Source organism: Papio anubis, chromosome 3 (genome assembly GCF_008728515.1).
Source record: "Papio anubis isolate 15944 chromosome 3, Panubis1.0, whole genome shotgun sequence".
Taxonomy (NCBI): Eukaryota; Metazoa; Chordata; class Mammalia; order Primates; family Cercopithecidae; genus Papio; species Papio anubis.
The window spans coordinates 126,372,328-126,516,506 of NC_044978.1; the positions used below are offsets into that span (position 1 = coordinate 126,372,328).

General features: G+C 42.3%; 1 protein-coding gene and 2 pseudogenes across 4 annotated transcripts; all 3 read right to left on the reverse strand.

Moving 5' to 3' along the window:
- Positions 1 to 23,195: 23,195 nt before the first annotated feature.
- TMEM150C (transmembrane protein 150C) lies at positions 23,196 to 109,537 on the reverse strand. 4 transcript variants are annotated; one of them, XM_031664565.1, is made up of 8 exons: positions 109,261 to 109,537; positions 43,099 to 43,188; positions 41,899 to 41,952; positions 41,731 to 41,763; positions 41,563 to 41,630; positions 34,576 to 34,703; positions 28,289 to 28,466; positions 23,196 to 23,656 (listed from the first exon to the last, which is right to left on the reverse strand). In XM_031664565.1, exons 1-8 carry the CDS (start codon positions 109,338 to 109,340, stop codon positions 23,448 to 23,450), a joined length of 840 nt encoding a protein of 279 aa, XP_031520425.1. In that variant the 5' UTR covers positions 109,341 to 109,537; the 3' UTR covers positions 23,196 to 23,447. The 4 variants fall into 4 exon arrangements, with proteins under 4 accessions (XP_031520425.1, XP_031520426.1, XP_031520427.1 ...); XM_031664566.1 differs by lacking the exon at positions 109,261 to 109,537 and adding an exon at positions 108,993 to 109,118; XM_031664567.1 differs by lacking the exon at positions 109,261 to 109,537 and adding an exon at positions 64,001 to 64,166.
- LOC108585920 lies at positions 28,970 to 30,224 on the reverse strand (annotated as a pseudogene).
- Positions 109,538 to 126,471: 16,934 nt separating the features above from the next.
- LOC110743264 lies at positions 126,472 to 127,893 on the reverse strand (annotated as a pseudogene).
- Positions 127,894 to 144,179: the final 16,286 nt, after the last annotated feature.

Here is a 144,179-nt window from a genome sequence, read left to right on the forward strand (position 1 = left end):
AGAACTGATGTCCCGTGCAGATGGAACACCACAGCACAGATCTAGGGCAAAGCTTGGTCTGCTTCAGGAATTGAGAGCCCACTGGCTGGATATCATCAGAGAAGTGGGCTGAAGCCCGATGATAGGGCTTTGTACTCCAGTAAGAAGTTTGAATTGTATTCTAAGTATGGTAAGAAGCTACTGGAGGATTTTGAGCAGAAGATAACCTGAGCGATTTACATATTTAAGGAATTCTGTATGGAATGGAGAATGGTTTATAGGTGAGCATGAGTGGATGCAGGAAGAATGAGTTAGGTATATCAGAGTTGAGTGTTGCAGGCAAAAATCACAAGGAGTTAGGTGTATACAACATCAGTGGAAGAACTGGCAGAAGAGTCAGGGCAACTACCACTGGTCTGTGGAGTTAGAGGACACCTCAAGTGGTTAGCTCAGGAAGCCTGCTACCATTGCCACTGCAGCTCATGCCCACGACGCTGGCCAGACTCTGGAATGCCAGGTCCCATTGTTGCAACCTCTCCACACAGAACACTTCCATCTCTGACCTTGCTTACTAGCAGCAATAGCAATAGGAAGATTGCCTCTGTCTTGCTTCTCTTGACAAACTTTGTGCTAGTGCATTTAATTGACAATGTCTAATTCTGACCCCAAACTACATGTAAGGGTGTCTGGGAAGTGCTTTTAATTTTCCAACTTCTGGATGAGTGCGGTGGCTCATGCCTGTAATCCCAGCACTTTGAGAGGCTGAGGTGGGCAGATCACTTGAGATCAGGAGTTCAAGACCAGCCTGGCCAACATGGCAAAACCCCATCTCTACCAAAAACACAAAAAATTAGCTGGGCATGGTGGTGGGCGCCTGCAATCCCAGCTACTCAGGAGACTGAGGTGGGAGAATTGCTTGTACACAGGAGGTATAGGTTGCAATGAGCTGAGATTGTGCCACTGCACTCCAGCCTGGGTGACAGAGTGAGACCCTGCCTCAAAAAAAAAAAAATAATAATTTTCCAACTTTTCCAATTAGGGGGTAAAGTTGGCACTTGAGAGAGTCAATCTGCTGGGTCTAAGAAGGCTGTTGTAATGAAGGTAAGGGATGGTGGTGGCTTGCCTTAGGGTGGTAATAGCAGAAATAGAAGTGGAAACATTCAAAATAGGGTTTAGACATGACAGTGACCACTTATTGATTGATTGGATTTAAAAGGGTAACTCTTACATTTTTAGCTTAAGCAACTGGTTAGATGATACTACAGGAAAAATAGCGGTGCTGCAGATACAACGTAAAGCCGATGTAGATACTGATGTCAACATGACCGAAGAGCAGTTGGATATAATCTAGAGTTCAGAATGCTGGCCTGGCTGGAGATCAGATTTGAGAGTTCACTGGCATAGAGATGCTATTAAAAGCCATGGGGGCCGGGCGCGGTGGCTCAAGCCTGTAATCCCAGCACTTTGGGAGGCCGAGACGGGCGGATCACGAGGTCAGGAGATCGAGACCATCCTGGCTAACACAGTGAAACCCCGTCTCTACTAAAAATACAAAAACTTAGCCGGGCGAGGTGGCGGGCGCCTGTAGTCCCAGCTACTCGGGAGGCTGAGGCAGGAGAATGGCGTAAACCCGGGAGGCGGAGCTTGCAGTGAGCTGAGATCCGGCCACTGCACTCCAGCCTGGGTGACAGAGCGAGACTCCGTCTCAAAAAAAAAAAAAAAAAAAAAAAAAAAAAAAGCCATGGGATGGGGTTGCTTAGGAAGCGTCTGTTGATAGAGAAGAGAGCCTAAACAGTCCATAGGCTCCAACTCTAGAGGTCAAGCCAAGCAAAGAAGCCAGCAAAGGAGATGGGAAAGTACTGAGCATTGAGGAAGGAGAACCAGGAGAGTGGCAGGGGAGTCCATTGAAGGAGGAACTCCTCAAATTTATCAATTGCTGCTAAGAATTCAGTTGAGAATAGCAGTGGCCCTTGAGTTATTCAAGTGCAGTCTAAGTGGAGTGGTGGGAACAGAAGTAAGATTAAGTTGAGGAGGTGAGGAGGGCCTATGAGTTCTAGCTAAAAATTTATCCATTTTGTTGATCTTTTTAAAGAAGAACATTTGGTTTTGTTGATTCTCTGTTTTGTTTATTTCCACTGGAATTGTATTTCCTTCTGCTTGCTTTGGGTTTAGTTTGCATTTCTTTTTCTAGTTCCTTAATGTGGAAACTGACGTAATTGTTTTGCGAGTTTTTTTTTTTTTTTCTTTTTTTGAGACGGAATCTTGCTCTGTTGCCCAGGCTGGATTGCAGTAGCTCAATCTCAGCTCACTGCAACCTCCGCCTCCTAGGTTCAAGCGATTCTCCTGCCTCAGCCTCCCAAGTAGCTGGAACTACAGGCACCTGTCACCAGGCCTGGCTAATTTTTGTATTTTTAGTAGAGACAGGGTTTTGCCATGTTGGCCAGGCTGGTCTTGAACTCCCGACCTCAAGTGATCAGCTTGCCTCGGCCTCCCAAAGTGCTGGGATTACAGGCGTGAGCCACTGTGCCCAGCCATTTTCTTTTTTTTTTTTAATGTAGGCATTTACAGCTCTACATTTCCCTCTGAGCATTATTTTCACTGTATCCCATAGGTTGAGGTATGTTGTGTTTTTGTTTTCATGTGTCTCAGTATATTTTCTAATTTCCCTTGTGATTTCTTCCTTCACCCGTTGGTGGTTTAAGTGTTTAATTTCCACATATTTGTGAATTTTCCAAATTTCCTTCTGTTACTGATTTCTAATATCATTCCCCTATACTTGGAGAACATACTTTGTATGATTTTGATCTTTTAAAATTTAACAAGACTTTTCGTGGCCTAACACATAGTTTATTCTGGAGAATATTCTTTGTGCACTGGAGAAGAATTTAAATTCTGCTGTTGTTGGGTGGAGTGTTCTGTGTGTATATCTATTAGGTCTAGTTGGTTTATAGTGTTTGAATCTTCTGTTTCCTTGTTTATATTCTGTCCAGTTACTCTATTATTGAATGTGAAGTATTGAATGCGCCCTCTCTTATTGTTAAATTGTCTATTCTTTTCTTCAATTCTCTTTAGCTTCATCTATTTTGCTGCCCTATTGTAAGGTGTATATATGTTTATAATTGTTATAGCTTCTTGCTAGCTTCTTTAATATTATAATGTCCTTTGTCTCTTGTAATGGTTTTTGTCTTAAAGTCTATTTTGTCTGGTATTACTGTAGCCACTTCACCCTCTGTTTACATGGAATATCTTTTTTTTTTTTTGGAGACAGGGTCTCACTCCGTGGCCCCAGGCTGGAGTGTGGTGGCAAGATCATAGCTTACTGCTTTAATCTCCCAGGCTCAAGCGAGCCTCTCACCTTAGCCTCCTGAGTAGCTGGGACCACAGGTGTGTGACCTCGCACCTAGCCAATTTTTGTATTTTTGTAGAGATGAGGTCTCACTCTATTGCCCCGGCTGGTCTCAAACTCCTGGGTTCAAGCTATCTGCCTGCCTTGGTCTCCCAAAGTGTTGGGATTACAGCCCAGCCGAATTTCTTTTACCATCCTCTATTTATTTCTGTCCTGAATCCAAAATGTGTCTTTTGTAGATAGTATGTAGTGGATTATGTTTTAATTCATGATGCCAGCTTCCGCCTTTGAATTGAAGAGGTTAAAGCATTGACATATAATTACTGACAAGCACTTAATTCTGCCATTTTGCTATTTGATTTCTATATTTTGTGTATCTTTTTGGTTCCTCACTTCTTCCATTGCTGCCATTTTCTGTGTTAACTAGATATTTTCTAGCATACTACTTTAATTTCCTTGTCATTTCTTTTTTGAGACAGAGTCTCGCTCTGTCACCCAGGCTGGAGGAGAGTGGCACAATCTCGGCTTACCGCAACCTCCACCTCCCAGGTTCAGGCAAGTCTCGTGCTTCAGCCTCCCAAGTAGCTGGGGCTACAGGTGTGCACCACCACACCTGACTAATTTTTGTATAATTTTAGTAGAGACAGGGTTTTGCCATCTTGGCCAGGCTGGTCTTGAACTCCTGACCTCAGGTGGTCTGCCTGCCTCAGCCTCGGAGTGCTGGGATTACAGGCGTGAGCTACCATGTGCAGCACTGTCATCTTTTTTAATATATATTTTTGAGTTATTTCTTAAGTGATTTCCCCTGAGGGTACAATTAACATATATTTATAACATTCTAGTTCTGATTAATACCACCCTAGTTTTTGTGTTTGTTTGTTTGTTTGTTTTGAGACGGAGTCTCACTCTGTCCCCCAGGCTGGAGCACAGTGGCATGATCTCAGCTCACTGCAGCCTCTGCCTCCTGGGTTCGGGCGATTCTTGTGCCTCAATCTCCCTAGTAGCTGGGATTACAGGCAAGAGCCACCGTGCCTGGCCAGTACCACTTTAGTTTGAATAGTATACAAAACTTTGCTGCCACATAACTCCATTCCCAACAATTTATGTTGTTGTCACAAATTACACATGTATATATTGTGTACCCATAACATAGATTTATTACTATTGCTTTATACAGTTGTATTTTAAATCAGATAGGAGAAAAAGGAGTAGCAAACAACAAATACATTTATACTGTCTTTTAATATTTAACTATTGTATTAGTTTCCTAGGGCTGCAAAGTACTACAAATTGAGTGGCTTAAAGCAACAGAAACTTACACTCCCTAAGTTCTAGATGCTAGAAGTCTGAAATCAAGGTGTTGGCAGAGTTAGTGTCCTATGGAGGGACTAAGCGAGAATCTGTTGCATTCCACCTAGCTTCTGGTGACAGCGGACAATCCATGCCATTGCTTGGGTCATAAATGCATGACTCCAATTTCTACTTCTGTCTTCACATGGCATTTTTTCCTGTGTGTCTATCTCTTCACAAAGCTATCTTATGAGTACACCAATCATATTAGAGGAAGGGCCTACCCTAATCCAGTGTGATCTCAACTAACTAAATCTGCAATGATTCTATTTCCAAATAAGGTTGCATTCTGACATACTGGGAATTAGGATGCAGCATATCTTTGTGGTGGAGGGGGCATATTTCAACCCATAACACCAAGAATGTCAGAGCTTTTCAAAGCCCTTGTTCACCAAAGCATCACTAGCCTTTTCTGTCAAGTGTTTTGGTGAGACTGCTGTTTGCTCCACCTGTTATCCATTGTTCCAGGGTTGTGCTTAATACATTTGCCTTTAACTGTTTTTATCAAAGGACCCTGGTAGCTGCCTCAGAACTGGCAGAGTTCCAAGTTAGGCAAGATAATGGTAAGCCCATTCAGCTAGGGAGCCACCAGATAAGTTGCTGTGGACTTAATTGTGTTCCCACAGATTCATATATTGAGGCCCTAGCTAAGCCCCAATGTGACTATATTCGGAGATAAGGCCTTTGGGAGGCAATTAAGATTAAATGAGGTCATAAGGATGGGCCCTAATCCAATGGATTGGTGGCCTTATAAAAGGAGGAGGAGACACCAGAGAACTCTCCACCATGTGAGGACACACTGAGAAGGTGACATCTACAAGCCAGAAAGAGCTTTCACTAAAAGCCAAATCTGCCAGAACCTTGATCATGGACTTTTAGCTTCCAGAACTGTGAGAGAATAACACTTCTGTCGTTTAAGCCACCCAGTCTGTAGCACTTTGTTATAGCAGCCCAAGCAGACAAACGCACAGCTCAAAACGAATGACCACAGTTCTTTGTGAATGAGATCCATTATTCTGCTCCTTCTGGCATTCTTACCTGTACTAGAAACCTGGGCTTTTACCTTCAAGGCCATCATCACTGAGCACAGGAGGGGGGAGGTAGAAGGAGGGTAACTTAAAACACCACAGAGCTTCCTGAGCTTTTGCTGAGATTCAGGTAGTTTTGTAATTACCCAGCTGAGTTCTTCTTGCCCACTGCCCAGAAAAGCTAATGCACTAAGAGCAGCAGGAGTGTTGCAGCAAATAATTTCATTATGACAGGACCCACCAAGCCGATGGACAGGAAATAATTCTCAAATCCACCTCCCTGAGAATTCAGGGACTAAGGTTTTTCAAGGACAGTGTGGTGGGCAGGAGGCTGGGGAATGAGTAACGCTGATGGGTTGGGTCAAGGATGAAATCATAGGGGGTCGATATTGTCTTGCTGAGCTGATATCTGGGTGCAACTTTTTTGATTGGGTGGTGCCAGTTGGTCCATACAGAATTCAAATCTGAAAAATATCTCAAACATCAGTCTTAGGTTTTACAACAGTGATGTTATCCACAGGGGCATTTGGGGAAGTTACAAATCTTGTGACCAGTGGCTATGTGACTTCTGAGTAGTAAAGAGTTTTTAAAAGGCAAGTTATAAAACAACTGGTTAGAGTTTATGCCTACGTCTTAGCAGAAGACACAATGGCTGATTAGAGTTTGTGCCTACATCTTAGCAGAATTCAGGGCCCTATCACACTTCTAAGCTTGTGGCCTTTGATTAGTTTTACAAAGGCAGTTTTGGTCCTGAGCAAGGAGGGGGTTAGTTATGAGATAGAACTATTTTCATCTTTGTTTTAAAATTAAACTATAAATTCGTAGGCCAGGCATGGTGGCTCGCACCTGTAATCCCAGCACTTTGGGAGGCGGAGGTGGGAGGATCACTCAAGACCAGGAGTTCAAGACCAGCCTGGGCAACATGATGAAACCCCGTCTACCAAAACAAAACAAAAATTAGCCGGGCATGGTGGTTATGTGCCTGTAGTCCCGGCTATGCAGGAGGCTGAGACAGTAGGATTGTTTGAGGTTGGGAGGTCAAAGCTGCAGTGAGCCATGAGTGTGTCACTGCACTCCAGCCTGGGTGACGGAGTGAAACCCTGTCTCAAAAAATAAAAATAAAAGTAAATACTAAATTCCTCCTATCGTTAGCCTGGAATGAGCAAAGACAGCTTGTGAGGTTAGAAGGAAGATGGGGTCAGTTATGTTAGATTTCCCTCACTGTCATAATTTTTGCAAAAGTAGTTTCAGACTTTCTTGATTAAGTCCTGGTTGCTGTAAGCTTTTGGTTAGGTTCTAGAATTCTGAAAAAGTTGATTCTGGCAGTTTTTGTCAGTTTATTTGTTGCTTTTTTGGAAGGACTTTTGATGTTCCTTATTCTTCCATTTTCACACATGTCACACCACATGCTCTTCTTACAATGTGACTTTGACACTCCTCTCACCAAGAGGTGGGGCCTATGTTCTATTCCATGAGTCTGGGTAGGACTTATGACTGCTCCAACCAAAAAAGGACAACAGAGGCCATGCTTTGTAACTTTCTAAGCTAGGTTATGATACAGCTTCTAGCTGACTCACTTTTTTCAAGAGCTGGAGTTAGACAATTGCTCTGGGGAAGTCAGCTACTATGCTGTGAGAAGCCCAGATTCACCCATATGGAGAAGAACTAAGGCCTCTACCTGACAGCCAGCCTTGACCTGCAGACACAAGAATAGGCTGACCTTCAGATGCTTCCAGCATCCAGCCTTCAGGCTCTGGGGTAAAGACCCCAGACTTCAGAGAAAAGCTGTCCCTGCTGTGCCCTGTCTGAATTCCTGACCCACAGAATCTATGAGTGTAATAAATGGTGGCTTTATGCCACTACATTTTGTGATAATCTGTTTGGCAGCCAACATGAATCGAATAGTAGTAAGCAGCGGACAGGCTTTTTCATCCCTTTCAGCACAGCGAGGCTTTTAAAAGGCCTGTGCTGGGGTATGCAGTTAGGAACATCAAGATTGTCTCATCATTCTCTCCCTCTCTCCTTCCAAATGGTGGCATCTCTTATCTTCCTACATTTTGCAAGTGTCCCCATCTTCCCAGTCATGCAGGCTTGAACCTTCAGAATGTCTCTGACGCTTTCTTCCCCTTCACCCTCCTCCACAGGCAGCAAGTCACACCTGCTGTCTTTTGCACAGTGTCTCTCAAATGCGTTTTCTTCCCTTTCCTAGCAGCCTGTGCTTGAAGCTCCAGTGGTTATTCCTACACAATAAAATGCCACAATAGAAAAAGACTGCCAATAATAGACATAGTGCTTTCAGCTTTATACTAGAAAAGGGTACTGCTTAAAGCCTTCCAAGGGCAAGTAATGATAATGTTTATGGATATGATAAGGAAATCAAATGTACTTTGAGAAAGCTGTCTCCTAGGACAATGCAAAAAGCAAATCACCAGCTAGTCTCTATCTGGAGTACTTCTAGTCACTGAGCCCACTTGTTCCTGTGTCTAGTCAAAGCCCTTTCCCCCCAGTGCTCTTAATTATCCCTGGCTACAAATCTAAATATGGTTTACAAAAATCTAGTCATCTTAGATGTTATTCTGATATTGACTGGTAAATAAATCCCTTAGTTCTGCTTTATACAGAAATATTCATTGAATACCTTACATCTTTTCTTTATTCTGACCCAGATAGCATTTGTGGGTGGAGTAGTTGTTGTTGTTGAGATGGAGTCTCCCTCTGTCACCCAGGCTGGAGCACAGTGGCACGATCTCGGCTCACCACAACCTCCATCTCCTGAGTTCAAGCCATTCTCCTGCCTCAGCCTCCCGAGTAGCTGGGATTATAGGCATGCACCACCACGCCTGGCTAATTTTTGTATTTTTAGTAGAGATGAGGTTTCACCACGTTGGCCAGGCTGCTCTTGAATTGCTGACCTCAAGTGATCCACCCACTTCAGCCTTTCAAAGTGCTGGGATTACAGGCATGAGCCACTGCACCTGACCTGTGGGGAGAGTTTTTGATGAGTTAAATTTTAAAATCTGAGTATGACCTACAGAGGCAGCTCAGCTTCTTTTTTTTTTTTTTTTTTTGAGACAGGGTCTCACTTTTTCACCCAGGCTGGAGTGCAGTGGCACAATCTTGACTCCCTGCAACCTTGACCTCCCAGGCTCAAGCAATCCTCCTGCCTCAGCTTCCCAAGTAGCTGGGACTACAGGTGCACACCACCATACCTAGCTAATTTTTTTGTATTTTGATAGAGAGGGGGTTTTGCCATGTTGCCCAGGCTGGTCTCAAATTCCTGGGCTCGAATGATCCTCCTGCCTCGGCCTCCCAAAGTGCTGGTATTACAGGCATAAGCTACTGTGCCCAGTAGTTTCTTGTCTTAAAAACATGAAACACATTTAATTTTCTCGAGTAAGGACTTAGTTATCCTTAATATTTTATTTTGAAGCTACATGAGAGGCAATCAGGTACTAACACAGAGTTTGCATAAGGATATTTCAAGTCTTATTTAGAATTTGGGTATTTAACATGTACTAGTTGCTGCAGACATCATAAAAAATAACTATAATTAGCTGGGTGCAGTGGCTCATGCCTGTAATCCCAGCACTTTGGGAGGCCAAGGCGGGGGACCACGAGGTCAGGAGATCGAGACCATCCTGGCTAACAGAGCGAGACCCTGTCTCAAAAAAAAAACAAAAACAAACTATAATCTAGAACTTCCTCGAGACCTAGAAAGCTGTTTGATGGGACTAGCACAAGGACAATTGTATCCTCCAAAATTGGTTACAATAGTACTGTTTCTCTTTTTTTTTTTTTGAGACAGAGTCTTGCTCTGTCGCCCAGGCTGGAGTGCAGTGGTGCGATCTTGGCTCATTGCAAGCTCCACCTCCCGGGTTCACGCCATTCTCCTGCCTCAGCCTCCTGGGCAGCTGGGACTACAGGCACCCGCCACCACGCCTGGCTAATTTTTTTGTATTTTTAGTAGAGACGGGGTTTCACCGTGTTAGCCAGGATGGTTTCAATCTCCGGATCTCATGATCTGCCCGCCTCAGTCTCCCAAAGTGCTGGGATTACAGGTGTGAGCACTGTTTCTTAAATGCCTTGAATGACTGAGCAGCTCATATCTAATAGACCAAATATTTTAAAAACATCTGGGGTTGGGGGTTGGCAGCTAACAGTCATTTATTTTAGAAATAGTAAGTACTTACCTATGTGCCAACCACTGGTTCTAAGTACTGGCTGGGTATATGGCAGACACAAATCTCTGTCCTCCTGGAGTTTATATTTTAGGGGTAGAGAGAGTCAGATAATAACAAAAATAATAAAATGTCTCAGTATTGTAGATGTTAGAATTTTAACTGATTACAGGACCATGTTTAAAAAATGCTATACCCAGGAGATCAAGGCCATAGTTAGCTAAGATAGTGCCACTGCACTGCAGCCTGGGTGAGCAAGACCCTGTTAAAAAAAAAAAAAAAAAAAGTGCTATAGAGCAAAATAAAACTGGAAAGAGGGATAGATTGTACAGGGGTTGAATTTTAGAGAGGTCAGGGGCCTCAGTGAGAATGTAACATTTGAGTAGGTAAACAAGGTGAGAGATTTAAATGTCTAGGGGAAGATTGCCCAGGGCAGAGGTCACAGCAAAGGCACTGTATTAGTTCCTTCTCACACTGCTATAAAGAATTGCCTGAGACTGGCTAATTTATAAAGGAAAGAGGTTTAATTGACTCACAGTTCCACATGGCAGGGGAGGCCTCAGGAAACTTTCAGTCATGGTAGAAGGGGAAGCAAACACGTCCTTCTTCACATGGTGGCAGCAAGGAGAAATGCAGAGCGAAGGTGGGGAAAAGCCCTTTATAAAACCATCAGATCTCGTGAGAATTCACTGTCATGAGAACAGCATGAGAGTAACCACCCCCATTGAGAGACACGACTAGCTGGATTTCCTAGGCTGACAAAGAATCCCTAAGCCTAGCTGGGAAAGGTGACAGCATCCACCTTTAAACATAGAGCTTGCAACTTAGCTCACACCTGACCAATCAGGTAGTAAAGAGAGCTCACTGAAATGCTAATTGGTCAAAAACAGGAGGTAAAGAAATAGCCAATCATCTATCGCCTGAGAGCACAGGGGGAGGGACCATGATTGGGATATAAACCCAGGCATTTGAGCCAGCAAGGGCTACCCTCTTTGGGTCCCCTCCTGTTGTATGGGAGTTCTGTTTTCACTCTATTAAATCTTGCAACTGCACTCTCTCTGGTCCGTGTTTGTTCCGGTTCGAACTGAGCGTTTGCTCGCCATCCACAGCTGCGGATTGCTGTCTTCGCAGATGCTGTTGCTGACTTCCACCCCTCCGGATCTGGCAGGGTGTCTGCTGCACTTCTGATCCAGCGAGGTGGTGCCCATTGCTGCTCCCAATCGGGCTAGAGGCTCACCATTGTTCCTGCATGGGCTAAGTGCCCGGAGTTTATCCTAATCGAGCTGAATAGAGCTATAACACTCACCGCATGGCCTGAGATTCCATTCCTTGGGATCTGTGAGGCCAAGAACCCCAGGTCAGAGAACAAGAGGCTTGCCGCCATCTTGTAAGCAGCCCACCACCATCTTGGGAGCTCTAAGAACAAGGACCAAGGACGCGCCCCATAACATTTGGCGACCCAGATGGTACTCTCCAAAGTGGTGAATAATATTGGGCCACTTTCACTTGCTATTCTGTTCTATCCTTCCTTAGAATCGGAGGAAAATACCAGGCACCTGTCGGCCAGTTAAAAAAACGATTAGCGTGGCTGCTGGACTTAAGACGCAGGTGTGAGGCTGTCTGGGAAAGGGCTTTCTAACAACCCCCAACCCTTTGGGGTTGAGAGCATTGGTCTGCCTGGAACCAGCTTCTGCTTTCAATTTTCCTGGGGAAGCTGAGGGCTGACTAGAGGCAGAAAGCTGTCATCCCCAAATCCCCCAGCTGCACCAGAAGTCTCTACTCAACAGTCGCCCATGCATGCGCCCCTACCTTTCCTTCTGACCCATACCTCCAGGGTCCCGACCACAACTTTCTTGAAAGTGTAGCCCCAAAATTTTGCTTACCTCTGAATCTACTTCCTCCAATCCCTGCCTCCTAGGTACTAATACTTCAGACTTTCACTTCCTCTCCCAAGCATTAGAGCAAGTTGTGTCTCCAAAAGGATCTAGTGAAGCTCTACCCTGTGTCCTTAGGCATCTAGGCTATGAACCCAGGGAGTCTTGTCCCTGGTGCCCCTCCCAATTTAGGTATACAGCTCTCGACATGGGCAGTTATGTGAGACCCCTTCCCCCACCACCCTTGACAGGTCCTCAAGTTTGTAAATGGCTAGGAGGATTGCTCTCCCATTGTGTAGGATGCTCTCCTCCCCCAATTTCTACCCAGCTTACCCCTCTGCAATACAATCTCCAAGCCTTGGCTCCTTGGCCAGGGCCTTAGAACTGATGGCCCAGTACTTTAACAACTGGAACTAGGTCTACAACAACATAATAGATCAGGATGAAAGTGAATAGAGTAAATTAAAAGGGAGGTGCATATTCTTATAGTGGCAAATGGGGGCAACGAGTGAACGTTCTTCCGCTGTGTTCCCAAAATCTATCTACAAAGAAAAGGGAAGGAGAGAGAGAGAGACAGAGAGGAGAGAGAGAGAAAAAGAGGGATTCAAAGAGGGAGAGAGACAGAAAGTCAAAGAGAGAAAGAAAGAGATCCCAGTAGTAGCAACTTCTTTGCTAACAAAAGAAAGTAGAAAATTAGCCTTTAGGCCGGGCGCGGTGGCTCACGCCTGTAATCCCTGCACTTTGGGAGGCCGAGGCGGGTGGATCACGAGGTCAGGAGATCGAGACCATCCTGGCTAACACGGTGAAACCCCGTCTCTACTAAAACACACACAAAAAAATTAGCCGGGCGCGGTGGCGGGCGCCTGTAGTCCCAGCTACTTGGGAGGCTGAGGCAGGAGAATGGCGCGGACCCGGGAGGCGGAGCTTGCAGTGAGCCGAGATCGCGCCACTGCACTCCACTCCAGCCTGGGCGACAGAGTGAAGACTCCGCCTCAAAAAAAAAAAAAAAAAAAAAAAAGAAAATTAGCCTTTAGAGGAAACCTCATTGTGAGCACACCTCTCAATTCAAAACTATACTAAGTCAAAAAAAAAAAAAAAGCAAAAAGGGTAGCTTACTAACTCAAAAATCTTAAAGTTTAGGACTATTCTGTTAAAAAAAAAGATAATTTAACATTAACCACTGAAAATTCTCTTAACCCAGCAGATTTCCTAACAGTGGATTTAAATCTTAATTACCATACAAAGGTCCGACCAGACCTAGGAGGAACCCGCTTCAGGACGGGGTGATAGATGGTTCCTCCCAGGTGATTGAGGAAAAAAACACAATGGGTATTCAGTAATTGAGGGAAACTCTTGTAGAAGCAGAGTTAGGAAAATTGCCTAATAATTGGTCTGCTCAAACGCGGGAGCTGTTTGCACTCAGCCAAGCCTTAAAGTACTTACCGAATCAAAAAACTCTATCTCAATCCTGACTCAAAAGGTTACCCACACCCACTCTGAAATGAATTTGCGTAAGAACTGTTGTTTGTGGGAATGCATCTTGATGGGGCAACTGGGTTGTTAGGAAATACTCAGGAACCCAGCCCAGCTCTAGAACTCACCCCTGAGTGCAAAGGCAATGTTGGGCTCACTCATGAAGGACCACTAGAATCCAGCAGTCCGGACCCCTTTCTTTGTGGTCAAGAAAGATGGGAAAAGGGGTGCAGGACTGCTACATCAGTGAGCATAACTAATCCAATACGCAGAAGTCCATGGGTGGTGACGCACCCTGGAAAGGAATAAGCATCAGGACCATAGAGGACACTCTAGGACTAATGCTCATCAGAAAATGGCTAGGGGTGCTGGCATCCCTATGTTCTTTTTTCAGATGGGAAACATTCCCCCCAAGGCAAAAATGCCCCTAAGATGTATTCTGGAGAACTGGGACCAATTTGACCCTCAGATGCTACGAAAGAAGCAACTTAAATTTTTCTGCAGTACTGCCTGGCCACGATATCCTCTTCAAGGGGGAGAAACCTGGCCTCCTGAAGGAAGGATAAATTATAACACCATCTTACAGCTAGACCTCTTTTGTAGAAAAGAAGGCAAATGGAGTGAAGTGCCATATGTAGAAACTTTCTTTTCATTAAGAGACAACTGGCAATTATGTAAAAAGTGTGATTTATGCCCTACAGGAAGCCCTCAGAGTCTACCTCCCTACCCCAGCATCCCCCCCCCCCCCCCCCCCCCCACTCCTTCCCCAACTAATAAGAACCCCCTTCAACACAAACGGTCCCAAAGGAGATAGACAAAGGGGTAAACAATGAACCAAAGAATGCCAATATTCCCTGATTATGCCCCCTCCAAGCGGTGGGAGGAGGAGAATTTGGCCCAGCCAGAATGCATGTACCTTTTTATTTCTCTGACTTGAAGCAAATTAAAACACACCTAGGTAAATTCTCAGATAACCCTGATGGCTTTATTGATGTTTTACAAGGGTTAGGACTATCCTTTGATCTGACATGGAGAGATATAATGTTACTGCTAGATCAGACACTAACCCCAAATGAGAGAAGTGCATCATAACTGCAGCCTGAGAGTTTGGTGATCTCTGGTATCTCAGTCAGGTCAATGATAGGATGACAACAGAGGAAAGAGACTGATTCCCCACAGGCCAGCAGGCAGTTTGCTGGGACACAGACTCAGAACACGGAGATTGGTGCTGCAGATATTTGTTAACTTGCATGCTAGAAGGATTAAGGAAAACTAGGAAGAAGCCTATGAATTATTCAATGATGTCCACTATAGCACAGGGAAAGGAAGAAAATCCTACTGCCTTTCTGGAGAGACTAAGGGAGGCACTGAAAAAGTATACCTCTCTGGGCGGGGCGTGGTGGCTCACGCCTGTAATCCCAGCACTTTGGGAGGCTGAGGCAGGCGGATCACGAGATCAGAAGATTGAGATCATCCTGGCTAACACGGTGAAACCCTGTCTCTATTAAAAATACAAAAAATTAGCCAGGCGTGCTGGCGGGTGCCTGCAGTCCCAGCTACTTGGAGGCTGAGGCAGGAGAATGGCGTGTACCCGGGAGGAGGAGCTTGCAGTGAGCCAAGATCGCGCCACTGCACTCCAGCCTGGGCAACCAGCGTGATTCCGTCAAAAGAAAAGAAAAGAAAAGAAAGTATACCTCTCTGTCACCTGACTCTACTGAAGACGAACTAATCTTAAAGGATAAGTTTATCACTCAGTCATCTGCAGACATTAGAAAAAAACTTCAAAAGTGCACCTTAGGCCCGGAGCAAAACTTAGAAACCCTATTGAACTTGGCAACCTTGGGTTTTTATAATAGAATGAGGAGGAGCAGGTGGAACGGGACAAACCAGATTTAAAAAAAAAAAATAGGCCACCGCTTTAGTCATGACCCTCAGGCAGTTGGACTTTGGAGGCTCGGAAAAAGGAAAAGCTGGGCAAATCGAATGCCTAAGAAGGCTTGCTTCCAGTGCGGTCTACAAGGACACTTTAAAAAAGATGTCCAAATAGAAATAAGCCGCCCCCTCGTCCATGCCCCTTATGTCAGGGGAATCACTGGAAGACCCACTGCCCAAGGGGATGAAGGTCCTCTGAATCAGAAACCACTAACCAGATGATACAGCAGCAGGACTGAGGTTGCCCGGGACAAGTGCCAGCCCATGCCATCACCCTCACAGAGCCCCGGGTATGCCTGACCATTGAGGGCCAAGAAGTTACCTGTCTCCTGGACACTGGTGTGGCCTTCTCAGTCTTACTCTCCTGTCCTGGACAACTGTCCTCCAGGTCTGTAACTATCCAAGGGGTCCTAGGACCGCCAGTCACTAGATACTTCTCCCAGCCACTAAGTTGTGACTGAGGAACTTTACTCTTTTCACATGCTTTTTCTCTTTTTTTTTTTTTGAGACAGAGTCTCGTTCTGTCGCCCAGGCTGGAGTGCAGTGCTGTGATCTCAGCTCACTGCAAGCTCCGCCTCCCGGGTTCACGCCATTCTCCTGCCTCAGCCTCCGAGTAGCTGGGACTACAGATGCCCGCCACCACGCCAGGCTAATTTTTTGTATTTCTAGTAGAGACGGGGTTTCACCATGTTGGCCAGGATGGTCTCAATCTCCTGACCTCGTGATCCACCCACCTCAGCCTCTCAAAGTGCTGGGATTAGAGGCTTGAGCCACTGCACCCGCCTCTTTTCACATGCTTTTCTAATTATGCCTGAAAGCCCCACTCCCTTGTTAGGGAGAGACATTCAAGCAAAAGCAGGGACCATTATATACCTGAACGTAGGAGAAGGAACATCCGTTTGACGTCGCCTGCTTGAGGAAGGAATTAATCCTGAAGTCTGGGCAACAGAAGGACAATATGGACGAGCAAAGAATGCCTGTCCTGTTCAAGTTAAACTAAAGGATTCCGCCTCCTTTCCCTACCAAAGGCAGTACTCCCTTAGACCCGAAGCCCAACAAGGACTCCAAAAGATTGTTAAGGACCTCTTGTTTCCAATCTGGAGATAACCCATACCTCAAACCTCACCTGTGTAAATGTTAGCACTATTACAGACACAACTCCCAATGCATCAGGTGGGCAACTCCTCCCACACGAATAGTCTGCCTACCCCCAGGAATATTTTTTGTCTGTGGTACCTCAGCCTATTGTTTAAATGACTCTTCAGAATCTATGTGCTTCCTCTCATTCTTAGTGCCCCCATGACCATCTACACTGAACAAGATTTATACAATCATGTCCTACCTAAGCCCCACAACAAAAGAGTACCCGTTCTTCCTTTTGTTACCGGAGTGGGAGTGCTAGGTGGAGTAGGTACTGGCATTGGCGGTATCACAGCCTCTACTCAGTTCTACTATAAACCATCTCAAGAACTAAATGGTGACATGGAACGGGTTGCCGACTCACTTGTCACCTTGCAAGAACAACCTAACTTCCCAGCAGCAGTAGTCCTTCAAAATCGAAGCGCTTTAGACTTGCTAACCGCCAAAAGAGGGAGAACCTGTTTATTTTTAGGGGAAGAATGCTGTTATTATGTTAATCAATCCGGAATCCTCAGGGAGAAAGTTAAAGAAATTGGAGATTGAACACAACGTAGAGCAGAGGAGCTTCAAAACACCGGACCCTGGGACCTCCTCAGTCAATGGATGTCCTGGATTTTCACCTTCTTTGGACCGTTAGCAGCTATAATATTGTTACTTCTCTTTGGACCCTGCATCTTTAACCTCCTTGTTAAGTTTGTCTCTTCCAGAATCGAAGCTGTAAAGCTACAAATGTTTCTTCAAATGGAGCCCCAGATGCAGTCCATGACTAAAATCTACTGCAGACCCTTGGACCAGCCTGCTAGCCCATGCTCCAATGTTGATGACATTGAAGGCACCCCTCCTGAGGAAATCTCAACTGCACAACCCCTACTACACCCCAATTCAGCAGGAAGCACTTACAGTGGTGGTCAGCCAACCTCCCCAACAGCACTTGGGTTTTCCTGTTGAGAGGAGGGACTGAGAGACAGGACTAGTTGGATTTTCTAGGCCGACTTAAGAATCCCTAAGCCTAACTGGGAAGGTGACAGCATCCACCTTTAAACACAGGGATTGCAACTTAGCTCACACCCAACCAATCAGGTAGTAAAGAGAGCTCACTAAAATACTAATTAGACAAAAACAGGAGGTAAATAAATAGCCAATCATCTATCGCCTGAGAGCACAGGGGGAGGGACAATGATCGGGATATAAACCCAAGCATTTGAGCCCTCAACGGCTACCCTTTGTGGGTTCCCTCCCGTTGTATGGGAGCTCTGTTTTCACTGTATTACATCTTGCAACTGCACACTCTCTGGTCCGTGTTTGTTCCCATTCGAACTGAGCTTTTGCTCGCCGTCCACCACTGCTGATTGCTGTCCTTGCAGACACCACCACTAAATTCCACCCCTCCGGATCCCGCAGGGTGTCCGCTGCACTTCTGATCCTGTGAAGCGGTGCCCATTGCTGCTCCCAATTGGGGTGGAGGCTCACCATTGTTCCTGCGTGGGCTAAGTGCCTGGGGTTCGTCCTAATCGAGCTGAATAGAGCTGTAACACTCACCGTAAGGTCCAAGATTCCATTCCTTGGAATCCGTGAAGCCAAGAACCCCAGGTCAGAGAACAAGAGGCTTGCTGTCATTTTGGAAGCTGCCCGCCACCATCTTTGGAACTTTAAGAACGAGGACCCTCAGTAACACCATGATTCAATTACCTCCCACTGGGTCCCTCCCATGACACATGGGAGTTATGGGAACTACAGTTCAAGATGAGATTTGGGTGGGAACACAGCCAGACCACATCAGGCCCTGTGGCCACAGCATGCCTGACTGTTGGAAGAACACAAGGAGGCAGAGGGACTGAAACAGAGAGAAGGAAAGGTGTAAAGGCAGACCTTGTTAGGCCTTGTAGAGCATTTTAATGATTGGGGTTTTTACTCTGAGTACAATGAGTTCTGAGTGCCGAGTGATGAGTGCTGGAGGGTTTTAAGCAGAGGAGAGATGATGATCTAAGCTTTTTTTTTTGAGACAGGGTCTCACTCTGTTGCCCAGGCTACAGTGCAGTGGCACAATCTTGGCTCACTGCAGCCTTGACCTTCCAGGCTCAGGTGATCTTACCTCCTCAGCCTCCTGGGTAGCTGGGACTACAGGTGTGTGCCACCATGCCTGGCTAATTTTTTTGTAGAGACAGGGTATCACCATGTTGCCCAGGCTGGTCTTGAACTTCTGGGCTCAAGTGATCCTCCCTCCTAAGCCTCCCAAAGTGCTGGGATTACAGGCATGAGCCACGTCAGGCCTAATTTAGCTTTGAGAGAGATCATTTTGACTTCTGTATTGAGGACACACCTTAGCAAATGATAGAAGAAGAGAGACTAATTTTTATACGTTATTATAAAAATCCAGGAGAGATAGCAGTGGTTTGGACTAGATAGTGGCAGTGGATGAATTCTAGTATACTTTGAAGGTAGAGCAGAGAGGATTTGGGGTGTGCAAGAGAGAAGACATGAGGATTGCTCCAAAGTTTCAGTGTAAGCAACTGAAAGATGGGTTGTCTCTAACTTGGGTGGGAGGAATGCTTTTAAAGAGATTAGATCAGAATGTGTTAAACTTGGGATGCCTTTCAAGTGAGGATGCTGTAAGGGTAGTTGAAGACACAGGTCTATGGTACTGAGGATAGAGGTCTGGCCTGGAGAACTTGGGAAACGTTAGCCCATGGCAATATTTAAAACTGGAATACTGGGTGAGGTCACTCAGACTGAGTGTGGGTAGGAAAGACGAGTTGCCAGGACGGAACCATGGGGTACTCCAGTGTTGGGATGGCAGGGAGAATGTGGCCCAGCAGAGGACGCTGGGTGGAGAGGGAAGCAGGAGGCAAATTAAAAAGGCACAATATTCTGAGAGCCAAGTAAAAAAGTTTTAAGCAGAGAGGTGGCGAGGGGGTGATCAAATTGTGAAGTGTTGCTTATGGATCTAGGTATCGTAAGAAAAGCACTGAGAATTGAATAGTGCCAACCCCACAGATGGTCCCTTTCCTCTATTTCTGAATTATGATGGCTTCTCTAATGATTCTTTGGAATTTGCACCTCAAAGGAATGACAATGACTAAAGAAGTTGAGGATCCTGTGGTCACTGGGCTGTTCACAAATGCATCTCCCATTGTGGGCACATGGTAGGAGTGCCATGCATAGAGAAGGCCACTCGGTTTCCTTAGCCAGTGAAATGTAAGCTAAGTAACGTTTGCCATTCCTGGCAGGAGCTCTGAGAGCCAGGGAGCAGTCTGCCACATTTCCTTGGCTGTGAGCAACTGTGGGAGCATGTGCCAAGAGGAAACGTCTATCAGCCAAGGTCGGAGTTGTTACAATGAGCAGAACCCCCTGCTGAACTTGGATAGACATCCAGTATGAGAAATAAACTTTAGTTTTATTAGTTTTATGTTGGGACAGTAAAACTTAACCTATCCCGAGGAAGCAATGCCTGAATACAAAAATAATATAAACAGTGGTATCCAGTGTCCATTGATAACCAGTAGATTATACATTTCAGGATACAAAAATTTTACTTTTCCACACCAGGGGTAGAGAAAATCCAGCAAATAACATAGATGATAAAACGTGGCCTCATTGTAAGTTTGCTTTTTTTTTTTTTTTTTTTGAGATGGAGTCTCGCTCTCTCTCCCAGGCTGGAGTGCTGCCAATAGTGTGATCCCGGTTCACTGCAACCTCCACCTCCTGGGTTCAAGCAATTCTCCTGCCTCAGCCTCCCAAGTAGCTGGGATCCCAGGCACGCAGTATCACGCCTGGCTGATTTTGTATGTTTTAGTAGACAGGGTTTCACCATGTTGACCAGGCTGGTCTCGAACTTGTGACCTCAGGTGATCCGCTTGCCTCGGCTTCTCAAAGTGCTGGTATTACAGGCGTGAGCCACCACGTCTAGCCGGTATTATAATCTTATGGGACCACTGTCTTATATTCAGTGCGTTTTTGACTGAAACATTGCTATGGGTGCATGGCTATATTTGGTCTTTGTCCCCAGTTCCTGCACAGAACTTCTAAAACCTTTGAAGTTTACTGAGAGAGGTATCTTTTGTTCTACATAATGAGCCCCTTTTGATCACACTTGAGTTTATGCTAATGAGGTCACTTAGGGTGGGGCCCCTGGATAACCTCAGGCTCAGGCTGGTCAGCAGGAACACCTCCTGACCTTTGAGCTTTGGGGAGAGAGGACATCTGGAGATCCAGCTCCATAAAATAAACTCTTGAATGGTAACATTTGAAGAGCTCCCAGGTAGATGAACACAGCGAGGTGCTGGGAGGATGATGCGCTCTGAGTGGGCGTAGAGCTCCAGGCACCTCCCCATGCCTTGCCCTCTCTGCTTCTTTTCAGTTTGGCTCGTCCTAAGTTGTAGCCTTCATCATAAACCCTCAAGTGTAAGGATTTTCCTGAGTTCTGTGAGCTGTTCTAGCAAATTATTTGAACCTTAAGCGGGTGGTGTGTGGGAGCCCCTTCGACTTTGTAGCCAATCTGGACAGAAGTGAGGGTCACCTGTGGGCCCAGTATTTGTGACTGGCAGTGGAAGTGAGGCAGTCTTGTGGGACTCAGCCCTTAAACCTGTGGAATCTGACACAAACCCCGGGTAGTTAGTGTCAGAATTGAATTGGAGATACTCAATTGGTGTCCGGGAAAATCACAGAATTGGTTGATGGTGCTGGAAAACACTCTACCAATATAACACGTAAGTTAATTTTTAACATAATATCTGACAGGGTTTTCACATGTTTTAATATTAGAGAAGAAATAGTGGTGCAAGAGACAAAGAAATCACAATTATGCATAAAAGAATTTTATTTAGTGGCCAGATCCCAATGAATCATGTCAGTCATTGCTTGGTTCTGCTAAAATGTATTAGATATATTCTTAAGAAAGTGTACAGTTGCATCACCAAAAGCTGTTTAATTTGGATTGTGTAGAATAAAAGAAAACTACATAAGTCTTTGTTCTTTGATAAAAATTTTAAAATATAAAAAGGAAAAAAAGAAACCCAAAAGCAGTATTCAAAACTAACAAATGTCACCTTGGACTATTTACAGTAAGACGCCTTTTTGACAGGACAGTCTTGTTCTCAGCTTGTTCCTTTCCTCACATTTTACTTACAGGGATTCTCACTCCCCCATCTTATCCCTATTCATGACTTCTTCCATTCTTGTCTCACATGAAACAGCCATCTTCCATGCTCCCTCACGCATCTTTGAGTCTCTCTCTGACACTCCTTTTTCCCACTCTTAAATTATCAATAATTCTATTCAACAGACATTTATTGAGCACCTAATACGTGCCAGGCACTGTGCTAAGAGGTGGGGAAAAATACAGAGATGAAAAGACATTGACCTTTTCCTCAAGAAGTTCAGATCTTGGGTTGAATTAAAAAATGTTTTTCTTTTTTTTTTTTGAGATGGAGTTTCGCTCTTGTTGCCCAGGCTGGAGTGCAATGGCTTGATCTTGGCTCACCGCAACCTCTGCCTCCCAGGTTCAAGTGATTCTCCTGCCTCAGCCTCCTGAGTAGCTGGGATTACAGGCATGCGCCATGACACCCGGCTAATTTTGTATTTTTTTTTTAGTAGAGATAGGGTTTCTTCACGTTGGTCAGGCTGGTCTCGAGCTCCCGACTCAGGTGATTCGCCTGCCTCGGCCTCCCAAAGTGCTGGGATTACAGGCATAAGCCCCACACCCAGCCTGAAAAATGTTTTTCATATTATATTCCATGTAATCCCAGACCTCTATGGGGTCAATCTGGGGATTTCTTGAAAGAAAGTGCACTCATGGAGGGTCTGTCCACTTGGCTCACTCCAACATAGTTTGAATTTGGAATTCTGTTCTTCATGAAGCACAGTCTCAAAAGCCCACACCTACAGTCTGAGTTCTGAACTCTCAGCAGGTGGGAACTGGGAACTGCGGGTTGGCTAGCAGGGGAGCCAGCTGTGTCCATTTGGTTTTTAGGAAGGGTATTCTTTTAATCGGATTCTATAAATTCCAAATTTGAAAAGCCCTTAATCCAAAAAAAAAAAAAAAAAACCTACTAAATTTGAGCAAAAGATATGTATTAACAAAGTCTCCCCTGATTTGGACTTGCAACAAGATACTCTAAGGTGCCTATCTTTGATAAATGTCCAGCAGCAGCTCTTTTTATTACCTCTGCACATCCATCTTTCTTTCCATTTTTCTGTGATATTTTCATAGCTTCCAATGGAAGCCTGCCGGTGACCTCTGTTTTTCTTTGATCATGGTTGAACCCAAAGCAAGCTCAGCTCTTGCATTTGGTCTACATCTTTGTCCATGAGGCTTAGAGAGACTCATGGTAGTTACTTAAAAGAAAAATAAACTATGAAATATAAAACATTGTACATGGCATACTATGAAAGCAAACACTAAACCATACCTTCACTGCCCCCTTCTTGTTCCAGGCCTGGCAGACCACGTCCCTACACATATTCACATTTGGAAATCATTCTCAGTTACAGTGCATCAAGTCCAGATCACGGTGGCGGGCTTTGCTCTCACAGTCTGTGGCATATGTCTCTCCTGGGATCCACGCAGCCGACCACTGAACAGCGACGAAGGGGGCTTTTGTGGGAAAGTTCTACTCACCATACCTTTCTACAGGCGACACAGGGTCACATCTCAATACAATTTCTGTCCTATTCGATGATACACTATTATCCATTCAAGAATATTAGTGCCAGATTCAGAACTTCCTCACGAGCTGGTTCCAAGCCCTTTGGACCTGAAGGCAACTTCGGGAGTTGGCATTACTCCCAAGGAACATTTGGCCTGCCCTACTCGGTAGGGTGCTTGAGACATGTGGAGAGAATGGGAAGAGGAGGGAGTGCTGGGAAGGGGAAGGATAAGAAGTGATCATGCACAAGCTTCTTGCTCTGTCGTGCATATATTTTCAGTGTAACAGCGTGTATTTCGACACATAAGGGCTTGTGCTTTTTCATTAAAGAAATAACTCGCCCTGAAAAGCTCATTTGGCAAATGTGGCCATGAACGTGTGTGTGTGTGTGTGTGTGTATGTGTGTGTGTGAAATGAGGTTCTGTGTCAAGTCCCGTGAGTGTGTCCTACTGGCCCCTCCCCCACCATCACACCCACCTCACCAGCAAGGAAAAACTGATGGGTTACACCTGGTCAGTCTGATACTCAGAAGCTTCTGACAGGCTTTCTGAGAAGCTTAGGAAATTCTCCTGGTACTCAGAGCAAACAATCTCATAGCGGTAATGCCGGAACTCCACGGCAAAGGTGCCAAAATAAGACAGGAAGCACATGACCAGGCCCCACTGGACCCTGGCTGCATACATGTGGATGCTTTGGGCCATGAGGATGAAGTCTGGGGAGAAGCAGTCAAGGAAAATACCCTCATCAGCCACATTAAAACTGGAATCTTTTCAGGGCAGAGACAGATTATAGGAAAAGTCTGGCTCTCCTCCTCACTAGCAAAACTGGTGGCCTGCTAGAGTTTGTTGAACAGGAAAATCTATATGAATAATAACAGTTAACATTATTGAGCTTCTATTTGGTGGTAGACATGCTTTTAGGTGCTTTCATGGATAGTATCACTTAATCCTCACAACAATCCTATTATCATTGTTTTTGTTTCTCTTTTTTACATGTTCTATTTGCCCTTAAATACTCTCTTATCCAAATAATTGTCAGTTTGTTTAAAAATAGGGAAACTGAGACCAAATGGGTAAGTAACTTACCTGAGGTCACACAGGTATTAATTGGCTGAGCTGGACTCAAACAAGCACTCTAACTCCTGAGCCATGTATTCAACAGCTGTACTCTGTAGCTGCTTACAAAACTGGGAGATTAGAAAAAGGATTACAATTCCAAAGTAATTAATTGGCCAGAAAAATAAAGCAATTTTTTTTTTTTCTTTGAGGCAGAGTTTCACTCTTGTTGCCCAGGCTGGAGTGCAATGGCGCGATCTCGGGTCACCGCAACCTCCGCTTCCCGGGTTCAAGCGATTCTCCTGCCTCAGCCTCCCGAGTAGCTGGGATTACAGACATGCGCCACCACGCCTGGCTAATTTTGCATTTTTAGTAGAGATGGAGTTTCTCCATGTTGGTTAGGCTGGTCTTGAACTCCCAACCTCAGGTGATCCATCCGCCTCGGCCTCCCAAAGTGCTGGGATTACAGGTGTGAGCCACCGCACCCAGCCAAAATAAAGCTAATTTTAAAAATATCACTGCAAATGGTGAGCCGAGACCAGCCACTGCACTTCAGGCTGGGTGACAGAGCGAGACTCCATCTCAAAAAAAAAAAAAAAAAGAAGAAGAAAGCACTGCAAATTGCAAATGACTATGAATTCGTAGTTATCATTATATCTACAGAAATAATTTCGAACATATGAAATTACTAACTACTGACATGTAAGCTGTGTGTGGCTCTGCAGTGCTACTAACAGTGTCTGAGTGGCTGGCCCGTCTGTCTCTTCTAATTTTTACTATTGTCTTTCAGACAATACTGTATAGACTAGTTTCATTCCTCATATCACATTTAAACTTGCATAAACAGATGAGGCCGAGTGGGGTAACTCACGCCTGTAATCCCAGTGCTTTGGAATGCTGAGGTGGGAAGATCACTTGAGCCCAGGAGTTTGAGGCTGCAGTGAACTATGACTGCACCACTGCTCTCTAGCTAGGGCGACAGCAAGGCTCCATCTTTAAAAAAGGAAAAACAGATGAGACTTTTATGCTTGGATATATATGGAATGTGTGTGTGTGTGTGTGTGTGTGTATCTGTATCTGTATATACACAACCGAATAAATGGAGGGAGGAGCTGGGAAGAAGGGTAAAAAGTTCATAGCATGCTTTAGTGAAAGGCCAAGTGTCTGAGGAACTAAATACATTTACTTAGAAAGATCAGAAATGTCTCCTTAGAATTAGTTTTATCCTCAAGACCTGAAATCGGGAAATTTTCAGAGAGCAAGAGTGTGAAATTACTTCAGCCAAACTTTGCTCTGACTGGGCCTTAATCCATTCACCTGAGAACCGAAGGGGGGAAAAAAAAAGATTCCATGTGTTCAGAAAGAGCATGAAACAGAAGCATTTGGTGAAAGCTCAAAACCTGGGATAGGCCGGGCAAGGTGGCTCATGCCTGTAATCCCAACACTTTGGAAGGCTGAGCAGTGTGTATCACTTGAGCCCAGTAGTTCGAGACCAGCCTGGACAACATGGAGAAACCACGTCTCTACTAAAACTGCAAAAATTAGCCGGGTGTTGTGGTGTGTGCCTGTAATCCCAGCTACTCTCGAGGCTGAGATGGGAGGATGGCTTGAACTCGGGAGGCAGAGGTTGCAGTGAGCCAATATCATGCCCCTGCACTCCAGCCTAGGCGACACAATGAGACCCTGTCTTAAATCACAAAAAACATCTCGGAATAATTTAAAGCCTGCACATTCTTCTGAAGAAGGGTGCAAACTATTGCCAAAGCAATATTAACTTATTACTTAAATTAATGGAGAAAGCATATCTCCTTATATCTTATATTGGCAGAGTTTTGATCTTTTTGTTCATAGAGTATTTATTAGGTTGCTAGCAAGCACCAAGTTTTTTGGCTTGAACTTAAGTCCTTAAATGTTCTCTATCTAATGTGACTGTAGAGCTTTGAAAAATCAGCAAAATGGTGAAATGGGAATTTGTGAATGAAGAAATAAATAGTCCAAATACTCCACTAACTAGAGAATGGGCTCTGAACTATGTATGTTTTCATATTTTATTCTTTTCCCCCCTCATCTTAGGGTCTGCTTCTATTCATATTTTAAAGCTACTTTCTCTCTCTCTTTTTTTTTGAATTGATATACTTAATTTTTTTCTAGCTATTTTTGAACTTATTTATATTTATTTATATTTCAATAGGATTTTGGGGAACGTGGTGTTTGGTTGCATGAATAAGTTATTTAGTTGATGAATTCTGGGATTTTGGTGCACCCCCCACCCAAGCAGTGTATAGTGTACCCAATTTGTAGTCTTTTATCCTTCATCCCCCTCCCATCCTTTCCCCTGAGTCCCCAAAGTCCACTGTGTCATTCTTATGCCTTTGTGTCCTCACAGCCTAGCTCCCACTTATGAGTAAAAACGTAGGACGTTTGCTTTTTCATTCTTGAGTTACTTCACTTAGAATAATGGTCTCCAATTCCAACCAGGTTGCTGCAAATGCCATTGTTTCATTCTGAAGCTACTTTCTCTAACTTGGGGTCCTGTAGTGGTTAAGAGTGCAAGAGCTGAGCCTGAGTTTGAATCTTGATCCACCACACATCATCTGTGTGATCTTAGGCAAATTAAACTTCTCTGTGATTCACTGTTCTTACATGTTAAGTGAGGATAAAAAGAGTTGATACATTTAAAGTACTTAGAATAATGCCTAGCACAGTGTCTAAATATTGGTGATTATGATGACTGAAGATGTGTAATTGTGTTTTCTGTACAATACACCCTTTAGGAACCTTGATTCCTTTCTCTGGTTTCCTGAGGAGGGCCTTATTGGAGGGAACATTTCTTTTATTTTTGCCTTTTATTTTTTGAGCCAGGGTCTCACTCTGTCACCCAGGCTGGATTGCAGTGGCATGATCACAGCTCACTGCAGCCTCAAATTCCTGGGATCAAGCGATCCTCCCCACCCAGCCTCCCAAGTAGCTTGGACTACAGGTGCACACCACCACACCCTGCTAATTTTTCTAAAATAAATTTTTATAGAGACCAGGTTTTGCTATCTTGCCCAGGCTGGTCTTGAACTGCTGGACTTAAGCAACCCTCCTGCCTCAGCCTCCCAAAGCGCTAGGATTACAGCATGAGCCACAGCACCAGGCCTTTTTTATTGATTGATTGATTGATTGATGGTTAGAGACAGAGTGAATCTTAGCTCACTGCAGCCTCAAACTCCTGGGCTCAAGCGAGCCCACCTCAGCCTCCCCAGTAGCTGGGATTAGAGGTGCTTGCCAAAACACCCAGCTGAATTTTATATATATATTTTTTTGTAGAGACAGGGTCTCCCTTTGTTGTCCAGGTGGATCTTGAGCTCCTGGCTTCAAGTGATCCTACTGCCTCCACCTCCCAAAGTGTTGAACACTTCTGATTACTCCATGCCATGGAATGAGTGACTGATTTGATTGGTGGGATGGGAACTGGCAGGCTTCTATTGGGCCACACTACCAGTAGGTGAGGTCACTGCACTCCATCCTAAGCTAGACTGTCTCTGGGATCTGTGTGGGGCTAAGCGGAGTGAGGTGCTCTCCTCTGCCTTTCCCTGGCTTCTCTGCTTGTTACTGGAGGGTTAAGTTGAATTCCAAGGTGTAAGAGAGGAGACCTGCAGCATTTTCCTTTCCAGGTTTACTAGGATAAAGGCTGATTTCTTCATCCCCATCTGGCTTCTAGCATCCACTCTCAATTAGTTCAAACTCTGAGGGGAGGAAGGGAAACGGATAGCACCCCAAAGCCTCAAATATTTGAGGAAAACTACACACGCAGCATTAATCTAGAGCTTGAATTTGTCTTCCAGAAAAGCTTCATTGTTTTCCGGAAAGATATAAATGTACTGGTCCTCTGAAATTCATTTCAGAGCTACAAATGAAATGAAATAACAGGGCCATTAATAAAATCACAAATGAATTTTTTTAAGCTGGAGAGAAAAATGACAATTCTTTTTTGGCTATGCATTCTCTGATTTTCACAAATAAGAAGTTTTACATCATTAGTGAAAGGAGAGTGTATGACACCATTCCTGAAGACTGAAACAATCTGGAGAGGGCAGACCTTGTTTTATTTTTATTTCTCCATCTCCCCTTTGGCATGAAAAATCGGTCTGAGAGTTTTTGTTTTTATACCCATTTACCTTTGTTTTGCCTTAAGATTCTGAGATAATCTGGCAGAATATCCTAACCCACTGGGTTCTGCTACAGGGACAACTTCCTTGTTTTCATCTTACTGGCAAAAGAACCTTTTCACATTCAAAGGATACAGAGGACCACACAGAGAGTGATAGACGCCGACAGAATAACTCGTGGAATTCCAACTTTCCGTCCTTCATTCTTGATGTTGACCTTGAGTGTCAGCGCAGCCTGGATCCAGCAGGTCAACGTGCCAAATCCAAAAGTCAAAGAGGTTCCGACGTTATGGATTTCTTCATCATTCGTGAGCTTAGGCATGAATGGATAATGACACATGAAAGCCCATTCAGCAAAGAAGACAGGCAAGTTGAATGAATATATGAGGGGAAAAGATAGGAAAAGAAATATCCCAACAATGGGATAATAGATTGTACAAAGATTAGTTCTTTGTTCTATTCTCAAATGGTTTGAACTCTGAGGGGATGAAGGAAATAAACAATAGCCCCAACCCTTAAAAACATTTGTTTAGAAAAAGTAAAAGAAAACAACAGGAGAGTTACAGAAAAAGAAATGTTTCTACAAGCATACACCCCAAACTTTTCCAGGCTAAGAAAATGCGACCAGGGATTCGGACATGGTTTTTGCTTTGTGTGTGTGTGTGTGTGTGTGTGTGTGTGTGTGTTTCGTTTTTTGGGTTTTTTTTGTTTTTGAGACAGGGTCTTTACTCTGTCTCCCAGGCTGAAATACAGTGGTGTGATCACGGCTCCCTGGCTCAAAGCGATCCTCCCACCTTAGCCTCTGGAGTAGCTGGGACCACAGGTGCACGCCACCATGCCTGGCTAATTTTTTTGTTTTGAAGGAAAATTTGTATTACTTTGTTTTTTATGTACAGAAAACTCAACAGTGTACATTTAACCCAGCTTGGTGGTAAGTTCTTTAGCCTTTGCCTTTTTGAGCTTGGCAATGTGAGCTACAAACTTGGGACCCAGGAAATTGCCTCCCCAGCGACGGAGGATCTCATCGGATCTGTTGTTGTAAATGGTCCTGATAGCTTCCACCAGCTTAGCCAAAGCTCCTTTGTCTTCCAAGTTAACCCGTGTGAAGGCGACAGTGGAGCAGGTCTTCCTGTGGACTAGACATCCCAGTCTTGCCTTCCCCTTGATAATGCAGTAAAAGACCCCCATTTTACGACACAGGGCAGGCAGGAAGACAACTAGCTCGATGGGATCCACATCGTGTGCAATCACCACCAGCTGAGCCTTTTTGTTCTCCTCCAAGGTGGTGACAGTGTTAACTCCTGCTTGAAGGGCAGGTGATCTCTTAGTGGGGACATCCTCTTTGCCAGCAGCTTTCTTCTCAGCCCAGGCCAACAGCCTCTGCTTCTTCTCTTGCTTTGTCTCTGGTCTGTACCTGTGGGCTAGCGAGCGCAGCTGAGTAGCTGGTTGGCGGTCCAGGGCCTAGGTGAACTGGTTAATTGCAGGAAACACTTACAGAGGTTAATCACAGCTGCTCATAGAGGATGGCTGTCTGCCGTTGCAGCCTGATATAGCGGGGCAATTTCACAAAGCGAGTGAGGTCACTTTTGGGCTGGATGTCCCATCCAATGCCAAAATTCTTAGGCCTTTTCTCAAACCAGGGATTCACCACTTTCTTGGCCTCCTGCTTCTTCACGACAGCAGGGGCCGGAGCCACCTTCTTCACTTTGGCCTTCTTTCCTTTCAGCACCTTTGGCAGCAGGAGGAGAGTGCTCATTTTTTATCTTATTTTATAGAGATGGTGTCTCCCTACGTTGCCTAGACTGGTCATGAACTTCTGAGCTCAAGTAATCCCGCCTCAGCCTCCCAAAGTGCTGAGATTACAAGCGTGAGCCATCAATCCTGGCCAATATATATTTACTGATGGAGGACAGCCAATTCTAGGCAAGTCAATATTTAATTGGCACAGATAACTAAAACCCTTTAAGCTCTGTTCTTCACTCTTACAAAACTGGCCCGTCTATGTAATGTGACTAATTCATTGTTTTTTTTTTTTTTTTTTTTTTTGAGATGGAGTGTTCTGTCGCCCAGACTGGAGTGCAGCAGCATGATTTTGGTTCACTGCAATCTCTGACTCCCGGATTCAAGTGATTCTCCTGCCTCAGCCTCCCAAAGTGCTGGGATTACAGGCATGAACCACCATGGTGCCTGGCCTAAGTAATTGTTTTTGTTGTTGTTATTGTTTGTTTGTTTGTTTGACACAGAGTCTCACTCTGTCACCCAGGCTGGAGTGCAGTAGTGCGATCTCCACTCACTGCGATTCTCATGTCTCAGCCTCCCAAGTAGCTGGGATTACAGGCATATGCCACCACGCCCAGTTAATTTTTGTATTTTAGTAGAAATGGGGTTTTACCATGTTGATCTCAAACTCGCAACCTCAGATGATCCACCTGCCTTGGCCTCCCAAAGTGCTGGGATTACAGGCGTGAGACACCACACCCGGCCCTAATTCATTGTTAATAAGAATTTTTTTTTTTAGTTTTATTTTCCCATAGTAATAAGAAAAACTGTCACCTATGAGCTTTTGCCACATATAGAGACCCACAGTAGGACAACAGTATTTGAAGATTCATACTCAAGGCTTTTATAGAGGACTCCCATTTAGGTTATTGCTGTTGGGGGTTATAGATGTAAACTCTCCAAATCATTACCCACTAATATTTTAAAAATATATCCATCACTTAAAACTCTTTTTGTATTTTCATGTGTATACATATGTAAATATACATATTTTTCAGATTATCACCATTAGATCATAATTTTTTTTAGTGAATCATACTTCACCAACACTATCCACTTCTTCAAAAAAAGAAAAAACAAAGTCTATCCACGTCTTCATCAAACCTAGAGTGTATGTTTGTATACATATATATGTATTTGAGATGGGGTCTTGCTCTGTTGCCCAGGCTAGAGCACAGTGGTATGATAAAAGTTCATTATTATATATTTACATATTTTTTTAAAATTTTCTTCCTTTTCCTTTTCTTCAACATATATTTTTTAATTGCACATATAGGAAAGTAAAATCGATTGTCGAAGATACGGCTTTTAAACCCATTGTGAAAGTATTATTTTTTTGAATTGCTATTGCCTTCAGATGTTTTGTTGTTTGACATTGTTGTTCATAATGGTTGCATGAAATCAATATTACTTTCCTTTTACACTTTTTTCTATTGTTTTTGGCTGTAGGATTTTTACGTCTTTTTTGGAAGAAGCCATGTTTTCTCTCACAGTTCAAAAGATATATTTTCAAAATTATTTAAAATAATGATACCTGAAATCAAATTTTGCTTCTAGAAAACTGGTTTTCCAAGCTATATAAATCTATTCATTTATTATTTTTAATCTTTAAAACAAGATAATATAGTTACATAGTTTAAACTTAAAAAAATTATAATGAGGGATTGATTGAAAAGTCTGTCTCCCATCCCATATACTAGCCACCTGGTTTCTCCATGGGAAACTAATTCGTCATTTCTCATGTATTCTGTTACATTTCAGCCAATGTTCTTCATAAGCGGTGTCAACATTCATGGTCTTGAGTATTTGTGGTTCACCAAAGCCACCCAATCTTGGGGATTTTTCTAGGACTTTCCTAAAGAACAAAATGAGTTCTTAGTAACTCATCAAAGCCCTGATTGAGAGAAACAATAGTGATTGAGCACTTTACAACATGCCTGTACCCTCAGCACAGGCCGGCAAGTGGAGGAAAGACTCCCACCAAAATTTCAGTTAAAATGCCCCATGCCTTGCCTTACATTTTGGATCGTAACAGGATAAACTCTCAAATATTCTCCTGGTAATCACTGCCTCAGCCAATATATTCTAAGAATGCAGCTTTCTAGTTGCTTAGCTGGATATAGATGGGAGATAGAACAGTTAGAGGAATTGGTGGGATTGCCCATTTACAACTCGCCAAGCAAAAAATACTTATTGGGTTGCTACTATGTGCCAGGGGAAGTCTTTGGGAATGACTGATCCATTCATTTGGGAATGAACCAGCAGTGCTGAGGGTAGGACAAGAAATGGCCTTAGAAAATCCACTACTATTTTCATTAGGAACGTTACTAAATTAACACTAGAATGCTGAGGGTCTTTAATGCCTATGCCTTTTGGGGTTTCATTCAACAGACAAGGGGAAGAGTGTCAGGATCAGTGTTTGCCCACAAGGAGGAAGTTTCTAGCAGTAGTATAAATAGCATAGGTTGGAGGTTGGTGGGGAGGGAGGGAAATCAGTCAGCCACTATCATAGTACAGAGGTTTCCTTGTCTCTTTTACAAATAAAATCATTCTTGTCAAGAGTTGGGTAATGGTATTGGCAAGGAAAATTATGCTTAAAGGTTGTGACCTTGGGCTTCTGAATTTCTAGGAAGAAGAGTTAGGAGTAGTATATCTTTATACAAGCCATAAGTGTCCTAGAGAAATTCTGGGCTTTCAAACTTGACTTCCGCATAAACTTGCTAATCTGAAAGCATGCTTTATCCAAAAAGGATGTTTGGTGTTTAGTTATAGAAAGGCAATAATCCTATTGGTTTTCTAGAAGGGTACATTAGGATCCAATTTGTTGCGAAAAAAGTATAAACCACTTGGAAATCCTCTGTAGAAAATATACAGCTGTTCTAGTAGCTGCTTTTCTCAGTAGCCACACTGTATTTCATAGGCATATTTAACACCCTCGCACGTTTAAGAGAACTCAGGAAGACCAGCCTGAGAGATTAGAAGGGCTGAATTCTGGAGAACCTGTGCATATTAGGAACCAATGTTCCTAATTTTTTTTTTTAATTTTTTGAGTCTGATCTTGTTTGTCACTCAAAAAATCTTTTCCCTGCCTGGATTCAGACTTAGAAGTAGAAGCCCGCAGAGAAGAAAGTCTGCGTCTCTTCACAATTTGTTCCTTGCGCTTCTCTTTAGCCTCCTTCATTCTCTTGGCCAAAAGTTTAGCATATTCTGCAGCCTCTTCCCTATTTTTCTTAGCACACTGCTTCTTCAGAGCAATACGCTGCCGTTTGTGCTTCAGGACACATGGAGTAACAAGACGCTGAATCTTGGGTGCTTTGGTCCCAGGTTTCTTACCTTCTTTGTTTAAGGGCTTTCTTACAACATACTGGCAGACATCATCTTCTTTAGAGAGACTGAAAAGTTTGACCCGGCGCGGTGGCTCACGCCTATAATCCCAGCAACTTGGGAGGCCGAGGCGGGCAGATGGCGAGGTCAGGAGATCAAGACCATCCTGGTTAACATGGTGAAAACCCGTCTCTACTAAAAATACAAAAAATTAGCTGGGCGTGGTGGCGGGCACCTGTGGTCCCAGCTACTCGGGAGGCTGAGGCAGGAGAATGGCGTGAACCCGGGAGGCGGAGGTTGCAGTGAGCCGAGATGGCCCCACTGCACTCCAGTGTGGGCGACAGAGCGAGACTCTGTCTCAAAAAAAAAAAGAAAAGAAAAGAAAAAAGAAAAGTTTGCAGATTCTGCTAGCTCTTTTAGGGCCCAGGCGACGAGGCACCCTAGTATCAGTCCAGGAATAGCCTTCTCTCTTTTTTTTACAACAACAAAGTTGAGAACGCTCAGATTGGCATCCACAATGCAACCACGAACTGATTTTCTCTTTCTTTCTCCAGCTTTCCTTGGTCTGTAACAGGAATGCCCCTTAGTAGCAGGTGGGCATAGCTCTGGGTCAAGATACCCTGCTTCATGGGGAGACCTTGTTTGTCATTCCCACCACTGATTCGGACCACATAACCCTTCCATTCTTCACCCAGAGCTTAAGCAGCAACTTCTGTGGCCATAGGCTTCTCATAAAAAGTAGGAAGTTTGGCTGGGCGCGGTGGCTCACGTCTGTAATCCCAGCACTTTGGGAGGCCGAGACGGGCGGATCACGATGTCAGGAGATGGAGACCATCCTGGCTAACATGGTGAAACCCCGTCTCTACTAAAAATACGAAAAAAAAAAAAAAATTAGCCGGGCGTGGTGGCGGGTGCCTGTGGTCCCAGCTACACCAGAGGCTGAGGCAGGAGAACGGCATGAACCTGGGGGGCAGAGCTTGCAGTGAGCCGAGATCTCGCCACTGCACTCCAGTCTGGGCGACAGAGCGAGACTCCGTCTCAAAAAAAAAAAAAAAAAAAAAAAAAGGTACGAAGTTTGCGTTCATCTTCCACTTTAATGAGTTTCTGGCAGCCAATGGCTGTGAAGGAGATGTTCAGCTTCATCTTGAAATAGCTGAACGCCTCCGAGGCGCCATGGAAAAGAGTCCTAATTTTTTTAAAAAAAGGTTCGTGCAGAATTATATGGGCCATATGGTGATTATACCTCAATAGCTTTGATAATCTCACAAGTGAAGGTCTTACCAGTGTCAGAGGGAGGTGAAAAAGGCCAAATCAAGTACCTGAAAATTACCAAGTAAGGTCATTCCGAAGGAAGCCAGACACAGCGCCACCAATCCACTAATATTCAGCCATGGGTTTAAAACCTTCGGTTTCAGTTGTATGAAGCGCAGAACAGCTACCACAAGGGCTAGGAATAAAGCAAAGTCTTAAAATGAAAGAAATTAAATCACACACCTAGACTGTGAGGCAGAATTCTATTATTATTATTATTATTTTGCTGCTGTACTATTTTCTTAGGTAAGAGGGAGAATTCTAAAGCCACAATGTGCAAAATTAAACTTTTCACCACAGTACATTTTACATCTCTGGAATGATCCACAATTTTTCAGAGAAACTTTCCATGCAATGCTTATGATTATTTAGATGTTTTATTACACCCAATCTGGGGAAAGCAGAGAGGCAGAGAGGCAGAGAGGACTCCAGGCAGCAGGGCTGTATGTTACTTAGGTGAGGCAAGGATGATAGGACTATGAATGGTGTTGTTCTCAGAGTTTTCAAAAACAAGGTCCCCACAGGACAGACTGGCTTAGGAGAGCACTGCAGAGGCTTGGCACACAACATATAAGATGGGATAAAGACAGACGGACTCAGTCATTCTTTTTCTTTTTTGAGACGGAGTCTCACTCTGTTGCCCAGGCTGGAGTGCAGTGGCTGGATCTCAGCTCACTGCAAGCTCCACTTCCGGATTTATGCCATTCTCCTGCCTCAGCCTCCTGAGTAGCTGGGACTACAGGCACCCGCCACCTCGCTCGGCTAGTTTTTTTGCATTTTTTAGTAGAGACGGGGTTTCACCATGTTAGCCAGGATGGTCTCGATCTCCTGACCTCATGATCCGCCTGTCTCGGCCTCCCAAAGTGCTGGGATTACAGGCTTGAGCCACCGCGCCCGGCCAACTCAGTCATTCTTTAGCTTAGAACAGTGTGGAAAATAATGATAGGGTAGGAACATAATGGGAAGAAGACAAGGTTACCACATCTAGACAAAACTACTGGTGCTAGTGCCATAAACCATTCCTGGGGAGAGGAAGAAAGATAATGGAAAGTGTACAAGTTCCTTTATTACTGGTTTTACTCTCACTTCCCTTTGATTCTACTTAGAGGTGTTCACTGTCAAACAACAAAGATAGTTAATCTAAATTAGAGAAGTTACAATATTCACACATATGAAACCTGTATTTGAACACAGCAGATTGGGAGATTTGGTATGTACTGAAAATGGTACCTAGTATATCAAGAAAACTCAATTCCTGAAAATAATATTAATTACTCATTTTAAAAGTCCACTCTATCTTTTGAAGCAAATTGGTATCAGAGAATTTGAAGAGAGAATGAGGGAAGTTACTTAGATTTCAAATCTGACTTCTAATAGTAACCTTGGGATAGTCCATACTCAAGGCCCTAATCTAATCCTTTTCTTTTGCCTAGTGCAGAGATATTTTCATATTTATACAAAGAGTTGGCAGAGGTTAGTCAATAAATGATGAAAAATCACCTTCAATTAATGTAAATTATATCTACATATAAGGAAACAAACTTACTACTAAGATAATTTATTTTGACATTAAGGTTCAGCAGGAAAGACAATTAGAAATTCAAGAATTACCTTATTTATACAGCAATTAAGTTGGTAATTATTTGCTAAAGGTTTTTCTTTGATTACAGGCCATTATTAGTAGTCATTAATAAAGAAAATCTATCCATAAATTTACATTTCCCAAGTATGTTAAATTTCACAGTGTAACCCTACGGCTTTAAGCTCGATAAGTTGACTTTTAGTTCTAAGTACTTCTGATCAAAGAGTGGTATAAAACTTGATTAATATTTTGATTTTAGAAACAAAATAGAGATAAATCATGATTTATAAAAATCTCAAATTGTTCAGCCCTGATATGTATTTTAGTATATGCTTCAGCTAGTATCCACTGTTGATCAGAAAATTAATACACTATACCTGGGTTAACAACAGTTTCTCAAACTATTGGTTTGAGGGACCTAGGTAGGAATTATATCTGAAGTCTTTAACAATGACAATAACTATCCCAGAGGATGAAAAATAGGCACAATGTCTTATTAATTTTAGGATAAGAATAGGAGGAGGAAGCAGGGGAGACGAGTAATTGAACACACAGCACTCCATCACAAAGTGGTCATCAGCTAAAGAAGTCATTAGATTAAGCCTAGAGAGCTCAACACAGGCACCATAGGATATCCTTCTAATGAGTTGTGTATGGCTATTAGGACATAATAACAAGACACTAAGACAGCACACTTAATTTTTGTTTTCTTTTTTTTGAGACAGAGTCTCACTCTGTCACCCAGGCTGGAATGCAGTGGCATGATCTCAGCTCACTGCAACCTCTGCCTCCTGGGTTCAAGCAATTCTCCTGCCTCAGCCTTCCAAGTAGCTGGGACTACAGGCCCATGCCACCACGCCCAGCTAATTTTTGTATTTTTAGTAGAGACAGGGTTTCACCATATTGGTCAGGTTGGTCTTGAACTCCTGACCTCAGGTGATCTGACCGCCTCGGCCTCCCAAGTTGCTGGGATTACAGGCATGAGCCTATAATATAGACGAAGTCTCTCTCTGTCGCCAGGCTGGAGTGCAGTGGCGCAACCTTGGCTCACTGCAACCTCCTCCTCCTGGGTTCAAGCGATTCTCCTGCCTCAGCCTCCTGAGCAGCTGGGACTACAGGTGCACGCCACCATGCCCAGATAATGTTTTTGTATTTTTAGTAGAGATGGGGTTTCACCATGTTGGCCAGGATGGTCTCTATCTACTGACCTTGGGATCCGCCTGCTTCGGCCTCCCAAAATGCTGGGATTACAGGTGTGAGCCACCGCGCCTGGCTGGTTAATTTTTTTTTTTTTTTTTTTAATGACCACTGAAAACTCTCTCTGGTCATTTTGTGGGATAGGATGGTGCTGGAACTTGACCTAAGTCCTAAACCTAGTTCCTGAAATGGCTCTTCATGTTGACCCACCCAGCCAAACAGTTTGTTCCTTTATGCCCAGGGGAACAGAGTTGATGGCCGCTCTCTTCATTACCTATTTCTGTCCAGTAAACACAGGACCTGCAACATCTCCCGGCCCCTGCGTTGCCAGCGGTCCTATTTGTAATATGGATGGTAAGTCATCTTATCATGAACAAATGATGAAATTCAGCAGGAAACAGAAACCAATTTGAAGACAGGGATTTAATCCAACACTCCTAACTTCCAGAATTGCATTCTAAACACCACACTTTGCCCTTTTTTACCTCTTAACTCCATTATTAATCAGATGAGGGGAGGCAAGCTTTCCTTTTAAAATAGATTCTAGCTGAATTTTTAGAACGATTGATCTAATAAAGATTTTGCCCCATAACAGTTTTACTAACACTTAGGTATGAATGGAGGCAGATTTGGACTGTTATGAAGTCCATTTTCAACCAAGTAGTGATTTAATTATACCTTCTTTAAAAAGACTTATGGGCCATTTCAAAGCCATCTTTATATATGCTAGCTTTTACCACATTCATGTTCTGATCAATAGATGTATTTTTTTGTTTCATTAAAAGTTTTAGATTTCACTAACAGTTTCAGAAAAGATTTGTTTTGTTTTGTTTTGTTTTTTTTGTTGAGACAGAGTCTCGCTTTGTCGCCCAGACTGGAGTGCAGTGGCCAGATCTCAGCTCACTGCAAGCTCCGCCTCCCGGGTTCACGCCATTCTCCTGCTCAGCCTCCCAAGTAGCTGGGACTACAGGCGCCCGCCACCTCGCCCGGCTAGGTTTTTGTATTTTTTTAGTAGAGACGGGGTTTCACCATGTTAGCCAGGATGGTCTCGATCTCCTGACCTTGTGACCCGCCCGTCTCGGCCTCCCAAAGTGCTGGGATTACAGGCTTGAGCCACCGTGCCCGGCCTCAGAAAAGATTTTAAAAACTCATCCTTCTGTGGTTTTTGGTATTTAGAACGGTCCTTTGCTATAGAGAGGTGTCCCCTACTTAATTTTCCTGTCTATTTTCAAAAGAGTGCAAATCAAATAATGGCTGATTTTTCTAACTACATTTTAAATTCTGAGTCTGACTGAGTTTTTAAAATTCAAAACTCAAAATAACATCTCTTCCTTGCAGTTCTAAACTGGTACCTAGCCAAATTTTTGTTTTGTTTTGTTTTGTTTTACTCTTTATGCATCAATAATTCCTATTTATGACTGCAGTAGAACACAACCATCAATATGTTTTGCCTGAAGGGAGAGTGGCTGCTATTAGGTGACTGAAATCATTCAGTTATTAGCTTTATCTTCACAACCTCCCCAGGGCAGGAAATTATATTCCTTTGAAGACATTTGTCTTAGGTCTTTTTCTCTCCCACCCCGTGGAAAGAAATGCAGTTTCAAGACAAAGAGCATAACTAATTCTCTAAAGAAAATAATTGAGCATTCAATCTTTGATTAGTCTGCCAAAAAAGATAAAATATCTTTGCTAATTTTAATACATGCTACATTGACTCAGTTTTAGATTGTAAACTGTAATCTATACGGCTGCTGAAAAGCAGTGACTGATAGGCGGTGTGGGTTATTTCTTAAAGTCAGTTATGTAGATTAAAATAATAGTCTGAAGTCTAACAAGGGCAGGCCTGGGGAGATGAAGGTATCCACAGTTTAGAGAAGGAATCATTAGTAAACTGATTCTTTTTCACTCTCAGAGTTGATAAATAAATACTTGTTGGTTTGCTCCCATTGAACACTAATCTTAATCAATTTTATGTCTACCAGATGGTACTAAAAATGATGAACGATAATACAGAATAAACACTGGATGTTGTAATACCTTAGAGCAAGAGTTAGCAAAAGCTTAACTGCTTCTTGGTGGAGCACGAAGGACTGGAGAATAAGATGATGACAAATGTCATCTGGAAGAGGGGATCTTGCTTTCATTGCTTTGTTTTTGGAAATGCTTTTGTAATTAGTCAATTATAAGCCTTATAACTGGATAAACTTGTGAGTGATACAAACTGGGTTTTAAAAAATTATACACTTAAAGACTACTGGGAAATATCAATTTGTCTTAAGCATACAAAGGAAATAATATATGGCTTCCAATGTGCTCACTGGTTTGTTTAAAGCCCAGTGGAGGACAGACAGCTGGTGATAGCTTTTTTATATTCCAGACTTGAGTATCATGCTTAAATGAGGTAGTATTTGCAAAGCGCTTTGCATTGTTCCTGGAATAGAAATGATGGCTATTAATTATTGTTGCTGCCCCCTGTGGGATGATCATACGAATAGATGGCAGCCTGCAAGCCTACGTGCTATGATGGCAGAGGGGCCAGGAAAGGTCCCTGACCCTGCCATTCAAGGTTCACTCTTGGGGCTTTGTGCTCTGTTAAATGTGAATGTTCTTTAGCAGCTATTTATGTCTTGGGATGAATAAGTTTATTAGGTCTTTTCAGAAGAATGGTGTCAAGAGTAGAAAAAAGGAGTACATATAAAGGTCCTGGCAGCTCTGAGGCTGAAAGCAGTGACAACCAAACCTGACTGCCCAGGACTGGCCCTGGTGCCCACGGGTGCACCAGATGCTGCAGGTGCCATCCATCTTGATACTTGTAAATATCTAGGATGTGAAAGTCTTGACTGCCAGGGGCATAAAGAGGAGAGCTTTTTTAAAGACTCAGCAACTCCAGCATCAGGGTATATTTAACTTTCTCCTCAGTGGTAGTATAGCAGCCCATGCCTTCCAGATGCTTCCTGCTTTGGCAAATGGGATATGCTTTGGGGAAGGCTGGGGAGGGCTTTGATGGAAAGGTGGTTAGCTCTAGGGAAGAATCTTGTTAACTGTACAGAAGCTCCCCAGTGTACTTCTTTTTGAAGCTTACAGATTCAAGAGAGGCCTGATGGGCCTGATGGGAAACATTCTCCGTGTTTCTCATGTTCTGGGCTTTCTGAACCAACTAGTTTCTGCCTGTGTTGCATGTTGGACCACCCATCTCCCTTGATTTTCCACTGACTTCTAAAGGTCTTACCATTCTTATAGCAAACATTAAAAAAGAACACATTAAGAATGAGTAGGAATTTTGTGGGGGAGGTGAAATAACAGGTTACTTCTTTGGGGGACATGTCCCACAAAGGTCGAATATTCCCTCAGTAACACTACTACCTTTTACTTGGAGTGAAAGTCTCACCATCAAAAGAACTACTTCCAGAACACCATTGTGGGAAGGGTGGGCTGTCTCTGGTCCTTCCTAACAGCATGCTGACAGTGACAGCTAGTTGGCTCTTGGAGAGACCCTGGGAAAGCCTGGCATTGAGGAGATGGTACACAAGGTAGATTTGAAAAAGGATAGAGTGCATGGCTGGTTCCCACCATCTCCGGAGGACTATGCAGGGTCGTGGATGCACTCACAGAGGGACAGAATATTACATGAGGGTCTTGGACCCCAAAGAAAAAGTGAGGAAGTGGGACTAGATATGAGTACCAAAGGTTTCTTCTTCTTCTTCTTTTTAAGCCTACTTCTCCATTTGCCAGCTTACTATGTCTATAGGCACAGGAGAGAGTGTAATCCTAATGCTAATGTTGACCTTTAGGTTCAAAGACAGTATCTACATACATCAACAAATATCACAAAGCCCATGCATTTTTTTCATCTTTGCTAGTGACGGAATAAATAAAGCATTCTTTTCAAAGCAAACGTATTATACAATATTACATTCTCATGCAAGATTTTATACCATGAAATATATTATTTTATGCAGCAAAATAAATCAAGTCAAGAGTATCTGAATGATAAAGATGGTAAAGGGAAGAGAAAATGTAAGGACAGCAGGGTGAATATAAATGGATGTACGAGAGAAAAAGACCTTTAAGACAAAGAGCTGGCTTCAGCATACTGACCTGATGTGATACTAAATGATCAACTAAGCCCCCTATTGTTTCGATAAGGGTTTGGGAGAATTTAAAATAAAAAAGAAATGTACCAAAGCACATAAAGCATTCTTTATACTCTTCTTACCTAGGAAGGCTGCCATGTTCATAACTTGACTAAACACACAGCTTGCAGGAGGATCATCACCTGCAATGCTTGAAAAAGATGAAATGTTTTATAGTTACTATATCAAAATCTATGATCCTCCTAACTTTTCCTATGGTCCCACAGAACAGAAGAGAATTGCTGGGTTACCTTATATATGGTGCATGCTTCACACCAGGTTTCCTGGATAACAACAACAAAAAAAAACCACAGAAGCTCAGGTTAAAGCACTGTCATTTGTGCAGTTTAACCTTCCCAGTGGGAAAGTTTTTGCTAAATCTATTGATGAACAATGAAATAGCCACAGATAAACTTTACCTTTCAGCTGAATTTAATGGTAAAATTTTGTCATCTTCCACAGCTATGAAGTATCTATCAAAAAAGAATAAGTTTATAGAACAAAGAAATTGAAAAAAAGAATCATTTGTTTCCCAGTTTTATTAAACTAACTGCACTAATTCATATTCACTTTTTCTAACTGAGAAATGCTCTTTTACAATTCTTCACCCATAGCTCATCTAGTTCTTTGAAGCTCAAATGTCATTATTAGTAATATTTCCTTAATTTTCAAAACATCCCCCAAATTGATGGCCATGCTTATAAACTGGAAACTAGAAAACAAGGAAATAGACCTTATAACTTTGAGCAAACTAAAATTAGGGTTCAGTTTCTAACTTCTCAGGAATATGTGTCCTACCTTTCCTAACAAACTTTAAGGAACTAAAATAATTTTCTTAAGGTGAATATTACCTAAAATAAGCAAGCGTGGGAACATTTTGTGGTAAGCCAGGACTTCTGATGTAATGATATTCATTTTATAAACATATCAGACCCAGTCGTGAATAACTTGACTATGAACTGGACTGCAGATGGAATCCACGGCATATTAGCACCAAGTTCGAAAATCTTGTAAATATTTAATTCAAATAACCAGTTTACAAAATGTTCATCACAACAAGAACACATGAACACAAAATAAACTCGTATTCTTCACCACCTGCTTTGCATAATTATTACTCACTCTTGTTACTTACTTTGGTTAACAGAAAATGGGAAAGAAATGAGGACTTCAGCAAGGTTGAATTAGTAAAATATATTATTTTGAAGTATTTATAAATACAGTCATATAGATATGCCATCTACTATTTTTTTCAGGGCAGGGACAGAGTCTTGCTCTGTTGCCCAGTCTGGAGTGCAGTGGCACGATCTCAGCTCACTGCAACCTCTGCCTCCAGGGTTCAAGTGATTCTCATGCCTCAGTCTCCTGAGTAGCTGGGATTACAGGCATGCGCCAGCATGCCTGACTAATTTCTGTATTTTCAGTAGACACAGGGTTTCGCCGTGTTGGCCAAGCTGGTCTCAAACTCCTGACCTCAAGTGATCTGCCCTCCTTGGCCTCCCAAAGTGCTGGGATTACAGGCATGAGCCATTGTGCCTGGCCGCCATATACTATTAAGGTTTACATTTTTATCTACATTGCACCTGAATCCTTAAATAATGAAATGAGCGAATACTCACACTATCCACAATCCAGCTGAAGTAAACAAAGTAAATACAAGAGGTAGGAACATCCACACGCTGCATTTCTTCCCATCCATGCCTGTACCACTGAAATAAAATAGACCTGTATTAATAATTAAGGCAAAACATTTACTTCACTCTTTCAAGATAGAAAGTTTAGTCTAACCGAAAAAAAAGTGTATTTTATGAAACCATGATTCAAATTGGTATCATCATTCCCACCTACTCACGTGGGAAATCCCTGAAACAGTTACCATGGATGATTGTTATCTAGCTTAAATATTCCAGAGTTTTAGTTGAGAACTAATAGAAAATTTATTTATTTATTTATTTATTTTGAGATGGAGTCTCGCTGTGCTCCCAGGCTGGAGTGCAGTGGCGTGATCTCGGCTCACTGCAAGCTCCGCCTCCTGGGTTCACGCCATTCTCCCGCCTCAGCCTCCCAAGTAGCTGAGACTACAGGCGCCCGCCACCACGCCCGGCTAGTTTTTTGTATTTTTAGTAGAGACGGGGTTTCACCATGTTAGCCAGGATAGTCTCGATCTCCTGACCTCGTGATCCACCCGCCTCGGCCTCCCAAAGTGCTGGGATTACAGGCTTGAGCCACCGCGCCCGGCCATAGAAAATTTATTTAAAAATTTTTTTTTTTTTTGTATAGATGGGGTCTAGCTATGTTGCCCAAGCTGGTCTTGAACTCCTGGCCCCAAGTGATCCTCCTACCTCGGCCTTCCAAAGCCTCACAGGCATGAGCCTCAGTGCCTGGCCAGAAAATTTTTCATAAAAACATTTATCCTTGTATAAGTATTGACACATTTAAGAAAAGACAAAAGAGTTTGGGTTAGGTTAGGACTTTCGCTAGAAGAGCTAAGTACCAAAGGTATACTTCAACCTACTTTCAGTGCTAATATTAACATTTATGTATTTATGGATCTGACATGTATATAAATCTATAGGCTGGCAGACGAAGGTGTTAAAAACAAATGGTTACTAAATAAATCAGCACTTATCAGGAGGAAATGACAAATGCTTTGCAAATCTGAACTTTTCTCATGACATGTTATTGAGCAGCAATCTCAGGAGACTAAAGATGAATGCTCTGTAAAACAATGCATTGTGTATAACTTTAAATTAGTGCTAATAAACACAATGAAAAAATACATATGTCTGGCGTTTTGGATGTTACAAAAATATATAAATAAAAAATCCCCCCCACACAAATGAAGTGAAAACTAGAAGCTCCAGAAGTGTCTATGAAAAATTATCAGTATTAAACATAAAGAAATAACTATCACTTTATGTCTTAACTGCCAGACAAAATCTATCTCAGACACTGGATGCCAACATAATCCTTATGGCAAAAACACCTGTTCTAAGAAAATTAAGTGCCCTAGTAACTTACACTGGGGACCTGACAATCAGAAGAATAATGTGATTAAATGGCACCTCTAGGGAGATATCAATGCTCTTTATTTTGAGTTTTACAATTAAAACAAGTTTTTTACAATTTTTTACAATTTTTTTACAAGTTTTTGCAGTTAAAGCAAGTTTGTTTACTGGGTTTGAACCAGCACTGCCCAATTTGTGAATACCTCCGAGACAACTGCTTTCATATGCTGGGACTCCCTGGACCCTCCAAGTGTTGAGACAAGAGAGGGAACATGATGGTCACTTCAGGATGGCAAAACAATCCCTTCTGCAACATCTCAGGAGGTCTTAGTTCCCTGAACTGGTCTACCTGATTACGTAGATCTTTCGGACTAGGAGATAGACACTGGGCCTACTAAAGTGTCTTTCAACAGTTGTGCCTTAGTCTAAACACATATCTGGGCAGTGGTGTTAAATAAATTACAGAATCTAGGAGTTGAAAGACATTAGAGCCACTTTCAATAATTTAATTTGCAACGAATCTAATCCAATACAATCCAACTCAAAATTATTGACACCCTACCTGTGCCAGGTACTATACCAGGTGGTGGAAATACTGAGGCGAGGTCTAATGAATATGACTATTTATACGTAACATTCTATGCAATATATGAAAACTATTGTATGAATTAGTGGTCCATGGCTGTCTAGTTTATATAATATGGAAGAAGAGTGAACATTTTAAGCATACACAACATTGCTAGTCAGTCTCTATTCATTTATTTATGTCCAAAAAGTTGTGGGCTCATAATAAAGCTCTCCATTATGCTAACAAAAATAATTCCATAAGTAGTCAAATGTAGAGGGAGCACAGAAAATAAGAGTGATGGTTGAGTATGTAAACCAATTATTCTAGGTCTGCCACTGAAATAGGGCCCTCTAATAGGATAAGTACAGCCGAGATGCTTAGGAGATCTGGTTCCCAACCTCAGCTTTCCCAATAACTGACTAATCAGGTCTGGGTTGTTACTTAAATCTGTAACACCATTTTCTTATGGTTTTACAGAATCTAGGAGCTGAAATGTCTTTCAGCTCCTAGATTGTGAGATTCAACTAAATGAACACTATTGAATGCAAAGAGAGGGAGAAGGACATCAAGGACAGAGTGGCAGTACCTTGGAGGTTAAGCCAAGTCTGGTATTTTATACCTTTGCAAAAACAGAATGATCCAATGTACTCAAAATTATCAGCCCCGGAGAAAATGTTAACTATCGTTACAACAGATTGGTGAATAAATCAGAATGACAACTTATTAATGTACAATGAGAGGCACAACTGTCAAATGGACAAATACTCATGCTGGCTCCCCTTTTAGGAATGTCTGTGTGGGAAATTGAAACTTTCAACCAGGGAGGTAGAGTGAAGAGGGTTAACAAGATAATTCTAAGACCATGGCATCAAGCTACAATAGCTTTATATACTAATTTCCTGGCCCGAGGTACTGGGATGTCCCATTTAGCCACTGATTCTCATTTACCTGCACTTGTCAGCTGATATTGTGACTAAAGAATTTGCAATAGAGAAATGACTCTGATGTGCTCTCTGCTCCAGGTACTGGGGAAGGATTCCAGGAGGTGTCTGGAGATGAATGTTTAATTTGGTTTAGTTTCACAGCTCTCTGAGCTGCCTTGGCTTGACAAGTTCAGATACTTGACCGAAAGTACCTTTTTGCAAAGGATAAACAATCTATTAAATTAACTCTCTCTCTCTTTTTATTTTTTTTGAGACACGATCTCGCTTTGTCACCCAGGTTGGATGGGGTGCAGTGACGCGATCACAGCTCACTGCTGCCTCAACCTCCTGGGCTCAAGCGATCCTCCCACCTCAGCCCCCAAGTAGCTGGGACTACAGCTGCATGCCACCACACCTGGCTAATTTTTTGTATTTTTTGTAGAGACAAGGTTTCACTATGTTGCCCAAGCTAGTCTGGAACTCCTGAGCTCAAGGGATCCACCCATGTGAGCCACTGCCCATGGCCAACTTAACTCTGTTAACTTTGCCTTACTGCTGCCTCAGAATTAAAGTTAAAAGTAGGAGATGGATCTCTTTCTTGCATCCTTCCAGACACCATGAAAATAAACTGATCCATTGCTTCTAGTCACATTAGAAAGTGTCACCCAAACTTTACTTGTATTTCCTAGCAAGAATAAATTCCACTCTTTCCCTGAGCTAAATCAACCAGTTTCCTTCCAGCTAGAAGAGTACATTTTCCCCTCGCCTCTTAAAGGAAAGAGGGGGAGAAGAATGGAATATTCCATACTCCTAAAATAGTTTTATCTTTGCATTCATTTTTATTTTTATTTTTTAAATTTTCTTTATTTTATTTTATTTTATTTTATTTTATTTTATTTTATTTTATTTTATTTTATTTTATTTTATTTTTTTGAGAAGGAGTCTCACTCTGTTGCCCAAGCTGGAGCGTGGTGGCACAATCTTGGCTCACTGCAACCTCCACCTCCCAGGTTCAAGCGCTTCTCCTGCTTCAGCCTCCTGAGTAGCTGGGACCACAGGCACCCCGTCACCACGCCCCTGCTAATTTTTGTATTTTTAGGAGAGACAAGGCCTCACCGTATTGATTAAGCTGGTCTCGAACTCCTGACTTCGTGATCCGCCCACCTCAGGCTCCCAAAGTGCTGGGATTACAGGTGTGAGCCACTGCACCTGGCCAGCATTTTTTTTTTTTTTTAAAGAGATGGCATCTCACTATGTTGTCCAGGCTGAACTCAAACTCTTGGGCTCAAGAGATCCTCCCACTTCAGCCTCCCTAGTAGCTGGGACTACAGGCATGCACCACCACACCTGGTTTGTTGTATCTTTACATTCTGAATTATACTTTTTTTTTTTTTTTTGAGATGGGGTCTCACTCTGTTGCCCAGGCTGGAATGCAGGGGTTCAATCTCGGCTCACTGCAACCTCCGTCTCCGGGGTTCAAGTGGTTCTCCCACCTCAGCCCCCTAAGTAGCTGGGATTACAGGCACCCGCCACCACACCCGGCTAATTTTTGTATTTTTAGTAGAGATGGGGTTTCACCACGTTGGCCAGGCTGGTCTCGAACTCCTGACTTCAGGTGATCAGCCCTCCTTGGCCTCCCAAAGTGCTGGGATTATAGATGTAAGCCAATGTGCCTGGCCCATACTTCTTTTATATTCTACATAATATTTACTGTATTTATATTAATCTTCTAATAATACTTCACAGTAAAAAAATTAAAGATAATTCTTCCTATGTCCTAAATGGTTAATTATATCCAGGACAACGTCACCTCATGAGCTTCTAAAAAGTGGAGGAAAAAAGCCAGAATTGCATAAACTTTCTTGAAAGGGTTCTGGCATTTAGATTTGCTTTGGAAGACTCTCCTCCGAATGGTATCATTTATCCAAATGATTTGCAAAGCTGTCGTCCAGATGGCCAAATCTTCCTAGAGAGCCAATACTGCAAACTCTCTGTATATTTCTGTCGCATGTTCTTTTCTTCCCATAAATGTCATTCCCTAAGTCTGAGTTCCCTTCACTCTCTTTTACTCAATCTGTGGTGTGAGTGAGACTGCACAGTGGGGCTCCTGAACACTATGAGTCAGATGATGAAAATTCCCACCTTCTATGCTCGTTTTGTGACCTGACATCCCTGCAGTTCTCTTTGTTCCTCTGAGAGAAAATGACCTGTAGCATGAGATCTTCAGAGGCTCCCACTGTGGACATTTTTGTTGCTCTGGAAGTCTTCAAGCTGCAAATATCCGAGAGAACACCTGGCCACTTGAAAGTGTACGATTTTGTGGAATTGAACAGAGTGTTACTATAAGCCCATATTAATTTATTATTTAAGACTCTAACTCCTTTCGTTGGTTTGAAAAGGGGGTGTTTATAAAGTCAAAGTCATGGCCAGGTGGGGTGGCTCATGCCTGAAATCCCAGCGCTTTGAGAGGCTGAGGTGGGCAAATCATCTGAGGTCAGGAATTCGAGACCAACCTGGCCAACATGATGAAACCCATCTCTAGTAAAAATACAAAAATTAGCGGGGTGTGGTGGCATGTACCTGTAGTCCCAACTATGCGGGAGGCTAAGGCAAGAGAATCGCTTGAGCCCAGGAGGCAGAGGTTGCAGTGAGCTGAGATTGCTCTACTGCACTCCAGCCTGGGTGACAGAGTGAGACTCTTCCTCAAAAAATAAACAAATAAATAAATAAAAAGTCAAAGTCATATGATTATTCATACTTTTATCATCAAATTCAAAACAGATAGTTTGTACATTATTAGCTACTGAAGCTACGGAGTGAAAGAACATAGCATACTGTCACCCATGCTAATCCTTGAAGACAAACTTTCTATTTTTTCAAGCCGCAAATGGAAATGGAAGCTACAAATGGAAAAGTAAAGCCCAATCTTCATTTACAGCTTTAAAAACTTTATTAGGGCCGGGCGCAGTGGCTCATGCTTGCAAACCCAACACTTTGGGAGGCCAAGGCCAGCGGATCATGGGGTCAGGAGGTCGAGACCATCCTGGCTAACATGGTGAAACCCCATCTCTACTAACAATACAAAAAAATTAGCCGGGCGTGGTGGCGCACGCCTGTAGTCCCAGCTACTTGGGAGGCTGAGGCAGAAGAATCGCTTGAACCTGGGAGGTGGAGGTTGCAGTGAGCCGAGATCACACCACTGCACTCCAGTCTGGGGGACAAAGCAAGACTCTATCTCAACAACAAAAAACAAAAAACAAAAAAACAACTTGATTAGTGAGAACCAGTTACAACAATGACTGTGAAGTGTCATTGTAGTTTATATTTCCAAGGGCTGGAAAGGACTTGCTTATTATAAACAGAAGGACTTTGTCCTGCCTGGGGCAATGGAGAGAGGCAGCTATAGTTCACAGACTCTGGAGCCAGGCTACCAGGGCTTGGAATCCAGCTCTGCCTCTTACTAGTTTTGTGTCCTTGGTTAAGTCTTCTCTGTGTCTCAGTTTCTTCATCAGCAAAGTGGAAATAATAATGGTATCTACCATATAGGGTTTTTATGAGGATCGAAAATATGTTTAAAGCACTCAGAACTGTGGCTGGCATACAATAAATGTTAGCCAGCATTTCAATAAATGTTAACTGTATGATGCTGAAAGTGCTGTTGGGGGTCTTTGGTTCTCTTTTTTTGTCTTGTAATTTATCAGGAAATGAGCTCCCTGCTACAGTAATTTTTCATTCTGCTCTCAGGGCCAACTGGAATGAAGCAGAAATGATGAACGAGTCGCCCATCATGACCACGACTGTCACAGTGTCCATGAACCAAGAGCATCCTTGGTTTGTTTTTTAATCACCTGTAAATCTTATTTTTCTTTTGTGTCATGGGCAAGTGTGAAGGGCTTGTATTATCTTATCATTCATTTGTAATTATAAGGGGTAATGATGAGGACTGTTTCTTTTGTTTTTCCCCTAAAATGTTTGCAGGCTCTCAGATATAAATCAGCCTGGGGAGATATGCAATACAACCAACGAATGTCACACTTGTTCTGCTAACAATTAAAATTTTGTTTTCACTGAATCCTAAGTTTGGGAAGGCATAATAGTCAGGTGACCTGGTGTCACCTTAAGAGTATATGACTTCCCTCCATCCACAGATATAAACAATATTATTCAATTAATGAGGTCAATCCCCCTGTTCCCACAACATTTTTCATACGTGCTGGCAAGAAACAACATGTAGTAAAGGATTTCTATTAAACATTACCATTCCCAAAAGAATATGATGATTCCTAAGTAGAACCAATGGCAACTAGTTTTTCTCCAATGCTGTCTTGATTTCTAAAAGCAATCACCTTCATTCAACTGACAGATGACTATAGGGATCCTTTCATGCCAGCGACCTAAGGATTCTTTTTCTCAGAAATCAATGGAGCACATTGTCCCAACACTATTTTTTTTTTTTTTTTTGAGATAGGGTCTCTCTCTGTCACTCAGGCTGGAATGCAGTGGCATGATCATGGCTCACTGCAGCCTCAATCTCCCCAGGCTCAGGTGATCCTCCCACTTCAGCTTCCTAAGTAGCTGGGACAACAGGCACGTGCCACTATGCCCAGTTAATTTTTGTAGACACAGGGTCTCGTCATATTGGCCAGGCTGGTCTTGAATTTCTGGGCTCAAGCGATCCACCTGCCTCGGACTCCCAAAGTGTTAGGATTACAGGCATGAGCCACTGAACCTGGCCTGTCCCTACACTATTGACAGAATAATCCCAGAAGGAATTCCCTTCTACCAGCACTTTAATTCAATAATGCTGTCTTAGAGTTTCTATGCCAAGATCCTCTTCAGAGTCCGTTTATATCTTTAATAATAATAAAAATATTGCCCACATGTGGCAGATGTAACTGCCAACCCAACAGTCATTTCTCCTCTTTTTCTTAGCTAATAGAAGTCTAATTTTATTAGGGACAGAAATGTGCTCAGCCCAAGGTCATGAGTTGTTAAGCCAATCATAGTGATCTCATTTTCCTTTAACAAGTACCTTTCCAGACTCCTTTTAACCTGGCCCATGAGATGCAAAAGAAAGCCTACTGAGTAGCAAATGGGAAGGGTTTGCATCCCTGATAGTGGATTGTTTCTTTTCTGCCCACCCTACTTCTCTCCCACTTGGGATGCTATAGTGAAAACATGGCACCTAGTGCTATGGCAGCCATAATGAAACCACGAGACAAAAAAACATGAAGACCCAAAGTCAACACATGGAGAATGGCAGATTAGATGGTAGGAAGAACTGAGTCCTTGATAACATCATTAAGACACTACCAAATGCTCAATATCACCTACCTCCAAACTAGTAAAAAAAAGTCATTATTGCTTTATTACTTTAGGGTGGTAGAGCACCAAAATCCACTCTCTCTCCTTCCATTATAATTTGGTAAGCAGCTGCTCACCTACATTATACTTCGCAGCCTCCTTTGCAACAAGTGTGGCCCTGTAAGTTCTCTCCAGTGGAAAATGACTGAAGGCTCATATGATAACAGAATTGTATTATACAGGAAAATGTCCATTTTCTAGAGAAGTATACTGAAGTATTTAGCAGCCAATTGTCATAATGTCTAAAATTCACTTAATATTTTCATCAACGGGGTAATTAAAAAGTTTTAGAGACACAGTGGTGATGGTTGTACAACACTGTGAATATAATTAATGCCACTGAATTATACACTTAGCAACGGTCACAATGGCAGTTTTTGTTATATATATTTCACCAAAATTTTTAGAAGTTTAAAAAGCCATTTCAAAAAAGATGAAGTACCACCTCACCCATTAGGATAGCTATTATCAAAAAACAAAAAGTGCTCTCTGGGCAGGGCATCTTTGAAAGAAAGGCAGCAGCCCCAGTTAGGGGCTTATGGATAAAACTCCCATCTCCCTGGGAAGGGCACCTTGAGGAAAGGGCAGCTGTGGGTGCAGCTTCAGCACACTTAAATGTTCCTGCCTGCCGGCTCTGAAGAGAGAAGCAGATCTCCCGGCACAGTGCTCAAGCTCTGCTAAGGGACTGACTGCCTCCTTAAGTGAGTCCTTGACCCCCGTGCCTCCTGATGGGGAGACACTTCCCAGCAGGGGTCGACAGACACCTCATACAGGAGAGCTCTGGTTGACATCTGGTGGGTGCCCCTCTGGGACAAAGCTTCCAGAGGAAGGAACAGGCAGCAATCTTTGCTGTTCTGCAGCCTCTACTGGTAATACCCAGGCAAACAGGGTCTGGAGTGAACCTCCAGCAAACTCCAACAGACCTACAGCAGAGGGGCCTGACTGTTAGAAGGAAAACTAACAAACAAAAAGGAATAGCAACAACATCAACAAAAAGGACGTCCACACAAAAACCCTATCTGGAGGTCACCAACGTCAAAGGCCAAAGGTAGATAAATCCACAAAGATGAGGAAAAACCAGTGCAAAAAGGCTGAAAATTCCAAAAATCAGAACGTCTCTTTTCCTCCAAGGGATCACAACTCCTCGCTAGCAAGGGAACAAAACTGGATGGAGAATAAGTCTGATGAATTGACATAAGTAGGCTTCAGAAGGTGGGTAAAAATAAACTCCTCTGAGCTAAAGGAACATGTTCAAACCCAACATAAGGAAGCTAAGGACCTTGAAAAAAGGTTAGAGGAACTGCTAACTAGAATAACCAGTTTAGAGAAGAACATAAATGACCTGATGGAGCTGAAAAACACAGTATGAGAACTTCATGAAGCATACACAACTATCAATAGCTGAATCAATCATGTGGAAGAAAGGATATCAGAGACTGAAGATCAACTTAATGAAATAAAGCATGAAGACAAGATTAGAGAAAAAAGAATGAAAACAAACAAACAAAGCCTCCAAGAAATATGGGACTATGTGAAAAGATCAAACCTTGATTGGTGTAACTAAAAGTGACAGGGAGAATGGAACCAAGTTGGAAAACACTCTTCAGGATGTTATCCAGGAGAACTTCCCCAACCTAGCAAGACAGGCCAACAATCAAACTCAAGAAATACAGAGAACACCACAAAGATACTCCTCAAGAGGAGCAACCCCAAGATACATAATTGTCAGATTCACCAAGGTTGAAATGAAGGAAAAAATATTAAGGGCAGCCATAGAGAAAGGTTGGGTTATCCACAAAGGGAAGCCCATCAGACTAACAGCAGATCTCTCTGCAGAAACCCTACAAGCCAGAAGAGAGTGGGGGCCAACATTCAACATTCTTAAAGAAAAGAATTTACAGCCCAGAATTTCATATCCAGCCAAACTAAGCTTCATAAGTGAAGTAGAAATAAAATCCTTTACAGACAAGCAAATGCTGAGAGATTTTGTCACCACCAGGCCTGCCTTACAAGTGCTCCTGAAGGAAGCACTAAACACGGGAAGGAACAACCAGTACCAGCCACTGCAAAAACATATCAAATTGTGAACACCATCAACACTATGAAGAAATTGCATCAACTAATGGTCAAAATAACCAGCTCGCATCATGACAGTATCAAATTCACACATAGCAATATTAACCGTAAGTGTAAATGGTCCAAATGCCCCAATTAAAAGACACAGACTGGCGAACTGGATAAAGAGCCAAGACCCATCAGTGTGCTGTATTCAGGCGACTGATCTCACATGCAAAGACACACATAGGCTCAAAATAAAGGGATGGACGAAGATCTACCAAGCAAACAGAAAGCAAAAAAAAAAAAAGCAGGGGTTGCAATCCCAGTCTCAGATAAACAGACTTTAAACCTACAAAGATCAAAAAAGACAAAGAAGGGCATTACATAATGGTAAAGGGATCAATGCAACAAGAAGAGCTAACTATCCTAAATATATATGCAGCCAATACAGGAGCACCCATATTCATAAAGCAAGTTCTTAGAGACCTACAAAGAGAGACTCCCACACAATAACAGTGGGAGACTTTAACACCCCACTGTCAATATTAGACAGATCAACAAGACAGAAAATTAACAAGGATATTCAAGACTTGAACTCAGCTCTGGACCAAGCAGACCTAATAGACATCTACAGAACTCACCATCCCAAATCAACAGAATATACATTCTTCTCAGCACCACATCACATTTATTCTAAAATTGACCACATAAAAAACACTCCTCAGCAAATGTAAAGAACAGAAATCATAACAAACAGTCTCTCAGACCACAGTGCAATCACATTAGAATTCAGGATTAAGAAACTCACTAAAGGCTGGGCGTGGTGGTTCATGCCTGTAATCCCAGCACTTTGGGAGGTCGAGGTGGGCAGATCACGAGGTCAGGAGATCGAGACCATCCTGGCTGACACGGTGAAACCCCATCTCTCCTAAAAATACAAAAAATTAGCCGGGCGTGGTGGCGTGCACCTGTGGTCCCAGCTGCTCAGGAGGCTGAGGCAAGAGAATGGCATGAATCTGGGAGTGTGAGCCAAGATCACACCACTGCACTCCAGCTTGGGCGACAGAGCGAGACTCCGTATCAAAAAAAATAAAAAATAAAAAAAAGAAACTCACTAAAAACTGCACAACTACACAGAAACTGAACAACCTGCTCCTGAATGACAACTGGGTAAATAACGAAATTAAGGCAGAAATCAGTAAGTTCTTTGAAACCAATGAGAACAAAGACACAATGTACCAGAATCTTTGGGACACAGCTAAAGCAGTGTTTAGAGGGAAATTTATAGCACTAAATTCCCACAGGAGAAAGCAGCAGAGATCTAAAATCAACACCCTAACATCACAGTTAAAAAAACTAGAGAAGCAAGAGCAAACAAATTCAAAAGTTAGCAGAAGACAAGAAATAACTAAGATCAGAGCAGAACTGAAGGAGACAGAGATACGAAAAACCCTTCAAAAAAATCAATGAATCCAAGAGCTGGCATTTTGAAAAGATTAACAAAATAGATAGACCGCTAGCCAGACTAATAAAGAAGAAAAGAGAGAAGAATCAAATAGACACAATAAAAAATGATAAAGGGGATATCACCACCGATCCCGCAGAAATACAAACTACCATCAGAGAATACTATAAATACCTCTACACAAACTAGAAAACCTAGAAGAAACGGATAAATTCCTGAACACATGCACCCTCCCAAGACTACATCAGGAAGAAGTCAAATCCCTAAATAGACCAATAACAAGTTCTAAAATTGAGGCAGTAATTAATAGCCTACCAACCAAAAAAAGCCCAGGACCAGAGAGATTCACAGCCGAATTCTACCAGAGGTACAAAGAGGAGCTGGTACCCTTCCTTCTGAAACTATTCCAAACAATATAAAAAGATGGACTCTTTCCTAACTCATTTGATGAGGCCAGCATCATCCTGATACCAAAACCTGGCAGAGACACAACAAAAAAAAGAAAATTTCAGGCCAATATCCCTGATGAACATCAGTGCAAAAATCCTCAATAAAATACTGGGAAACCAAATCCAGCAGCACATCAAAAAGCTTATCCACCATGATCAAGTCAGCTTCATCCCTAGGATGCAAGGCTGGTTCAACTTACGCAAATCAACAAGCATTATCCATCACATAAACAGGACCAATGGCAAAAACCACATGATTTTCTCAATAGATGCAGAAAAAGGCTTCAGTAAAATTCAACACCTCTTCATGCAAAAAACTCTTTTCTTTCTTTCTTTCTTTTTTTTTTTTTTTGAGACGGAATCTCGCTCTGTTGCCCAGGCTGCAGTGCAGTAGCGCGATCTTGGCTCACTGCAAGCTCCGCCTCCTGGGTTCACACCATTCTCCTGCCTCAGCCTCCCGAGTAGCTGGGACTACAGGTGCCCACCACCACACCTGGCTAATTTTTTGTGTTTTTAGTAGAGATAGGGTTTCACCGTGTTAGCCAGGATAGTCTCAATCTCCTGACCTTGTGATTCGCCTGCCTCAGCCTCCCAAAGTGCTGGGATTACAGGCGTGAGCCACTGCGCCTGACCCATGCAAAAAACTCTCAATAAACTAGGTATTGATGAAACGTATCTCAAAGTAATAAGAGCTATTTATGACAGACCCACAGCCAATATCATACTGAATGGGCAAAAGCTGGAAGCATTCCCTTTGAAAACCTGCATAAGACAAGGATGCCCACTCTCACCACTCCTATTTAACATAGTATTGGAAGTTCTTGCCAGGGCAATCAGGCAAGAGAAAGAAATAAAGGGTATTCAAATAGGAAGAGGGGAAGTCAAATTGTCTCTGTTTGCAGATGACATGATTGTATATTTAGAAAACCCCATCGTCTTAGCCCAAAATCTCCTTAAGCTGATAAACAACTTCAGCAAAGTCTCAGGACACAAAATAAATATGCAAAAATCACAAGCTTTCCTATACACCAATAATAGACAAACAGAGAGCCAAATAATGAGTGAACTCCCATTCACAACTACTACAAAGAGAATAAAATACCTAGGAATACAACTTACAAGGGATGTAAAGGACCTCTTCAAGGAGAACTACAACCCACTGCTCAAGGAAATAAGACAGGACACAAACAAATGGAAAACCATTCCATGCTCATGGATAGGAAGAATCAGTATCATGAAAATGGCCATACTGCCCAAAGTAATTTACAGATTCAATACTATCCCCATCAAGCTACCATTGACTTTCTTCACAGAATTAGAAAAAACTAGTTTAAATTTCATATGGAACCCAAAAAGAGCCCATATAGCCAAGACAATCCTAAGCAAAAAGAACAAAGCTGGAGGTATCACACGGATGTGACTTCAAACTATGCTACAAGGCTACAGTAACCAAAACATCATGGTACTAGTACCAAAACAGATATACAGACTAATGGAACAGAACAGAGGTCTCAGAAATAATGCCACACATCTACAACCATCTGATCTTTGACAAACCTGACAAAAGCAAGAAATGGGGAAAGGATTCCCTATTTAATTTTATTATTTAAAAAATTAAATTATTATTTAATTAGCTGTGTTAGCAAAACTGGCTAGCTATATGCAAAAAACTGAAACTGTACCCCTTCCTTACACCTTATACAAAAATTAACTGAAGATGGATTAAAGACTTAAATATAAGACCTAAAACCATAAAAACCCTAGAAGAAAACCTAGGCAATACCATTCAGGACATAGGCAATGGCAAAGACTCCATGACTAAAACACCAAAAACAATGGCAACCAAAGCCAAAACTGACAAATAGGATCTAATTAAACTAAAGAGTTTCTGCACAGTAAAAGAAACTATCATCAGAGTGAACAAGCAACCTATACAATGGGAGAAAATTTTTGCAATCTCTCCATCTGACAAAGGGCTAATATCCAGAATCTACAAGGAACTTAAACAAATCTACAAGAAAAAAGCAAATAACCCCATCAAAAAGTGGGCGAAGGACATGAACAGACACTTCTCAAAAGAAGACATTTATGGAGCCAACAAACATGAAAAAAGCTCAGTATCACTGGTCATTAAAGACATGCAAATCAAAGCCACAATGAGATACCATCTCATGCCAGTTACAATGGCAATCATTAAGAAGTCAGGAAACAACAGATGCTGGAGAGGATGTGGAGAAATAGGAATGCTTTTACACTGCTGGTGGGAGTGTAAATTAGTTCAACCATTGTGGAAGACAGTGTGATGATTCCTCAAGGGTCTAGAACCAGAAATACCATTTGACCCAGCAGTCTTATCACTGGGTATATACCCAGAGGATTATAAATCATTCTACTAGAAAGACAAATGCACACATATGTTTGTTGTAGCACTATTCACAATAGCAAAATCTTGGAACCAACCCAAATGCCCATCAATGATAGACTGGATAAAGAAAATGTGGCACATATACACCATGGAATACTATGCAGCTATAAAAAAGGATGAGTTCAAGTCCTTTGCAGGGACATGGATGAAGCTGGAAACCGTTATTCTCAGCAAACTAACACAGGAACAGAAAACCAAACACCACATGTTCTCACTTATAAGTGGGATTTGAACAATGAGAACACATGGACACCTCGAGGGGAACATCACACACTGGGGCCTTTCAGGGGGTGGGGGGCTAGGAGGAAGCATTAGGAGAAATACCTAATGTAGATGACGGGTTGATGGGTGCAGCAAACCACCATAACACGTGTATACCTATGTAACAAACCTGAACGTTCTGCACATGTACCCCAGAACTTAAAGTATAATTAAAAAAAAGAAAGGAAAAAAAAGTAACAAGTGTTGGCAAGGATGTGGAGAGATTAGAACCCTTGTGCATTGTGGCTGGGAATGCAAAATGTTACAGCTGCTGGAAAATGGTATGGCAGTTCCTCAAAAAATTAAAAATGGAATGACCATGTGATCCATAAATTTTACTTCTGTGTATATAACCATACAAATTGGAAGCAGGGACTTGAACAGATATTTGCATACCCATGTTTATAGCACCATTATTCACAATAGCTAAAAGGTGGAAAACAAGTGTTCATCAACTGATGAAGGGGTGAATAAAATGTGGTCTAGACATACAATGGAATATTATTCAGACTTACAAAGGAAGGAAATTCCGATACATGCTGAATTATGGATTAACTTTGAAGTCATTGTGCCAAGTGAAATAAGCCAGACACAAAAGTAGTGAAATTCACAGAATTAGCAGTGAAATTCACAGAAGCAAAAGTGGAATGTTGGCTGTCAGGGGATGGGGGAAAAGTGGGAATGAGGAGTTATTGTTTAATGGGTATGGAGTTTCAGTTTTGCACTGAACTGCACGCTTAAACATCATAAATTTAATGTCATGATAATTTACCACAGTTTAAAAAAAAGACAGTCATAAGGAAAATGTGTGACTAAAATCTGGTGTGTACCAACAAAATCTGTTGACCTTAAAAAAAAAAAACCTGTCACCTGACCTAACTTGGAAAGCAGGCTACATTTCTATTGAGCCTCTACCCAGACTGATTTGCAAAGAGAGATACAAAAGAAGAGGAAGAGTTTAGAAATTTGGTGTCTTGAAGGGTTGGAAAAGCCAATAACTTCTATACCTCAAACAGCAAGAGATTGGAGATGAAAATAAGGGTTCTGTCTTCCCTCCCAAGTCTGCTGTCTCAGAGCGCTCCATATAGCTGCCGCTACATTGTGAGAGGAAAACATGGAGGGCAAGGAAGCAAAGAAAAAAGCAGGCAGAGAGCCCAAGTTTTGGAAAGAAGGTTGGGAGAGAAGGCTGGCATGTGAACTGGCTGGAAGTTCTGAGTACCTGAACTGCATTAGCAAAGGGACCATAGCCAAGCCACTAAAACGACTGTTGCACTCTCAAACTTCCAAATTGGCACCAGCAGGCAGTGGGCTGCAAAAGCTGAACAGCCACCAAGAGGGGATAACCCCAGCACCCACTTTAGATTTGGTGAAGGAGGAAACTGAACACAGAGAAGCCCCTTCCCCAAGGGCAAGGCCAAGGGACACCAAGAGCATGAGCAAGGGCTCTCCTGAAGAGCAGTACCAGAATCTAGTCAGGGCATCTCCTCTTCCGCCGGGGCAGGGGCCTTCCCATTGCCTGCCGCAGGATCCCAGCCCTGCTATGGACCAGGGGCTGCTGTGTGCATTTCCTCCTCCTCTTTTTCCAGCGGGAGTTTTAATTGTGTTTTCTCTGCTCGTGGTTTATTGAGTGTGAGTATGAGTGCAGAAGTGGGGAGATAACTTGCTTTTTATTTTATGTATTTATTTATTTATTTATTTTGAGACGGAGTCTTGCTCTGTCGCCCAGGCTGAAGTGCAGTGGCTCGATCTCGGCTCACTGCAAGCTCCGCCTCCCGGGTTTACGCCATTCTCCTGCCTCAGCCTCCGGAGTAGCTGGGACTACAGGCACCCGCCACCTCGCCCGGGTAGTTTTTTGTATTTTTTAGTAGAGACGGGGTTTCACTGTGTTAGCCAGGATGGTCTCGATCTCCTGACCTCGTGATCCGCCCGTCTTGGCTTCCCAAAGTGCTGGGATTACAGGCTTGAGCCAACGTGCCTGGCCGATAACTTGCTTTTTAGTTCCCAGGTTGCAAGACCATCAGGAACCATGCTGGAACGTAATGGAAATGATTCATATGTTACCCAGTGACCATGGACTTTCAGGCAGTGCATTCACTGGATGGGGCTTTGGTTTGTCTCCCTTGGGATGAAGCAAGTGTGTTCTGTGTGTAGAAACTGGGGCGTTCACTAATTCTTGGTGGTCAGAGGCACTGATTCCAGCAAAGAGGGCCAGCTGACTATGAACACCCATTCTTCGCTTCTTCCACTGTGTCAGAAGAATAGCTAGGCACATGGCTGCCTGGCTACATGACTCTCCCCATTTTCCTCTGCACTGTGAAGTAGCCACTGAATTAATTCTTGCCAATGGAATGTCAGCCTGCCTGGCACGTACTCATTTCCTATGAACTGGGACATAATGACCAAAAGACAGGAGCTATGCTGCAGATAGCCTGGCTATCATGAGCCCCTTCTCCCCTCAGTGATATGAAATAGCCACCATGGACTGTTATGTGAAAAAAAAAAAATCATTTTTAAGCAACATTATTGTTGCCTTATTGTTGTTATAGCAGCTGAATCTTTCACTCTAGCTAATGTATTCAGATACTCTGTTAATTGAAGCCCAAACACCTTACGTGATGTTTCACCCTATTCTCTATAAAAAGGACAAAGTCACTCTGTTCATCAGCTACTTGAGAGGTATATTGATTCTGAGGTGACACTAACTTAACAGAACCCTACTCTGGTGAATCCACTGATTCCCAAGAGTTCCAAGTGACTGGGTGGTTCCCCTCAGCACAGGGAGGAAGTAAGGCCAGGGAATGGGTTCCTCACTTAGCAGTAGCCCATCTTTGACATATACAATTTTTAGAAAGGTTTTATAAATATGCACACATACATTTTCCTTAAATATTTCACTGTATTTTACTCAGCACAGTCCCCTGAGAAGTATAGGAATGTATAGGTAACATGACTAATTTCATTTTATAGATGACAGTGAGGTGATTACTCCCAATATGACTGACTCAGCAGTTCTAAAGAAATCTCTTGGCCAGGTGCAGTGGCTCACGCTTGTAATCCCAGTACTTTGGGAGGCCGAGGTGGGCAGATCACAAGGTCAGGAGATGGAGACCAGCCTGGCTAACATGGTGAAACCCCGTCTCTACTAAAAATATAAAAAAGTAGCTGGGTGTGGTGGCAGGTACCTGTAATCCCAGCTACTTGGGAGGCAGAGGCGGAAGAATCGCTTGAACCCAGGAGGCGGAGGATGCAGTGAGCTGAGATCGTGCCACTGCACTCCAGCCTGGGAAACAGAGCGAGACTCTGTCTGAAAAGAAAAAAAAAAGAATCTCTTCTAGTCCTTCAGCCATATGCAGTGATTTCATGTGCTTTCCTATCCCTAAGGCAAAAACAAACAAACCAAAAAACCAAATCTGTAGGGCAGCCTGACCACAAGCTAACTGAAAATGAGATCCTTGTGCCTGGAAGCCCCTGGTCTACAGCTTTGAAATAGCATCACAGCAACCCTTTTTCTGGCCCATAGTCACAGCTCCAAGTGCCAAAACAAACAGTGAGCCTTCACAATGCTGGCTCTCCTTGCTAGGCTCTGACATCAACACCTCAGGCCTGGTTCAGTGAAGAGAAACAACCAAACATGAAGCAAACCAGAGCACAACAAGAAATGCACCACCCAGATCCCCAGAGGACAGACAGGCCCAGAAAGCTCAAGAGATGGGAACCTGAGAGGCAAATTCAGGTTGAATCTTATGTGGCTAATGGTAGAACACAAAGACTGAGAAATGCCAGGCGAATGCATTTGACCATCAAGCCCCAAACACTAAACTCGGACCTCCTCCTCAAACAAACTGGCAGCTGCTCAGTGGATGTGTTACACCAGGGTGATAGTCAAAATGATAATTCTTCCATGCTCCATTCTAATGGGAATTCAGAACAGAGCAGGAACCATGAGCACACAGCCTGGATCCAAAATCTCTGGTTTCAAATCCAGGCTCTGCCACTTAGTAGCTGGATGATGCTGCACAAACTGCTTAAACTTCTTTAAGCCTCAATTTTTTCATCTATAAAATGGGGATCATAAAAGTACCTATTTCCTAGGGCCGCGGTGAAGATTAAGGGAGTGAACATACATGAGGCTATTTGATAAGCACATGGCAAGCATTCAATAATTGGAAGCTATTATTGTTATAAATGGTTGTCTCAGTACCACTGATGCCCATCCCACTTGTGGTCCAGGAAAAGAAGGTAAAACTGCAGATCTAGTCCAGCTGAAAAATGACTGGTTAGGAACTCAGTGAGAAACCTGACAGAGCATGTAGAATATGCTTTTAATGTCCTCTAGGTGAAGTAGAAGGAACAAATCCTTCAAACAGTCTCTTAGAAATTACTTTACACCGATGACTTCTTTGGAAGGACAAAACACACGTGAAATATACCAGATCATAGGTTTCTTGTTGGAGTTCACACCGATGATGGGGAAGGTTGTACATCATCCTGCATTCTTCCTATGGCCAGAAGAACTAATCAACAACTCAGAACCCGAACTCCCCAGAACACTTAGGACCACTACATCACCAGAATGAAAAACAGTGAGACCAGGGACTTGTAAAATGCAGTTAACTGCCTGATGCCTGTCCTTCCAAAGCCTGTTGGTGTTCCACACACCTCGTGAAAGGTGACTCAATGAAGTTTCTCACTTCATACAGTACTCTGTACAAAAACCGACCTGGAACAGACTTTGTAAATGATCAACCTTCCCTATCTTCCTCAAATCCTCTCTCATTTCCCACCAATGATAACATTTCATGTTTATTTTAAGCACTTAAAAGGTTACAGGATATGAATAAGAGTGTGTCCTCAGAAACAGGAGCAAAATCAGGAAGATCATTGTGATGGTTAATTTTAAGTGTCAGCTTGATTGGGCTAAAGAATGCCCAGGTATCTGGTAAAACATTATTCCTGCACGTGCTTGTCAGGACATTTCTGGAAGAAATCAGCATTTGAATCAGTAGATTGAGTAAAGAAAACTCACCCTTATCAACGTGGGAAGGCATCACCCAATCCATTGAGGGCCCCAATAGAACAAACAGGCAGAGGAGGGATGAATTCTCTCTTTTCTTGCACTGGAACACCCATCTTCTACTGCCTTTGGACATCAGAACTCCAGTCTCTGCCTTGGGACCACAGACACATAGCTGCACATCTCCCAGGCTCTGAGGCCTTCAGCATCGGACTGACAGTTACATCTTCGGCTCCCCTTGCTCTCAGGCCTTCAGACTTGGACTGGATTGTAACACCAGCTTTATGGGGTCTCCAGCTTGCAGATGGCACATCATAGGACTTCTGACCTCCATAATTGCCTAAGCCAATTCTCATAATAAATCTCCTTTTAAATATCTCCATATATCCTATTGGTTCTGTTTCTCTGGAAAACTCTGACTATACAGTCATCAGCAAAAGTGGCTCCATAGTTAACCAAGAAAATGAAGCAACCAAGAAAATGAAGCATGTAGAGCAATAACATATTCTAACAACAACTTGCAAGTGCACTGCTAAGAGGACTGACATGTTTCCCAACTCTCCTTACAGAGACTAGCAAATATTCTCAGAAAATAGTGACTGGGCTGGGCGTGGTAGCTCATGTCCATAATCCCAGCACTTTGGGAGGCCGAGGCGGGTGAATCATCTGAGGTCAGGAGTTGGAGACCAACCTGGCCAACATGGTGAAACTCTATCTCTACTAAAACTACAAAACTTAGGCAGGTGTATTGGTGGGCACCTGTAATCCCAGCTCCTGGGGAGACTGAGGCAGGAGAATTGCTTGAACCCAGGAGGTGGAGCTTGCAGTGGACCGAGATCACGCAACTGCACTCCTGCCTGGATGACAGAGTGAGACTCCATCTCAAAAAACAAAAAGAAAGTAGTGACCGGCACGAGCTGCTCCATGCCCTGGCCCCTGGCCACCGTGCCCCTCAGCGGCTCTCCAAAGGCTCCAGTGTTGCTTACCAGACCCAGGATGCACTGGGCTTTGGTCCTGGGTTACCTCTACAGGGCAGTCCTCTCCTGGCTGTCCCTTTACAGCTTTTTATGCCAGCTGCCTTCTTCAGCCGCCTCTACTTCCCTATGAAGCGGATCATATGTTGACACCATTTTCCTCTCCTAGGTGGGAGGGTAGGGCAGGGCGGAGGTTGGGGGAATCATCCTTTGTGACATACAAGGGGTTTCTCCTTTTGTTCCCTTTACCATTCCTAGACCAGCAGGCTCCTCCCTACTGGGGTTTGGCTGCCCAGTTTCTAGACAATGGGCACTGCTGTACCTTTCCGGACTTGCCACCTGCCTGCACCACTTCCTTCCCAGCAATGGAACCTGACTAATTCACCTTTAAAGCAGCTCTACGGTACTTGGTAGAGTACAAAGAATGGACTGAGAGAATATTCTTCTTTTAGAAGTAGCTCATCAGTTATTAGATAATCTGTTCTCTTCCTTAGAAAACTATTTAAAGCATATTATTTGGATTCTCAAATCAGTTATACTCCCCCCAATATCTTGAATTGTTCGTCGCCTGGGATGAATTAAGGGCAGATTCATTGACTGAAGAAGTTGAACCATTAGCATTCTCAGTGTGTCTGAACAGTGCCGTATGGGGGAGAAAGCTGCTTTGATTCAGAGGACGAGTGTTAGTCTTCTGGAAAGAAACAACCTGACGGTAAAGAACAGTAATCTGCCAAACCTGCTCGACAGAAATAGCCTCACTTCTTTTGTTGTAAATCTATATTTATCACATCACCTTTTGGCCTACAATATGGTTTTCCGAACAGAGTTACTCACCAGAAAGGATTTTCCTAAGCAAATGACTACTGTTGCTTTAGCCCCATGGTGAATGCTGTAGTAGCCCCTTATCCACAAGGGACACACACATGCCATGACCCCCAAGAGATGCCTGAAATCTTGGATAGTAACAAACTCTATATATACGATGTTTTTTCTTTCTTTTCTTTTCTTTTCCTTTCGAGATGGGGTCTCACTCTGTTGCCCAGGATACAGTGCAGTGGCCAAAAATTGGCTCACTGCAACCCCTGCTTCCCAGGATCAAGCTATTCTCCTGCCTCAGCCTCCCCAAGTAGCTGGGATTACAGGCACGCACCACTATGCCCAGCTAATTTTTGTAATTTTAGTAGAGATGGGGTTTTATCATGTTGGCCAGGCTGGTCTTGAACTGCTGACCTCAAGTGATCCACCCCCCTCAGCCTCCCAAAGTGTTGGGATTACAGGCATGAGCCACCGAGTCTGGCCACGATGTTTTTTCTATACATACATGCATATGATAAAGTTTAATTTATAAATTAGGCAGAGTAAGAGAGTAACAACAATAATAAAATAGAACAACTATAATAATATGCTGTAATAAAAGCTATGTGAATGTACTCCTCCCCATCTATTTCAAAATATCTTCATATTTTTGGACCTCAGTTGACTATGAGTAACTGCAACTGTGGAAAGTGAAACTGCTGATAAAGGGGTCTACTGTACATTTCTATTCTGGTTTAGAAAAGTCTTATAAATTTGTCATTGTGAGGTGGTCTGCAGTTTGTGCACCTTCTAGTGAATGATGAAAGAAACCTGTCACTCTGAGGGCTTGGCCAGTGGCCCTGGGCAGACTGGTCTTAGGCATTTTTGTTACCTTTATATTATCTGGACTGGTGAATTATATAGACATGCAATTCATAATTGGAAAGTAAAAACACCCAGTAGCGCCATGCCCGAAACAGTTAACTGTTAATGGTTCAATATACATCCTCCCAGGTTCTCCCCCACATATGTGCAAGTGTGAAATTTTTTACTTAACCATGCAATGTGGACACCTCAATGTGGATACCTTTCTATGTCAGCACCCACAGGTATCCTCCCGATCTTGCTCCCCAAACCTGCTTTGTCCGCAGTCTGCCTTGCTCCATGAATGGTGGCTCCATCCTTCCTCTTTCTCAGGCCAAAAGCCTTGAGATAATCTTAGACACCTCAATTTCTCCCACAACCCACATTCAATGCGTCCAAAATCCTGAGCCAAAATAAGAGTTTGAACTGAACCACTCCTTGCTACAGCAGCCAGGGAGATACTATGACAGCACTGATCAGATCATGTCATCCTTTAGCTCAATACCCTGCTAAGGCTGGGCGCAGTGGTTCACACCTGTCATACCAGCACAGAGGTGGGTGGATTGTTTGAGGTAAGAGTTCAACACCAGCCTAGGCAACATAGCGAGACTCCGTTTGTACGAAAAAATTTAAAAATTACCCAGGTGTGGTGGCAGGTGCCTGCAGTCTTAGCTACTCAGAAGGCAGAGCCTTTAGTCCAGGAAACTGAGGATACAATAAGCACTATGATCATACCACTGCACTCCAGCCTGGGTGACAAAGTGAGACCCTGTCTCTAAAAATAAACAAACAAAACACACACAAAAACTGGCTAAGCCCCTACATCAGAGCACCTGTCCCTTCCTCTCTGACTTTACCCACTACTCACCCCTGGCTCCAGCCATTCCGGTCTCCTTGCATTGCTTGAACACATCAGACACCTCCCTGTACAGGCCACACATATGGTGTACTGTCCCTTGTCTCGCCAGAAAGGCACATGGCTGCTCCCTCACCACAAGTCTTGGCCAAAATGGTACCTTCTTGGCGAGGCCTTCCCTGAGCATCCCATTGAAAATCCCCTCACCCCTAGAATTCCCTGTGTCACCCTGCTATATTTTTCTCCATAGCACCTAATATTACATTTTATCTACTTTAATCCCAGACTTTCTTCTTTCACTAATTGCAAGTTCCACGAGGGTAGGGATTTTTACCTTTTGCTCTTTGTTTTTCCCCAGTCTCTAAAACAAGATCTCACCCATAGCAGTGCTCAATAAGTATCTGGTGAAGAATAAATGAAAGGCACCGTGCTACAAAATGGGAAATACAAGATTGAAAAAAGCAAAACAAAAGCAGAAGCCTTGGCTAAGGGAACAGAAACGTAAACAAGTAACTATAGCATGTGGGACAGCCTGAAAATTGCCATACACACATAGAAGATGAATTCTTACGTCTACACAGTACGCGTGATTAATTCTGCCCATGGGATTAGAACAGGGTCCACGGAGAGGGTAGCTTTCAAGCTGGCGCTTGCATGATAAACAGAATTGTAAGATACTGAAAGGGAATGGAAGGCTATCAGCAAGAGTATCTTGGTGAACAGGAAATGCAAAATGTTTGTGGAGGAGACTCGGTGATGCAGAGGGGATGACACACAGGTAACTGGTTCAGGAGATGTACATGGGAGGTGAGGTTAGTGAGGCATCCCCAATCAGACGGTGTGGGGCCAGGACAGAATGCTCAGGAGGGGGACTGAAGGGGGCCATGCTTGGGCAATGGGCAGCACTGACTTGTTAGTGATAAGGTGAAGGTGATGCTTGGAGGATTAAATTTGCTCTTTGGGCTGGGTGCAGTGGCTCACGCCTGTAATACCAGCATTTTGGGAGGCTGAGGTGGGAGGATTGCTTGAGTCTGGAAGGTCGAGGCTGCAGTGAGCCATGATTGCACCACTGTACTCCAGGCCTGGACAACACAGCGAGACCTTTATTTAAAAAAAAAAAAAAATTGCTCTTTGTTTGCTCTTTGTTTATGGTATTCTCCAAAACCATAAAAACATGGGAAGTAGAAACAGGTTAGGAGGCTACAGGAAGAACTACCACCCCCATATTCTAACCACAGCTCCCTGCCTTGGGAGTCCTCTGGTCTGAAATGGTAAGACTGAGTGTGGCCAATCCTGGTTATCTCGCCAAAATCCACAAGCAACGAAAGTGAAAAAATGTGGAGAGACGAAAACACTGGACGCTTTTGAAATGGCTTCGACAAGATGGGAGTAAGCTCCAATAAGACGCCGCAGAACACATTCTGGCAATCAGTTAGCCGGCAGTAGCCCTGGCAATTTTATTTCCTGCTGAGTTAAATGCTAAAATTACAAAGGCAAAGAGATGCTTGTAGGTTTATTTGGGTACAAAGGAAGTTCAGCAGCTTAATGCATGAAATCAAAATGTATACTTCCCTGAGAGGCATCAGATAGCATGGTGTATGGTCTTTAGGTTCTGCATAATGATAAAAGAATGAAAGGAAAGACAGATATTACAGAAAAAAACATTTAATAAGACTTGTTAAAGCACAGTAAGGTTGACTTTCTTCAGGACCATGGAGACAGGTACAGGGACATCTGCAATGAGATTTGCAGTTAGGAAGAGAGACTGAGCTCAACTCCAAATACAGCACGGACAAGTGGGAATCTATAGGCAAGAAGCGGGGTGGGTGGGGGGACAGTGGACAGAAAATTACTAAGAGGAAATATCAGGGGTAAGAGGGGATTCTGGTTAAACCAACCTAACGGGATTCTTGCCGAAGACACCAGGGTGATCAGATGGCACCTAGGGGATGGTGGAGAATAGAAACCTGACATGGAGAATGATCAGGTATTGAAGGCTGGGATTTTTTTGCTAAAACTGGATTTTACAAGGCATTCACAGGTGGGCCCAGTAGAAGGTTCAGGAGCCCTGACTAAAGTTTAGTCACACGAAGAATCTTTGTCAGAGCGTAGGGTCCAAATGATACGGCTTTGATGAGTGGAGGAACACCAGGGTTCTTGGTCCTCATGCTAGTTTAGATAAAACGACACGGACATACTTGGAGTGGTTTTAAGGAGTTTAATAGGCAAGAAAGAAAAGAGAAAGGCAGAAGGAAGAGGCTCCCCAGTACAGAGCCAGAGGGATGGGGGTCGGTGCTCCAAAACCAAAAAAGAAAGTCCCCACCTGTCTCAGATACTAGTCAGGTATATATACAGAGGCTGGAGGAGGCCGTGTTTGATTTGCATAGGGCTCAGAGGATTGGTTTGACGAGGCATGTCATTTACATAGCCCTGCGGAGAAAGCTGGCCCTCTCACTTTTAATATGCAAATACATTGTGCCATGATGCTCTACACACGTGGGGATATGTGGGAGCGGCCATGTTGCCAGGAACATGTAAGGCAAGGGCCAGAAGGCTGCAGGAATCACCATTTTGGGTGGATCCAGTTACTAATGGCCAGAATTTGTATATCAAAGGTTGCCAGCCTGGCTCTAAGAGCCGGGGCCTTACAAGAAACTTTTACGGAAATGCTTTAAAAACTGAAAACTTCCCATAGACCCCTTTTCCTCTCTATTTGCCTAAAATAATTTCTTAATAACTCCTACAACACAAATAACCTTTTTTAAAAAAATAACTCAGGCTGGAATACAGTGACGTGATCTCAGCTCACTGCAACCTTCACCTCCTGGGTTCAAGCGATTCTCCTGCCTGAGTCTACTGAGTAGTTGGAATTACAGGCTCCTGCCACCACACCTGGCTAATTTTTGTACTTTTAGTGGAGATGGGAGTTTCACTATGTTGGCCAGGCTGGTCTCAAATTCCTGACCTCAGGTAATCCGCCCACTCCGGTCTCCCAAAGTGTTGGGATTACAGGCGTGAGCCACCACACCTGGCCTCAAATAACCTACTTTATTAAAACACAACTTTGGGAGGCTGAGGCGGGCAGATCACGAGAGGTCAGGAGATTGAGACCATCCTGGCAAACACGGTGAAAACCCTGTCTCTACTAAAAAAAAAAAAAAAAAAAAAAAGGTTAGCTGGGCATGGTGGTGAATGCCTGTGGTTCCAGCTACTCAGGAGGCTAAGGCACGAGAATGGCGTGAACCCAGGAGGTGGCGCTTTCTGTGAGCCGAGATCACGCAAAAAACAAAATAAAACAAAAAAACACAACAACTAAAACGTGACCGTAATTCAAAATTAGGTTACAGAATCTAAGTTTATTTCAGAAGTATTTTAGTTTTTGATTTTTGTGTTGAAAACAAAATCTATTTTTTCTTTTTCCAAAAACATTCATTGTACATTTAGGTAGACGTTTCTAAAAAGAGAGACATGTGTCTTGGGACCCCCACGCTTCATTATTTAGCTGTGAATGACAACCCAATTCTTTTAAATCACAAACAAATTACTTGCAGCTTTCTTTAGTCTCGGCAGAAAATTACTCAAGTAATTGTCTTTATTATGTCTTTCCTTCTTATTTATATAACCACTGAAGAAGGAGATTTTCATTCACTTGACAAGTATTTACCCATTGCCTTCCCTGGGTCAGGTATTGTGTTGGGTAGTGGTAAGGGAGGAGACCACCCCTCACATTGTCTTATGCCCAATTTCTGCCTCCAAAGAAAGAAAAAGTAAAAACTAAAAGGCAGAAATGAAATCCACAAGCAGACAGCCCGGTGCCACACCCTGGGCCTGGTAGTTAAAGATCGACCCCTGACCTAATTGGTTATGTTATCTATAGATTACAGACATTGTATAGAAAAGCACTGTGAAAATCCCCGTCCTGTTTTGTTCCAACCTAATTACCGGTGCCTAAGCCCTCAGTCACGTACCCCCTGCTTGCTCAATCGATCACAACCCTCTCACGCGCACCCCCTTAGAGTTGTGAGCCCTTAAAAGGGACAGGAATTGCCCACTCCGGGAGCTCGGCTCTTGAGACAGGAGTCTTGTCTATGCTCCCAGCTGAATAAACCCCGTCCTTCGTTAACTCGTTGTCTGAGGAGTTTTGTCTGTGGCTCGTCCTGCTACAGTGGGAAGGTACAATTATGAAAAAGGCAGACTCTGACCTGAAAGCATCTAGAGGAGGAGACAGACACAATTACATAATCATGAATGCAAATGTAGCAACTTTGATAATGCAAACCAGTTCTACAAAGCCCAGAGTAAGGCAAGCATAATCCCACCAGAGGAAACTGGGACAGATGAATTAGAGGAGGTGACATTAAGATGGTCTGGAAGGAGTTCACCAAGTAGATAAAGCTAGATACCGCTCAAACAAAGCCACAGAAACGTGGTGTGATTACAAACCAAATGAGAAGGATTTTTACTGATGAAGAGGATTACAGCATGGCTATAGTACTGGGGGAGGAGGAACCTATCGCAATGTTCTCAGAGAGAGAACATTGTATACTGAATCACACGTTGCGAAATCAATGAATTCAAGAAATATTTTGGAAGTAGGAGGCAACAACAGAAAGAATGCTTGAGGCATTTCATTCTTGCAAACCCAGCTGAGACAGGACCGGCAGTACGCACCTTTCAATGAATAGAAACTTTAAAATGTACTCTGCTAGTGAATTTATGTGTTTGGAATAAAGTCAGTTGGGGCTTGGTAAAGGAGAAAAAAAATTGTTGCATTGATAGGATCTGTAGATTTTGTTTTAAAAGGTAGACATGTAAATGAAAGTACATTCTGAGGATCCGATCAATGCTGAGATCGAGTAATAAAACCAGAACTGTATTTTTTCCAAAGTCTAGTTCAGTGATTTTTCTCCACTTCAAGTGGCTACAAACCAGAAAGTCTAATTAACGATGGGAGGTGGGAGGGCTGAGACTGAAGATTTACAGGAGATAAAGATTTATGAAAACTCGATAATCAGGATAAAGAAAGGGGGGTAGAATAGCTCTTTAATTAAAAGATAACATTCCATTCTTTGTTTTTCATTGTTTAACAAAGATGAAAAGATATCCAGCCCTTTCTCTCTGACAGAAAAATGCTTCACAGCTTCTGAATATGGTTACAAAATGACACCCACGACTGTGGATGGACATTAGTCCATTTTTCCAAGCCCCCACAAGACAAGTCCCTAAATTCTGCCACAGGGAGACCATATGATCACATGCACACAGCCTCCTGAATCGGCAGGGTGGCTGTGGTTTGCTCCCTGGATTGTAAAACTGTCCTTGCCCAAGGCCTGATAAAAGCAGGTAGTGGAAAAAGGCTGCAAAGCCTATTTCTTAGGCAAAAGAAAAAGAACCTTTTCTTTTGTTTTGTTTTTTGCTTTTCAGGCAGTGTTTTGCTCTGTCATGCAGGCTGGACTGCGGTGGCATGATCATGGCTTACAGCAGCCTCCACTTCCTGGGCTCATGTAATCCTCCCACCTCAGCCTCCATAGTAGCTGGGACTACAGGTGTACTCCACCACACCTGGCTAATTTTTGTATTTTTAGTAGAGATGGGGTTTTACCATTTAGCCCAGGCTGGTCTCGAACTCCTGGGCTCAGGCAATTCTCCCACCGTGGCCTCCCAAAGTGCTGGGATCACAGGTGTGAGCCACTGTGCCCGCCCAAGATAAAAAACTTTGATAGGGAAGTACAGAAAAACATTTTGGGGTTGTGGATGAGGAGACGAGGACAACTATATTTGAATCCAAGTAAGCAATAAGAACAAGTAGAACACATTTCTTCTGGCAATCAGCGCTAGATCCTATCTGCTCAATTGGCCAGGTACTTTGAATGGTCAAACATATCATTTGGCCTTTGGAATCACCCTGCCTAAACAAGTATTTCCTTGGGAAATAATAATAATGACAATAATAATGATGATGACAATGATGATGACAGGATATTGGCAGCAGTTCATATGCCCTGTGCCTAACATTCTGCCAAGTACTTTACATGGATTCTCTTATTAATCCCTTACAGCAACTCTGTAAGGTGGAGACTATTTTTACTGCCAACTTACAAATGTATAATTGTATACAAATGTATAAAGGCCTACAGAGGTTTAATATCTTGCTCAGGGTGATACAGCTAGTAAGCAGTTGAATCCAAGCTCCTCGGCTACTATCACTACAACTAAACTTTATTATCCCTTATGACACTCACCACTTACAAAAACCTCTCCATTAATTATAATGCTTAGATGGTCTTCTAATTAATTAAAACTCGATGGCCTTGCTTTCGATCCTTACTGATAGTCTTTCTAAAGTCTATCCTACCTCAGTAAAGACTACATACTGAGCATAATTATGCCTTTCACTGGTGACCGAGGGTCTTCAGTGAAGAATCACGATTTTGTCTCCCGGGATGTCTTCCCCATGTAATTCTTACCCATCTTTCCAGAACTGATTCCACTGTCAGCCAATCTAGGAAAGGTTTCCCTCATCACCTAGACCATACTGGGTCTTTTTTTTTTTGCAAATAATTGCCCATATCTCCTATTTTACTTCAGAGAGTAAACCTCAGGTATTTCAGCTTCAGTCATGAGATATTGTGGTGGCTTTGTACTGTGTCACCTTGGCTCACCTGACCTGTGTGTTTCTGGTTAGAATGAGCACAAGAGACATTTTCACACGTAATTTGGAGGTGAAAGTGAAGCAGCAGCCATTTTTTAAAAATGCTCCCATTTTATTGTGGAATAATTTTAGGATGTTCAGTGCCATTCTGTTCTTATGCTCTGAGGATCAGGCCAGGTGCTTTTGCGGCTCAAACACGAACTTGTTTTCTGCGGCTCCCCTACTTGGTGTGGGGCATCTGCTGGGCCTGCACTGCTCCCCCTTCCTCTAGATGCTTCAGTTGGGCTTCTCTGCTGGGTCAGGACTGTGTTTAGCTCCATGACGAAAGGTACCCTTTTCTGCAGGACACTCACACCATCAAGGTTGATGAGGGCTGACGGGGTTCCAGTGTCCTTGTGGGTCTGGGTTGATGCTCATGAGTTCTAGCTGAGCTTGTGGCAGGTGGCTTCCCTGTGCTCTCCCGCCATGCCTCCTTCCCATCCATCTTTCCCTTCCCAACTCTGCCCAGTGGACTTCTAGCTCCAGCAGCAGAAGTGAAGAAAACAGCTTCACACAGTTTAACCAGCTCTACAATTAAGTAAGCTCAAATCTCTGTAAACTATGTGTGTATCCATCATGGTTTGGCTTCTCTTTGAACCCTGACACAGATAGATAGAAAGGGGTTGAAAGCTTGAATCCAATGAAAACATTGCCTTTGCATGGTAAGGTCTCATTCTGGTAATTTATTTGTATCCAGAAGTCAGGTTCAAGGAAAGAAGAAAGGAAGAAAAGGCAAGGAGAGAGTGAAAAGAGGTCATAGGAGCAGGAAAAACAAAAGTAATTTGTGATAATGTAATATATGTTCACTTTTCACAGGCACCAGGCCTGGTGCTAGAAATACAAAGATTAATATTAACCTTAGACCTCATAATCTATAGGGGAGGAAGACTCTCAAAGAGCTAACTATAATAGAATAAGTGCTATATAATTGGTATGAATAAAGTACTAAAGGAACATGGAGGAGAACGTCAGTTCTAACTGACAGGACCAGGGAAGGCTCTGCAGGTGAAGCAGCACTGATGCTGGGCCACAAAGAATGAGCCATTCACCAGTGTAGCAGCTCTCAAACTTTAGCAGGCATCAAAATCACCTGCATGGGCTGTTTCAACAGAAATCGCTGGGCCCCACCTCTAAAGTTCTGGCTCAGTAGGCCCCAGGTGGGACCTGAGAATTTGTAGTTCTACAAAGCTCCCAGATGATGCTGATGTGCTCCTGGCCTGGGGACCACACTTTGAGAACCACAGCTCTAGTAAAGAAACGTGGGGATGAAGATGGCACGTGTTCCAAACAGAGCAGGGGCAAATGGAGACAGCCATAAAAATTCATTGGAAATGTATTTCCCCTGCCCACAGCCCCCTCTCTCATTCTCCTTTCTCTCTTACTATTTCTAGTTACTTTTCCTTGTCCTTTTTTTTTTTTTAAGACATTGTCTCACTCTATCACCCAGGCTGGAGTGCAGTGGTGTGATCTTGGCTCACCGCAACCTCTGCCTCCTGGGTTCAAGTGATTCTCCTACCTCAGCCTCCTGAGTAGCTGGGACCACAGGCGTGTGCCACCAAGCCTGGTTAATTTTTGTATTTTTAGTAGAGACGAGGTTTCACCATATTGGCCAGGCTGGTCTTGAACTCCTGATCTCGTGACCTGCTCGCCTTGGCCTCCCAAAGTGTCCTTGTCCTCTTTACCTACCATCTTGGAGGGATCAAGTTTATGGTGTCTTTGGGGCACAAAAGTGGAGATGTACAGAAGGCAGGAGATAACCGGTGTCTCGAGTTCAGGTAAGTGGTCAGGCTGGACGTGTTGATTTGGGAGTCTACACAGAGTGGTAATAGAGGGAGCATGAAAGCAGAGGGCAGTCAGCACACGCAGAGTGTGTGTGAAGGGAGAGAGGAACCAGGAGGAGGGCAGGGGAGAGGAGCACAGAGCACAGGAGAGCCAAAGACAGAGAAGCACCAGCAGTGGGAGGACAAAGGCGATGCTGCCGAGGAAGGGGAGTGGGAACGATCAGAAAGACAGCAGAAGCACAAGAGAGAGTTGTTTTTGTCTCCCTCCCCACCTCTCTCCCACCCTTCCTTCCTTCCTTCTTCTTTTTTTTGATACAGAGTCTTGCTCAGTTGGCCAGGCTGGAGTGCAGTGACACAATCACAGCTCACTCCAGCCTCAACTTCCTGGGCTCAAGAGATCCTACAATCTCAGCCTCCCACGTAGCTGGGACCACAGGCACATGCCACCATGCTTGGCTAATTTTTTTGACATTTTCTAGAGATGAGGTCTCACTATGTTGCCCAGGCTGTCTCAAATTCCTGGGCTCAAGCAATTTTCCTGCCTTGCCCTCCCCAAGTGCTGGGATTATAGGTATGAGCCACCATGCCCACCTATGAGAGTTTTGTTATGGAGGTCAAATGTCTCAAATGCCACAGGTGAGGGCTGAAGAGAGGCCAAGGGATTGGCTAGTGAGTAGATCACTGATGGCCTTTATCAGAGCAGTTTCAGCAGGACTGTGGAGACAGACGTCCCACTGCAATGATTTAACATGAAAGGGAGGTGGGGAAGTAGAGAAAGTGAAAGTGGGTTACTTTCAAGAGAAGCTTGGCTGTGAAAGAAAGGAAAGATGTGCAGGCATGAGTAAAGGGAGACCTACCTAAAAATTAAGAGAGAAATCTGCTTTTCAAAAAATAGAGATTTGAGCATATTTTATGGTCAATAGGAAAGAAGTAGAAGTTGAAAGTATGGAGAGAGGGAGGGAATGCTCAGGGCTCCATGTGCTGCAGGAGAATTCAGAAGAGTGGCTCTCAGCCCAGGAGGGGAGGGCTGAGACACAGGAAAGTGAAAGGCTTGGATCATGCCTGATAATCTCCATTTCCTCCATGAAAGTAAAACTCTCTCTTGAGAGAGAGGAGGAGTCAGAGGGAGGGCAAAGGAAGGATGGAGGAAGCAAGGGAGACAGCAGGTAGTAAGAGATACTGGGGAGTGAAGAGATATGAGTTTGGAGTAATCACTGAGGTGTGAGGAGGGTGAACAGACTTATAAAAAACATCCTGTACAGGGGCCAGGAGCGGTGGCTCACGCCTGTAATCCCAGCACTTTGGGAGACCGAGGCAGGCAGATCACGGAGTCAGGAGATTGAGACTAGCCTGGCTAACATGGTGAAACCCGTCTCTACTAAAAATACAAAAAAAAATAGCCAGATGTGGTGGCGGGCACCTGTAGTCCTAGCTACTCGGGAGGCCGAGGCAGGAGAATGGCATGAACCTGGGAGGCAGAGCTTGCAGTGAGCCGAGATCACACCACTGCACTCTAGCCTGGGCGACAGAGTGAGACTCCATCTCAAAAAAAAAAAAAAAATCCTATTCCACACTGAAGGCCTAAATTTGCCTGGAGTTTCTAAGTTTGTCTCCACAGAAATTTTCTCCAGCAGTGCTCGGCAGCCAATACACAATGGCATAAAAGGTAGATGGTTGTACGAATCCATTCTCACACTGCTATAAAGAAATACCAGAGGCTGGGTAATTTATAAAGAAAAGAGGTTTTACTGGCTCACAGTTCTGCAGGCTGTACAGGAAGCATAGTAGCTTCTGGGGAGGCCTCGGGAAACTTACCATCATGGTGGAAGGCGAAGGGGAAGCAAGCACATCTTACACGGCCAGAGCAAGAGAGAGTGAAGGGGGAGGTAACGCACACTTTTAAATAACCAGATCTCATGATAACTCTATCATGAGACAGCACTAGGGAGATGGTGCTAAACCATTAGAAACAACGCCTATCATCCAATCACCTCCCACCAGGCCTCACCTCCAACACTGGGGATACATTTTGACATGAGATTTGGGTGGGGACACAGATCCAAACCATATTAATGGCTAATGGAGCCAAGGCAGGGCAGATAAAGCAAAATAAAACGAAGCAGAGATGGAGACTTAGTAAAGAGTAAAGCTCTAGTAACTAAGATGGGAATAACAAGAAGAAAAGTAAGATGCCCGAGGAAACCCGAGTCTGGTTGAGCTGCACTGAGATGCCTTCGAGACATTTAGGAGAGAAGTACAAGGATAGAAATAGAACCTGTAGTTCAGAAGAGGTTAAAGACAGAGGTTTGGAAGTCAGCTGCACAGAGGTGCTGATTCAAGTAAAGGTCACTGTTGCAATAACCCAGGTGGACTATGTAGAATGAGAAGAAATGATGGAGCCAAGAACACTCATGTTTAGGGGGCAATGGAAGACTGGAGGCTGAAAAAATGGTCATGGAAGGGGCAGGCATGGTGGATCACCTGAGGTCAGGAGTTCGAGACCAGCCTGGCCAATATGGTGAAACCCCATCTCTATTAAAATACAAAAAATTAGCTGGGTGTGGTGTCGTGCATCTGCAATCCCAGCTATGTGGGAGGCTGAGGCAGGAGAACTGCTTAAACCCGGGAGGTGGAGGTTGCAGTGAGCCGAGACTCTGTCTCAAAAAAAAAAAAAAAAAAAAAAAAGTCATGGAAATAGAAGAAAATGAGGAAAGAATGTTGTCATGAAAGCCAAGGAAAGAAAGGTGCAAGACAAAGAGGTGGTCAACAATGTCAAATGTCCTTAGAGTTCAATCGGGACTAGCACTGAGAGGAGTCTGCTGGATTCAGAGGTCACTGGTGACATTGGCATGAAAGGTTTTAGTAGGGCACTGGGTCAGAAACCAGGTTATAATTAAGTTGAGAAAGGGATGGGAGGAACTTTGGCTGTAAACAAACAGATGGAGCAATAGTTCAAAGATCAGTCAGGATCAAAGAAAGATTTTCTTTTTTTTTTTTTGAGGGAGCTACAGTAAAACAGCACATTAGTACTGAGCATTTGTACAGGCTGATAAAAGGAAGCCAGTGGAGAACTGAAAAGAGAGTAGGAAGAAGACAAGATAACATGTTTGCTTATCAAGTTAGCAAACTTTTAATTAAAAAGACAATGCTGGTGAGAATAAAAATTGATATGCAAATATTTCTAGATTTGTCAAATATGTAGGAAGATGCAGCCCAGGTTATATTCAGGGATAAATTTGTAGTCTTAGATATTTTCATTATAGTAGAGAAAGAAAGGAGGGAAGGAAGAGAAAAAGATGCACCCTCTTCATGAATTTAGAAAGAAACACATAAGGAAACCACGAGGGTGACAATAACAAAGTAAAAGCAATAATCAATGAGATTTTTAAGACAGCAAAATTAACATGAAGAAATCCTAGAGCTGCTTCTAAAACCACTATCTCCACCACAGAAAATTGACACATCAAGTGTCTTAAAAAGCAAGATATCCAAAGTAGTGTTATAAAGTATCTATAATATATATTTCTACTGATAGGGGTATGTGTGTGTATATATGTATGTATATACATACATCTATAATTGTATATACATAGAACTTTAAGTTATAGGTAACAGCAATGCAAAATAATTCTTGTCTATAGACATGCAAATTCTGTTCTGTCAAGTAAACATTTAATTGACTCTTCTTTCTCCCACCCTCCTACAAAACAACCACTTTTGCTTCCATTTGCACATTTATTTCAATATTTGTTTATGAATCAATGTTGGTGGTCCATAGATGTGTCCACTTTCTGAATTCTCTTTTGAACTGGTTATAACATCTGCCTGATTCCCTCACTGATTAACGTTCACCATAAAGTAATGCGTTCATTTATATATTTGTATGAGAGCCATGAATTTATCTTTTTCTGACAGCTATCCTTTAACAGTTGCAAACTTTTAGGGAAAAGCTAATTTTAATGCTAAATCAATTATGCTCGAATATGGAAAATTATGGAAAGCTACTCAAACTTTTTTATAGACTATTTCCAATGCCAAAAAACTGATAAGCATATCTCCAACAAAAGAAAACTACAGGCCAATTTTATTTCTGAGTAAAATATATCAACTCTCACAGTTTTGAGCTGATGCAGTTTTACAATTACTTATCAATTTTTTTACATATCCACCGTTTATGTCTTAAACAGACAAAAAAGACATCAATTATTACTGTCCTTAGATCTTGTAAGCAGTTTTATCAATTGGTACTTCAGAAAGATCTCTTTTAACTCCATCTTTCCAATATATGGATTGTCAGGCAGCTTTCCCAAACATGCCAGTAAGTACTTTGATAATTTTTTAAATGACCATAGTTCAAAGAGTAGTTAGTTAGATTTGTAGAAACAAATAAGGAAGACTAAGTCCAAAGCATCAGCCTCTCAATAAAATATAAAGCCACAGAAATGTTATCTGCACAATGAAAGAGTGTAAATCAGGAAAAAAGTTACCTATCAGCCCAGGTTTCAATACTAACAAATTTGGTTTGTTTTAGAAGAGGTTACCATCTAGAACTTTCACATTACTGAATTTAGTTGCATATTCAAAACCAAAGTTGATGCTTTATCCCTAATCCCCTTTGAAATCTTGGTTTTGGTAACTGGAGTTCTGCCAGGCAAGCTACATTTTAGAATAAAACCTCTCACAGTTGGTGAGAAATTGCTATTCTAGAAAATAAAACTTAGAATATATAAAAAGAGTAGGCCAGGCGCGGTGGCTCATGCAACTAATCCCAGCACTTTGGGAGGCTGAGGCGGGTGGATCACGAGGTCAGGAGATCGAAACCATCCTGGTTAACACGGTGAAACCCTGTCTCACTAAAAAATACAAAAAATTAGCTGGGCGTGGTGGCGGTCGCCTGTAGTCCCAGCTCCTCGGGAGTCTGAGGCAGGAGAATGGCGTGAACACGGGAGGCAGAGCTTGCAGTGAGCCAAGATAGTGCCACTGCACTCCAGCCTGGGCGGCAGAGCAAGACTCCGTCTCAAAAAAAAAAAAAAAAAAAAGAATATACAACAAGAGTAAGCCACCACAACTTACTATAAGTTATTTCATAAGGGTGAGGATGGGTTAGGAATGTTATTAATACATGCATTTTTTAAAGAAAGAAAAATGTCAGGCCGGGTACGGTGGCTCATGCCTGTAATCCCAGCACTTTGGGAGGCCAAGGCAGGCAGATCACGAGGTCAGGAGATGGAGACCATCCTGGCCAACATAGTGAAATCCCATCTCTACTAAAAATACAAAAATTGGCTGGGCGTGGTGGCGCGTGCCTATAGTCCCAGCTACTTAGGAGGCTGAGACAGGAGAATCACTTGAACCCAGGAGGCTGAGGTTGCAGTGAGCCGAGATTGTGCCGCTGCACTCCAGCCTGGGGGACAGGGCGAGACTCCATCTCAAAAAAAAAAAAAAAAAAAAAGGAAAATGTCACATATACTAAAAAGGCATTGAGGGCATTGAGTAAGAGTATATACATACTCTTTTTTTAAAAGCAGCTTTAAGAAGATTGGGGCCGGGCGCGGTGGCTCAAGCCTGTAATCCCAGCACTTTGGGAGGCCGAGACGGGCGGATCACGAGGTCACGAGATCGAGACCATCCTGGCTAACACTGTGAAACCCCGTCTCTACTAAAAAATACAAAAAACTAGCCAGGCGAGATGGCGGGCGCCTGTAGTCCCAGCTCCTGGGGAGGCTGAGGCAGGAGAATGGCGTAAACCCGGGAGGCGGAGCTTGCAGTGAGCCGAGATCCGGCCACTGCACTCCAGCCTGGGCGACTGAGCAAGACTCCGTCTCAAAAAAAAAAAAGAAGATTGGGTCTAGAAGGCTACTTCCTTGATGTAATTTTTTTAAAGTCCTATCTAAAATAGCACCATTCTTAACTATGAAACCATAATAGAGGCATTCCCTTTAAAATTGGGAACAAATTATGGGTGGATTTTATTAGCATTTATTTTGCAATGTTCTGGAAGCTTGGACAATGTGAACAGCTAGAAATACTAGGTATAATTCTCTAAAGGAGGAGGCAAAAATAATTTGTTTCCACGTGATAGGCTTATTTACCGACCAAGCCCCTCACCTCACCCCTGCAAAAGATTTAACTGAAAAACTATTACATTTAACAATAGAGCTTAGCAAAGTGACTGAATACAACATAAACATCTAAAAATCAACAGTTTTTCTGTGTACTCGCAAAAATAATTACAAGATATAATAGACAAAAGCCTGTACAATGTGCAAGATGTAACCTATAAAGGGAAAACTTTGCTAAAAGATAAAAAGACATCCCAAATAAATGGAGAGACAGTAAAAAGTTACCAATTCTGGTGCAGATTACTTTACAGCAGTGTACCTCTAAATGGGGTCAAAGGATTACTGCCTCAAAAATCACCTCAGATGCTGATTAGAATGCAGATTTCTGGTTTACAGATGCCCAGCTTACAGAATCGGAGCAGAGGGAGGGTAAGCTTTCAAGAAACTTGTCTTCGTAACATGCTCCCCAAGTGATTGTAATACACATTAAAATTTAGAAACCACAGCTTTATGTAGGTTTCATAAAATTCCACGAACATTCCAACTTCGTCTAGAATGAGAGCCATGAAGGGGGCTGGCCTAACATATGTTAAAGTGTATAATACACTTAAACACAAAGCATTCAAAGAAAGTATATCATAAACTTTAGTAATAAAGATAATGTGGTTTTGTAAAAAAACCAGCAAACAAATCAACAGAACTGAATAAACAGCACCAAGACAGACTCCTACATTAAGTTACAGAAGTAAAATTGGTTTTGTGTCAATTCCTGCATTCACCAGAGAACTGCTGCATCTTTTTCACTCAGTTTGGAGGGTTTGTTTGGATGAATCTGATGCTACATGGTTGTTTTAGTCCATTTTCTGTTGCTATAACAGCATACCACAAACTGGGTAATTTATAAAGAATAGGAGTTGATTTGGCTCATAGTCCTGGAGGCTGAGAAGTCCATGATCAAGGGGCTGCATCTTGTGAGGGCTTTCTTGCTGGGACGGAATACAGCAGAAGGTGTCAAATGGTGGGGAAGGGCAAGCACAAGATGGAAAAAAACAGGGCTGAACTCCCGTGACAACTAACCCACTCTCTCAATAACAGCATTAATCCATTTATTAGGGTGAAGCTCTCATGACCTAATCATTCTTAAAGGTCCTACCTTTCAAAACAATCACAATGGCAATTAAGTTTTGGCATGAGATTTGGAGGGGAGATTCAAACTGTAGCAATGGTATAGAAGCAATTCAGGTGGGGAGGCCACAGGTACACCTCAGAGGTACAGTGACAAGGAGAAACCGTGCAATTTGCAGTCAGGATGTGTGGTCCATATGTATAAATATGTAATAAAACATCTAACAGGGCCTTTAAGTTGGAAGAAAAAAGGGAACACTCAAGGAAAGGTAGGCATTGACCTGCAATTGTGTTGTTTCTCACATGAGCAACTCTTTGTAGTAGGGTAGCAGCAGTGGTTTGAGTATTAAAGAACATCTAATATGGGGAAGGTTGCTAGTGTAAGTTAATCTTTAAAATAAGGTTTCTCAGAGGAGGAGCTATTAACATTTTTAGCTGAATAATCCCTCATTGTGGGGGCTGACTTGTTTACCCTAAGGTGTTTAGCACCATACCTGCCTCTACGCATTAGATGTTTGTAGCACCCCCATCCCTGCTGCAACAACCAAAAATATCTCCTGACATTGTCAAATGTTCCGGGCAGGGTTGGGAGTGTTGTGGGGAGGGGCAAAAATCACCTCTGGTTGAAAACAACTGCTTTAAAGGAATCAGTGAGGAATGTAGGAATTATTTAGGCTGGGCGTGGTGGCTCACGCCTGTAATCCCAGCATTTTGGGAGGCCGAGGAAGGCAGATCATGAGGTCAAGAGATCGAGACCATCTGGCCAACATGGTGAAACCCCATCTCTACTAAAAATACAAAAATTAGCTGGGTGTGGTGGCATGCGTCTATAATCCCAGCTACTCAGGAGGCTGAGGCAGGAGAATCGCTTGAACCTGGTAGGCAGAGGTTGCAGTGAGCTGAAATAGCGCCACTGCACTCCAGCCTGGCAACAGAGCGAGACTCCGTCTTAAAAAAAAAAAAAAAAGAATTATTTAATAAATGTACTGGGAAAATCAATTTTTAAATGGGGGAAAAAATGACCCACCTATTTAGATACTCATATCACACACATTCCAGGTGAAATTATTTCACCTCATGTGAAATTATGATTTCACATTATAGGTGAAATAAAGAGTCAAAGTGTAAAACTATAACATGGCTAGAAAACTTAGGTAAATATTTAGCTAATGTCTGGATAGGGAAGCATTTTCTAGGTTAAAAAACAAAGAAAGAATAGCTAAGCATGATGATGCATGCCTGTAGTCCCAGCTCCTCAGGAGGCAGAGGTTCGGGAGGATCGCTTAAGCCCAGGAGCTGGAGACCAGCCTGAGCAACATAGCAAGACCCCATTAAAAAAACAATGAAATATTGATATGTTTGACCACAGAAGGCTAAAATTCTGCAAAATTAAACAGTAAATGACAAACCAGAAAAATACTTATAAGCAATATGACAAAGAACTGGCTAATATTCTTCATATATAATGGTAGTATCCGTAAGAAGAGCACTAATGCATCAAAAGAAAAATGGGCAAGAGATGTAAACAAAGATTTTACAGAAGAACTACAAATGTTCATAGTACACAAAAATTTTGTTCAACTTCACCAATTATTAAAGACATTTTAAAATAATGAATTTCCATTTTTACTCTAACCAAGAAGAAAAGATATTTTTTTAAAATGGTAATACTTAATGCAGGTAAAGAGGTAGACAAATGGGTATTCTCCATACCATTGATGATAAATGAGCAGGTGCTTTTACACACTTTGGAAAACAACTGGGTAATAAGTATCAGGAGGCTTAAAAATGCTCCCATCCTTGACTTCGTATTTCTGCTCACACAAATTCACAGTAAGTGTACTGGACTGAATCATGTCCCTCCACAAGATGTGTCCAAGCCTAATCCCCATTACCTGTGAGCGTCACCTTCTTTGGAAATAGAGGCTTTGCAGGTGCAATTAGTTAAGGATCTTCAGAAGCGAGCTTCCTGGATTTAGGGTGGGACCTAAGTCCAATGACTGATGTCCTTATACAAAAGAGGAGAGGAAACAGACACACACAGGGAAGGAGCACACATGAAGACAGAGGCAGAGATTGGAATAATGCTGCCAGGGAAGGCCAGGAGCCATCAGAAGCCGGAAGAGGCAAGGAAGGATCCTCCCCTAGAACCTTCAATAGGAGCAAGGCGCTGCTGACAACTCGGTTTTGGATTTCTGGCCTCCAGGACTGTGAGAGAGTAAATTTCTGTTGTTTTAAGCCACAAAGTCTGTGGTAATTTGTTGTGGCAGCCCTTGGAAACTAATACACTAAGGAAACAATCCAAGATGTGAACAAAGGTTTATATATAAAGATGTTCATCTCTGCATTATTTTTATTTTATTTTATTTTATTTGAGACAGTCTCACTCTGTCACCCAGGTTGGTGTGCAGTAGCGTAATCTTGGCTCACTGAAACCTCTGCCTCCCATGTTCAAGCGATTCTCCTGCTTCAGCCTCCTGAGTAGCTGGCACTACAGGCACCCACCACCACACCTGGCTAATTTTTGTGTTTTTAATAGAGGCAGGGTTTCACCATGTTGGCCAGGCTGATCTCAAACTCCTGACGTCAAATGATCCACCTACCTCAGCCTCCCAAAGCACTGGGATTACAGGCATGAGCCACCGCACCTGGCCTATGCATTATTTTATAACAGCAGAAAGTTAGAAAAAAACTTGAAGCAATGAAAAACAGAGGAAGGAGTAAGTTATAATGTACCTATAATTAATTCGCAGCCATTCAAATATGTTTTTGAAGAATTTCTAATGCCATAGGAAAATGTTTATATGTGCAGAAAATTCAGGATATAAAAGTGGATGTACAATGTGATCCTCAAATGTAATTACATATGATATATTCTTATTGCCCTGATAAATAAGATGTGTAAAAAAAAAAATCTGAAATAGAAAATAGCATATGTCAACAATATACTAGAAGAAAAACAAACCATGACCCAGGAGAGTTTATCCCAGAAAATTTATAGTTGTTATTATGAACATATAATATATTAATGAGTCAAAGCCTTAGAATCAACCCAAAGGATGTTAAAAAGACATTTGAGGGGCCAGGTGCAGTGGCTCACGCCTGCAATCCCAGCACTTTGGGAGGCTGAGATGGGCAGATTACTTGAGCTCAGGAATTTGAGACCACCCTGGACAACATGGTGAAACCTCAACCTTACAAAAAATATTATACAAAAATTAGCCAGGTGTGGTGTTGCACACCTGTAGTCCTAGCTACTCAGAAGGCTAAGGTGGGAGGATCACTTGAGCCTGGGAGGTCAAAGCTGCAATGAGCTGAGATCACGCCACTGCACTCCACAGAGCTAGACCCTATCTCAAACAAACAAACACAAAAGACATTTGATAAAATTCAGTGATCATTCCTTACAAAATAGCTAAGAAAACGAGGAATAGAAAGATTCTATAATGAGTATCTCTCTTTTTCTTTTTTTTCCTTTTTTGAGACGGAGTCTCGATCTGTCGCCCAGGCTGGAGTGCAGTGGCGCGATCTCGGCTCACTGCAAGCTCTGCCTCCTGGGTTCACGCCATTCTCCTGCCTCAGCCTCCCCAGTAGCTGGGACTACAGGCGCCTGCCACCATGCCCGGCTAATATTTTTTTTGTATTTTTAGTAGAGATGGGGTTTCACCGTGTTAGCCAGGCTGGTCTCAATCTCATGACCTCGTGATCCACCCGCCTCAGCCTCCCAAAGTGCTGGGATTACAGGCGTGAGCCACCGCAGCCCGCCGAGTATCTCTCTTTTTCAAACTATCATCCAGTATCATTCTTTGGGGTGAAAGGGGAGCTTTCCTATTAAACAAAATTAGGATGAATGAATACTATTACCATGATCATTAACACTATTCTGGCAATTTTTACCAATTCAGTAAGATGAGAAACAAAAATAAGGGGTCTAATTACAATAACATAGAATTATTATCTGCAATAGCAAGACCAGAGAATTGATTAAAATATTATTGGAATTAATGACTGTTCATATAATGAATTGGATAAAGGATAAAAATTCAAACAACTTTTAAATATACAGAAAAAAATGGAAACAGATTTACAGTATCAACAAAACCCACAAAATATTGAGGACTACCTATAAGAAATGTACATGAACAAACCCCACAAAACTACTAAGAGACACAAAAACTTGAATAAATGTTCCTGGAAGGTAATTATTATTATTATTTTTATTATTATTACTATTTTTTTTTTTTGAGACGGAGTCTCGCTCTGTCGCCCGGGCTGGAGTGCAGTGGCCGGATCTCAGCTCACTGCAAGCTCCGCCTCCCGGGTTCACGCCATTCTCCTGTCTCAGCCTCCCCAGTAGCTGGGACTACAGGCGCCCGCCACCTCGCCTGCCTAATTTTTTGTATTTTTTAGTAGAGACGGGGTTTCACTGGGTTAGCCAGGATGGTCTCGATCTCCTGACCTCGTGATCCGCCCGTCTCGGCCTCCCAAAGTGCTGGGATTACAGGCTTGAGCCACTGCGCCCGGCCGGAAGGTAAATTATTAATAGAATACTGTGAAGAAAACTCTCTTGCCAAATTTAGAGATATCAGAGAATCCAACAGAAAAACTTAAGGAGATTAATTTGGAATTTGACAATGTTTCTAATGTTCATCTGGAAGAAGGAATTGTTGAGGCAAACACCTGCACATAAAATTGGTGTCTAAGCCCAAATAAGTCATAGTCATTCAATGTTTCTACCTCTTTTTTTTTTTTTTGTGAAACAAGGTCTTGCTCTGTTGCCCAGGCTGAAGTGTGGTGATGTGATCATGGCTCACTGCAGCCTTAACCTTCTGGGCTCAAGTAATCCTCCCATTTCAGTCTCCTGAGTAGCTGGAACTACAGGTGCATGCCACCATGCCTGGCTAATTTATTGATGTTTTTGTTGAGATGGGGTCTCACTATGTGGCCCAGATTGGTCTCAAACTCCTGAGTTCAAGCAATTCTCCCCACACCTCAGCCTCCTAACGTGCTAGGAATACAGTGTGAACAACCACGCCTGGCTATTACCTATTCTTTTAATTAGTGTTTCACTACCTGGGAAGCTTCAGAACTGAAAGGTGTTTTCTTAAAAAGGTTTTGCTTTTTTCCCTCTAAGCATTATTATTATTTATATTAATATTTTGCATCTTATTCCTTTTTATCCTGACTAAGTCCTTCTAGGGAAATGCAAACCCTTGCAAAGCTCTGTGGTTATTTAAAAGAAGCACCCATTGAAACATTTTTATTTACATAATTACTATATTTTTATCCTGACATAAAGACAGGTTGATTTATTGTTGTGTGCTGTTTTTTAATTGACAAATAAAAGTTACGTATATTTATGGTGTACAACATGATGTTTTGATATATGTATGCACTGTGGAATGGATAAATCAAACTAATTAATATATGCATTATCTCACATACTTATTTTTCTGTGGTGAGAACACTTAAAATCTACTCTCTTAGCAATGCTCAAGTATACGATATATTGTCATTAGCTCTAGTCACCGTGATGTACAATAGATCTTGTGTACTTATTCTTCTAAGACAGGTTGATTTGAATCCCAGCTCTGTCTCTACTAGCTGTTTGAATTTAAGCAATTTATTTAATCACAGTGCATTCCAATTTATTTATTTTTGAAAAGCAGATTAATGTACCTACCTCAAATATTTGCTATGGGGATGCAGTCACATAATTATTATCTAGTGCAGGGTTTGGCACATACTAGAAGCTTAGTAAGGATGATTTATTATAAGTTACATACTTTCTAACCTTCTATTCCTTTCTCTGTATTTCCCCAAAGTTTTCTTATGTAAATATTTAACCCTGATTTGATTCAATCTTATAATATGGGTAGATCATAGTTGTTCACATGTATGTCTGCTATGCTCAGCTGTAATTTCTTAGAGAGAGGAGACAATGTTTCATTCATCTACATATCTACACAGCTCCTAGTTCATTGCTGTCCTCATTTCAAATAACCATCGATGTGAAAAAACTGAAGAAAAAGAAGGAACAGAGAGGGGGAAAGAAAAGGAAAAGGATGTTGATTATAATGATGGATGTGTATGTTTGTACTCTAGCAACAACATTTTATTTCATTATTTCTTAAATTTAATAAAACCTCAGTATTAGATGATATTCTAAATTAGTACAAAGAAATGACTTGAAATGTACAAATCGGACTAAATCAGGGAGGAGCCCAAAACAAGCCACAACTCAATCTGTACACATTTACTGAATTCCCACTATGTATTTAAATACTGAATTCCCACTATGTACTTAAATGACGGTGGGGTTCTGGCTCTTAATTCAACAGTCTATCCATGGTTTAATAGTGATGAAATGTTGATATATTAAAACAGCCCAAGTCTCATGTATTCTAAAAAGTCAAGAAATATATACTTATGGGTCCCATAAAAAGTCAAGAAATATATACTTATGGTTCCCATAATAGTAACAGCCCTGCCTTGCTCTATAATATTATTTTGTTTTACTGCATATGGTCTGGACTCTAGGGCTATATTTAACACGCAGTGAGGTGGAAATACAGCTGCCAAGAGAAAAATGTTATTCATTTATTTTTTTACTTACACATACAAAACAAGGACAGTTTTCCTAAATGCCTAACTGGAAAGCTTATAATAATTTTAATATTATCAACTTGGTCTGAGCCTTTAACAAGAAGATATTAATACAAAATGGCATCTAATAAAGCTCTTAAATATAACCAAATGCAAAAATATAGGAGGAAGCCAGTCAATGTTTAGGAAAAGGTAAGGTTTATGGAATAAATGGGCCTTAAAGCTGTGGACAAATGTAAATAAATAGAATGGGCCAGGGAGGGCATTTCAATGTGGAAACCATGAAAACAGAAGAAGACAGGACATGGTTCACATCAGTGGGCAGTAAAAGTCTACATAAGGGAGGAACTGGAAGAAAAATGTGGTCAAATAAAATGGGTTCAGATTATACGTGGCCCTGAATGCCAATCCCTGTAGCTTGGATTTGGTCCTGTAAACAAGTAGTCACTCAAGAGGGCTCCCGGATGCAGGGAGACCTTGTGAAAGTGAAGTTTAGGGAAGATGAGGTAAGCAGGACCTACGCACGAGGCTCCAGTGGCCAAAAGACAGGAGGTAGGGAAACCAGTGTGGAAACTACTGCAGGGTTTTCACACATCAAACCATGGTTATTTAACATTGTCTTAAAAATTTGTAGTGCATGGCGTTATCAGACTTATTTCTAAATAGCAAGTGGTGGAAGAAGAGAGTAGGTAGAAGTTCCAGGCAGGTCAGTTCAAGCTCAGTCCTTCTTGGAACCTCATACTTTGCATCAAGGTGATCATCAGTGTCATTAAATGGATCCAGGTGAAAGACACACTAGCTGGACTGAAGAAAATGTGAAACTGAAAGGAATTACCACTAGTTAAGACTGGGAAAGACACAGTACTGAAAGTACTTCACGGTGTGTCCAATAGTGGCAAGACCACATGGAATAAATATTACCTTTATGTGAATAGCACTTTGCAAAACGTTTCATGCACTATATTAATGACTGTTATATATATATCACTTACTATGTGCCAGGCACAACTAATACAACAACCCTAGGAGGTGGGTACTAGGATCCACTTTTACAGATGCACAAAAGTAATAACCTGTCCAACATCACATTGCTGGCAATGCTGGAACCAGAATTGGGCCCAGGGGGTCTAACTCCAGGACCTGTGCTCTTAACACTACACTCTGCTGTTTCTCATTCTACTTCCTCTTCAAAACAACCGGTAAAGTAGTTAAGATCAATCTTACTTGTTCAACAAATATTTACAGAGTTCTTACTTGCAAGGATCTATCCCATATATTGAGTTTCCAATGGTGGATGAGCCATGATCCCTACTTTCAACCACATACAGTTTAGAGAGCCAGAAAGACAAGTATATCCACATTTTACTGCTGAAAAATGGAAATCTAAGCTTAAATAAATAACTTATCCAAACACATAGCCAATATAGCAGGTGATTAGGCCAGGACTTGAATGCTGATATTACATCTGCAAGTCTAATGCTTATTCCAAGTAACGTTGTTACTTCTTTTTCTGGCCTACTAGACAAAAATGAAAGAAAACAACAATATAAAAAACAGAACTAACTAGCCAGATTTCTACAAAAAGGGCCTGATCTTGGATGAAGACAACGTTGAATGAAGAGGCTGTGACTCTGGTGCAAAGAGTACAGGTTACCTATGCCAATATACCACATACTCATTCAAGAGCTAAAAAATGTATCATTTCAAACATGAAATGTCCTGTCATCAATCAATATTTTTCCTAAAATTATTTCAGATGCTCTAGGTAAATCATTCACATAGGGCCACTTCTTTCAAGGAAAATCAAGAGAAACCCTTGTGGGCTGAGAAGCTGCAGACCACTCCAGTCAGTTCACTTCTACAGTAATTAAAACTGTTTCTATTTTTCCTTCTATCCCTTCAATGCCCCTTAAGGGAGGCCTACAGATCTTCCTTTGATACATCAGAAAATGTTCTCAAACTACCTAACTACACCATCTTGCAAGATTTGTTTTATCAAATTTTGATGGCCTTTTTTTTTTTTTTTTTTTTTTTTTTGCTGGAGACGGAGTCTCGCTCTGTCGCCCCGGCTGGAGTGCAGTGGCCGGATCTCAGCTCACTGCAAGCTCCGTCTCCCGGGTTCACGCCATTCTCCTGCCTCAGCCTCCCGAGTAGCTGGGACTACAGGCGCCCGCCACCTCGCCCGGCTAGTTTTTTGTATTTTTTAGTAGAGACGGGGTTTCACCGTGTTAGCCAGGATGGTCTCGATCTCCTGACCTCGTGATCCGCCCGTCTTGGCCTCCCAAAGTGCTGGGATTACAGGCTTGAGCCACCGCGCCCGGCCTTTGATGGCCTTTCTGAGTTTGTCAGTGTGAACCACTATTACGAACGATTGGATATTAACTGCCCCTCACCAGACGTAGCTGGCAACATCAAGTGCAGCAAATATTCATTAAGTTTTCACTTACTAAGGTGCTTAAACACCGTAGGTGCCATGTCAGTAGCAGATCTTTTGATTTCTTTTTATTTCCCATAAAGGTCCTGTTCGAGGTAAAACATACATGTAAGTGTGAGAAGCTAGTCATTATCGCATGACTTGGAGGATGATAATAGAGGCCTCTTTTGCCCTTAAATACTTCTTGTCCCAGCCTGTCAAAGTGGATGAATTTAAGGAAGAGAAGTTTGATCATAGGGAACTAGCAGGGTTATTAAGGAAGTTAACAGATATTTATTGAACACGCCCGATGGGCCCAACACAATAGAAGGCCCTGCCCACCCAACCCAGCATAAGCACCAGAATTGACCAGTATTATTAAGATTGAAATGTAGGGCCGAGCACAGTGGCTTATGCCTGTAATCCCAGCACTTTGGGAGGCCCAGGCAGGTGGATACCTTGAGCCCAGGGGTTTGAGACCAGCCTGGGCAACATGGCAAAACCTCAACTCTACAAAAATATACAAAAATTAGCCAAGTGTGGAGGTGAACACCTGTGGTCCCAGCTACTTGGGAGACTGAGGTGGGATGATGGCTTGAGCAAGGCAGGTCGAGGCTGCAGTGAGCCATGTTTGTACCACTGTATTCCAGTCTGGGTGACAGAGTAAGACTATGCCTCAAAAAAAAAAAAAAGATTGAAATGTAGTGTTTTTTTTCAAGCTTCCAAGATTGAATCAGGAAGTGAAGCTCTGGAGAGACCAATATCAAGTTCTGAAATTGAAGCAGTAATTAAAAAAAAAAATCTACCGATCAAAAAAGCCCCAGACCAGATGTATTCACAGCCAACTTCTACCAGATGTACAAGAAAGAGCTGGTACCAATTCTATTGGAACTAGTCAAAAAATCAAGGAGGAGGGACTCCTCCCTCACTCATTCTATGAAGCCAGCATCACCTTGATAACAAAATCTGGTAAAGATGCAACAAAAAAAGAAAACTACAGGCCAATATCCCTGATGACCATAGACACAAAAGTCCTCAACAAAATACCAGCAAATCGAATCCAGCAGCACATCAAAGAGTTAACTCCCCATGATTGCATAGGCTTCACTTTTGGAATGCAAGGCTGGTTCAACATATGCAAATCAGTAAATGTGATTCACAACATAAACAGAATTAAAAACAAAAACCATATGATCATCTCAACAGATGTGGAAAAAGCTTTCAATACAATCCAACATTCTTTCATGATAAAAATCAAGAAGCTAGGCATTGAAGGGACATACCTCAAAATAATAAGAGCCATCTAGGATAAACCTACAGCCAACATTATACTGAATGGGCAAAACCTGGAAGCATTCCCCTTGAGAACTGGAGCAAGACAAGGATGCCCACTCTCACCACTCCCATTTGACACAGTACTGGAAATCTTTGCCACAGTAATCAGGCAAGGGAAAGAAAATAATAAATAGGAAAAGAAAAAGTCAAACTATCTCTCTTTGTGGATGGTATGAATCTATACTTAGAAAATCCTATAAACTTGGCCAGGTACAGTGGCTAATGCCTGTAATCCCAGTACATTGGGAGGCTGAGGCTGGCAGATCACTTGAGGCCAGGAGTTTGAGAACGGCCTGGCCAACATGGCAAAACCCTATCTCTACTAAAAGTACAAAAATTAGCTGGGCATGGTGGTACACACCTCCCAGCTACTTGGGGGGTTGAGACATGGGAATTGCTTGAACCCACAAGGCGGAGGTTGCAGTGAGCTGAGATTGTGCCATTGCACTCCAGCCTGGATGACAGAGCAAGACTCTGTCTCAAAAAAAGAAAAAAAGAAAAAAAAAGCTAAGAGCCAAATCAAGAACACAATCCCATTTGCAACAGCTGCAAAAACACAAAACAAAACAAAAAAATCAAGGAATATATCTAACCAAGGAGGTGAAAGATCTCTGCAAGGAGAACTACAAAATACTGCTGAAAGAAATTACAAATGACACAACCGAATGGAAACATTCTATGCTCACAGATTGGAAGAATCAATATTATTAAAATGGCCGTTCTTCCTAAAACAATCTACAAATTCAACACTATTCCTATTAAACTACCAATGTCATTTCCCACAGAACTAGAAAAAACCTATTCTAAAATTCACATGGAGCCAAACAAGAGCTGGAATAGTCAAAGCAATCCTAAGCATAAAGAACAAAACCAGAGGTATCACATTACCCAACTTCGGAATATACTATAAGATTACAGTAACCAAAACAGCATAATACTGGTAAAAAAACAGACAGACTAGTGGAACAGAATAAACCCAGAATTATAAATGCCACACACCAGCAGCCATCTGATCTTTGACAAAATTGACAAAAAATAAGCAATGGGGAAAGGACTCCCTACTCAGTAAATGGTGTTGGGATAGCTGGCTAGCCATATGCAGAAAAATAAAACTATAAAACTGGGGCCAGGTGCAGTGGCTCAAGTCTGTAATCGCAGTACTTTGGGAGGCTGAGGCGGGCAGATTATGAGGTCAGGAGATCGAGATCATCCTGGCTAACACAATGAAGTCTCGCCTATACTAAAAATACAAAAAATTAGCCAGGCGTGCTGGCGGGTGCCTGTTGTCCCAGCTACTTGGAAGCCTCCCAAGTGTGAACCCGGGAGGTGGAGGTTGCAGTGAGCCAAGATTGCATCACTGTGCTCCAGCCTGGGCAACAGAGTGAGACTCCGTCTCAAAAATAAATAAATACATAAATAAAACAAAATAAAAATGGACTTCTACCTTTTACCATATACAAAAATTAACCAAGATGGATTAAATATTTAAATGTAAGATTTCAAACTATAAGACTCCTAGAAGAAAACCTAGGAAACACCATTCAGGAACACCTTGGAAAAGAATTTATGACTTAGTTCTCAAAAGCAATTGCAACAAAAACAAAAATTGACAAGTGGGACCTAATTAAGCTAAAGAGTTTCTGCACAGCAAAGGAACTATCAACAAAGTAAACAGACGACCTACAGAATGGAAGAAGAAAATGTTGGTAAACTATGCATGCAACTAAGGTCTAATATCCAGAGTTTATAAGAAACAAGCAAGCAAAAAACAATAACCCAAATAAAAAATGAGCAAACGACAGGAACAGACACTTCTCAAAAAAAGACATACAAGCAGCCAACAAACATGAAAAAAAGAAAAAAGGTTTAATCAGTTGTGTGCAGTGGCTCATGCCTGTAATACCAGCACTTTGGGAGGCCAAGGTGGGTGGATCACTTGAGGTCAGGAGTTCAAGACCAGTCTGGCCAATATGGTGAAACCCCATCTCTACTAAAAATACTAAAATCAGCTGGACATGGTGGCACGCGCCTGTAGTCCCAGCTACTTGGGAGACTGGGGCAGGAGAATAGCTTGAACCAGGGAGGCGGAGGTTACAGGGAGCTGAGATTGTGCCATTTCACTCCAGCCTGGGCGTTGCAGCGAGACTCTGTCTCAAAAAATAAATTTAAAAAAAAGGTTTAATTATCAGAGAAATGCAAATCAAAACCACGATGTGATACCATCTCCCACCAGTCAGAATGGCTGTTACCAAAATGTCCAAAAACAACAAATGTTGGCAAGGCTGCAGAAAAAAGGGAATGCTTAGGAACTGTTGGTGGGAATATAAATTAGTCCAGTCACAGTGGAAAGCAGTTTGGAGATTTCTCAAAGAACTTGAAACAGAACTGCCATTCAACCCAGCAGTCCTCTTATTGGATATATAGCCAAAAGAAAATATATCTTTCTACCAAAAATACACATGCACTCATGTTCATCACAGCACTATTCACAATAGCAAAGACATGGAATCAACCTAGGTACCCATCAGTGGGGAAATGGTTAAAGAAAATGTGGTACATATACCCCATGGAATACTATACAGTCATAAAAAAGAATGAAATCATGTCCTTTGCAAAAACATGGATGCAGCTGGAGGCCATTATCCTCAGTGAATTAATGAAGAAACAGAAAAACAAATACCGTATATTCTCATAAGTGGGAGCTAAACAATGGGTACTCATGGACATAAACATGAGGACTGCCAGAGAGGGGAGGGAGGATAGCAAGGACTGAAAAACTAACTATTGGGTACTATGCTTACTAACTGGATGATGAGAACAATTGTATCCCAAACTTCAGTATCATGCAATATATTTAGGTAACAAACTTGGACATGTACCTCCTAAACAGCTGAAATTACTTAAAAAATTAAAACGTAGTTTTTCAATCATTTAAATATCAAATTTATTTTCAATAACATCTCATTTATTTTTAATAAAATGTAATACATTTTAAAATATTTACATTGTTCATGCAAGGGGCAGCAGGGTGTTGTGGAATGAAGGGCCCCAGAGCAAGTCTTCCGTCTCCTTTCCCAGCTGCCTTTCTGAGCATGCTGCAATTCAGTCCCTCTCAACCAAAAGTGGCTCCCCAAATTGCTGAGCTTGTTGGCTGGGCTCTGTGCTAGATGGTGTGAATACGAAGACACAGTCCCACTCCCATGCAACTCATAGATAATTAATTAGGAAACAAGTGCAGCAGCTGGAAATTGGTACAGGAAACCAGGGAGCTCCAAAGAGAGGAAACTAACCCAGCACTGGGGCAGGTGGTGGGCAAACAAGGAGGCAATGGCCCTGGGCTGGGTCTTCAGGGATGTGAAGGCTTTAAGCTGGTAAGGAAGCACTGCATGCAGATACCAGGGCATGGGCAGGGCTACAAGGCACCCAACCACTTGTGTGTGCAGGAAACAGAGTTTGTGACGCTCAGGGAATCATGAGTAAGGCAGAGAGTGGTGACAGGTGAGCTAGAGAGGTGGGCAAGTGACCCATCCCGGGGGTAATGGCGTTGCAGCCAATGAAGACCCATGGAGGGGTAGTCTCATTTGGCTTTCACTACAGGAAAATGTGTTCATTGGAAATACTTCACAAGGTAGAGATGGTGATAAAGAAGAAGATGGGAAGTACTAAAAAAAAATCCCCAATTTAGAGATAACCACTGTTACATTTGATGTGCAATCCTTTGCACAAATATATATGTGTGCATGTTTGCATGTAATATATTCATATGAATATATACATTTACATATACGAACAAAAATATTTTTCTTCAAAAATAAAATGATTTAAAATGTGGTATATATACTATGGAATATTATTCAGCCTTAAAAAATGAAAGAAATTATGACACATACTACAACATGGATGAATCATGAGGACATTATGCTAGGTGAAATAAGCCAGCCACAAAAAGACAAATACTATACCTTATGATTCCACTTACATGAGGTATCTAGAGAAATTAAATTCATAGAGAAAAGTAGAACAATGGTTGCCAGGGGCTAGGGGTAAAAGGATATAGGGAGTTGTTTAATGGGTATAGAGTTTCAGTTCTATAAGACGAAAGAAGTTTTGGAGATTGGATGTATAGCAATGTTAATATACTTAGGACTACTGAACTGTACACTTGAAAATAGTGAAGGTGGTCAATTCTGTTATGTGGATTTTACTACAAGTAAGGATTAAACATGTAAGTAAATAAAATTTAAAAAGGAAATCACTTAACAAAACTCTTTAAACTTTTTCACTTCTTTTTGTAATCGTCTCTTTATTGTAGATACATACAACTCCGTCAATATTTCAGATGACTGTATAGTATTCTATTGTAGAGATCTACCTTAATTTATTTAACCCAGGATAATTATTTTTTAGAATGGAAGAAACTTGCAAATGCTTGTCTGATGGGAAGGAGCTAGCAAAGAGCAGAGAGAGGTACAGGACCACAGAAGAGAGGAATATAATAATAGAGCAAAAGCCCTGGACCCAAAGGAGGTGAGAGGAGATGGTATTAGAGGTTCAGGTGATGCACTGGTCTTCAACACAAAGAAAAATGGATATCATATCCTCTGAGGAAAGGAGGCTGATATGGTTTAGCTCTGTGTCCCCACCCAAATCTCATCTAGAATTGTAATCCCCGTAATCCCCATGTGTTGGGGGAGGGGCCTGGTGGGAGGTGATTAGATCAAGAGTGCAGTTCCCCCATGCTGTTCTCATGGTAGTGAGTGAGTTCTCACAATATCTGATGGTTTTATATGTGTTTAACAGTTCCACCTTCACATGCTCTCTCATAAACTCTCTCGCTCTCTCACCTGCCACCATGTAAGACGTGCCTGCTTCCCCTTCTGCCATGATTTTAAGTTTACTGAGGCCTCCCCAGCCATGCAGAACTATGAGTCAAAGAAATCTCTTTCCTTGATAAATTACCCACTGTTGGGCAGTTCTTTATAGCCTGTGAAAACAGAGATACAGATGAATATATAAGAAAGAGTTTGGGCAGCTGAGGGAAGTCAAGAGACTAGACGTCTCAATGAAAAAAGAGATTGAGGAAGTAGGGTATGAAAGAGCTGGAAGGATGCACAGTTATGTTCAGAGAATGGGATAGTGGGGTTAAGATTTCTGAGGTGAAAAAAATAGCAGCCAGACAAGAGTTTGGGTGGAGGGTTGAGAGTGAGTAGGTATGGTTTAGTGGGGGTGAAGATGCTAAGAAGGTCCAATGGAGTTTGAGGCTGAATTCATTGGTCAGACCCTCTAGGATGATGTCATTGCCATAGGTTACTGCAAGAGTTGGGGGAGAAAGGGAGGTACAGGAAGACATGGAGCCAGATCGTCAGTTCTTTAAGAAATAAACAGGAGTGACTGGGAGCTGGATGAAGAGTTGGGATGAGAAAGGGTGGAAGGGGGTTGCCTCATTCAGCAATGAGACTTAGAGTATATTCTCCAGCAACCCTAAATTCTTTACCATGATTTATTTTCTCCATAGCACATACAGCATACACTATACTATTTATTTTTCTATGGTCTGTCTTCTCCACTATAATATGAAGCTCCCCAAGGACAGAAATGTCCATTTTGTTCAGCGCTCTACCACCAATACCTAGATTATGTCTACACATATCAATGCTTTCAGTAAATCATATTTGAATGAATGAATGAATGAGTAAATCGTAAAGGCCAGTTAAAATAAGGACACTCCATGAGGTTTGCTAAAACAGCAGGGAGAGTCTTCCTTAGGAAGGAGCTATCTTATAGTGTTCAGACTTAGAGGGACAGAAAAGTCAGCCACGGCCTCATCTCAGTGTGCATCTGCTTTTTATTTTCCCCTTTTCACGTGACTACTCTTTTTGATCCTAAAAGACTCAGCTTGGGTGTCACCACCTCTGGAAAGCATGACATGATGTCTCTCCCTTTATCTATCCAGGGCGGCTGCCCCTCGTGTTCTCATGGTACCCTAGGATGCCTCTCAATTAGCATGCTTACTCCACTGTATGGTAAATGTTTACATGGCGGTCACCCCACTAGACTGAATAAGTGTGGCATATCTTAAACATGCAGTAGGCACTCTGGTATAGTTTGGATATTTGATCCCTCCAAACCTCATGTTGAAATTTGATACCCAATGTTAGTGGTGGGGACTAATGGGAGGGGTTTAGGTAATGGGGGCTGATCCTTCATAAATGTCTTGGTAGCATCCTCACAGTAGTAAGTTTTCACTCTATGAGTTCCCAAGAAAGCTGGCTGTTAAAAAGAGCCTGGCCCCTCCTTCCCTTCTCTCTGGTTGCCTCCTCTCTCAGTATGTGATTTCTGCACACACTGGCTCCCCCACACCTTCCACCATGAGTGGAAACAGCCTGAAGCCCGCACCAGAACCAGATACTGGCGCCATGCTTCTCGTACAGCCTGCAGAACTAGGAGCCAAATAAACCTCTTTTCTTTATAAATTACCCAGCTTCGGGTATTCCTTTATAGCAACACAAAAATGGATTAAAACATGTTCTATAAATGTTTTTGAATATATAAGTGGAAAGCACTGGATGTGTAAGTTGGAAGATCCTACATTTTTCCTTCTTTGAAGCTCACCCCTGTCACACACAAATCTACACTTTGGCCCTACTGAGCAAATAGGCCCTGGTGCTAGAGAAACCAGGTGGGAAAACAGCTCAGTCCCCACCACAGCCTTCCTGTTAAGCTAAGCTAGGGGTCCACTGGCCTTCATGTGTCCATTTCCCTGCCCATCTGCCCATACGCATGCCTGTGATGACATGGTGGAATTCTGACGTACACGGGCTACCTTGCTCACCTGTGATGTTGCCCAGCCAGTAGAGCACAATGAAACCACTTGGGAAGCTTTAAAAAAAAAATTTGGTGTCTGAGCTCCCTGACCCACCCAGAGATTCTGATTTAATAGATTTGGGGCGCAGCTGGAATTGTAGAGTTCTTCAGATGATTTTACTGTGTAGCCATGGTTGAGAACCTCTGCCCCCTGCCTCGCTTGCCATCTCTTCCGGGTTTGTGGTGCTGTCCAAGGTAGCACCTCATCAAGAACTTCTTCACTCCAGGGTCTGCCCAGGCCAGCCATGGGCAAAGGTCAATGGTCTGTCTGAGGAACCCAGTGGAAGCGTGCTGCATCTTAGGGCAGCACAAGAAGCCAAATCACATAGTTAACTGGCCTGGAGGAAAGCACACCTTTGTGTTCCATCTGAAACTGCTGTCCAGTAGCCACAGAGGCTATTAAAATTTGAATAAATCAAAATTAAAAATTCAGTCAATAACAGGCTAGCCAGTGTATTGTCACCTTTATGGGTCACATGATCTCTGTTCCAGTTACTCAACTCTTCAGTGTCCATGTAGTGGCAATCACAGGTAACATGTAAACAATGGGTATGGCTGTGTTCCAATTGGACTTTATTTACAAAATAGCTGACTCCTATCGAAAAACCATCAAATGCCCTAAGACAAAAACATTTACTTAATAAAATTTCTAAACACAAAGAGATAATGATTTATTTGGAAAGGCAAGGTAAATATTGCAACAAGCAAGCAAACTAGAAGCCAGATGAAACTAAAGTAAGCCTTAAGGTACAACATCAGAGTCATGTTAAGTTGGCCTGGGCAAACATTATGTCGAGAACTAATATAAAACATTCATAGGCCAAAGTGGAATGGAGTCTCATCCTTCCGTGATGGCTGTGGTCAAGCCAAGACTCTAAGAAATAAATTGCGTGCCTTCCAAAGGCATTTTCTAGCTCTGAGACACTGAACAGGGGAGCAGTTATCATCCAGAACAATCCTCTTTAATTTCCCATGTGATAAGATAAGTTAGAACCTGTGTTATGAACAAGAAAGAAGAGTGAAAAAAAAAGTTACTTTGAGCCAGAGTCTGTGCTAGGGAATTCACAAATATTGTCCGATAGCTAATAAAAAGCAACATTTCTGAATTGCTACATTTATGGCTCTGTAAGTGATTTGGGTCAGTGGCTTGATCTTAAAAGATCACGATGTGCCACTATTTGATCATAACTATATCGTTCTGCGAATCAGTTAATGGAGAATTTTCGTCTTTATTTTTATGTGCATACATATACAATGAAAATTTTGTTATAAAATGGCAAGCCACTCCTTTTCATATAAATCAATTTTATGCCACATGTAAGCTGAAATTAAAATGAGGAAACACCAATCAAAATGTCATAGAAAAGATAATCAGCTTTCTCAAGAACAATTCTATTAGCTGCTAAAAATACAGGCGATAAATATGGTTTTTGTGAACACTGTGCTGTCAATGACAAGACTGGAAAATGTTTCAAAATGCCATACATTTGAAGTCTATGGTATGTGGGAACATACTACCACAAAGGCAGAAAAAAATGTCACCCACAAGTTAATATTCCTGCTACTACATATAGGTATATTTTAGTTATCAGTGTTTCTATATAAATATACTTTAAGTTTTAGTGCAAACTAGAGTTTAGAAATTCCAGGAGAAATTCCAGGAGATATATTTCCATTAGAAATTCCAGGATGATTATATTACAGAATTCTAATTTTAACTTGCAAATACTCCAAGTTCAGTAAAAAAAAATACTATTTCTATTTGGATTGCATTACAATAGTATCAACATTTCTTAATTAACACTATTCACTCATGAATCAACAGAATGAAAATAACTTGAAAGACTATTTTATCAACCAGCACAGTTTAAAAAATACATAATGTTAATTTTAGCTACATACAGTTTTAATTTATGCTTTAAAACTTCCACTTATTGCCATTTAAATATTTCTTTGGCAGTCAAGTCATCATAAGTGTAAAAAAAGAGTAAGAAATCTACTTAGTTAATAAATGAGATGTTTGATGAATAGTAAAGCTATGCTATTTTTGGAGATTTTTATGTTTATATTCAGTTGATTGTCATTGTAATTCATTATAATTGCTTCAGAGTTAAATAACATCATTTAAACAATGGGCTAATTTCCTATACTGCCATAGTTAAGCACAGTTACTTCTTAAGCTTTGTCTACACTTGTCTAAAAGTATTACCTAACTCTCAATGTTTTCTCAAAGGCAGTTCATCTTGCTCCTTTGTATTCCACAGATAGAGTCTGGATCACTGTCCTCAGAGATGGACGATTCTACAGCCTTGAACAAAATCTGAATAGCTTTAGAATTTTTCACATGTTAGACACAGCTTCTGTGCTTTTTAAAGGAAAGTAAGCATGATAGCAAGCTGTTGCCTCTTCTAGTCTACCTGACAAAGTTTATGGACTTCAAGTGATCCAATTACATTAAGTTTGACCTTTAAGGAAAACTGAAATCTACTTCCAAGATGAAATCAGTTTTACTTTCTAGATTGCACTGGAGAAAAAATATTTCCAGCCTCACTTTCAAGACTTCTCTTGTCATGTGAAATTCTTAAAACAACATTGTTTTCTATTTATTTTATGAAAACTATGTCACGAGGCACTTGTGGGCAGGAGGTGATTTTGAAAAGACAACTTAGGATATAGTAAATAGTAGTAGATTTATAAGATGGACGTATCTATTTAGACCATTTGTCCTATTTGTACAAACAAATGTGTGCAGAAGTTAGGAAGTGGTTAGGAGGGAAAGAAGACAGCTCTGGAGACACAATCTGTAGTCAGTCTCTGGGACAAGCACATTTCTTTGGGCATATGGCTGCTTTTTCAAGGACATTAACCTTCAGAGACCACAGGCAGGCAGCAGTGAGGTCTCTTCCTGCCTAAATGTGCAAGTGACTCCCCTGTCACCCATCAGGCCTCCTCTTATACAGAAAATAACTGGCATCAGCTTATTTCTGTACTTGTACAATGCTCTACAATTTTTGAACCTCACAGTTTTGTAGATGTCCATCTATGTATCACTATCACATGGTAAGATGGGAGGTGAGGTGGTTGAACGCTTGGGCCGTCACCAGACTGCCTGGGTTCCTATTTTGCCTTCACTATTTACTGGGATGTAGGTACTGCAGGATAATGGCAATACCTACATCAAAGGACTGTTGTGAGAGACAAGATAACAGACGCAAAGCATTCAGCATGGAGGACTTGGTAAGCACGCAATACTGTTACTCACTGTTAGCTATTATTTTTGTCTTAGGTCAGTGTTTCCTGAAGTGGATCCCAAGCCTAGTTTCATAGGCAATATTTTACATCATGAACCAGTATACACATATACACTTAAGTAGTAATAATGCAAATAATAAATATGCATATATGCTGCTTATTACACATGGACTGAGTGACACAGAGTTGGGATTTGAACCTAAGGGTTCGGGGCCCTGTTTTTCTAGTGTTTTTTTTTTTTTTTTTCCTTGGAGGAGGGATAACAGGCACACATCACCACGCCTGGCAAATATTGTATTTTTAGTAGAGATGGGGTTTTGCCATGTTGGCCAGGCTGGTCTTGAACTCCTGACCTCAAGTGATCCACCTGCCTCAGCCTCCCAAAGTGTTGGGATTAAGGCATGAGCCAACGTGCCTGGCCTCTCTAGTGCTCTTAACCACTACTCTCCACTGCCTTGTGGCCTGGTACTTGTTATACATGGAGGAGCCAAAGTTTCATCAAACACTAGTAACCCTCACTAAGAAGGATGCACAGTGACCACTTCTATTACACATTTTATTTCATCAAGAAAAATGCTGATCCTAACCTGTTCAATTGATTTTATGACCCAAGAAACGTGATTTGAAAAATACTACAGTAAGTGTTGTAAGAAAAATTGTTTTGAAAACACTAACAGCCAGGCATGGTGGCACACGCCTGTAGTCCCAGCTACTTGGGGGGCTGTTGGGGGACTGAGGTGGGAGGATCCCTTGAGGCCAGGAGTTCAAGAATGCAGTGAGATATGATCATATCACAGCACTGTAGCCTGGGTGACAGAGTGAGACTCTGTCTCTATTTGTTTTTTTTTGAGACAGAGTCTCACTCTGTCGCCCAGGCTGGAGTGCAGTGGCACGATCTCCGCTCACTGCAAGCTCCGTCCCCCGGGTTCATGCCATTCTCCTGCCTCAGTCTCCCGAGTAGCTGGGACTACAGGCGCCCACCACCACGCATGGCTAATTTTTTTGTATTTTTAGTAGAGACGGGGTTTCACCATGTTCACCAGGATGGTCTCAATCTCCTGACCTTGTGATCCACCCGCCTCGGCCTCCCAAAGTGCTGGGATTATAGGCGTGAGCCACCGCACCTGGCCTGACTCTGTCTCTACTAAAAGAGAAAAGAAAAGAACAGAAAACACTAACAATAAAAAGTTAAATAAGTATATGTATCTCATCTCAGAGGCTTTACCATGCTATTGTGCATTGTAAATCTCCAAAATAAATAAATAAAAAAGAACACATGGAGCATTTATTCAAGCATCCCCATCACCCTATGGGATGGACACTAATCTGGGAAATGTTATCACGGGGTGTTAATACCTTCAAGACAGGGAAAATCTGGGGGTTATTTCAATCTATACTTTAGTTGACACAAACACAGTCAATAAATGTTTAAATAGTTGATTGAGGGAGAGTCCCTTCCAGAGGAGGGGAACCCCCAGGACCCTGAGCTCTGGCCTGGAGAGAAGTACCCTAGATACCTATGCTGGGTGAGGGGCATCACTCACCCAAGAAACATGAGAGGCAGCGTCTTGTAAAACAGTCTAATTAACAACATGTCCCTCTCCATGATCAAAATAATGGCTTTAATCAGAGCAAATTAGTTTAAAAATGGAAACAACATGGTTGATGCTAAATCAAATCCCATAAAATGGTAGGTTATACCTTAAGTGGATTTGGTAATCTCCACAGGCTGGACTTGAGCAAGAGGATCTGGGTTTGAAACCCAAGAGAAAGAAACCAGACAAGAAGGGCCCAACAGAGGCAGAGACTTCAGCTGCTCCTGGAGCCAGGAGTACCCATTTGTCAGACTTTTCACAGGGTCTCTGTGATTGTAATCAAGGGAAGAACGCGAAAGATGTGCATCACTACCTACTTCCTACCTTTCCCTGAACCTCCTCTCCCTTGAAAAATTGAAACGTAAAGAAACTGACTCTAAGAATACATGATCTATAATGTGCAAAATAGCAAATAAGCTCCAGTTCATGAACATTAACATGAGGGGCCAAGCATCTAAACAACTCTGGGTGATGCTTATTATTGGGGCTAGCAGACATACAGAAATTAAAAAGAGAAACTGTTTTTAGAGTAGAGTTGAACTTCACCACAAAATATCTTCTTCAGAGCAAGTGCAAGTGGTTTTTCTTTTCTTCTTCCTCTTCTTTTTTTTTTTTTTTTTTTTTTTTGATATGGAGTCTAGCTCTGTCACCCAGGCTGGAGTGCAGTGGCATGATCTTGGCTCACTGCAACCTCCGCCTCCCGGGTCCAAGCATTCTCCTGTCTCACCCTCCCAAGTAGCTTGGATTACAGGTGCCTGCCATCATGCCCAGCTAATTTTTTTTGTATCTTTGGTAGAGACGGGTTTCACTGTATTGGACAGGCTGGTCTCGAACTCCTGACCTCATGATCCACCCGCCTCAGCCTCCCGAAGTGCTGGGATTACAAGCGTGAGACACTGCATGTGGCCTCACAAGTGGTTTTTCATAGCAATAGGATTAAGAAGTCAAATCTCAATTCTGGTATTATCAATGCCAACTGCCACTATTTTTTTCTAATTAAAAGATAATTGCCCTTAAGTGCTATCTCTCTAGGAAATGTGGGGAGAAAATTTAGAACTATACTGTCCAATATGGTAGCCACTAGCCCCATGTGGCTATTTAAATTAATTAAGGCTAAATAAAATTTAAAATTCAGTTCCTCAATTACACTAGCCCACGTTTCAGGTGTTCAATAGCCACATGTGGCTCATGGCTATCATACTGGACAGATTATAGAACACATCCATCAGTGCAGAAAGTTCTTTTGGACAGCACTGATCTGGAACAGGCTGTTTATAGATGCCAAAAAGGAAAATATTCATTTCTCACTTGGTAAAAGAGCTTCAAGCCCTACCTACCAGAGCTGGGTTGACTCAGAACAGTTTGGGGCTGAATTTGAAGGCTACTGCCAAAGATTTCACAATTATCTCAAAATATTCCAAATAGCTGATCTAAAATCTCTTTGCATGATGATTGATTTTCCATTGCCACAAGTTGTCTTTCAAAATCTAAACACACCAGAAAAAAAAAAAATTTTTAAACATACCAGGAAATGATATTTGGTGATAACAATAACTTAAAGTTCCAATAATTTATGAATAAGTTCGAAAATAGTTAAACAACTATGAAAAAATATAAGGATACATGGCACCATCAGCTCCAGGAGTAAAAATTTATAGTTAAAATAAGTAAGGGCTGTCAGGCCTCTGAGTCCAAGCTAAGCCATCTTATCCCCTGTGACCTGCACGTATACATCCAGATGGCCTGAAGCAACTGAAGATCCACAAAAGAAATGAAAACAGCCTTAACTGATGACATTCCACCATTGTGATTTATTTTTGCCCCACCCTAACTGATCAATGTACTTTGCAATCTCCCCCACCCTTAAGAAGGTTCTTTGCACTCCCCCACTCTTAAGAAGGTTCTTTGTAATTCTCCCCACCCTTGAGAATGTACTTTGTGAGATACACCCCCTGCCCACAAAACATTGCTCCTAACTCCACCACCTATCCCAAAACCTGTAAGAACTAATGACAATCCCACCACCCTTTGCTGACTCCTTTTTCGGACTCAGCCCGTCTGCACCCGGGTGAAATAAACAGCCTTGTTGCTCACACAAAGCCTGTTGGTGGACTCTCTTCACAGGGACGTGTGTGACAGGGGCTGGGCACGGTGGCTCATGGCTGTATTCCCAGCACTTTGGGGGGCCAGGGTGGGTGGTTCCATTGAGGTCAGGAATTCAAGACCAGCCTGACCAATATAGTGAAACTCCATCTCTACTAAAAATACAAAAAAAAAAAAAGAAGAACAAACAAACAAAAAAAGTCAGGCATGGTGGCGGACGCCTGTAATCCCAGCTACTTGGGAGACTGAGGCAGGAGAATCACTTGAACCCGGGAGGCAGAAGTTGCAGTGAGCTGAGATTGTGCCACTGCACTCCAGCCTGGGTGAGAGAGTGAGACTCTGTCTCAAAAACAAACAAAAAAGTAGGGACACACTTATTACACACCTGTGTCTAGTCCTACTCTTTTCATGAACTTAGATCCAGATTCAATAACACTTGGACTTTGTACAATGTTTTGGGAACTTCAGCATACATATCATTTGACCCTAACCAGAACCTAATCACACTGTAGTGCTGATTCTGAGCGCTACCGATTCTTCTGTGAAAGCGGATGACTGAGAAGTAATACATTATCTTGTCAGTATTTGTTTTGCTTAATTGGTTACTGAACTGATCCCAAATGGCCAGATTACAGTGAAACCAAATGGCTGAGATTGCAGGGGCCAGCTAGTTTTTCCTCTCTCATGACTCCAGGCTGCCTTGCTAATCTGACCCACTGTACTAAAGAGGTGTGGGTCACAAGGGAGACAACGCAGGAAGATAGACAAGAGTGTAAAGCAAAGGGCCTTCCCTCTTGACAACTGCAAAGCAGGTAAGGTGAGCACAAAAACCCCTGCAAGGTCATTGTGAACATGATTGTGGTAGATCTACAACAAAGGCTAAATATAACGCATTATTGTGTTCATGCAAAAAAAAAAAAAATTACTCCATAGAGCAAATTATCCCCCCACAAAGCAACAGGGAAAAGGCATTTGTGAGAAATGCATGAATTAAGCAATTGCTCTGAAGACTTAAATGCCGATTTAAATAATCCAAACAGATTGCATTCAGCTAATGGCAGATTATAATAAACATGCATTAAAGTGTTTTTCAAATACGTTAATATATTTGCGAATGTCATAACATCTATCAACTAGTCATTATTGTTAGCAAAACTTCTTTACCCTTTTATTTACCATATCCAGTTTGTAAGCTTCCAACTTGGGGGACTTGCAACATTTATTAAATAATGTATAAAGAACGCACCATTAAAATTCCTATGCTTATGCCTTGAAGATTAAACTCACATTTCTAGCTCATTAATAGATGACAACTATAGTTAATCCTGGAAGTATGGAGTCTCTAGAACACATACAAGAAAAAGTTTGGGATTTGATACATGAGAGCTGAGACTAAAATTCTTTGATAGGTCACATATATGAGCCTAACAATTCTTCCTTGATAGAAAACTTTAAGCAGGCCAGTTTAATGACTGCTACGATGGAGTTTATACATCCACACTCAACTATCCTTTCGATGAACTGCTGCCCAGAATGGAGGTAAAGCCCTGCACTATTAAAATGTCTTTGGTTCAAGCAGAGAAAGAAGCAGAAACTGATCCTGCCATTTAGGCTTTGTTATTGTTTTAGATCCAATAACTGTTTGGTTTTATTTTTCAACATGGCATTAGTATATCTGGTTCCCCAATAGGACCTCGCATGTAGGACATCGGAATGGGTTCACTCGGGAAGATGGACTTCCATTCTACCTGAGCTATGTTCCCACATGCAGTCACAATCCTGGCCCGACCGTGAAAGGCGGTGTGGCCGGAATAAATCTGACCAAAAGGATCAGTGAAATGTTTGGGACATCATAAAGTGCTGCAGGAGTAGGGGTGGAGGAAAGGAATGAGTAGAGAGAAAAGGAGTATGAATTTAAAATGGGAAAACCCTCTCATTCTCCATTTGATTCATTTGAGGGGAAAACCACTCAAGGACTCTCTCCAGAACCCAAAGCTGATCACTTTTCATTGCAGCGGATTACCAAAGAGCCTAGGTAACCCACCTACCACGGCCTCCCGCCGAAAAACCAAAACTCCCATTTCTTCCCAAGTGTGCACCCAGGAAAGGAAAGAAGACTGTGCATTTAGAGTGGAGGGCGGTACACAGGGCAAAGCAAGTTAGTGCCTCCTTCCCGGATCCCCTGCTTTCCGAGCCAGCCTGACCTGGCTAACGCCAAAGTGCAGGGACCGGGAGGTCAAACTTGGGGTCGCTTCTCACCCGAGTCCACCCAATAACGAGATGATGGGGTGGGGACACCTGTCAAAGGACGGGGCCGGGGCCGGGGCCGCAGCGGGCGAGCGGGCTGGCGGCACTGCGGCTGCTGGGACCAAGGCGCGCCGGCTCGGGCGTTCGCAGCGCGCGAGGCAGAGCCGGCACAGACTCCGGGACTCGCCGGGAAGCGTGCGCCCGCGGAGGGCTCGAGCGCGAGGCCCCGCGCCCAGGACGCTATGGGAGGGGGCCGCAGCCGAGCAGGGCCCCGCAGCCGGGCGGACCCAGCCGCCCCAGCCGCGCTGCAGCCCCCGCCGTCCCCGGTCTCCGCCTGCGGGCTGCGCGCGGGGCCGGGCCGGACGCCCCCTGGCTGCGCGACGGGCCCGGGCAGGGGAGGGGGCGCCGCGCCTACCTGCTCTGGTGCGGCGGGGCCGCTATCGCCTCGAGGGGCTGTGACCTGCGGCGGTGGCGGTGGCGGCGGCGGCGGCGGCAGCAGTCGCGGCGGGGAGGGCGCTTCCTTCAGGAAGGGGTGGGATCTGCTCGCCCGCCCGCCCGGCCCCCTCCTGCCGCGCCGGGGCCCGCCCCCGACTTATTCTGGGGTCCCCGCTGCTAGGCCTTCGGGGAGAGTTGATCCCCTGGGTCTCGGGCTTATGCCACCCCCCGGGGCCCCTAATAGTCACCCGGGGCAGGAGCCGGGTGTGGACAGGCGAGCCGCTTCCTTCCGAAGCCTTTGTGGACGCGTTTGCCTGGCACTCCTCATCCAACAAAAGGAAGGACGGAATCTGGGATCCTCCGCCTGGTGGTTATTTATTCCTGACCTGTTGTAACCTTCTGCCTGGCTCCCTTTCGTCCGCACACCTAGGGTTTTTGCACAAAGCAGCTAAAATTCGTTTTCATGCCCATTGGCTGAATGTAGTTCTCCTCCACTCAGCGCTGTCCCGCGTTTGTTTGTTTGTTTGTTTGTTTTGTTTTTGTTTTACCATCCTGTTGAACAAACACAGAGCCAACTTCTGACCCTGGCAATGAACAGCAGACACCAAGGCCGCCCTCCCAGCGCCAGCTTGCAGCTTTCCTCCCCGGGTCTCGTCTTAGTCCGTCATAAACTATGTTCATCAGCGTTTTGACAGCTTCCCCCACCCCAGACCCCCAACCTACCATGGGACCCCATGGCACCATGTCAGTGATCTCTTGCAGCAGCATGGATCAATGCCACTTTTATCTCAGGCTCATGATGAGCCTAGGTTCCAAACACAGCCTCTCTGGCCTCCCACAGGGGGCTCTCCTTTATCAACCCGCCTTTGTCAGTCTGCCCTCCATTCTTCTGGGGGCTTCCGTACCACACCTGTCTCCTTTAAACTGCTGTCTCTCCAAGCAGGCATTCCCTCTTTTTCTTTTTCCTTTTTTTTTTTTTGACGGAGTCTTGCTCTGTCGCCCAGGCTGGAGTAGTGGCGCAATGTCGGCTCACTGTAACCTCTGCCTCTCGGGTTCAAGCGATTCTGTCGCCTCAGCCTCCTGAGTAGTTGGGATTACAGGCGACCGCCACCATGCCCGAATAATTTTTGTATTTTCAGTAGAGGCGGGGTTTCGCCACGTTGGCCAGGCTGGTCTCAAAACTCCTGGCCTCAAGTGCTCTGCCCACCTCAGCCTCCCAAAGTGCTGGGATTACAGGAGTGAGCCACCGCGCCAGGCCCAACCAGGTGTTTCTAAGAATCTTCTCCAATTCGGCATGTTCAAATTCTGCAATTAATGTTCGGTTCCAGAACTCTCCCTTTCCCACAATTCTTGTGATTATCGTCTACTATGTGTATATTGATTTTTGTTGTTGTTGTTTTTTCTGTATATTGATTTCTTGTTTTCTCCTGGTTACTAGACTGTAAGCTTCCTGAGACCAGGGATCTTGCCTTCTCTTGTTTTCCTTATTTTAATGAGTGAGACAGTTATCCATTCAATTAAAACAACAAAAGCAAAAACTTCAAGAGAGTCTAGACTCTCTTGAAAGTATATGCTCAATTTTGTGGGAACAGTTTGTGTGAACAGCACAAACATCCATCTATTTGAGTTGGAGGGTGGGGGGTGGTTTTTCCTGATATAAATGAATTTATTATTTTTGGGGGATTAGCTTATGAGTATTTTTCTGAGGAGAGTAACTACACATGAATCAGACCCTCAAAGTGGTCTGACTCCCCCAAAGTTAAGAATTGCTTGAGGCCCATCCATGAACCCCACCTCTGATAATACGTCTACTCCCTGTCCCCATGCCATTCATTTCTCTCTGCAATAATGGAAAGAGTTCTCTAGCTAGACCTTCCAATTCATTCTTTCGGAACTAGATCCAGCCAAATAATTAGCTGTCCCTCAAACACAGAAGCGGTATTCTGTTTTTACATCAGAATCACCAGTGGAGGCTTTAGAAAAAATAGAGATGCCTGGGTTCACCTCAGACCCAGAATCAAAACCTGATTGGAGGTGATAGTGGGGGAAACCAGAACATAGGTATTCTGACAAAGAACTGTAGGTGATTCTGACATGGCCATGCCATGTCACTGCCTTTCTTGGGAATAGGGCTCCCAATTTGTAAAATGCCCTTACTTTCCCCTCCCCCATTTTTTTGTGGAAGGATTGAGAGCCTTTGCACCAGGTTTAATTTATTTCAACATTTTCATTTTCATTTAGAGCCAGGCCTGTGTTTCCTAAAAAAAACCAACTTGAGTTTGTGAGGATCGCAGGCTCAGTGCCATTCCTCAGCACCACTAAATCACCGCCGCCTTCATCTCCAAATAAACCCAAAAAGTCAGGAATGAATTACATTCCTGACAGTGATATTACCAGCTGAAATTGTATGTTAAAATGCTGGCCATGAAGGAGAGTTGGTTGCTATAAGCAGATTCTGTGAATGTCATGAGAGTTCGAGTGAAGCTTCGAGAGTACAAGCAAAACACGGGTTTCTCTGTGCCTTTTTCTTGGTATTCCATCTGTTAAAATTTGTTGTCCACCATGTACTCAATATGACCTTGGATATTTTAAATCACATATGGGTGTAAGACTGAAATACTTTTCCAGAACTGGTTATCTCTTTTTTCTTTTGAGTATTTTTTTGGGGGGATGAATTTTAAATGAATCTCTGAAGGCTTCCAGCCAGCACTTGCTTCTACCTCACAAAGACCAGTAAAGGCCCCAAGGCAGCTTGGTCCTGAGTATTTGGGGAGTGAGAGTTAGGAATTGTTGTGTTGATGAGGTAAGCACATATTTGTGAGGATCTTCCTACATCCTCTTCTTACTCCTTTTTATAGGAAGCTAGCTCTCGGAGGATGTGCTGTTCCTTGGCATCACTTGGGAGGTTGTCACATTGATCCATTGTAAAATGTGACATTGAATAAAGGTTCTGTCCACTTCTGCCTCCAATTCAAAGACCGTCTCTGGAATAGCTATTGGTGGTGAAGGATTTAGGTTCTCTGTCTAACACCTGCAGCACTCCCCCTGTTCCCAAGAACCCCTACACCACTGAGCTTGGTTCTGCCTTCTCATATGTGAACTCTCTTCCTCTGATCTCAGAACTCTCGTGTGTGTCCTACCGATGGTAAGGAGTTTGATCACAACTGGCTGTCTTTTTAAAAAATACATACAAATGTTCATTTTGTACCTTTAAATAATCTGTTGATATGTTCCAAAATGATTCAGGCTGTGAGGAAAGAGCCAAGCACAGAGTTAGAGACTGGGGCATGAAAGAAATAGAGTATAAGGCCCAGAAAGAGTTGCCAGCCACAAACTTTGTAAAATTTTGTGTCAAATGGAGATTCACACTCAGAGACATCAACATTCTACAGAACCACAATGAGGCATCCTGATTTCGACACCGTGTTGTTCTACAAGGTTGATGTCCTAACTGTGGTGAACACCACAAACATCCATCTATCTGAGTTGGGGGGAGGGGAGTAGTTTTTCCTGGTATAAATGAATTTATCATCTAACTGAAACCACTACACAACATTTAGAATTACAAAGAAATTTTATATTCTTGCTCATTTTCTTTGTCTTGGGCAGTCAATTTGTTTTTGTTGTTTTATGATTCAAATCACTTCCCTAATTCATTTGAAAAAACAGAATTGAGAAGCACAGCTCATAAATAACGCTCTCAGGGATTCTGTAAATCCCTGCTGCTGGTCCAATTGCAATGACTCTCATTATAATAAAAATCTCTGTATAACAAAGTTATTGTCAAACCTTATCCAACAACTGGTAATCCAAGTAGTCTCTGATAAACAATAAAGTCAGCCGGGCGCGGTGGCTCACGCCTGTAATCCCAGCACTTTGGGAGGCTGAGGCAGGCGGATCACGAGGTCAGAAGATCGAGACCATCATGGCCAACATGGTGAAACCCTGTCTCCACTAAAAATACAAAAAATTAGCTGGGTGTGATGGTGCATGCCTGTAATCCCAGCTACTCAGGAGGCTGAGGCAGGAGAATCGCTTGAACCAGGGAGTGGGAGGTTGCAGTGGGCCGAGATCACACCACTGTACTCCAACCTGGGGACAGAGTGAGACTCTGTCTCATTGGAATGGCATTTTATTGTTATCAAAACTGTCTATTACACAAAACCTTGTAAGAGCAATTGGAATGATCGTGAGAATACATCTGGTCACAGGATGTTAAATGGGAGCTTTTATTTTAGTCCCATTTTGAGAGAGGGCTCAGATAATAGTTGTCAACCACACTCACATTCCAAACAAAGTTCTGGACTACTATGTAGGATTTGCAAAGGAGTGTTCCTGAATTTCTTGTTTACTCTGTCATAGGCGTTCTAAGAGGCCCTTTCTCTGCACTTACCACAGGGAGGGGAACGGGGTTTTTCTCTCACCTTAAGTCTGGTGAGAAAGACTTCAGGAAGACCTCTTGGAGAGCTCCGTGGACGTCCCCTGCAGTTTGGGGAGTACCACGGACTGGTGCCTGGCTCATGCCTGAGAAACCTAAAGGACCAGAGTTAGCAAAAGTGGCCTGAATATCAGGTAGAGACTGTGGTCGGGGAAGTAATTTACTCTCACAGAAGACAAGTCTAAGAGAGTGACACAGGGCAGGATTGGCCTTGATTGTACCCAAGAGGATTGCTTGGAAAGGCAGGGGTCTCTGCAGCAAGAGGCCAGAGGTTTGCCTCCAAATGTTCAGGGGCCAGGGTAAAACTCTAAAGCAACGAAGCAAAGGCAAAATGAACCTGCTCATGCCAAGGGGATGAATGGGTGGTAAGAAGCTCCCCAGCAGGGTGGCTGTGGTGAGTGATGTCCAACAAACCCACCACAGGGCTCATAAGAGAAAGCGTCATCTGGAAACATCTGCCATGGCCAGAGGTAGCCATGGTAGCCAGAGCCATCCAACACCTTTCCGACTCCTCAGCTCTTTCTTCCCCTCTACCATCCTGGAGGAACCGGGTAGCCAGTGAGAGTAGAAAGAGGTGGAAGCACTAGGCTGGAAGGAAAACACAGGAAGCCTACCATTACTCACCTTTTCCCACTGAAGTGTGGAATTTTTAAGATTATTTTACTGTACCACACATTTTTTAAAAAACTTCTAGGTTCAGGGGTACATGTGCAGGTTTGTTATATAGGTAAACGGCGTGTCACAGGGGTTTGATGTACAGATTATTTTGTCACCCAGGTAAAAGCATAGTATTCAATAGGGAGTTTTTCAATCCTGTCCCTCCTCGCACCTGCCACACTCAAGTAGGCACCATGTCTGTTGTTCACTTCTTTCTGTCTATGTGTATTCAATGTTTAGCTTACACTTCTAAGCGAGAATATGTGGTGTCTGGTTTTCTGTTCTTGCGTTAATTTGTTTAGGATTATGGCCTCCAGCTCCACCTATGTTGCTGCAAAGGACATGATCTTATTCTTTTTTATGGCTGCATAATATTCCATGGTGTATATGTACCGTATTTTCTTTATCCAGTCTATTTTTTTTCTTTTTCTTCTCTTTTCTTTTTTTTTTTTGGAGACAGTTTCACTCTGTCGCCCAGGCTGGAGTGCAGTGGCACAATCTTGGCTCACCACTACCTCCGCCTCCTGGGTTCAAGCACTGCCTCAGCCTGTTGTGTTGCTGGGATTACAGGCATGCACCACCATGCCCAGCTAATTTTTTGTGCTGTTAGTAGAGACAGGGTTTCGCCACGTTGGCTGGGCTGGTCTCAAACTCCTGAGCTCAAGTGATCCGCTTGCCTCGGCCTCCCAAAATGCCGGGATTATAGGCTTGAGCTGCCATGCCCATCCCAGTCTACTGTTGATGGGCATTTAGGTTGATTCCCTGACTTTGCTATTGTGAATAGTGCTGCAATGAACATACAGGTCCATGTGTTTTTATGGTAGAATGATTTATATTCCTTTGGGTACATACCTAAAAATGAATTTCTGGCTAAAATTGTACTATGCATATATATTTGTGCATGTGAGAGAGAGAGAGAGACACTTGCTTTATTGAAATATTCTCCTTATTACAGTAGTTTGGAATCGAACCTATAATATCTCCAAGGTATGCCTGTATCTTATCTCTTCTAACAACCTCTTTTTTTCTTGTTTTTGAGATGGAGTCTCACTCTATCACCCAGGCTGGAGTGCAGTGGCGCAATCTCTGTTGACCACAACCTCTGCCTCCCGGTTCAAGTGATCCTCCCACCTCAGCCTCCCAAATAGCTGGGATCACAGGTGTGTGCCATCATGCCCAGTGAATTTTTAATATTTTTGGTAGAGATGAGGTTTCACCATGTTGGCCAGGCTGGTCTCAAACTCCTGACTTCGTGATCCGCATACTTTGACCTCCCAAAGTGTTGGGATTACAGGCATGAGCCACCACGCTCGACCTGTACTATGCATATTAATTACTGAAATGAGAGTATATTTTTGGCTAAAAGTAATCAGAGGTCTTTTAATTATTTAGGAGTAGCCTAAAATGTCACAGGGCCTGTGTATTCAGTCATCTGAGGGACAGGAAAACAGGCCCCATAGAGCAGATGTAATGGAAGAGAATACAGCTGCATTCTGACTGTACCCACGAGCCCAGCTGGGTCAGCATATCAGCTATTCATTCAAATACAATGCACTCCATATTATATCTTAAAACCTCTGAGGATGTCTCATTCTGGCATCTTACCTGAATTATTAGCATGTCATATATGTCAAGAAATTCCCTTTGTATGTATATAAATTATAGTTTAAGCTTTCCAACAACTAAGTTAGAAATAAGGATACTGGATTAAAAGAGTCAGGAATCTAAATGTTGCTTAACCTTCTATTAAATAAGCATCTGCTGTAGTTTCCTCATCTCTAAAGGGCCTGGATAAGATGATTGTCAAGGCCTCTTTCCGTAAGAAAATTCTATTTGGAAAGGCTACAGCACACCACAGATCAAGGACAAAGTTTTCAGACTGTTCCACAGGTGAGCAGCCGTCAGACCAGCATATCTGGCGTGAGATCGCTGCAGTGGTTTGGAATGATAAGGAAGAAGTATTTCCAAAATGAGGTACTGACAAGCACAGTGATGCCTTCCTTTGGAGGTGACATGTTACCTTGGTGGCAGTTTCCATATTATGCACTTGGCAATTGTGATCTGGGAATTCCGGAGCATTTTCCTTTATTCTCTGAATTCCTGTATCACTCCTGCCATCCTCCTTCGGTGAGAAACAGAGTTGCAAAGCCATCTGCGACTGGTGTTCAGAGGGAGAGCTGCAAATGAAAACCAGACCCTGTGTTCTGAAATTTTCCCTATTTTACTCCATTTTCCCTATTTTAGCTAGGAGATTCTTGTCTGCTACAAGAGAATAAGCCAAAAGAGCAAGCAATTTTGATTTTAATCAGTCCCCTCTTTGGACTTTTTGCCAACATGCATTAAGCTTATGGAAGTCATCCATTCTCTATTGATTTAAAAAAACCTCCTAAATTAGAGAGCTGATTACTAATTATTTTGCAGTATGATATCCTTTTTTGAGGACTTCTAGTAATTCTTATTCAGTTTTTTAAAGTTCTAAACAAGTGCTCTTGCTTCAGCCTGATTGTTTTATTGTCCCACTCTGCTGTCTGCCACTCAACTGCCCAGTCTTTACCCTGAGACCTTGCTATGATCTGGCAACTAAAGAGTTAACAGCAAATGGAGAAGGAGGCCTCCTGGATCTACTGAGGTGGGCAGCCAGTGTCTGACATGCTGGTGTCTTTTCTGCACTGGTTGTTACATATTTTAAATATCATCCCTGATTGGGGGCTCTTGGAAAATATTCTCAACTTCTCTCCACCAAAAAGTATCTTTTTTTCATCTTTCTCTCTCCACCCTCTTAGAAGAATAAAGAAGAAGCGTTTATTCCCAAGCCAAACTCTATCAGCTGTTATTCTTCATTCTGTCCTTTCCTAATACTCTCTCTTTTGGTACCTGATCCCTCCCTCTCAAGTGGTCATTCCACTTAGCCTACAAACATATGGGTATTTCCTCCATCCTAAAAACACCTTCCGTAGATTCTGCCTTTTTAATCAAGCTCCAATTTCATCACTTCCCTTCCCTTCGATGAGAACATTCTCAAAAGTATAGTTTTCACTTGCTACCTCCCCTTTACTTTCAGTCCTTGCTTTACTTTCAGCCCCCACTAGTCTTTCAATTCCACACCTCCTCTGTCAAAAATGCTCCTTGTAGCTTTACAGTGAATGACCCTTTGGTCACAAGTTCCGCTAACTGCTGCAGACTCCTGGTTGTCCTCCTCGAAACTCACCCATCATTTTGTTCCTGGGATGTCATTGCAATCTCCTGGATTTCCTTCTTCCTCTCTGACTGCTTCTCACATATTCCTTCACAGGAAGCTCCTCTTGTGCAGACGTGGTCCTCAGCATCCTACGCGTGGTCCTGTCTCTTCTACCACTGGTCTCTCCCTCCGTCTAATGGTATCTCTTTGCAAACCACTCATCCATCCTGTGTCTTTATGTGATCAGCCAGCCAGTACCTCCAATTCAAAACCACACTCTAGGAAGCCTCCTTATTCATAGACCAGCCTGAAATCTGGGAGTTAGCAACAACTCCTTCTCTCTTCAAACCATCTCATCTTCACTCAGGAATTAAGTCCTATTTCTTAATCGTACTTTTACAGCATCCTGGGAGTCTGTCTGCTTTTTATTTCTACTCTTTTAGGGCAAGTCCTGGTCACCTTTAGTATGTTTAATTGCCCTACTTCCTTCCCTCAGCCTCCACTCTCTCCCCTGCTCCAATCTCCCTTTCTTTCTGTCCCCACTCTCTTTTTCAATGATTTGATTTTCTTTCTTTATTTCACTTTAAAAAAATACATATCCTACATGCCCAATTAAAAAGTGAAACTGAGAAGCTAAGCAGTGACGGGAGCAGCAACCCGGACCTCTTTGGAGATGAGAATGATGACGCCGTCAGTATAGAAAGTGTTAACAAACACTGAATGCCCTGATCCACCTACAAACACACCAAAGGCAACTGAAAGGAAAAGCTGGGGAAAGGGAAAATGGAAGTCAAAGAAATGCAAATATTCTTTCAAATGTATAAACAATCTCGAGGAACATCATAACCAACCATTGTTTGGAGTTCAGTTTAACTGGCACAGTAAAAAAGGAGATCCATTAGTGTTTGCAACTGTAGGAAGCAACAGAGCTACCTTGTATGAATGCCATTCACAGGGAGAAATCCGGTTGTTACAATCTTACATGAATGCTGGTGGATCCTTCCTTGGGTTTTAAATATCTTTGGTCAAAGGCATTTATTTTCAACAAGTATACCAAAACTTTTATAAATTAATCAACTCCCTGAAGTTTTTTTCTAAAAAAAAAAAGTGAAAAGGCCAGGTGCGGTGGCTTACACCTGTAATCCCAGCACTTTGGAAGGCCGAGGCAGGTGGATCACTTGAGGTCAGGAGTTCGAGACCAGCCCGACCAACATGGTGAAACCCCTTCTTTACTAAAAACTACAAAAATAAGCTGGGCGTGGTGGCACGTGCCTGTAATCCCAGCTACCCAGGAGGCTGAGGCATGAGATTCACTTGAACCCAGGAAGTGGAGTTTGCAGCAAGCCAAGATGACTCGGGTGACAGAGTAAGACTCTGTCTCAAAAAAAAAAAAGTGAAAAAAATCCAAATATGTCTAATAAAAAGTTAATAATCTCCCCTTGCTGCCACCCCCTTCCTTCCTACTTCCAGTGTGAACAAACAGTCTGGTATGCATCCTTTGAAAATTTGTTCATGTACATATATATATTCACATTTTAAAACAAAAAGTGGGATTACTGTATGTATATTACTATAGAACTCTCTTTTCTGACTTAAAAGTATACCATGGACATCCCTCCAAGTCAATACATAGAAATTTAACTCATTTATTTTTTAAAAATCACAGCTTTATTAAGATATAATTCATATACCATACAATATACCATTTAATGGTATATTCAATGATATTTAGTATATGTACACAACTGGGCAATTATGACCCCTATCAATTTTAGAACATTTTCATTGCCTCAAAAAGAAATTCTATACCTATTATCAGTCCTATTATTCTATACCCATTATTTCCCACTTCCCCCCAAAGTAGATTAAGGTTGCAAGGGACAACCACTAAACTAATTTTTGTATCCATGGATTTTTCCCATTCTTAATATTTCATATAAATAGAATTGTATGATATATGATCTTTTGTTTCTGGATTCTTTAACTTATTCATGCACATTGTAGCATGCATCAGTACTTAATTGCTTTCTTGCCAAATAGTAGAGTCTATTGAAAGAATGGACCACATTTTGTTTATCCATTCATCTGTTGGTAGACATGTGACTTGTTTCCTTCATTTGACTATTAGAAATAATGCTGCTGTGAACATTCATGTACATGTTTTCATGTGGATATACATTTTCATTTCTTTTGGTTATATATATAGTAGTGAAATTTTTGGGTCATTCAATAACCCTATGTTTAACCTTTTGAAGAATTGCCAAAGTCAGAGAATGTCTTAGTCCGTTTTGTGCTGCTCTAACAGAATAGCACAGACTGGGTATTCTGTGAACAGAAATGTATTGGCTCACTGTCCTGGAGGCTCCATTTTACATTAACATCAGCAGTGTATGAGAATTTCTATTTCTCCATATAGTTGCCAACAACTGTGATTGTCCATTAAGTCTTTTTTAAATTATAGCCATACTAATGAGTGAAGTGGTGTCTCATTGTGGTTTTGATTTGCATTTTCCTGAGGGCTATGATATTCAACACCTTTTCATGCGCTTACTGGCCATTCATATATCTTCTTTGAAGAAATATTTACTCAGATTTTTTGCCCATTTTTAATTGAGTTATCTTTTGACTATTGAGTTGTGATGGTTCTTCATACAAGTCTCTTATTAAATATATGACAACCTGTCTAGGCGAGGTGGCTCACGCCTGTAATCCCGGCACTTAAGGAGGCCGAGGTAGGCGGATCACGAGATCAGGAGATCGAGACCATCCTGGCTCACAAGGTGAAACCCCGTCTCTACTCAAAATACAAAAAAATTAGCCGGGCATGGTGGCGGGCGCCTGTAGTCCCAGCTACTCGGGAGGCTGAGGCAGGAGAATCACTTGAACCCGGGAGGCGGAGATTGCAGTGAGCCGAGATTGCGCCACTGCACTCTAGCCTGGGTGACAGAGTGAGACGCTGACTCAAAATAAATAAATAAATAAATAAATAAATAAATAAATAAATAAGTATGTATGTATGTATGTATGTATGACAACCTATTATTCTGGTTGTCTTTTCACTTTTGTAATGATATCCTTTGAAGTACAGAAGTTTTTTATTTTGATGAAGTCCAAATTAGCTACATTTTTTCTTTTGTTGCTAATGTCTTTGGTGTCATATCTAAGAAGACTTTGCCTAACCCAAGGCCGCCAGATTTACTCCTATACTTTCTTCCAAGAGTTTTATAGTTTTAACTCTTACGTTTAGGCCTTCGATCCATTTTGAGTTATTTTTTGTGTAGGACATGAGGAAAGGGTCCAACTTTATTCTTTTGCATGAAGTTATCCACTTGGCTCAGCACCATTTGTTGAAAAGATTTTCCTTTCCCCATTGGACTGTCTTGGCACCCTTGTTGACAATCAATTGACCATAAATGTGAGGGTTTGTGTCTGGACTCTCAATTCGATTCTGTGATTTATCTGTTTACCTTATGCCAGCACCACACTGCCTTGATTAATGTGGTAAGTTTTAAAATTCGGAGGTCTGAGTCCTCCACCATGGTTTGAATGTGTCCCTGAAAGAGCATGTATTAGAAACTCAATCCCCAACCCAGCATTGTTGGGAGGTAGGGCCTAATGGTAGGTGATTAGGCTAAGAGGGCTCTGCCCCTCTTGCTCTCCTGCTCACATGCACTCTTTCTCTCTTGCTCGCTTTTGTACTCTTTTTCTGTCTCATCTTTTTGCCCCTCTTGCCCTCTCTTTGCCCTTCTGCCATGGGATGATGCAGCAAGAAGGCCCTTGTCAGATGCTGGCTCCTTGATCTTGGGCTTCCTAGCCTCCTGAACAGTGAGCCAATAAATTTCTGTTCACAGAATACCCAGCATGTGCTATCCTGTTATAGCAGCACAAAACAGACTAAGACATTCTCTGACTTTATTCTCTTTCAAAATTATTTTGATTATTCTGTGTCCCTCCCATTTACATATGAATTATTAAATCAACTTGTCAGTTTTGGCAAAGGAGCTAGCTGTTGTTTTGCAAAGGATTGTATTGAATATTGCCATCTTAACAATATTTGTCTTCCAATTCATGAACATGAAATTTTTTTCCGTTTATCTAAGTCTTCTTTAATTTCTTTCAACAATGTTTTGAAGTTTTCAGATATAAGTTTTGCATTTGTTTTGTTAAATTTATTCCTAAGTATTTTATTATTTTTGATGCTATTATAAGTACATCGTTTTTTATAATTTTGTTTTCAGATTGTTTGTTGCTAGTGTATAGAAACACAATTGAATTTTTTTTTTCTTTGAGACAGAGTCTTATTCACTCTGTCACCCAAGGTAGAGTGCAGTGGCACAATCTCGGCTCACTGCAACCTCCACCTCTCAGGTTCAAGAGATTCTCCTGCCTCAGTAGTTGGGACTACAGGTGTGTACCACCACGCCTGGCTAATTTTTGTATTTTTAGTAGAGACAGGGTTCTGCCATGTTGGCCAGGCTGGTCTCGAACTCCTGACCTCAAGTGATCCGCCTACCTCAGCCTCTCAAAGTGCTGGGATTGCAGGCGTGAGGCACTGTGCCTGGCCAGAAACACAATTGATTTTGTATGTTGATCTTGCAACCTGCAATTTTGCTAAACTTATTCGTTAGTTCTGGTATTGTGTGTGTGCGTGTGCATTCCCTAAGATTTCCTATATTCAGGATTATGTCATCTGCAAATAGAGATAGTTTTACACCTTCCTTTTTCTATTTGGATGCTGATACTTCTTTTTCTTGCCTAACTGCCCTGGCTAGAACCTCCAGCACAATGTTGAATAGAAGTGACAAGAATGGACATCTTTATTTTGTTCCTGATCTTGGGGGAAAGCATTCAGCCTTTCATCATTGAATATTATGTTAGCCGTGGGGATTTTTGTAGGTGGCCTTTATCAAGTTTCACAAATACTCTTCTAGTCTAGTTGTTGAGTGCTTTTTTCATGAAGCAGTGTTGGATTTTGTCAATTCTTTCTTCTGTGTTTATTGAGATGATCATACTTTTGTCCTTAATTCTATTAGCCTACTGATGCCTAGTGTTCCATTATTGGAACCCTAAGCATGTGGGAGTTATTTATATCCTACTGCTTAAGGTCATTGCCAAGGTCTGATTGCAAAAATTTAAAAAATTGCAACTTCAGCCATAAATGGGTTAATTTCATGTGTTACATGGATTGATTTTCAGATGTTAAATCAATTTTGCATTCCTGGAATAAATTCTGGTTGGTCATGATGTATAATCTTTTCAATACACTGTTGGACTTGGATTGCTAACATGTTGTTGAAGATTTTTTTATCTATATTCCTAAGACATACCAGTCTGTAGTTTTCTTTTTTTCTGATGTTTCTGTCTGGTTTTGGTATCGGGGCCTCAAAAAATGAGCTGAGCAGTCATTTCTACCAGCTGAATAATATTCCATAATTTGGTTGTGTCACAATTTATTTAGCCATAGCCCTACTGGTAAATACCTGTTTCCGTTTTTTGCCACTATTAACAATGTAACAATGTATAGTATATACATATATATACACACACACACTCTTACGTATGTGTGGTTTATTTATTTATTATTTATTTATTTATTAATCAGGGATCCTTTTCCCATTAGCTTTTATTAATAAAAGAATCACAATTAGGTCATAAATAAACAGGCAAATTATTAATTACACGATTTGAGGCTTAGGATGAAAACCTGTCAAAATTAGTTTAATATACAGCAAAGTTATACGACACACTAAAACCAACTGTTTAATAGTTTTTGCCTTGTGTGAACTGCCTGTAGTGAAAAAGGAACACATTTTTAGTGATGAATGATCCAATAAACTGTATTTTGGAACTTTTCAAGAGGAAGAAGGAAAAAAGATTTCAACAAAATTGAGAGCAAATACAGATCCTAACCAAGGCATCGTGACATCAGGGAGGCCATGTGCTTGCCAAATGTAAAACTTGATTCCCCCAACCACATACAGAAACCAAAAGCTGCACTGGCTTTGTAGTTATGTCTACAGTCTTAAGTTTCCCTTATGGATACTAGGTTACAACAAAACGCTTCATAATTGCAAGCCTTTCCACATCCCCCTGAACTAAAAATAACTCAAGATGTCATTAGTTCTTAAAATCCCCAATAAAATAACCTCTAAAAATAATCTTGACCATTTTCTTAGCTGTTTCCCTGAAGCAACTGGGCTCTTTAAAGAATGCACACACACCAAGAAAGTCCTACCCATGTTTTCTCATCCCCATTTAGCCACATTTGAAAAGACCTTGATTTCAGTGGGAGAGATGACCATAAGTTTCAGAAAGGCCACACACTAGACATGAAGTGCCTTTTAGTTATTTTTTTAAAAAAGTTATTACCACTGTGAAATGTTGCTTTTTTAAAAAACCCCAATACCACGTGCCAGATAACTCTTTCACCCCAAAATATAAAATCCTTTGCTTATAATTTTAAAATTCTCAGTGAGCTGTGGAATATTGTGCATATTTAATACCTACTAGCAACCTAGAAGTAGATGGCATCCATGTGTCTGTCACACCGACTTTCCAAATAACCTGATTCACCCATTAAGGACTGCTCTGGCCCTCGGTTCTCTGACTTCCTCAGAAACCACGTCTTTGGAACTTTTCATTTCTACAACTTTTTTTAAAACCTGCAGCTTGAGCTTTCTCCATCATCCCAGTCACTCTGCCTGATTCTATCCCATTTAAAGTAACCTCATCTGAGAACCTGCAATCACCTTTTACCAAACACACGATAAGCCTTAGCAGCCTAGGGACTATGATAACTCTGGCCTTGGCCTGAGTTTACACAAGAACGTGATAGTTTGCTGACCTTGTGGAGGGAAATCTAAATGAAATCAATGTAACAAACAAAGCTAGCCAAGATCAGGTATTTCCATTCTGAGTATAAAAACAATTGATCGTAAGCAACAGGCAGAGATGTTAATGCAGGAGATATATTTGTACAATCAAACTCTTGTGTGCTGGTGAAAGACTTTACCCGCAAAGTCAAGTCAAGACAAAACCAAAGCAAAATGGAGAATGAGTCAATGTCACAATGCAATAAAAAGAACAGGATTCAAGCTTCTTGCTACAAATACTGAACTGGAATCTTTTTCTTTACAAATTTGACTAGAAGACAGCAGTCATGACACTTCCCTAATAAGGCAATACCTTCAGGTCAACTTGTGTTCTGAAGCAATTCAATGTTCAATGAATATTGGGGGTGGGGGTGGGGTCTAATATACATTTTTTCTGTGAGAATGGCAGCCAAACTACCTCAGGGTCTCAAGGGACTGAGAGACCTCAGAAAGGAAATACTATCAGGGCTGGATCTCGGCCTTCCTTTCAGCAGCCAAAGTCAGAAGAATCCAAAGAGACCCTAACTTCACGGCAAAGATTTTATTACTGTTACCATTACAAAAGTCAACCAATGATATTTTCATTGAAATATCCACACTGAATGATGTTTCAACACATGAGACAAAGAGGGATGTTTTTGGAGAAGGCTCTTAAGGTAGAACATTAGTAAATCTTACCGGTTGGCTAAAACAAAAATGAGTTCATTCAACCCAACTGGAGGCCTGTTACGGCTGTTCCTTCTCACTGTGGCCTGACTAAAAGCCAGTGGCATTAAAAGAGTCACATTTCCCAAGTCTGGGGGTGCCCCAGTCGGGTGGTGCTGCTTTCAAAAGCCGTGTCCCTAAACATATCCATTCTCACAAGATCAGTTTCCCCAAATGCTGGTTCTAAAAATAGGCTCAGGGCTGGCAGAAATCATTCAGGAAGCTTCTTGAAGGCCCTCTCTTTATTTCTCAGTCTGACTTTCAACTTGTCCCAGCTACTATTAACAGCTTCAGCTTCCCAAGGTCACTAGCAACTTCTACTTTTGCTAATATCCTTGGTTTTCCATGGCAGGGGTTGTGACCGTCTGTTAGACTAGTGGCCCCCCCATTAACTGCACCTCCACTTCACACCCTTTTCTTGAATCTGGGCTGGGCTTATAACTTGTTTAGTAAGTAGAGGTAATACTCCAGCTCTCTTCTGATTAGAAAAAATCATCATCATCATCATCATCATCATCATCATCATCAATAGAGGGCAGTAGAAAGGATGCTGTGACAATTCTGGACTTAAGCCTTCAGAAGGCCTGGCCACTTCTTTCAAGCTCTTGGGAGCTCTGAGCTGCATGTGAGAGGTCTAGCTACCCTACCAGCAAGACCACTGAGAGAGATTACACAGAGAAGGACAGATGCAGGAGTGCAGGCAGAGAGAGAAGCCCAGCCACCCCAGTCTCTCCACCGACCTGCTGACCACATGAGTGGCCACCTGCAGGTTGGTAGAAGAACAGCCCAGCTGAGCCCAGCTCAGCCTGAAGAACAGTTGGGGGTGGGGCATTTTTTAAGCCAATAAAGTTTTGGGGTAAGCTTGTTGGCAACATTTGACAACCAAAAACACTGGTCATTCATAGATGCCTTTTTTCTAAGTACAAGACAATTACTCAAATGCAAAGAAAATATGGCAAACGTTTTCCCACCACAACCTTCTCAGTCAACAGCTAAACTATCGGCTGGGGAAAAAAAAAAGCTACACGTCTTAATTCATAAATATCTGTGATTCTTTTTCTATGACTATTTAATGCCAATGCAAAGGTAGAACAGTCATCTTCTGACAATCTCAGGCACTGGCCTAATTCTCATTTGACCAAAAAGAGAAGCCATCAAAATGAATTATCAACTGCTGGATACATGATGGTAAATGAGATTGTTCTCACTTTTCTAGGATGTTGATACTTAATTTTCCCAAATCTTTTCTTCTTCTTATCATCCCCCACAATGAGGAAAAAAAATTAAACTGGTTAAGGTTATAAAAAGAAAAAAAAGCCTATAACTAGAATTTGAATCCCCATAATCTGCAAAATATAGTGCACAATGTAACTGCTTCCTCAATTTAAAATGAAATTCTATAAAATACAATGTTGTCTACATTGTGGAGATGATTTCTTCTTATCTGAGGAAATGAGTAATTGGGAAGCAGGTATTGTTGAGTTAAAATACAGTGGTCTTTAAATGGTTTCAAATTTTGCTTATCAAAAAGTAGTCAACCACAATGCAAGCCTTCCAAATCCAAATTCTGTCTTCACATCAACTTTCTTCTGTCTGTTCTTGATCTTTCTAGGGAGAGGGTGAAAGTCCACATCTATTTCTGTGCTGAAGTTTTGGTAGGTTTTCTCATCTGAAACTTTTCTGCTGTTGCATCAGGCCCACGTTTTCATAGATTCTAGCCCTGTCTTCTCTCATTTCTGCACAGGGTGGCATTGGAGTACAAGACAGGAGAGGGTTCTGGTCTCCACTCGTCTGGTCTGCTAGAGAATACTTAATATTCGTATATTCGTTGCCTTTCCTCTTGCTTTTCTGCTTTTGTTCAATCCTGCGCTGTAGTGTTTCAATATAACGCTGGACTGCCATATAGATAAATCGGTACCGTGCTTCTGTCTGGACCATCCCTGACCTCTTGGACCACACCATCTGGATGGTTTGGGGAACATCAATGTTGCAGTCAACACCTTCATTTCTGATGATGTCGATAAGAATATCAATCACAATGAAAGTCCCTGTCCGGCCAATTCCAGCACTGCAGTGCACCACGACCGGCCCTGCATCCATGATGCTCTCCTGCTTATGGTGCACCTTCTCCAGGAGGTCCAGCACGCCCCCGGGGTTGCTGAGCACTCCGTGATCCGGCCAGGTCCGAAAGTGGTATTGCCAGACTCTTCTCTCCATATTCCCTTGTCCAACTTTTGAAAGTTTAAGTTCTCTTAGCGTATAGTCATGAGTGGTGCTTTCTTTGATGTTCCTAACAGGCATGACGCCATATTCTTTTAGAGCATACTCATCAGGCCAGTATTTGACACGTTTACTCTTTCCTCTCTCCACTTCTTTCATTGTCATGACAATCACTCTGGAGTTTTCTTGGAACACCATCCACCAAAAGTCACTCACTGTGTTTTGCAGGGAGCCTTGTGTGGCAGTGTAACTCTTTTTGGGCTTCGAATTGTTGCACTTGGTTTCAAATTCAGGCATGATGATATTTGCGTTGATGTAATCTGAAACAGGTTCATTGGGATCACCGTCAAGAACAACAACCCGGGTATGATCAAAGGGCAGGATGTTTTTAATATCTATTTTTGTTTTTGTTTTCTTACCTTTAACCCTCTTTTCAGCTGTAAAGAAGTTTGCACTCCTGTTGTTGCAGTGTCTGAAATTCTTTCCAAAAGCCTTGTTTGACTTTATCTGTGGTCTCAGCTAATTTGCTTAGTTCTCGAACTCTGCTTTCTATTTCAGCAGCATTTATACAAGTCATGTTAAGGGGCTGCTTGAGTTGTAGTACTGTACCCAATGTTTCCACCATAGGATTCTTCTTGTAATGTTCTGCAAGATCTGTCAAATAATCAAACCGTTGTCCTCCACCAGTGTTGTATTTCAGTTCCTGACAGCGAATCATTTATTCAAAAATCATTTATTTCCGAAAAAATTCCTAAATGTTAGATTCTGATTCAAAAGGTAGATATTTTTCTTTTTTAGGGGGACGGAGTCTCGCTCTGTCGCCCAGGCTGGAGTGCAGTGGCATAATCTCAGCTCACTGCAACCTTTACGTCCCAGGTTCAAGCAATTCTCGTTCCATGCCTCAGCCTCCCGAGTAGCTGGGGTTACAGGCGCTGGGATTATAGCCACCACACCCAGCTAATTTTTGTATTTTTAGTAGAGATGGGGTTTCACCATGTTGGCCAGACTGGTCTCGAACTCCTGACCTCAAGTGATGTGCCTGCCTTGGTCTCCCAAAGTGCTGGGGTTACAGGCATGAGCCACCACGCCCAGCCAAAGGTAAATATTTTTAGTGTTCATATATATTTTCAGATATCTTTCTAAAAAGGTGGTAACAATTTGTACCACTACCAGCAATATATGAAAATACTAGTTTCTCTACACCCCACCAAGACTGATTGTTATCATTATTTTTAAAGCTTTTTACATTGCCAAGTTGATATTTTCTTTTCATTTCCCTGACTACTATTTTTCTTTTTTTTTTTTTTTTTTTTTTGTTGAGACGGAGTCTCGCGCTGTCGCCCAGGCTGGAGTGCAGTGGCGCGATCTCGGCTCACTGCAAGCTCCGCCTCCCGGGTTCACGCCATTCTCCTGCCTCAGCCTCCGAGTAGCTGGGACTACAGGTGCCCACCACCGCGCCCGGCTAATTTTTTGTATTTTTAGTAGAGACGGGGTTTCACTGTGGTCTCGATCTCCTGACCTTGTGATCCGCCCGCCTCGGCCTCCCAAAGTGCTGGGATTACAGGCGTGAGCCACCGCGCCCGGCCGACTATTTTTCTATTGGAAAAAATTTAGGTCTTTATATATCAGGGACGAGAATCCCTTTTCTGCCATATATTTTACAAAATTTTTTTTTAGTTTATTACTTTCCTTTTGACTTTGGTTTTAATGTTTTTGACATAAAAGTATTTTTAACTGTTTAAGGTTAAATATTTCTCTCTCTCTCTCTCTCTATCTCTCTATCTCTCTATCTCTCTCTATCTCTCTCTCTATCTCTATCTCTCTCTCTATCTCTCACTATCTCTCTTTCTATCTCTCTCTCTATCTCTCTATCTCTATCTCTCTATCTCTCTCTATCTCTATCTCTCTCTATCTCTATCTCTCTCTATCTCTCTCTCTATCTCTCTATCTCTCTCTCTCTATCTCTCTATCTCTCTCTCTATCTCTCTCTATCTCTATCTCTCTCTCTCTATCTCTCTCTCTATCTCTCTCTCTCACTATCTCTCTCTTTCAATCTCTCTATCTCTCTCTCTATCTCTCTATCTCTCTCAATCTCTCTATCTCTCTCTCTCTATCTCTCTCTGTATCTCTCTCTATCTCTCTCTATCTCTCTCTCTCAATCTCTGTCTATCTCTCTCTATCTCTCTCTCTATCTCTATCTCTCTCTCTATCTCTCTCTCTCTATCTCTCTCTATCTCTCTCTCTCTATCTCTCTCTCTATCTCTCTCTCTTTATCTCTCTATCTCTTTCTATCTCTCTCTGTATCTCTCTCTCTCTCTATCTCTCTCTATCTCTCTTTCTCTCTCTCTCTCTTGGCTTCTGGGTTTCTAGGCTTACTTGGAAAGCTCTCTTCCAACCCAATATTATTCAAACATTCTTTCAATTTTCTTCTAATGTTTTTAGTGTATGTGTGTGTGGTTTCGTTTTATTTCTTTTAATGCTCTGATACATTTAGAATTTATATTATTATTTTATTTTATTTTATTATTTATTTATTTATTTTTGAGACAGAGTTTCGCTCTTGTTGATGAGGCTGGAGTGCAATGGTGAGATCTTGGCTCACTGCAACCTCCACCTCCTGGATTCAAGCGATTCGCCTGCCTCAGTCTCCAAAGTAGCTGGGATTGCAGGCGCCTGCCACCACGCCCAGCTAATTTTTGTATTTTTAGTAGAGATGGGGTTTCACCATGTTGGCCAGGCTGGTCTCAAACTCCTGACCTCAGGTGATCCACCCACCTTGGTCTCCCCAAGTGCTGGGATTACAGGTGTAAGCCACTGCACCTGGCCTTATTTAGAATTTTTATATTTCTGTTACAAGGTAGGGATCTAACTAACTTAGTTTTTATGCAGTTTGATTAATTATTATGCCAGCACTTTTAATTAAAAGTGCTTTACCATCAAATTGCCACCTTCGTCATGAATTAATTTTAATATCAACATATCTGTGTCTGGGTTCTCTATGCCAATACCATTTTATTTTGATAATTTTAATAAAGTAAGACAAATTCTCCTTTGCTGTTCTTCTTTCTCATGAATTTCTTCCATAGCCTTAGACATTTATTCTGCCACATCATAGTAAACATTGTCATGTGCCTCTTGGGCTTTCTCCTACTGTGCAGTTGTCATGTCATTTGGGCAGACTGAGCTTGGCTATGGAGGTGGCCTCAATCAGCCAAAGCCAATCAGTTTAATCCAAATTTTCTGGCTACATTAATTTGTTCATGGAGGGTGAGACCTAAATTGGTCTAATCAGAGTGAAACTTAGGACTTTTCATTAATGATTTGGGGGGTGGGGGAAGAATCAAATAGCTCTGGTTTCTGTTGGTAACAATCTTGTAACCATGAGAGAAACCAGTCTGGAGATGATGTCTACACATGGAGGAGGAAAAAGTCAAGATAATCACAGAAAACTGAATGTGGGATCTTGATCAAATTTGCCTGAAGTCCACCCTACTTCTGGACTTTTTAGTTTTACAAATCAGTAAATTTCCTTCTTTGTTTTAATTCAGGCAATCAGGTTACCTGTTATTTACAATGAAAGCCATATGTGTAACTGATACTTATTAGGTTTTACAAAAATTTTCTTTCTAAAAACTAATATGAAAATGATCTTTCATTGTCCTCAAACTCTTCAATCTCCTCATTAGCAATAAAATGCTACTCCAGCTCTTTGACATGGCCTGATTCTATACCGCTTTCTAGCCTCCTTCCCCATTAATATTGTTCCTCTCACATACACACATACCTAAATTCACCTCAAAATCATCTCCCAGGGTCCACTCCTCTATTTTCTCTCTCTTGAAAAGTTCAGCCTTGTATTAAAGTTGTACACACATTTGGATCTAAATTCCTCAAACATATGTTAAATACCTACTACTATGGGAACGGCCTATGAAAGGTGGTGGGGATGCAAACATGAATAAGGGATGAACACTGCCTTAAAGAAACTACCTTTAAGTAGGGGAGTCAGATGCACAATCGTATCATTCCAGTGTGAGGTGATTAATGCACCAACAGAGACATGCATAATGCCTTGTGTATAGTAAACAATGAATGAGTATTTGTTAAACAAAATGGAATTTAAGGTCATGTTAACATAGACATGGATTCTAGACCTTTAAGGTTATACTTATACAAAGATAAACCACTGTGAGAAATAATTAAGTAAACACGAAACCATCCTTACAGGGTTAACAGGAATTCTGGACAGAAATAGAGTTATAATTAAGCATTAATCAGGTTGCACTTTGGCCCATTTCTTTGTAAGCAAAAGTCGTGTAGCACCAGATACCATTTGTATCCCTGTGGTTCCTATAGATGGGATTTCTGACATTAGAATTACTTAAGGCTTTTGTTTAAAATAGACAGGATCTCTCACACTAGATTCATAAGACCTTTGTTTAAGAATTGCTTAAGATGATTTTCAGCTCTGAAATTGCAGTGAAACAGCTGATGCCAACAAGTTTGAAGACCCCCACAGAGGACTGGAATCAGCATGAGAATAGTTTCTATATCTTCCTGTCCCATGACTTCACTCTGCACTCTTTGACCGATCAGTGATCTCCACCCTATGGTCAACCCAAAACCCTTAAACAGTCTACCCTCAAACTCCACAGGGAGACAGATTTGAGGTTCCCTTCTGTCTCCTTATTTGGCTGCCCTACAGTTAAACTTCATTCTCTGCTGCAACCCAGTGTCTCAGCCTATTGACTTGCTGTGTGCATCAGGCAGTGAACTTATTATGCTTACAAACATGAAATAAACAAGACCTTTTAAAATAGAATAATTTATAGCTCTTTTCTTGTGATGTCTTTGTCTGGTTTTGGTATCATGGGTAACAGGGGTCTTGAAAAAGGAATTGAACTAAGTCATTTTTAACAACTTTATAATACTCCATAATTTGCCAGCACAACCCCCTCCTCCCCCCACCTCTACCAACACAACACACACACACGCACGCACACTCACTTTGGGACTGCCACAGGCCCCAGGCTGCTGAAGATCGAAGTGAGATGAGTAGAACCAATTGGTGCTAAGAAGAAAGTGGGCCTCAGAGTTACACTGAGTGAAGAATGTGGGCTGTGAAGAGGAGGGCCTCTGCTCTGCCCATTAGTAGCCTGTTATGTTAGTGCCCTTCCTGACACTTAAGGTTGGCACTCAGTGATTACTGAATTGCAAAGTACTCCCCTCTTCCCACTTCAAAAAACTGGGTCTGCCTCCTGGCTAACAAAGTCCTATCTTATTTCCCCAATTGCCTAAACTATTTGTTTCCTATTCCTGCCCCTTTCTTCTTCAAGGCTGCCTGTGCCTTCATTTGAACCTTGGCAACCTGTAAAGGAAATTAGGCAGGGCAGATAAGCACAGGGTCTGATGCATGCTAAATTCCAAACCTGGCGCCTGTCTCCTAGGACAAAATGAATAAACCTTGGGCTGTTCGTTTCTGAAAAACAGGTCCCTGAGAACCAGGTCCTGCAGTCTCAGATCATAGCTGCCACTATGTGAGCCTGTCGGATTTTTATATGTCACTCAGAACAGCATATCCGTACCGAATTGCCTCCCTCACCTTTTGCCCTTTTGAATGCACTAATTGAAAGGTAGGCATCCAGTACTACCTTCTGCAATCCCGGCCCCTGATCTCCACAGATTCAAACTCCAGGGTGCCAGCCCTCCAATCCCCGCTCAGACAGCCCTTTGAAGCCCACAGAGCCCTGAGCCTTGGAAAGGCAAGCTGACTCCATCTTTTCCCTGGGGATTCTGGTTGGACCTTTCCTTGGCTGCCTTTTATTAAAAGTTTTTTTTTCACTATAGATACAGTACCCGAACGTAACAGAACTGCCCTTGTTCTAAAGTCTTTCCACTGGTTCCGTCTGTTCTCCTCCTAATTGTGAATTAGTGAGACTAATTCCAAAACCACAACTTTGCAAGGGGTCATTTTGCATTACAAACAGGCATGACAGGCCTTCAAGTACCCTAGCAAGAAGAAGGTCCCAGTGGGAAGTCAAGTCAAGCCAGTTCAGTTAAATTCCAACCAGCAACCTCCTGTCAGGGAACTGCTATAGTTCAAAGAGGGTTCTTGTGCCGTTAACTGATTGTGTCACCTTGAGCCAGCCAAATTCTCTGGGTCTCAGCTGTAAAATTAAAGCCGCAGACCTTAGATACTCTAACAGTGCTCACAGACTATGATTTTAGAGATAGGGTCACCCATGCAGTATGGGACTGAGGCAAGCCACTGTGGGAGCCCCTGTCCTTCTGCATTAATAAGTTTGGACAGATGAAACCAGACGAGAATAACATCAAGAGCAGCCTTGCTTGATTAATTAAAACTTCTAATACTAAACAGGAAGGGGCCTCACGGTTGCCAGGCAACCAGCCTCCATTCTTGTTGGCAGGGGGTGGAGTTGGCTCAGGTCTCTTTTAGCGGCAGTTGATGGAACCACTCAGCGGCCCTTTTCCTGACCATTGCCATCCTGTGAAGCTCTAACCAAACCATCTTCACAGGATTGTAGGGACACTCCTGTTTTCTCTGCAACCCTGAAGTTTGCATACTGAAATAATGGAAACAATTTTATAGAACCAATTTTTGTTTCTATAAAAAACAGCCATACTCATATTCCTATTTCTTCATTGAAGTCTATCAGTGGACAGTGGCCGGCACACACCTGTCCATCCTTCAGTCACCTGAGCTTGCCTTTCCTCTCACCTCCTCATGTGGGCAACTCCCTGTACAACAGCCATGGACCCTGTAGACTGTCTAGAAGCACCGCATAGAGGTGAAGGCAGGTATCTTGACACCTCTACGAATGGCGGTGGAGTGAAAGGGCAGCCCAAGCCCCAGGTGAGGAGACGTAGAACAGTCTGAAATGTTCCACTAAGCCAGCGTAATGGTGGAATACGTGGTCCTTATTAAATACACAAACACACATGCAAATGGCTGCCTGGACTCCTCTCCATTTTCCTTGCCACCACCTCTTTTTCAACCTATTAGTATTTACAGCTGGTCTCCCTAATTAAAAATAAGTGTATTATGCAGACGATGTCTCTCTTTAGTGGGCTCTATTGCATAAGAATACAACCCGAGTGCCTTCCCACCACCTATAGGGTGCTGAGTGCTCTGAGGCCTGGACACCTCTTCAGCCTGGTTGGGGCCCTACTCCCCTGGCTCACCATGTTGCAGCAATGTGAGCCTTCTAGACCAGTCTAGAACAGGCCAAACTCTTCCTTACGGTCTTTGCCCAAACTGTCCTCACTGCCTGGGATGTTCTTCCCTTGGCTGTTTATATGGCAGGCTGCCTTTCACCAGTCAGATCTCAGGTTAATTGTTCCCTGCCTGCCCAACCTAAGACAGTTGCTCCTTCTCTTTTCTGTCTCATCACTATGTTTATTTTCTTCACAGCATTTCTTATAATCTGTAATTACATTGTGTATATATTTGTTGACTTATTTATTATTGGTTTCTCCCATCAGAGTACAAGCTCAGCAATATCAGGACACAGCCTACCTTATAGTTGTCTCCAAGTGTCTAGCTCACGCCTGGCACGTATTCGGTATTCAATATTCAATAGATATGTGTTCAATAAAAGAATGATGACGAATAAAAGATGTGCCAAGATAATACATTTAAATGTAGCCACATGTGTACATCATACCATCATTCCTGTTATGCTTACTGTGTGCCTGCCACTGTTCCAAGTACTGTCTACAGGTTAACTCATTTAGTTCTCACATAACTCTATGAAGCAGGGTTCTAATCATCCCCAGTTTACAGGGAAAGAGGCAGAGTCCCAGAGTGGTTAATTAACTCATCTATGGTCAGACTGTGAGCTGGGTGGATGTACTTGTTTGCTAGGGCTTCCATAACAACATACCATAGATGGCTTAAACAGAAATTTATCTTAAGTGGCAGCTTACACAGAAATTTATTTTCTCACAGTTCTGGAGGCTGAATGTCCAAGATCAACGTGCCAACAGGAATGGTTTCCTCTGAGGCCTCTCCTTGGCATGCAGATGGCCACCCTCTTGCTGCCTCTCCTCATGGCATTCCTCCGTGCATGCACACCATGCAGATGCCGCCGTCTTGCTGTCTCTCCTCATGGCCATCCCTTCATGCATGCACACCCCTGGTGTCTCTGTGTGTCCTATTTCCTCTTCTTATAAGGACGCCAGTCAGATTAGATTAGGACCCAGTGTAATGGCTTCATTTTCACTTAATCACCTGCTTAAAGGTCTTATCTCCGAACAATCACAGTCTGAGATACTGGGGGTTACAGCTTCAACATGTGAATTTGGTGAGGACACAGTTCAGCCCATAATAGTGGGACTGGGATTGAGTCCTTGGTAGCTTCTCTCCAGAGTCTGTGCATTTAACCATTATGCTATAAAAACTCTGAACAAATTAGAACATATTTAGCACATTGTGAGTTTCCCAGTGTGGCAGCCACTTTTAGCTGCCCATTCAATATCCATCTCTGCTCCTCCGCGTTTTTTCTTGCCAACAGAGCCTCACTTTGGTTCAGAGAGGCAACGTGACCAGCTCCAGGGTTAAAACAATCTTGATAACTCCGCTCTCATTTGCTATTTACGCACTTTCTCAGGCTTCTTGCATATAGGAGTGGGTGCCGTGTGCCCTGGTTCTGCCCAAAAAAAGGTCAGAAGAAGTGAGCTGGGAGACTTACAAAGACAGCAGGCGCTAAGAACTCATTGATACCGTATTTCCTCTAGGCAGGTATGTGGACCCGATCCTGGGGCTGTAACAGCCATCTAGGGACCATGAGAGTAGGCGCGTGAGGAGAACAGGCCAACACGCTTGGGATGGCAGACCAGAAACAGGAGGAACACGAGTCTGGGAATTGCTGCTTTTAGACATCTCATTACAAGAAATCATGAAATATCTCTGCAACTGTTTTTTAGAAAGAGCTTTATTGAGGTATAATTACACTTAGGCACCATAAAATTCATTTGTTAAGTGTACAGTTTTAGTAGATTCACTGACTTGTGCAACCATCACAACAATCCAGTTTTAGAACATTTTCCATCACCCCAAAGAGATCCTCACGCTGGTTTGCTGCGAATCCCTGTTCTCACTCACAGCCTCATGCAACCACTAGTCTGCTTTCTGTCTCTATAGATTTGCCTTTTCTGGACATTTCATAAAGCATTTTTTTTTTTTTGGGTAGCTTTAAGTATTCTTAACTGTTACTCATGGCATATGGATATGCAACTGCTGATGGAATCCATTCAGGCAACAGCAAGAGTGAGGAAAAAATCATGGCCAACAATATGTTGTAGTGGAAAGAGCCTCAAGTCTGGGAGACCCAGTTTTGGTCTCAACTATTCGCCTAACCAGCTGTTAACCTTTTGTTTTTTTGGAGACGGGGTCTTGCTCTGTTGCCCAGGCTGGAGTGTAGTGGTATGAATATGGTTCACTGTAGCCTTGAACTCCTGAGCTTAAGCAATCCTCCAACCTTGGCCTCCAGAGTAGCTGGGACTACAGGCATGTGCTACTATGCCTGGCTAATTGTGTGTGTGTGTTGTGTAGAGATGGAGTCTCACCATGTTGCCCAGGTTGGTCTCCAACTCCTGGGCTCAAGCAATCCACCTACCTCGGCCTCCTAAGCACTGGAATTACAGGCGTGAGCCACCACGTCTGGCCCTTGTTTGCCCTTTGTAAATTTTTAAACTTCTCTTAGTTGATTTTCCTCATCCATGAAATGAGAAGATTCTAATGAATGATTTTTAAGCCCCCTTCCATTTCTTGGATTCTAAGCTGTTTTTTCAAGAAATAAAAGCAGCATTTGAGTTATTTCAGATAAAACACTGTATCATTTAGCAAAAACTTAAGACCACTCCATGCTTCTAAAAATATAAACAATGAGTCATTTTTTAAGGTGTACAATTCTACTAAATAGGAGAACTGAGGGTGTTATGAAATGTCTATCAAATACAGAGATCTGTGTTGGTCAGGAAGGTTATTATATGCAGAAGAAATGAATAAGTTGTTACAAAAGGGTCATGTTTATTTGGACCTCTTGTCAGAAGCAAGGGTGAAGAATGTTTAGAACATGTTAGAACAATGTAAACATAGAACACGTTTAGAACGTGTTCTATGTATATATATATTTACATATAGACATCAGCACATCATTTATAAAAGGGATGCTATGAATTGGAGTGTGTTGGGGGACTGCCCATGATTGCAGAGAAATAGAATCATGTTTACTCTTAAAATTCTATTTGTTGCTGTCCATTTTTAAATGGTGTAATAATGACTTTGTGGCTGCAGATAACATAGAGTCCTCTGGGGTAACGGAACTGATCTGTACTTTGATCATCATGATGGTACACAAACCTATACATGTGTTAAAATTCATGTGTACACACCAAAAAGGCAGTTTTATGGCATGCTAATTTAACAAACTAAAATTTAAAAAGCCCTTATCTTTTAGGGATACATGTTGAAATGTTCATGGATGAAATGATACAGTATCTAGTATTTACTTCAAAATAATACAGGAAGGAGGAAGATGTTGGGTACATATGAAACAAGATTGGCCATGAGTTGGTAATTGTTAAAACTAGACTCATTATCCTCTCCAGGGGCTCATTATGCTCTCTTCTCTCTTTTTGTGTATGTTCAAAGATTTTCAATATAAAAAGTTAAAAATAAACAGCACTGGAGAGCAAGAATAAAATTCCTTCCGGCTCACATGCTTAAAAGAAACTTATTTTTCAGTTCCAGACCGATGGCTCTTTCTAAGGTAAGGAGTTCTCCACATAGGCAAAGCAATAGGAAGAATATAGCATCTCTCTGTATAGCTTATGCACATTTCATGATATAGAAAGGGTTTTCTTAATGTATATGACGAGTTGGGCTGACTACATTTAAAAAATTATCCTCATATCAAATCAGATCTAATAGCTACCATTTATTGAACACCTGCTTATGATAGTCATCAAAATAATCCTTCCAAAAACAGATCTCAAATGTTTGCACCACTCCCCTGCCAGAGGACATTATTCCCATTTTACAAAGGAGGAAAGCAAGTCTGAGGGGGACAGGTTAGTAGCCAGTATCTCTCATAAAGTGAAGTTGAATGCAAATTTATACCCCCTTCCAGAGCTGTGTTCCTGACCAGCAGACAGTAGGGCTTCAGAGTGGACACTGTCCTGAGCAGGATGCCTTTTAAAAGGTTCGGCACACCCACCCCCTACTTCTTCCTGCTTTTCTTCTAGGAGCTGTGATCTTTTTCAGAGGAGTCCCCAAGGGCTACTGGATTTGCTTTGCCCAAGTCTGGAGAGCCAAATGTGCCCTGAGTGTACATCTCTTTCCAAAGCCGGTGACTGGCTGGCACAGGAGTACCAAAGTTCAGCTCCCTTGCCTAGACTGAGACAAACTCTGGGGTATAATTACCACTCCAGAGCTTCCCTGGGGGGATCAGGCTGAAGCAGAAGCTTCACCTTAAATCACACCCTTGCTCAGCTTTTCCCATTTCCCTGTCCCGATTCCCACACTCTCTTACTGGTTTCTCCTGGGAGTATTTCCTTAGTAAGTCACTTGCCCATGAGCCCCTGTCTCAGGGACTATTTCTTGGGAGCCCAAACAAAGACAATGTTTTTTTTCCGATTTAGATGCAGATTGGTTGCTAACTATTCTTATTATTATTCCATACCTAGGAAGCATTTGTGAGAATGTTTATGTGTTTATATATATGTAAGCTCATATATACTTATTTTTTGTATACAATTACTGTAGTGACTGGAAATAGGTCAAAGGAGGGACAAATATGACGTCTATGAAGATCACACTGAGCCATAAGAAGGAGCTGGGGAATGTGCTCGTCCCTGTGTCCGCTGGAGTACTCCATAGTACAGCCATATCAGAATGGGCTTCCAGGTGCTATCCAGATGCCGGCTGCTGAACAAACACTGCTTTAACCCTTGAAGGTGGGGATGAGGGTTAGGAAGAGGGCCTGTTTTGTGGGAAGAGGAAAGAGAGAATACATTTTAATAAATGTAAAACCGGGTCTTCAAGGCTTCAAGAACAAGAAAATGCTTTCCAATAAGCCCCTTGCCAGAAAGAAGGCGTTACATTGACAGAGGACAGAGCCCAGCTGTGCCCATCCTCAGTGAGAAAGAGATTTCAGTTTGTAAAAGAGTCTCTTAATTGTGGTGTATTAGCCACAGGAGAGAGTCTGGTTCTGTAGCTGAATTGGGCGAATTTATAGCTCAGTTCCATGACTTTTGAGCTGTGTGACCCTGGTATGTTATTTTACATCTTGGAGCTTCTATTTCTTACTCTATAAAACAAGACAATAGTAAGTACCTCATATTGTTATTAAGATAATTGTATTAGACACATAAACTCTTAGAACATGATAAGAATTCAATAAATGATCATTATTACAATTAGGGGAACTTCGAATTTCCTTCTTTGCTTGTCTCTAGTAATGACATTGGGGCCAGAGAGATTGCAAGGAAGCTGGTATACCCATATGTTGCTGGGGCAGGGAACATACACATCTTTTAAAAAGAAATATAGCAAATCAAACACCCTCCCAGACAAGTTAGTCTGGGCTTTATAGCAATTTGCTTTTATCTGTTTTATAGTTTACCATGGTGTTTTCTAATGTATTTGTCACTATATCTCTCTCCATCAACAAGAAGAGAGCTTTTTGAGGGCCAGGACACTATTTTTGTCATTGTGTCTCCGGCATTTAGCAGCTGAAGCAGTAGATGCTCAGTTATTGTTGTTGAATAAAAGCAGAGCCTTAAGCCAGTATCAGTGCTTAGCCAGAATTATTCTAAAAGAATCAAACGAAGAATTTATGCAAAGATGCCTAAGGCAACCATATTTATAACAGAAGAAAGAACGGGAGAGAGGAAGAAAGAAAAGAGAGAAAGAAAGAAAGAAAGAAAGAAAGAAAGAAAGGAAGGAAGGAAGGAAGGAAGGAAGGAAGGAAGGAAGGAAGGAAGGAGGGAAGGAAGGAGAGAGAAAGAAAGAAAGAAAAAAAAGAATAAAAGAAAGAAAGCAAGACCAAATTAAGAAAGATGCCCATAGCAGGAGAATTTAAGTAATTTAATACATATCTAATCAACGAGGATTTTATAGAGCCATTAAAACTTAGAAAGTTTCTGTAGCAACATGGGGAAATAATTACGATGAATTGTTAAAGGAAAAATGAGAGAAAGATTTGTATTTGAGTAATGACTACGACCCCATAAAAGTTATATGAATTTATATAGGCAGAGACAAGCAGGGGATGTGGACTATGAAAACACGTTATTTTATTGCAATGATAACACTGTGGATAATTATTTAAAAAATTTTAGCTTTCCATTAGTATTGCTATAATATTTGTGTGGGGGAAGTTAAGCAACGTTTTTAACTAAAAGAGAGTGGCCAATCTTTCACTGTAGAGCTATGTCTAGTTTTTATAGAGCAATGGCCTCTCAAGGTCCCTTCTAGCCCAGGCGTCTGGCATTTACCAGCTTCTAGTACAGGGCTCTGAGACTCCCAGAGCAGCGCAGAAGCTATTGCTTATGCTTAACATTTATGCTGTCAAAACCCAATGGAAAAATAAGAGCCACACTAAAGCAGAATCAATACAAGTTGTGAAAGGGTTGACCCCTAACTCTAAAAGTACTTTCTAAACATTTACTGAGTATCTGCTATATGCCAGTCACTTTTCTAAGGGCTAAGGATACAAAAGATGAGTAGGACAAAGTTCTTGCCCTCGAAGAGGTTCAAAGCCCAACAAGAAAAGAAGACAGCAAATAATCAGCTACAGTGTAATATGGTCAGTGCTAAGACAGAGCATGCAGCAAGTGCTGTGGGATGTTAATTAGGGCATGTTTGGTGCAAAGAATAAGAATTACTTCAAACTGGCTGGAATCAAGGAGGGCTTATTTTAAGGATGTAGGGAAATGTCGTGGAATTTAAGGCAGAAAGTGCATTCTGGCCTCACAAGACCCAGAAGCTGGAACCTGAAATATCAGAAACCAGAGTAGCTAGTAGTCTGTCTCTATCTCCCTGTCCTTCTCATTCCTTCTGGGGTAATGGAGTCTTTTGCGTCCATTTCCTTTGGCAGCTCTATTCCTCTCTCTTTCCAGATTAGTCCCATTGCTCTGTTTTTATGTGGCTCACCTTGGCTTCCCCCAAAAGGGCAACAAGCTCCAGCCTCTACATCATCTTCAGATCCACCACTTACAGCTAACTAGACTCGCTGGGTCCCAATTCCAAATTACCGACAAAGATCATCTGATAGGTCAGTCCTGAGTCAGGCCCAAAGGTGGTTGGGGGCAGGAGTCATGAAGCCTGCTGCCTGTTTAGCAAGGCCAATGAGCACAGACTTGCTGAGAAGGGGCAACATGAAAGCAGATAGTCTCCTTCACGGGAGAGCAAGGGATTTGACTTTGACTGCAGATGTTGCGGTTAAGGGGGTGGTTTTGAGTTGAGTTTTGGGGTGACAGTGAGGGGTTAGACTAGAATAGGGTGTGAATTTCAAATATAATTAGGAAGTAGAATCAATACATGATAGAAGGAGGGTTGTAAATGGAATTTCAATGTATCACATAATTGCCTTGGCTCATCTTGTTTGCTAAGGAGCTGTTTAAATGTCACTGTCATTGGACCCATCAGAGTTCTTCCATAGGCAAACACAATGAACTCCCACTTACTCAGCAATGGTCTCTTGTATTCATCAGCAATTCCAACTGCAGTAAGAGCAGAGTTACAAGAAACAGTCTGATTCCTCAGAGGAATTTGAGACATCCATCTACAGTTTAAGTTTTCTGCTACTGAGCACATTCCAAATTCACACACACACGCACACACACGCACACACACCGAGCACTTTCATGGAATGATGCATTGTATTTCTGCCTGGCTCTCTATATCCTTTGTATTTTGCATAATGTATGGAATAAATTCACCACTCTATTACTTGAAGAGAATTATAGCTGGCTTATGTGGTATGTTATAGTCTGTGTATAAAAGAAAACACAGCTCATTTATAAACAGTGATTGTATACACATGTATGTCTAAAATCATTTTCATTTTTCTGTTTTGTTTTTTTGTTTGTTTTGAGACAGGGTCCCACTCTGTTGCCCAGGCTGCAGTGCAGTGGTGTGATCTTGGCTGACTGCAACCTCTGCCTCCTGGGTTCAAGCGATTCTCCTGCCTCAGCCTCCTGAGTAGCTGGGACCACAAGTGCACATCACTATGCCTGGCTAATTTTTGTATTTTTTGGTAGAAATGAGGTTTCACCATATTGGCCAGGTTAGTCTCAAACTTGTGACCTCAGGTGATCCGCCCACTTCAGCCTCCCAAAGTGCTGTGATTACAGGCGTGAGCCACTGCACCTGGGCTAAAATCATTTTGTTTTGTTTTGTTTCTTAACAGAGGAGGTGCCAGTTTACAATCCTTATTTATAAAGCTTTTTGCGCATTAGTCCTTTCCATTCCCATGGCCATCAGCCTAATTCAAGGTATTACCATCTCCTCCTATATTGTTGTAGCAGCTCCTAACTGACCATTCTATCCATGGCCACCACATTTCACATCGTTAAGCGTCACTTGCATGATGACACTCGCTGCTCACCAACCCTCTGTGTTCTCCTGTTAACTACCAAATAAAGTCCAAGTTCTATGTCCTAGCCTTCAGCATCCTTAGAATTTAGTGCCCACCAACCTTGCAAGTTCCTTTGCTACTCATCATGGTTCAGCTACATTGAACCATACTTTACCACCAGTTTCCTAAACACACACAGATCTCTTAAATCCATATAGACCTTTCCTTCTGTCTAGAAGAACTATTCTTTTCTCTTCTCCAACTGTCTAGCTGATGCCACTTTTTTCTACTGCATCTTTGCTAATAAACTCAGCATATACCTAAAAAATTATTATATAAATTATATATATCTAATTTTAAAATAGCCTGGCCACAGGTATTTTTTAGTAGGATTTCACCACTGCTTCTGCTCAGCAATGTTGCTGTCTGCCCCCCTTTTATTGTAGATAAATTCTACCCATCCCTTCTTTGTGCCTTTCACACCAGATTCAACACCCTGGGCAGGGGGTCTCGCAGCTGAATTTAGTTTTTCTGTACATGCCCTGGCTTCTAAGAAAGAAGGAAGGAAATGGAGCCTCTTAGCCCTCTGACTTTCCTTGAGGGGGTCAACAGTACTACACACAGTGAAGAATTTTCCTGCAAACAAAAGTTCATCCAAAAAGACAGATATCAACCGCAACTTCTATTCACCCTTCAAGCCATGACTTTGATGTCACTCTAAGAGACTGATGTGAACTTCTCTCCTCTCCTTCCAGGAGGAGCCAGGGACTCTCTTTGGGATCGCAGAATGTTCTGGCCATTTCTCTATTAAAACATTATATTGAATTTTAAAATAATATGTGCTCTATCTTGAAAGTAATATTCATTTTTCAAAATAGTCAAGTATTAAGTGTAAAGAAGAAAGCAAAAGCCCACTCATAATCCCATCATTAATATTTGAGTTGCTTATCTTTATTCTTTCTTCTACTATACACATACATAACTTATCATGTATGGAGCTTGGGTCATACTTGTTACATGGCCTTATAATCTTTTGGTTTTTTTTGAGACAGAGTCCCATTCTGTCACCAGGCTGGAGTGCAGTGGTGTGATCTTGGCTCACTGCAACCTCCGCCTCCCGGGTTAAAGTGATTCTCCTGCCTCAGCCTCCCAAGTAGATGGGACTACAGGCACGTGCCACCTTATCCAGCTAATTTTTATATTTTTAGTAGAGACAGGGTTTCACCATGTTGGCCAGGATGGTCTTGATCTCCTGACCTCATGATCTGCCCACCTCGGCCTCCCAAAGTGCTGGGATTACAGGTGTGAGGGAGCCACTGTGCCCGGCCTGATGGCCTTATAATCTTTATGTTCATATTTTTCTCTAGAAAGAGGTGGAGGCACTGGTGTTTCCAGCTTTGCCTCCCCCTGCTAGTAATACCTAGTACAGTGTTTGGCCCATGTTTGGCTCTTAGTTGCTAAGTCAATGGAAAAGCTCCCAGAGGACAGAAAA

Bases quoted from the DNA above. Each gene is read 5' to 3' on its own strand.
- TMEM150C (XM_031664565.1), bottom strand. From the start codon at position 109,340: ATGAGGAGTGCCAGGCAAACGCGTCCACAAAGGCTTCGGAAGGAAGCG. The intron at 43,189-109,260 runs GTGACTATTAGG...ATTTTATTTCAG, and splicing joins ACACCCGGCTCCTGCCCCGG to TGGTACAGGCATGGATGGGA. The intron at 28,467-34,575 runs GTACTTGATTTG...TTCATGCCTAAG, and splicing joins CCTTACTTGGTAATTTTCAG to CTCACGAATGATGAAGAAAT.